Genomic DNA, 144,179 nt, shown 5'->3' on the forward strand with positions numbered 1-144,179 from the left:
CCGAAGAAGCTCCGGACACCCAATTCAAGCATCCAGTTCACAGCTGAAGCAACCGTACCCTCTGCAGCCACCATTCAAACCAGTTTGCAAGCCATACCACCAAATTCCAGGTATTCTTGAGAAAACTAGAACAACCCTCTCAATTTGAAAACGTACAGTCAATTAAAAGCTTAATTAATTGAAATTAATTAAAATTTCCCTAAATTGAAGAGTATTTCAATTCAATACCCAAAGCCCTTCTTTTTGCAAACTGTAATTACCCTTCGCTGTACCAAAGCTTCCAAAACCTTACATTTGCAGCAACCACAAGCCTAATCCCTATCCATAAACTCAGTCATGGCTTCCCAGACCTCTCTGGACGTAAGACCCATGTCAACCCCTCACCTGGACATCGACCATTTGGCACTAGCAGACAGGGATTTCCAGATAAAAGATACTGCCTCACCAACCTACCTTCTGAAGCTCCACTGCTAGAGTAAGGATAGATTCCTGAACCATATCGATGACATCCATCTGTGGGAATCCAATTTACCCAAGTATTTATTCCCAGAAGTGCACCCATTCCTTGATATCATACACTTCTGTCATGCCTGCTATATCCCTAGCCAAAGAGCTATTGTTGCCCCTAATCAGCAGTTGTTATTCACAATCACTCCAGAGTCTATCAACCAAATGTTGCAAGTCCAACCTAGCCCTAATGAGACCCCACTATCCATTGGAGACCTATTGGACCTATATATCACACTAGACCTGGTTAAGATAAGACAAATCTTCTAGACTTTCATTATACAAGACCGCCATACTCCCACAGATAGTCCACCTTATGCTGCCACTATTTTTCAGAGATAGGTAGACATATAATCACCATGCTCTCTTGCATCCTAGTATATACGACAGATGAGCATGTGGATGAGGTTATCCTGGCCTTCCTGTCCATTTTTCCCCCAGGCAAGCCTCTTGTTGTCATATACAACTATGCTCAGTTCATTGCAAACAAGATGCATGAACAGTTCACCAGACTGGTAACTGAAAGAGTTTTTAAGTACTCTTCAGTGTTATTTCACATGTTTTTATATTATCAAGTAGATAAATTCCCTGTTAGCATCCAGAAGTTGGATACCAAGGGAAAAGAGAGATTAGTTGTTTACTGGACACCCTTGATCCAGAAATACTCCACAACATTTACCTATAAAGATTTCATTGATTCATTTGTCTACCTAGTCATGAACATGCTGACCAGTAACACTCAACCCAAAATCAGCCAAGAAATAAAAAGGGTGTTACAGTTGGCCAAGAACAACAAGGTGGGAGACTGGTATCTGTACTAGAACCACACTGAAATCAAAGTTTATGGATGCCAACTTGCCCCTTATAAATTGCCCAAATACCTCGCTATGAGGATATTTGCACTGGAGTATTTTAGGCAAATCATCAATTCAAATGAAGTCAACTTCCTAGCTGCTAGGAAGAATACCCAGTTTAAAATAAAAAACCAATTGGGCCCCTTCATTTGCAATAACAGAGAGGCTGGACCAGAGGCTGACAATATATTGCAACATATGAAATTCAGAAACAACTTCATGTGGCAGTATGACCCTCACGGGGTCATAAACAAATTGAGAATCAAGGTCAAATTGGGACCTTTCATTCACCATCCAAGACTTGATATTGAGTAGTTTGCCAACCAATCTGAGTGGTTGGAAAATACATTGATTGACATGGATAACACAGTGCTAGATGTGGAAAACACACTAATTGATGTTGAAAAGCAAATTGACCAGAGCTCTTTCCTGCAGGTTCCAGAACTAGGGGAACCAATGAGTAATCCTCCTGTTTTACAGACCCTAGCAAATGAGGAGAGGAATCCAAAAAGAAACAGGGAGGAGGGTTCTAGTTCTGCCATGGAGACCACAGATGAATACTTTGAACTCAGGAAAAGGCCTAAGTTGAATCTTGTGTTTGAATAGGAAGAGAACATTGAATCAGTGGAAATCACTGACACTGAAACAATGGGGCAAAGAAGCAAAGACACAACTACTTCATGATAGACACAACAACCATCAACCTCTAACACTCAAATGATTGAGAGACAACTAAGTGTTGAGGTTTCATCCTTCACTAGGCCAGCTGACAAAGAAAGAGACATCAAAGACAGGTACAAGGAGATAAAGATGAGGAATGAGAAGTTAAAGGCTGAGACATATGCCCAATACTTCAAACATACACCAGCCAACCAGAGCAGGTTGATGTTAGCTTTTGACATCAAAGCAGGAAAGGTGCAGGTCTCATTCACGCAGCCAAAGACCTCAGTTGATTATAGGAAAACCGATTTTGAGGTATTGGCCAGGGATGTTCATCCCATTGACCAGATAGAGTTTCATAAACAGGCTGGAGAGATGATTTACTCCACCCTAACAAGAAAGGCCATGGCTGCACACAGGCTACAGGGTTCACTGGACAACATCACAGCCCAATACAAATTGGAGAAGGCCTCCTCACAGGCCAAAGACAATAGGATCAAGTCATTGGAGGACTTGGTCATTCAGCTGGGCCATGATCCGAGTGACATTAAGGTTGCTGAAAAGTTGATCAAAAAGAAGAATGAGGATATAGCAGCTCTTAAGAAACAATTAAAGTTGCCTCATGCGGAACACCCACAGACAAAACAGGTCCTGGAGAGCCAAAAAAATCACGAGGAGATGATGGACCTGGTGCTACAACTGAATGATTAGCTAAAGGAGATGGAGAAGGAATTGGATAGCTTGATACAAGTGAAACAAGCTAGTCTAGAGAATGCCCCTGCCACTATTATTCCAACAGTGACCTCTGCAATACCTTCCACTTTGGCAACATCCTTAGCTCCCACAGCTCCAATGGCTACAACACTGCCAGTTTCTACACCGTCTACATTAGCAACATGGTCTACAGGAGATGAGGCAAACAGGTTGGTCAAAGCAATGGAAGAAATGTCCATTCAGACTACTGAAATGAACAAGCTTAGGGAGAAGATGACTAGTCTGGAAACTGACTACAAGCTTGCCCAAATCATGCACAAAGAAGAAGTGCAGAAAGAAATAGGATGAACGAAAGAATAAAAAGCCTGGAGAAGGAACTGACATTGAAGGAACCCCTAGGTCAGGCTAAGGAACAATTGTGGGCCAATATCATTGAATTTGTCAATGATATTTGGCCATCCATCCAAGTTATTTTTGAGCAGATTGATTTGATAAAACAGGGTACAGAAGCCATACAAAGAGTGAAAGCAGAACTTGGAGACATGCCAGAGGAAGCGGCAAGGATCATTCACTTCCTCAACTCCAAGAACAAGTATGAGCTGCAGGAATTAGAGATACTTGATAGAACAGGTACAATTTGGAAGTGAAAAGGGTCCTCACCAAGAGGAATTTAATGTTAGACCTGGAAGATAAGTGCCAAACCATGCAACTGGCCATTAACAGATTGATGGTCAAATTTGAAATTTTGAGGCAAAAAGGTTTACCAAATCCCTTGGTAATAAACGATAAGTTGATGACACAGGAGGACTACAATAGAAAAATCAGAGAAGTAGCCAGAGATCAAGTGAATACTTCATCCATGAAGGGCATACCTACTGGCAAGGTCTTGTACCAAACTTTTGAGAATTTGTTTTACCTCCAGCATGAGGTAAAACACCTTTTTGTGAATAAGCCTACTTTTGCCAAGTATACAGAGGTCGATGAGATTTACATGAAGATGCTGAATATCCAATTACCAGATGTTGAAACATGGGAGAAATTAAATGACTTACTGTAGAAAGTCAAAAGGTAAAAATGGCAAGTAAAAGGATAATGACAGGTCAGCCAGGTCAAAGTGAATCAGGTGAAAGTGTATCAGTTGAAAGTTCAGAGTAAATAGAACATCTAGCGTGAAGACTAAACAAAAAAGCAGAGATTAAAAGGCAAAATATCAAAGATTCAAAACAACACAACCTAATAAACAGGGACAACAAACAGTAGTTCAATCGTTGTCTCTATCTTCTTGCATGAAGATTTTTCTTTCTCCTAGATTAGTTCCCAAGACAGTTTGGGATATTTTGTAAATTATTTTTGTATAAATACTTCATAAGTTCGAAGTATTGAGGGTGGATTGCTATACATTTGTACCAATTTTCAAGTCAACGGACTGGAGCAAGTAATAAAGAGATTGCATTACAGGATTCATGTGTAGAGCTATTACAGTGAAGTATTTTCTTTGTCAATTTGTTATTCTCTTATGTTTTTCACAAACTTAAATGTTATCTAAAGTTGAATGAATTAACTGGAAGCTTATCTCAGAATTTGTTTAAGTACACTCTGTTTTCAACAATTAACCATTTACATGTTTTCTTCTGATATCCGGATCTGAGAATCCTTAATTGCTTTCCCATCTCGGTTGACCTCTTTTACTTTCTTCAGAATCCTCCTAAGGAACCCTTAATTGCTCTTTGGATCTGATTGAAAACCACTTCATCGTCCAGCCTTGAGATCTGAAGTAACTCTGCTATCTTGCCTTGTAGACACTGTTTTTAGAACTTGATCCAGTCTTGTTTGTCTAACATTTGACACCATAGCCCAATGGTAAAAGACACCCCTCTTTCATCTAAGTAAGTGATCCCACCACCAAATCTAAATCAAAACCCAGGCACAATCATAACTAGCTTAAGATCAAATAACTAAACAAAGTTAAATAGAAAAGAGAGAGCCCTCTCTGAGATTAGGAAGGCTAGATCCTAATCTCCAAAGTTGGTTTGTGGTTACCTCTAATCATTTCTTTCTCCAACACTAAAGAAATATTGGAGTGATAACACTATGAAAGACTAGGATTAGATCTATCTCTTCCTTTCATGGCAGACTTTAATCCAGTCGATAGATTCATAATTTTCTGCTAAGGATTCATTAGCTAGGTCCTCAATTTGCTTTTCTTCCTTTTAGTTGATATTCCTGTCCTTGTGAAATGTTTTGATGAGTCTTGCAAATGAAGATCTTTCACCTGGATCACAAAGATTTTCAAACTATAGTTTTGCATCATCTAACAAGGATTTTGCAAATATCCTTATCATAATATCTTCATGTACTACATTCAACTTTGAAATATGGTCCTTAATTAATGCAACATGTTGTGCAGCGAAATGACTACCCCCATGAAACATTGGAACATATGCTCCAGCCACCCTAGAGAGGCCTTACTCGGAAATCCAAGAATACTTGAGCAAACTAAAGTAGGGTACATCTTGGCATACATATTCTCTAGGAATGATGCCATAGTGATTTTATCATATCTTTAAAACAAATCGCTGAGATGAAACCTAAAAATATATATCACATTTATACCTTTTCATACCAATGAAGTAGTGTTAATTTTAGGTATGTTCTATGCTCAGAACAATTTATTTCAATTTTCACAGTTAGCTCAATATCTTTTCTAGATTAGCAATCACATCACCATTAAAGTAAACTGCAGATAGAGCATAAACATAAATCGCAGAAGACAAGCCAAGACAAGAGGACACAAGATGTGGCGCTAGCCAGGGACAAACCCCAATGTGGGGAAACCCTTGATCAATTCCTCTTATATGTTCTTCAATAGTTCAACAGAGAGAGAGAGATAGTACATTTACAATAGAAGTCAACACTTTGACTTATCTAGATAAGAGCATAGATCATATCTAAGAAGATGATACATGAGATTAGTTGAAGACATGCTGCTTCAACTGATTCTCCAAGTTGACTCCTTCACCTATCGTTGTGCTGCATTTCGTCATCATGCTGCACCTCACCGCGCTGCACAATGCTGCACCCATCATCACTATGTTGCATCTCATCACGCTTCATTAATCATGACTGTACCCATCACTGTATTGCATTATGTGCCATTGCTGCTCCATGTTGCCATACTGACCTATGTGTTGGCTGCATCTTGCTTGCTTGTTGTCCCTAGCTTGCTTGATGTCCCTAGCATGCTTGTTGTCCTTAGCATGCTTGTTGTTGCATGCTAGCTATCCCTTGCATGCTAGCTGTAACATTGCATGGTTGGTGTATTTGTTGCTGAGTACCATACAACTGTCCCAATGTTAGTTAGTTGTCCCTTGCATGCTGCTCTCATTCGGAGACAGATGCTCTGGCAGTTCTGGTAGTTCCGGCTTCTGCCCTCTGTGTCAACTTTCTCACCTGTTCCGGCAGTTTTGGCTTCTGCCCTCTGTGTCAACTTTCCTGCCTGTTTCGGTAGTTCTCGGTAGTTCCGGCAGTTTTGGCAATTTCGACTATTTCCTACAGTTCCGGCTATTCCCGACAGTTTCGACAGTTACGGCTTCTGGCAGTTCCCGGCAGTTTCGATAGTTCCGACAATTCTGGCTATTCTTGGCAGTTCCGGATTTTCCCGGCAGTTTCAGCAGTTCCCGCTAGTTCCGGCAATTCCGGCTGTTCCTGGCAGTTCTGGAAGTTCCTGGCAGTTCTGACAGTTCCCGACAGTTCCGGATTTTATCGGCAATTCCGGCTTTTCCTGGCAATCCCGGCAGTTCCGACAATTCTGGCTGTTCCCGACAGTTACGGCAGTTCCCGACAGTTACGGCAGTTCCAGCAATTTTGGCTATTCCCGGTAGTTACGGCAGTTCCGGCTTTAGGCTATTCCCGACAGTGCTCGGCAATTCCTGACAGTTCCGACATTTCCGACAATTCCGACTATTCCCGACAGTTTTGGCTTTTCCCGGCAGTTCCCGACAATTCTGGTAGTTCCTGGCAGTTTCGACAGTTCTCGACAGTTTTGGCAGTTCGTGGCAGTTCCGGCAGTTCATGGCAGTTCCGACAGTTCCAGTTATTCCCGGCTATTCCGACTTTTCCCGGCAGTTCCAACAGTGCCGGCAATTCTGGCTATTCCCGGCAACTCCGGTAGTTCCGGCTTCTGCCCTCTGGATTAGGGCAGTGTTATCCCTTAGGATCTCTCCTTCCACTAAAACCCAAAGACAAGTAGAGAGGAAGAGATCCCAAGTGTGTTGAAATGACTTGAAGGCCACCTCTATTTATACTAAAACGTTGAGCACAAGTGGGGTTTATTTGGTTGCTAGCCGACCTTGACGAATTGTCCCATAACACAAATAAATTCATATCTCCATGAATACTTATCGGAATCGGATGATCTTTAGATCAATCCTACACCTCTCGATGAGAGGGATCTAAGAAAAATATCAGCTTCCATTAATAAGATGACCCACATGGAGTTTGGCCCTAGTTGCCAATTTTAACACTCCCTCTCAACTAGGGAGAACTCCATCCGCTGATCCATATGTCCGACTGTACTATCTCTGCCATCAGTGCCCTGCACTGCTGTGCTTTGCTCTACTTTGCTTTGCTCTGCTCTTCTCTGCTCTGCTGAACCATGAAGAAGAAGAATTGATCGAGAATGTCTCATACCATTCTCTACTGACCCGAAGTTAGTTTCATCTGAAGAGAGTGTGTCACATCACTCTTATTGACCTGAAGTCAGTTTTATTGATCCCAGATCAATATCGCAAGAGAGTGTCTCAAACCACTCATACTGATCCTAGATCAGTGTCATTGATCCCAGATCAATGGAGGTCATCCTAGCATAGGGAGTACGGTAGATATAACGATGCGTCCATCGATAGTACTATTATGGTCCCTGACCCCATTTCCCCGCTCATTGATCAGAAGAGAGGTACTTCCCATGAGTCCCAGACTGCATGGGTAGGATGCCTCGATAGGAGAACTAATCATCCTGTCCACAGGAGAATGAATCATCCTGCCCCACAGTCGCCACGGGAGAACTAATCATCCTGTTTCACAGTTGCCACGAGAGAACTAATCATCCCGGCCCACAGGAGAACTAATCATCTTGTTCCACAGTTGCCATGGGAGAACTAATCATCCCGGTCCATAGGAGAACTAATCATCCTGTTCCACAGTTGCCATCGGAGAACTAATCATGCCGACCCACAGGATAACTAATCATCCTGTTCCACAGTTTCCACGGGAGAACTAATCATCCCAGCCCACAGGAGAACTAATCATCCTATTCCACAGTTGCCACGGGAGAACTAATCATCCCGGCCCATAGGAGAACTAATCATCTTGTTCCATAGTTTCCACGAGAGAACTAATCATCCCGGCCCACAGGAGAACTAATCATCCTGTTCCACAGTCGCCACGGGGTATCACAAGGAAAGGTTGAACCTGTCATCTTGTACATAACGCACCACCAGGGGAGGGTGAGTCACCCTGTGGTCATATGTTGCTCTAGTAAGTACCCCAAGCCCCCAGAGCTCCCAGAGCTCAATGCATGCAACATGTAGGACCCTTATAAGAAGGTCTCTTAATGACTCCAAGTCGTTCGGGAAAGTCACAGATTTGACCTTTCGCCGGGGCTTTGACAAAATGTCTGCGACCTGTACATCAGTCTCAATGCGATGGAGCCTCCTTGCTCATCGACTTACCATATCCCAGATAAGGCAGCATCTGATGTCTATCTGCTGGAGCAATCATCAAATACGAGATTCCTCAATAATCGAATCCCCCCTCTGGTTGTCACAGAGAATCACAGTGGTATTCATCATTTGTACAAACAATTCACTTAAGAGCTTCTGCAACCATGCAGCTTCACACGAGATCATACTCGTAGCTATTTATTCGGTCTCGGTGGTGCTTATAGCAACCGAATTTTGCTTCCTACTCATCCATGATATTGAAGAAGAATCCAAAGAGAACCAACACTGAGAAGTGCTCTAGTGATCCTCCACACTGCCTGCCCAGTCAACATTCGAATAATCATGCAGTTGCATATTTCCGGCAGTGTATCTCAATCCATGAGAGATTGTGCCCCGAAGATATCTCAGAAGATTCTTGGCACCAGTCCTGTGAGGCTCAACCAAATATGAGCTCACCATGCTAACTGCAAAACATATGTTCGGACGGAAGTTCACCAAGAACATTAACGCGAATGAGTTTATGAAACTCAGAGGCATTTCCCAAATCCGGTCTGACATCACTACCATATAACTTCTGAAAGTTAAGATCCTCGAGGTAGTCACAGGCTTGCAGTTTATCATTCCACATTCAGAATCCAACTCCCTCTTACTTCCACAAATGAGAGGGTTTGCACCTGTTAGAAATAGGTCTTCCTCATAAGGTGTCGGTATGAGAGGTCTATCATCCACAACCTTCGGGTAATGGTTTGGATCGGTTTCACTCCTAGTGAACCTCAGCTTCATCAGACATCTATCAATCCTCTCATACTACGCCCGGGGTGTTTTGCTTCAAGCCATAGAGGGCTTTCTTCCACCTGTATACATGAGATTCCCGATCATGAATCTCAAACTCCTCGGGCTGATCCAAGCCTGTGGACCTTTTGCATGATGAGGGGAATGGTGCCCTTATAAGATTTTCCTTCGGTACATCTCAGACATCTACCTTCATGCTCTTCTTGAATTCAGGCATCCCTATCACCATCTGACTCACATCGGGTAGAGCACCATAGGTAGACCTCCGGTGTTATAGATGCGATATGACAATTGACATGATCCCCAATGGACCATCCTACAACTTGATAGAAATTGCCAACCCTAAACCCATGAGAAAAAGCATCTTTGAAAATTCTATTTTTTAACACGTACCTTTCCATCAATGAATGCCAACCTGCAGCCTTTGACTTCCATTTCCGAGATGGACCCCAGGTTCTTCTTGCGATTAGGTACGTAAAAGAGATTCTTGTAAATGAATAGAGTTACCCTCATTCAATTGAGGGGTAACATTCCCTACACCCTTTCCGGGAAAGGTGGCATCGACTCCAAGTATAATCCCACGGTTGTTTTCGTATCTACGAAATTTGAGAGAGCACCCTTCTATCCGATGAGGTGCCTTGAAGCACTACGATCAATAAGCCAGATTCCCAAAGAATTTGAAGGAGAGGGCCAATACAAGATAACACTTCTCTATCTTATCAGAAACAACATTTGATTCTTCACACCTGGGGTTCCTTGCTTTCTCTGAAGAGTCAGTCATTTCCTTGATGACCTGCATTACTTGTCATTCCTTTGATCATTGAAGATGTCCCTGGAATGATTGTTATCATCATCAAGTGATGTGTCCTTGCCATTCAGACACTCCTTCGCATAATGGTCAAACTTATTACAACCAAGGCATCTGCCTTTCCTTCCACCCTTAGATTCGGACTTCCCATTAAAGTGATCTTTAGGTAGGCCATCAGAAACTTCTGCTACGCCATTTTGATAATATTCTCTGCTTCGACTTCACCCTTGGTGAATTTGAAGAGGGATGAGGAATCCATTGATCCTTTTTTTCCCAACTGTCTTCGGTGATTGCTCTTTCACTCTTGCTTGGGCATTGCCTTCACCTTAGCTCTAATAACATGTTAATTTTAGGTATGTTCTATGCTTAGAACAATTTATTTCAAGTTTCACAGTTAGCTTAATATATTTTCTAGATTAGCAATCACATCAGCATTAAAGTAAACTGCAGATAGAACATAAACATAAATCACAGAAGACAAGCCAAGACAAGAGGACACAAGATGTGGCGCTAGCAAGGGACAAACCCCAATATGGAGATACCCTTGATCAATTCTTCTTATATGTTCTTCAATAGTTCAATAGAGAGAGAGATAGTACATTTACAATAGAAGTCAACACTTTGACTTATCTAGATAAGAGCATAGATCATCTCTAAGAAGATGATACATGAGATCAATTGAAGACATGCTGCTTCAACTGATTCTCCAAGGTGACTCCTTCACCTATCATTGTGCTGCATTTCATCATCATGCTGCACCTCACCGCGCTGCACCATGTTGCACCCATCATCACTATGCTGCATCTCATCACGCTTCATTAATCATGACTGTACCCATCATTGTATTGCATTATGTGCCATTGCTGCACCATGTTGCCATACTGACCTATGTGTTGGCTGCATCTTGCTTGCTTGTTGTCCCTAGCTTGCTTGATGTCCCTAAAATGCTTGTTGTCCTTAGCATGCTTGTTGTTGCATGCTAGCTGTCCCTTGCATGCTAGTTGTAACATTGCGTGCTTGGTGTATTTGTTGCTAAGTACCATACAACTGTCCCAATTTTAGTTAGTTGTCCCTTGCATGCTGCTCTCCTTCGAAGACAGATGCTCTGGCAGTTCCTGGCAGTTCCGGCAATTCCGACTTCTGCCCTCTGTGTCAGCTTTCCTGCCTGTTCTGGTAGATCCCGACAGTTCTGGCAGTTTCAACAATTCCGTCTATTTCCGGCAGTTCCAGCTTTTCCCGGTAGTTTCAGCAGTTCCCGGTAGTTCCGGCAATTCCGGCTGTTTCCGGCAGTTTCGCTGGAATTGTCGGGAACTGTCGGAACTACCAGGAACTACAGTTCCGACAGTTCCTGGTAGTTCCGGTAGTTCCTGGTAGTTCCGACAGTTCCCGACAGTTCCAGCTATTCCTGATAGTTCTGGATTTTCTCGGCAGTTCCGGCTTTTCCCGGCAGTTCCGACAATTCCGGCTGTTCCCGAGAGTTCCGACAGTTCCGGCAATTCTGGCTATTCCCGGCAGTTCCGACAGTTCCGGCTTTAGGCAGGTCCCGGTTGTTCCAGGCAATTCCCACATTTTTGGCAATTCCTGCTATTCCTGGCAGTTCTCGGTAGTTCCAGCAAGTCTGGCTATTCTCGGCAGTTCCAGCAGTTTTGGCAGTTCCCGACAGTTCCTGGCAGTTCCAGCAATTCCAACTATTCCTGGCTATTCCGGCTTTTCCTTGCAGTTCTGGCAGTTTCGGCAATTCCGGCTATTCCCAACAGCGTCGGCAGTTCTGTCTTCTGCCCTCTGGATTATGGCAGCGTTATCCCTTAAGATCTCTCCTCCTACTAAAACCCAAAGACAAGCAGAGAGGAATAGATGCCATGTCTGTTGAAATGACTTGAAGGCCACCTCTATTTATACTAAAATGTTGAGCACAAGTGGGGTTTATTTGGTTGCTGGCCGACCTTGACGAATTGTCCCATAACACAAATAAATTCATATCTCCATGAATACTTATCGGAATTGGATGATCTTTAGATCAATCCTACACCTCTCGATGAGTGGGATCTAAGAAAAATATCAGCTTCCATTAATAAGATGACCCACATGGAGTTTGGCCTTAGTTGCCAATTTTAACAAGTAGCCAGATGAGAAAGAAAGATCTTCAACCCAAACCATCTCATCACATCGTTGTAGCCATGTCTACTGAATCTAGGAAAGGGACTTTGTCACCGGCAATGGTGTCATTTTGTTACCTCTTGTATTTGCACACAAGATAAGTCCAATCTTCTAAGTACAGACCCTCAGGTAACTCTCAGAAGTTGTATCCACTGTGAACAACATCAATGTTCATTAACAAATATTGATTACATCAAGGGACAAGGAGGAGATGAATACCTCTCCAAAACATCCTCTTCTAGCATCCAAACAGTCCACAAGAGATGTGTAACAGATCTGAAGATAGATATATACCATCAGAATTTGATATGACATCCCTAGCAGCAATCTGATCTATATTCTTACAAAAGATAACATAGTTCACCCAAGCTTTTCCTCCCTATAACCTGCAAATTTACAATACCCTTGACATTCTAAGGGAGATTTTCTCCACTTTAACTTCTGTTTGCAAGTGAGAAAGGGCCATCGTTGTATAGGCTTTTCTTCTCAACTATTTTTACAATAAATTTTTATTGAGAAAATTCTAAGGAGCCTCAGACATGTCTTCTCTCCAATGATTATTAATAAAATACTATGACAAGGGTCTAGAAATGCCAGTTGTCCTCTTTAGTATGAAGAATCTCTTGATGATGCTCTTCTTCTTTGATAATGGGTTCCTGTAGGACCTTCTAGGCTGACTGCTCTCTTCAAGCATGGCCTTTTGTAAATAAATATTATCTCTTGATGTCTAGAGACTTTCTATAGTAGAGTGCTCCTCATTTGAGCTAACGACTTTCCTCAAACCATGCTTTATCAACACAACACTGCCACACGTCCTTCCATAAGCATGCTGCTTTTAAATAACTGTTGTTGTGTCAAATGGAGTGTTTGTATGCCACATGTCCTCTTCAGCCTGTAGCATTTCCTTCAATGCTCATTTTGATCATGACTCCATGACTATGTCCTAATTATTGCATTTGTTGGCTTCTATGAAGGATTCTCCTCATTGTTTATGACTATTCTTTTAAATGTGCCATAATATCCTCATGAAAATGCTTCATAAGGTGGGTGCTCCCTCCAAGGCACATTTGATCATGTCAAGGGGTTCTATAAACCATATGTTTTCATATACCATAGCATTCTTCAAGAAAACTAATATAGGAACTTCTCAGCCAAGAATGGAAATAAAACCAAAAATTGATATGGTGCTCTCTATGTTTTGACCCTTTGACCTTGAACCAAACACTCAATGTGCATTTGCCTCCATTTTAAGGCGGGGTGTTCCCTATATTAGACCTGGACTTTGCTGTACATACCCTTCTACAGACCAGATCTGGACATAGATGGTGCATCAAAGATATTATGGTTTTGAAGAAGTATATTTTGAATTACAAAACCATCTTGCTGATTTCTGTTTTGATGACTGGCACCAAAGAGAAAGGACAAATCATATCTGGCATTGAGGTTCACACTAGAAAAAATCACCTATCCCAACCTATGATGAAACAATCTGCAAATTCTGTCAGCTAAATGTTGATCATAAGAGAACAAATGTAGAATAAGCTATGTTTTAAGTGCACCTTCTTATCCAGAGTTGTAAGAGTGAATATGGGCTGGTAAAGTGCTTCCTTTGTTGCTGTTGTTCACGCTAAAAGCTGATTCTAGCAAATAGTCTCCTTTGTCTACTTTGTTACCAATGCCATGTAACTACATAACTGCTCAGGTGGCTTACTCTCTCTAACCTGTCTCTTTGGCCCAACAACTGATGTGGCCTCTCACAAGGTATCTTGAAGCCACTTGGGCTTCCTCTTCCCTGATCATACTTCTCCCACCGGAGTGAAAGAATCCTCATCATCATTAGAAGCCTGAACTCCTAAAGGCCTGCCAACTGACCTCATCCCTGAATCTGTGCCTGTAGATGCTAAAGTACTGTGTGAACTGTCCATTAGTGGACTGCCCTGCATGCTGCCCGAAGAACCACCCACCTGACTCTGAGAGCCACTGCTCACTGATGGACCTGACACTGTAATCGATGTAACTCCTGATCCCTGACCACTGGATCCCTATGACTGACTCAACTGCTCCTGAGGGTTTGGTGGCTTTCCGTGACCTCCTAAAGGCTCTCTCCTCCTCGAATTTCACATCCTGCCCGACAACCACTTTTCTCTGTGCAGGAATATAAATCCGATAAGCTTTTGAGGTCTTGCTATAACCCACAAAGATGCCCTTGTCTGTAGTGGGCTCTAGCTTGGTCCTGTTCTCCTTGGGGACATAGGAATATGTAAGGCACCCAAAGATACGAAAGTGCCCAACATCAGGTTTCTTCCCAGAAAAAGCCTCCTCCGGAGTCACATTCCCCAAGGCATGATGTGGACTCCTGTTCTGCAAGTACACAACAGTGTTGCAAGCCTCTGCCCACAAAAATAAAGGTAACCCTTGATTATGAAGCATGGCTTTGGCAGCCCCTGCAGTAGATCTGTTCTTCCTCTCTGCAACCCCATTCTGCTGGGGGTACTAAGGAACTATGAACTCCCTCCTAATGCCTTCCTCAGCACAAAAATCAAGAAACTCACCAAGGGTATACTCCCCTCCATTGTCCGACCTGAGGACCTTGATCTTCCTACCTGTCTGGGTCTCCACAAGAGCTTTGAACTCTTGAAACCGCTTGAAGACCTCACTCTTGGTCTTCAAGAAATAAATCCAGGTCTTCCTGGAGTGGTCATCAAAGAATAAAACATAGTACTCATAGCCACTCAAGGATACATGAGACATCCGACCACTCACATCGGTATGAATCATGTCAAGGATCTCGGTCGCTTTGCTGTCACTGCTAGGAAAAGGGGATCTGTCAAACATCCCCATAGCACATCCTCTGCATACATCAAGGTGATTAGAACTGAAATCTGGCACTCCAGTGGTGATCTCCTGTAATGTACTCAAGGCCCCATGATACATGTGCCCCATCTTGTGGTGCCAAATCTCACACAACTCTGAACTGCTAGATCTGCTGTCGATCCTGTCTCGGGTGCTGCTACTCAATGCCATCAGGGGCTGGAATGAAAAATTGTACACCTTGGCAAGGCACACACCAATCTCTCTAGCTGAAGAAGCTAGAGTTCCCCTTGGATATATAAGCACCTGCCCTCTTTTGAACAACACATCATACCCTCTGTCCTCAAGTGCTGAGACATATATCAGGTTCTTCTTCATTCCAGGCACATATAGAACATCTTACAATTTCAAGGGAGGTTTGGGTCCCATATCAAATGTTAGTGTCCCCACACCGACTGCTCTAACATTGTTGTCATCACCAAGTACTACCTCCATATCAGTATCACCCTCTGAAAGCTCTGAGAAGTACTCTCTAACTCCTGTCATGTGGCGGGAAGTTCCACTGTCAACACACCAAATGCTTGAAGATGCTCTGCTAGTAGCGGGGAATGCACACTCCCTTTGAACCTGTATGGCAGGTGATCTTGCACTAGTGGCCTCACAAGCTATGAACCCAAACTCTTGATCAAAGCTCTCTGAGAAGCTCTGTATTTCTGCAGAAGCTGCCATGGGTTTGTCTTTTCCTTTCTTGTTCCTCTTCTCTTGACACACAACAACATAGTGTCCCAACTTTTGACAATTCCAACATTTGACTTCGGAATAGTCCTTCTCTTTGTTCTGCTGCTTGCCTTTACCTTTGCCTTTGCCTCCACTGTTGGAAGCTTGCTTCCTTGCTCTGCCCTTCTTGCCTCTTGCTAACAATGCCACATTGTCATCCTCCTCCACCTGTTTGGCTGCCCCAAGATGGTTCTTTCTGATCTCATTCTGAATGCAATCATCCCACAACCTCTCCAAGTCGGGAAGGTTTTCCCGTGCAGCAATGCCATCCACAAAATTCTCCCAAGTCTTGGGAAGACCATTCAAAGCAATCCTCACCAACTCAGTGGGCACAATGATCTCACGTACGGCTGCCAACTCATCTCTCACTGAAGTGATCTTTGTGAGGTATGCTGTAGCACTGTTAGTGTTAGCCATTTTAATGGCCTTCAGTTTCTCCTTTAGGACCATTTTTATGTTTTCATTTGATCTCTGGTAAAGACTGGTCAAAGCTGTCCACATCTCATGTGCATAAGTCTTTCCTCTCACATGAGGAATGACATAGTCTTTGATAACTTCCAGAATCAATCTTTTTGCCTTAGCATTCTTTTTGTTAAACTCTGCTAATTGTACAAGGTCAGCAGGTACTACTACTGGGTTCTGCGTGGTATTTACCATAATGCCCCAAATTTCTGCTTCCTCAAAGATGCTCTAGATTCTCTCCTTCCATGCACTGTAGTTGTTCTGCCCATCCAACCTGTCTTCAACTCTCAAACCCAAAGACATGTTTAATTGTCCTACCAAACTGAAGTTTTCAAATCTGTGGTAAAGGTTTCTGTTTTCTGTGTAAAATTCAGCTTCCTTTAATTTTCACTTTGTTGTTCCAAACTGCACTTTTCAGCCAACCACGCTCTGATACCATGAAGAAATTTCAACCCCCACTCCAATTATCAGTTTTCCTTATCACTCCATGCATTTAGTTTTAAATCCAAGCATGATAAAAATTCTAAAATCTGGAAATGACAATAATTTTCTGAAAACACAAATTTAGAGATTTCACAACTGTTGAAATTGCATAAATAAAACATAGCAAAATTATGACAGCCACATAGAAAATAACACAGTGATTTTTGGTTAATGTGACCCTGGAAAAACCCTCTACAACTTTTGGGGAAAACCTGTTTGAGAGCTCTTCTTTATTTCTGAAATTGCTTTTACAGAGAAACTGAAATACACAATAAAAATTCAAGCAACCACAAATTACAACTTATCTCGATTTCCGTGCTTGCACTCTGACTCGAAAATTGTGTCAATTAGAAAACAATGAAAACAAAAATTTTCCAACAATAAAACAACATTAAATGCTATATGGCGAGCCTCGAAAAATGTGCCCAGAAATTGATATACAGACCGTACAGATTTCAACAGTACGATTGCCACGAAATTTGTGCCCTTGTTGTTGTCCCTCTTCCTCGATTTCTATGCCTTTCTCCTGTTGTACGGTTTTGCCTTGGGATGCGTGCCAATAAACGTTGCTGCCCAGATTTGCCGAAATGTCTTCTTGCTGCTCTCCTTCACTTCCTTACTGCTCAGAAATTTTCTCCTTGTTCTTTCTTCTCTTTCTCTCAAATGCTCATGAAAGAATGAATAATCTTTTCCTTTTCTCTTCTCCTTTTGTTCTCTAAATGACCTTTTGGGTCACCCTAAGATCTAATCACTGAGATTCATTTAGATCTAGGGATGAGAATAAATGTGCATTTAATTCTCACTTTCTATTTTTTAACTCACCCACTTAAATAAAGACCCACTTAGCCTTTTATTTCCATAGTCACTTTTTCACTTTCTAATTCTTCATTGACTTTAATAAAGTCACCTTTAAATTAGAATGTAATTTTACCACTTATAAAGTCACTTTTAAATTAGAACGTAACTTTACCACTTATAAAGTCACTTTTAAATTAAATTGACTTTACCACTTATAATGTCACTTTAGGACTAAGTCACAAGACACGTCCTCCAAGGTCTCGTGTCTTGTATTTAACGTGCCGGACACGAAAAACGCCCTAAAACGTGCCGAAAACGTTTTTGAAAATGTCCTGGAAAACATAAAACGTACTTTGTCGTTTTCTTCGTGTCCTAGTAATGGAAAACGAGTTTTCTGAGTCTAAAAAACGTTGCCCTAACGTTTTTTCTCCAGTTGAATATGTACCCCACGAAATCAATAGCTTTAAAGCCCATGTATGTAATTTGTTCGGGGTTCTTTTGCTATTTTCCTCCGATGTCGTTGCTCTCCGTCGCTGTATAATCGTTGTGTGGAGCCGAGTCATCTCCTTGGAATTTTTTGGTCGCTGGAAAGTTTGGCAACTTGGTAGCATGTGTGAGGTTCAGGTAAGTCATAGACCATATGGCATAGACGCAGTTAAAACTTAAGCGGCAAGCCAATTAAAAATGCGTTTGATTCGTAACAATGACTAGCTAAGGGCTTGTGGCTATAATAAAATAAGATGTCCATTGTCACCGTTCTCTACACCCAGGATTTGCCTTGTTCTTTCGTATCTAGCAAACCAGTTCTAGTTAAACAATATATATAGTTGAGGGAAACTGTATATCTGGTTCTGCCAGAAAATGTGGCTTCCCAAATGGTTCTCCACAAGGCAGGCTTTGCCCGAGTAAAAGGAAACATCCGAGATTGCATACTGTATGGCTACGTATCACCTGCATGATTACTACACTATTTCTCTCTCTATTTAAAATACCTTAACTATTATGGTGTCTTAATACCATTCCGTGTGCAGCTTACGTTGTCGAATTCCGGGGCCGGTATACAAATATAAATAAGTCTACTCAGACACACTGTCATCTAATCAAATGTTACGATAATATAATAATGATTATGTCAGACGATTTTCAACCCACTAGGTTTTCATTCGAGCTATTAATTTTCTTTGGTTTTTGAAATCAAATTTGTTTTGGTTACGATTATATCAAAAGAGCTAGCATGCAGTGTACCTACTGTTTAACAGTTTAATATCAAAGTACATATCTATAAATTTATAATCTTTGTTTCATTATTGACCCCCAAAAACATAGTTGGATCTGAATCAAGACCAAGCATAACACATTTTAATTTCTAAATTCTGATTATATATATATTTTTAAATGAACTATGAAATTTGAAGTAATTATATTTTAATTTGATTAGATAAGCTGCATCCTGCAATTTAATATGGATCAAAAACTATATATATATATATATATATATATATATATATAAAACGTGTCCCTCGTGTCCTGTTTCTGGGTCGTTGCGTTTCGTATTGAATACTCGTATTTATGTGTCCTCCGTGTCTCGTGTCCTCGTGTCATGTGGCTTAGCTTTAGGAGAAAAGTAAAAAATAAATTTGGACACTTTTCCCTAGGCCAAAGATCAAAGCCTTAGGGAACCACTTGTCCTCTGGCACCCAAATTTTAACAGTTGATAGACTCACAATATATGCACACTTTATAGGGTTGAAGGAATCAGATTCAACAAAAGAGATCGCTGAGATATTTTGTAAAAATTGTTTGAAATCACGATTGCCGTTAGACCAAAACCCGCAGGTGTTAGTCAACGATCGCATCGCCAGAGATAAGGATCCACGAGAGGTAGTTAGTCCATGTCGGAAACACACAGGGATTGTTGGTTTATCCAATGTCCAACAATCTCCCCCCCAACGCGAGCCGGGTGTGTATCGAACTCGTGACCTACGCTTTGATACCACCTATTGGAAATCACGATTGTCATGAGACCAAAACCCACAGGTGTTGGTCAATGATCGCATCGCCAGAGATAAGGATCCACGAGAGGCGGTTAGTCCATGTCACGAAACACACATGGAGCATTGGTTTATCCAATGTTTACAAATTACATGGTTTTCCCAAAGTCATTGTCAGTGATAGAGATGCCAAATTTAAAGGGAATTTCTGGAAGGAACTCTTCAAACATGTTGGGACATACCTCAACATGAGTTCAACATATCATCCTCAAACAAACGAACAAACCGAGACTGTCAATAAATTCTTAGAAGCTTACCTTCGTTGTTATGCAACAGACAAGCAAAATAAGTGGGCTCAGTGGTTACACCTCACTGAGTGGTGGTACAATTCAACGTATCACACTTCCACAAAAATGACCCCATTTCAAGCTTTGTATGGCTATGAACCTCCTAAATGGAAGGACTTGGCTTTCACCGAAACTAGAGTTCCGATAGTTAAAGACCAGTTGGAAGAGACCCAGAAAATCCTTCAAGCATTGAAAGAAAACTTAAGTATTGCAAGGAATCGCATGAAGCAACAAGCTGATCAGCATAGATCGAAAAAAGAATTTGAAGTTGGAGAGTGGGTATTTGTTAAGCTTCAACCTTACAAACAAGTATCCTTAAAGCAGAAGGGTAAAAACAAGCTGGCACCGAAATTCTATGGACTGTACCAGATCAACAAAAAGATCAGCCAAGTAGCATATAGCTTAAGCCTTCCTGATAATAGTCGAGTTCACAACGTTTTTCATGTATCTTGTCTTAAAAAAGCATTGGGCAAACACCAATCAGCACAAACTACCATGCCAATGTTAGATGATGAAGGCAAGCTCATTCTAGAACCAGAGGGAATCATCACCACCAGGGAGAAGAAGTTACGTTCACGAGTAATTAAAGAATACCTTATCAAGTGGAAGAATCTACTAGAAGAAGAAGCCTCTTGGGAGAGAAGCATTTCGCCAAAAACACCCATCGTTACGTATGCTTTGAGGACAAAGCATCTTTTCAAGAGGGAGGCAATGTTATGTAGAAATGATTGTAGGTTGATTAGATGAAAGGGTACGATCATAAGATCATGCCCTTTCCCGAAAAGGTACCCATGGCGGTATATAAGCCAAGGACCCTCATTGTAAACATCATCATTCAGTTTATATATATATATATATATATAATTTCGTCTTTTATGCTCCAAATTCCTCCAAGAATTTCCCCTCATGCTTGAGGCTTGATTCAAATTATGTTTCTACACAACTTCAAATACACATTAGATCCATATGGGTTTATAAAAATACAATGAAAAAGAAATTTCATAAATTTATTGGAAATCAACTAAAAATTCACTATCTAGAGCAAATTTCCAAAACCAAATGCCAATTTAAGGTAGCTCTAGATTAACAAATCTCTAAAAGCATAATGGAAATAATGAACACAATAACACAAATAGAAAGATGGAGCACAATGATCAAGATATTACTATGCTCAAGAAGAACAACACCTCATAAGTGAACCCCAAAGTCTTTTATTGCAATAGAAAGTAATTGTACACAATAGCAGAACTTCCCCAAGCACAATAACTCGTTTTAATGATCATAGTGAGAGCTCGTAGCTCTATTATATAGAGAAATGAGAGCAAATCCCAATGTAACAACCAAGTGATAAATGGACATGGAGAAGATCCCAAGGAAGGAAATCAAATTCCAAGTGGGGATGATGAGATGCCAAGTGTGAAGCTGCCAACAAATTGAGTTGCATATGTGGCCCAAAAAATCTCCTCAAGCAAATCGAATTATACAAGTGTGAAGTCAAGCAAATCCAAGTGTAAACAAATCAAGGAGTTAACTCGTATCAATCTCCATCATCAAATCACATGATGACACCTCATCCTCAAGCCATAAGTTGACCTCATCTAGCAATTGTGTGGTCCTCCTTGGGAAATGTGTTGATCCTCCTCTTGAGTGTGATTGCCAAGTGTATACAATGAGTGGAGTTGGAGTGGAGACATGTCTCCATCAAACTCTCAATCAAATATTCCATGAGATAATCCCACATGTGCATTAACTACCAAAAAACTTGATTTTCCAAGTCAACAATTCAATTTCCTTGATTGTAGCTGGGAAATCGATTTTGTCATGTGATAAATGCCTTGATGATGTAAGGTGCCAAATCATCTCCCACTTGTCCTTTGACTCCTTCCTTGACTTGAGATAATTTCCAAGTCATTTCCATGTCATTTTGTCACATGGAGTTATTTATTTTTTCTCCATTTAAATTATTTTGGGCTAATTTATTGGTAGATTTCTCACTAAGGTTAGGAAAAATGGGGTTTGAGGGTTCAAAACTTATTTTTTACCTTTCAAAGTGTGTCATTTTAGAATATTGAGGGTGAGACGCGTAATTTTGAGTACACATACTCCATACAACTTCTCTAGACATCACTTAATACATTTTACATTCAGATTTTATTCAAATTTCCGCCCTTGCCGGTTTTTTGTTTGTTTGTTTGTTTAAATGATCCCTAGACCAAATCAAATTCCATGAAATTTTATGAGTGATCTAGTAGGGCAGTATACAATAACTCTAGACACTAGTACTCACCCAAGGCCTCACCATCAAGCCACACTCTGGCTTTGGGGTTATGCATAGAGGAAAAACTCAATTGAATATTAAGTCCCCGTAAGCACTTAATAATTAACCAAGTGAAAAAAATCTCCCAGAGTAAACTCACTTGATGACAAGGTCCCAAGTTACCTAGGTCTGTTACATGACTCAACTCATCATACTAGCATCACTTTACATCATCCCCATAGGGCTTGTGGAATCTGAGTACAACATAAGAAGATGAGAAGAAGAAATAGAGTTGAAAAACTCTGATGATATAGTGAATTCTGATGGTACATGAAGCCTCTGATACATCCCCAGGCATTGAGTCTTCAAAAATTTTTTAGGTACACTTCAGTGGTCAACAGTATCCAGGTAGAGGCCACAACAATAGTGGGTTAAACTATTATTATAGCAAGTATATTCCTGCTTTGATACCATTGTTAGACTCACTAAACTGAAAGACAAATCTACTTCAGCCATACTTTTGGGGTGCTGTGTAAATACAGAGATAAAAAGTATATAGTGACAATTATAATAATATTTATATTTTATATGAAATTGTTATATTTGATCTTTTATGAAATTGTAATATATTCATATTACATAGTATGATGCTAACATTAAGTAATACTACTCTAATACTATGTAATAACGGTTTAATTTTGACTTACAAGGGATGATTTTATCGTTCTCTTGAATTTATAGGGTTGGATGTTGCTATTCATTTGATTCGTTGGTGTAGACTTTGTTTTAGATATTAAAGTTTGATTTATTGATATATTAATAGTTTGACATTAGAATAATTTTAATTTAATACTAAATAAGACTAGTTAATTTCTTTCCTAACCTGTGCATTTTTTTGAATCTATTTCCTCCTATACTTCTTGTCTTATACTCTTTAGCCTTCAACCATTTAATATATCTGAATCCAATTTAACATTTCTCTTTCAACATTTGTGTTTCCTTTGAACCTATAACCACTTGACCCTTCTATCCCCCTATCCCTTATTGCTTTAACCGGTAAACCTTTTAATCTAATTTTTAAGCCAACCCAACAATTAATTTCTCTAAGAATTTATATCTCCTTATTTTTACCATACCCACACACACTCATTACATCATAGTAACATAGCTCACCGAGTCAACCCTGGACTCAATGGGTCTGTGGCCTGACTGATAGTGGAAATGGGTCTGTTTGCTCGGAAACAGCAGGTCTAACATGGGCCTGGATTGACTCACCCTCGCCTCAAAAGACTTGATGAGTTAAACTTGCCAAGTCATTCAAAAACTTTTGAGTCAAAGAATCTAAAAGTTGACTTTTTCTCATATTTTTGCCATTCTTATCCATTTGCATGGAGATTTCTGAGAACAGTGAGAAGGTTTTACGACTAGGGTTTTGAATTTGAAGCACAGCAGCTAGGGTTTTCAACATCTGCACACCAGCTGGTGTTTTGACCCAGTTGAAGAGTGTTTGACTCGGATCTAGGACATTTGATGATATGGCATTCATGAATCATGATGTATAGTCAATGTTGATTTTGGATCTTGATGGATCAATGATGATAATACATATGTATTATGATGGTTGAACTTTATCGTGAATTGTGAAATCTGATATACTTGGTTGTGTTTGGATATGTTATTTTTACATTTTAAAATTTATACAGTGTATCTGCATTACAACCAGTGTAATCTCTCATTTATATTCTAAAAAACATTTATTTTTCTTGAAAATCTTTATTTCTTGAATGTTTCATGGTGCTGAGTCTTTGCCCTGGGTTGACTCATGGGTATTTGGCTGGTCCCAAGTCAAGTTTGACTCTTGCCAAAATGAGTCTTCTTGCAAGTCAAGTCTGATACTAAGATTTATATTCCTGCCATTTCATTTTTGTGTTGATTTATTATTTCAACAGCTTTTGTATATCATATTTTGCAGGCCATTATCACTATTGCTGATGAAGATGGCAACTACCTACAAGAAGCTTGGGAGCACATTTTAATGTGTCTTTCTCGTTTTGAGCATTTGCACCTATTGGGAGAGGGTGCTCCTCCAGATGCTACATTCTTTACAGTGCCTCATAGTGAATCAGAGAAAGTAAAACAACCAATGTCACCGGTTGTTCATGCGCTCAAGAGAAAGGGACCTGTACAACTTCAACAGGCTGCAGCATCAGCTCGACGGGGTTCATATGACAGTGTTGGTGTTGGGGGGTATTCTTCAGGATTAGTAACCACAGAGCAGATGCACAATTTGGTTTCGAACAGATTGGAAGTTTTGAGATCAATCATTTACACATAGCCAAAGGTTAAACAGTGAGGCAATAGTTGATTTTGTAAAGGCCCTCTGCAAGGTCTCCATGGAAGAATTGCGATCTCCTACTGACCCCCGAGTTTTCAGCCTAACCAAGATTGTAGAGATTGCGTGAGGACGTATTCTTATAGAAAGTTTTTTTTCTATTTTTACAAAAGCTACAATCATAGAGGTTGCTTTCTGTGGTCGAGGTTCAAAATTTCAAATGCAGTGGCTGATTATGATTAGACATGTGATTTCTGCAGGCATTATAATATGAATCGGATCAGGCTGGTTTGGTCTCCCATCTGGCATGTGCTTTCCAGTTTCTTTGTTACTGTTGGATGCTCAGAGAACCTCTCTATTGCTATTTTTGTCATGGATTCACTGCGACAACTAGCCATGAAGTTTCTAGAACGCGAGGAGCTGGCAAATTATAACTTTCAGAATGAATTCATGAAACCTTTTGTAATTGTGATGCAAAAGAGCAGCTCTGTAGAAATCAGAGAACTAGTCATCAGATGTGTTTCACAAATGGTATTGGCTCGTGTCAACAATGTTAAGTCAGGCTGGAAAAGCATGTTTATGGTATGTTTAAATTGCATTGTATGGTTTTCATTCTTTGTTCAAGTTGTACACCATTTCCTTGCCTTGAACAGCACATACTTGTAGTGTTGTTGCTTTTGAATATTTAAAAGCCCTTCTAGAAGTAAGTTCTGTCTGAATGAACCTTGAGTTTTTCCATTATGCAGATGGGTTCCTTAAGAACTTTCGAATATAATTCGTTTGCCATTTTTGTTGGAGATCTTCATTGTAGCTTACTGTCTTGTTATGTAGGTCTCTGATCTTGTTTTCTTCTTTAGGTGTTCACGATAGCAGCCTCGGATGATCACAAGAATATTGTCCTTCTGGCTTTTGAGACCATTGAAAAGATAGTGCGTGACTATTTCCCTTACATAACTGAGACAGAGATTACCACATTCACAGATTGTGTCAACTGTCTGATTGCATTTACAAAGAGCAGATTCAACAAGGATATTAGTCTCAATGCAATTGCATTTCTTCGTTTCTGTGCTCTCAGACTTGCTGAGGGGAACCTTATTTCTTCTTCAAAAAACAAAGATAAGGAAAAATCTGGGAAGCCTGCTACTTGCTTTGCTGTTGGTTTAGACAGTCCAAAGTTTACTGATGAACATGATCAATTATACTTTTGGATCCCTTTATTAGCAGGTAAATAGATTGCACCTTTAAGAATATATTTACAACCTGCCACTGTATTGCAGCATTGCTCTAACCAATGTTTACATAAACTTCTGTTCAAATAACTACCTTGTATGCACATTGTAACTATGGCTAATCAGTTTATATGATTCATGCTTGCATTGTTTACAGGATTTTCCAAGCTTTCTTTCGATACTCGGCCCGATGTTAGGAAAAGTGCATTGCAAATGCTTTTTGACACACTGTGGCACCATGGGCACATATTGGGAACAAGTGTTTGTGTTAGTCCTTTTTCCAATATTTGACTTTGTTCAACCTGCACCTAACCCTGCTGAAGGCAGGGTAAGTGTGAATGGCACAGAAAATAAATATAATGGTCTTGATGAAGATGCTTGGATTTCTGAAACATGTACATTGGCACTTCAACTACTTGTTGACCTTTTTGTCAAGTTCTACCACAAAGTAAACCATTTACTTGAGAAAGTGCTGGAGCTCCTAACAAATTTTATAAAGCAGCGGATTCAAAGTGTGGCTGGAATTGGTGTCTCTGCTTTTGTTCGTTTGATGAACAATGCTGGTAGGCTTTTCTCAGATGATAAATGGCAACTGGTGTTGTTATACTTGAAATCTGCAGCTGCAGAAACAGCACCAGATTGTGCCCAGATTGCTTATAATCTGGTTGATAGTGAGCCATCAGACGCTGAAGAAGAAGAAGATCCTATTAAGTCTAGCCCTGAAGTATTTGCCAATAGAAAAATGGCCACAAAAGAAGTGGGAGATGTGGGTGTAAACATATTACAATCTGCTATTTCTGATGCAAAGTGTAGTACAGCAGTACAACTTCTTCTAGTCCAGGTATGTTCTTTGTAGTGGTTGTTAAATATGTGTGGAACATGCACATCTCTGATTGCCTGTCACTATCTATCTTTGCCTGTCTACTCAATATGGCACATTATTATTTTATTTCTAAAAATGTAGCATACACTATGTTAGAAATCTGTATAGATGTACATCATGATTGACACATCCAGGAGCAGTAGAGCGGGCACACCTCTACGAGTAGAGCTGGAAGAGTATCAAGACATTTTCTAAAAATTGACATTCTTGGCCGAAGTCTGGAGAGACAAATCTGATCTAAATGTAGGAACTTCTCCTTGGTTGAACGTAGCATTTGCCTCGTGAAAAGTTGAACAGGAGTGGTGTTTCAACAAGTAAAAGATACCTGTCAGGCTGATCCCATCCCACGTACTCTTTCTTGCTTGCAGGATCATCCTTTGCCCCCAGAGCAACCCCATTTGAATGAAGAGTGGAGACAAAGAGAATACTATACTTAGCAGCGAGTCCCAAAATGGTCTGACAACGTTTCATCTCCACATGACATGCTTAACCATTTTGGTTTTGTCAGAGAATACATTACATCCATTCATAAGCCTAGTGCAATGTAGTCAATCCCTTATCATTAAAGGTATCATGAAGGGCCAACCACAGTGGGAGATGAACCTTAACAGAAGAATGGGATATCTAGATGCCTCGACACCTCCTGATCCAACCAACATACCTTTCAACCGTCCAAATACATGGCATTTGTTGTATGTAATATTATCTTGGTACTCCGAAACCAGTTCTTATTGAAGAGCTGCATTATATGGACATCGTAACTTTCATATTGATATTTTTTTCTGCTCGGAAATAGTTTATTTTTATTTATGGAGTTGACTTTTGATTTTTTCTTGAGTTGGAGTCAACTCTTACTCATCCTTTTAGTGGAGTCTTGCATCTTAACAACAAATTGATTGTGTAGCCGAATCCCATGCTTGATGATAATACACATAGTTCCAATGCATTATTTGGATACCGACTGCCAAGCTTGCCATATCTTCTTGAGAACATTTGAAATGTCAAAAGCATTGTTGAAATTTGGGTAGCTTGGAAGGTATTTCAGAGTGGAGAAAACCCACAACAACGAGACTTCTGGGAAAGATATGCAAGTTTTGGGGTTTTGGACCCAAAGTTGTGGGCTTGGAACCCAAGGAAATTAATATTTTATTCTAATTTGTGATTGAGTGGTGAAGTGAGGGTTTCTTGAAGGATAAAGAAGATCCCCAAGACTCTTAGACAAGAGCTATAATTATAGGCCAAAAGAGAGGCCTAGTCACAAGTGTGATGGACTACATTTGTGAAAAGATCTACCATAGGAGGAGCGGCAGATAGCACGAAGAGGTCGAGTTGGGGTGTCTTTTTGTTTTGGTGGCCAAGGAAGATTGAAAGACTAATATTACAGCCGAAGGAGGACTGAAAGACAACCAAAAAAAGGCTGTAGACCTAAGGAGGATCCACAAATTTGTTTAGGGCTTGTCTTGTGAAGGCTGCAACCTGGTTAGGGCTGGTCGCAGGGCTACAAGATAGCCTGGTGATGATCCGCAGATAAGATCAGGTAGGCTGAGTTGGTTTTTGTGGTAAGGAGGCCTGGATAGGGCCATCTGCAGGCAGTTTAAGCATTTGTTTGAAGGTTGAAGCAAGTTGAATTAGGGCCGTAGTAAAGAAGCCATAAGGGGCCACTGTTATGGCAGACTACAGGCAGGCTGAGATGGAGAAGTTGGGTTGCAGAGAAGGTTATTCAAGTAGGTTTGTGGGTAGGCAACTGTGAGGGTTTGTTCAGTGTTTTGGAGAGCATCCAAGGGCAAGGAAGATGATTGAGATTGTTTGTGAGCTACTATAGCAGTACCCTGAGTAAAAAGAATGAAGGCTGCAGGCCTAGGAGCTGCTCAAAAGTTTGAACACAGGCTAGACAAGAGTCTTAGGAGCCCTGGTTAGGCCAAACTGCAACAGGTTAGGTGCCAAGGAGATAGGTTGAGCCCTATAACTGGGTAGCCAAGGCCTAGAAGAGGCTATACTAGTGGCTGAGAGCAAGGCAAGAGAGCCAAGGGTTTGCAGAACCTAGACCAGATAGACCAAGGGTCAAAAGAAGTCTGTAGAAACGATGGAAGGTGGGTGCAACAAGGACAACAACCTGGCATGAGCACTGTGGGCTAAAGGAACAACCTAGGTAAGTCAAGTACTTGTTGATTGTATTGTTGAAAGCAAAGGACAACTAATTGTATTTGTAGTTGGGCAGATGAGGACCTTATGGACTAGGCCTCAACCCTAGGGTTTTAGTTAAAGGACTGATTGTTTACTATAACATTATATCAGGGTTTGTAAAGGACCATGATCGTTGGTATGGGAGCTCTAAGGTTAAATAGGGAATCCATACAGGTGAGGATGGTTCTAGATAGAGGAGGAATAACCTGTTGTAGAGTTTTGTGAACCCAACGTTTCGGACTACCAAGTGAGTCCATCATCAGGGGACGCGACAATAGATAATCTTTAATCTTAATGATGTATCCATGGGCAGGGTTTAGGGTATATATATCTAGGTTATTAAAGAATGATGTGAGAAATTAGGTCGGCCAATGTATTTATTTAATTTAATTTAATTTTTTTTTTATTATTATTTTTATTTTATTTTATTTTTGTTATTTTTTTAATTATTTATTTATTTGTTGATTAAATAATATAAATGATTATTATAATTATTATTTGTTATAATTATTAATTATAATATAATAATTATTTATTTGTTTATGTATATAACATAAATACTATAATAATTAATTTTTACTTAAATAATAAAATAATTATTTATTTGTTAATTATTTGTAATAATTATTGATTATAATATGATAAGTATTTATTTGTTTATGTATAAATAATATGATAATTTATTATTAATCAAATAATATAATAATTATTTATTTGTTAAATATTTGTAATAATTATTAATTATAATATACTTAATTATTTATTTGTTTGTGTATATAAGATAAATAATATAATAATTAATTATTAATAATAATTATTTATTTGTTAAATATTTGTAATAGTTAATAATTATTCTGATTATTAGATTATTATTAATTATTTATTTATTTTGATTTCTTTATTCTATTTGATTTTTTTTTTATTAACTTTTAATTTTTTAATTTAATTATATATCTTAGTAAAAAGGTTTGATATATATATATATATATATATATATATATATATATATATTTAATTAATTGATTATTTATTTATTTATTGGTTATATTTAATTATTTGTTTATTATGATAGTAAAAATTATTATTAGTTATTTATTTATTTTAATTTCTTTATTCTATTATAATTTTTTATTTTTAATTTAATTATATCTAAAAAGGTTTGATGAAATATGTATCTATATATGATTATTGTTATTATTATTATTATATAACTATATATATTTTATAATTAATTAATTAATATATGATTAATTAATTTATTAATATATGATTAATTAATTTATAACTATATATATTTTATAATTAATTAATTAATATATGATTAATTAATTTATAGATACATATTTCATCACACCTTTTTAGATATAATTAAATTAAAAATAAAAAATTATAATAGAATAAAGAAATTAAAATAAATAAATAACTAATAATAATTTTTACTATCATAATAAACAAATAATTAAATATAACCAATAAATAAATAAATAATCAATTAATTAATTAATTAATTAAATTAAATTTATATATATATATATATATATATATATATAAAACCTTTTTACTAAGATATATAATTAAATTAAAAAATTAAAAGTTAATAATTATATATATATATATATATATATATATATATATATATATATATATATATATATATATATATATATCAAACCTTTTTACTAAGATATATAATTAAATTAAAAAATTAAAAGTTAATAAATAAAAAAAAATTCAAATAGAATAAAGAAATCAAAATAAATAAATAATTAATAATAATCTAATAATTAGAATAATTATTAACTATTACAAATATTTAACAAATAAATAATTATTATTAATAATTAAGATTATTAACTATTACAAATATTTAACAAATAAATAATTATTATTAATAATTAATTATTATATTATTTATGTTATATACACAAACAAATAAATAATTAAGTATATTATAATTAATAATTATTACAAATATTTAACAAATAAATAATTATTATATTATTTGATTAATAATTAATTATCATATTATTTATACATAAACAAATAAATACTTATCATATTATAATCAATAATTATTACAAATAATTAACAAATAAATAATTATTATATTATAATTAATAATTATAACAAATAATAATTATAATAATCATTTATATTATTTAATCAACAAATAAATAAATAAATAATTAATTAATTAAATAAATAAATAAATAAATAACAAAAAAAAATAAAAAAAATAAATTAAATAAATACATTGGCCGACCTAATTTCTCACATCATTCTTTAATAACCTAGATATATATACCCTAAACCCTGCTCATGGATACATCATTAAGATTAAAGATTATCTATTGTCGCGTCCCTTGATGATGGACTCACTTGGTAGTTCGAAACGTTGGGTTCACAAAACTCTACAACAGGTTATTCCTCCTCTATCTAAAAGCTCTAAGGTTTTCTTATTAATGGACTAATAAGGAACATGGTTTTGGGCCAAAAATACTGTGTACTATATTGTTGATTTGTTTGATGTTATATTCCGCTGTGCAAATTTGTTTAAAGTTGGGCATCTTTGGTGTGTTTGTGTTCCTAGCTAGGGCATAAACTAGACCTAGGGTGTAAGGAAATTTCAACATGATATTGGAGATATTTTGAAGGGCGACTAGATCAGAGTGTGCACAGGTGTTAGCTCTAGGAGAGAGCTATGAGATAGTTGCAAGAAGCAACAGTGTTGCCAACTCACAATTGGCTAGACATGGAGCAAAAGGTTCAACAAAGAACATAGATATGTGGTCTTGACTAGTTTGGTGACAAGACAAGATGGGAGTTCTGGTGGATTGGTTGCACAACAATATGTTGTGTGGTGAGTTGTTGATGATGGACTTCTGTTGACTTGTCAAAGTAAGTTGAGACAACTCAGGTGCCTTGGCAAGGAGTGCTTTAGCATGGATGAGGTAGCTTCGTGTTGATGGCAGGTTGATCGTGAGTTAGTATTTTCGTTGGGTCGTAGAGTTGCACATCCGACAGTGGAGCCATGTGCAGATGAAATGTTTGACCTAAGAGGATGAGGGCACTTGCATAATTGATTTGTGGTGGTTTAGAGTGGACTAGGCATAGCGTTCAACCATAGCTCGGGATTGACCTGGAAAAGACACAAGTTCAATTGCAGTGTTTTCCAGGAGGTAAAGCAGAGTGAGTGAGGAGGTTGTAAAGGCTCAGATGGAGTCTAGCTTCAAAGGGAGACTGCAAAGGGGCTCAGATGGAGTCTAGCTTCAAAGGGAGACTGCAAAGGGGAGTAAGCCACCTAGTGGAGGTCTAACATTCAGGGTTCAAGCGAGAGAGTGGTGTCTTCTAGAGCATGCAGGAAAGTCACAAACCATGCAAGGACAGTTGTGGTGGTGCAAGGAAAGTCATAGACCGTGTGAGGATAGCGATAGATCACGCAAGGAAATGTCATGGTACATACAAGGATAGTCATGCATCATGTAAGATAAGTTTTGATCAAGCACAAAGAAGACGTGGCATATGCGAGGATAGTCATGGCCATGCAAGGGAGAGTCATGGCTCATGCAAGGAAAGTCATGGCCATGCAAGGAAAGTCATGGAGTTGGAGATTTATATGAGAAGGACATGGAAATACCTTCCTCACTAAGAGAGGGTATTGAAATTTGGGTAGCTCGGACGATATTTCCGAGTGGAGAAAACCCATAAAAAGGAGACTTGTGGGCAAGATACCAAGGTGTTGGGTTTTTGGACCAAAAGTTGTGGGCTTGGAACCCAAGGAAATTAATATTTTATTCTAATTTGTGATTGAGTGGTGAAGTGAGGGTTTCTTGAAGGACAAAGAAGACCCCCAAGACACTTAGACAAGAGCTATAAATATAGGCCAAAGGAGAGGCCTAGTCACAAGTGTGATGGACTACATTTGTGAAAAAAATTGCCTTAGGAGGAGCCGCAGTTAGCATGAAGAGGCCGAGTTGAGCTGTACTTTGTTTTGGTGGCTGAGGAAGATTGAAGGACTAATATTACAGCTGAAGGAGGATAGAAAGACAACTAAGAGAAGGTCATAGACCTAAGGAGGATCCACAGATCTGTTGAAGGCTTGTCTTGTGAAGGCGTCAACTTGGTTAGGGTTGGCTACAGGGCTACAAGACAACCTGGTGATGATCCACAAATAAGATGAGGTAGGCCGAGTTGGCTAGTATGGTAAGGAGGCTTTGTTAGGGCCATTCACAGATAGGTGAAGGGTTTATTTGAAGGTTGAAGAAAATTGAGTTAGGGCCACAGTAAAGGAGCCACAAGGGGCCGTTGTTAAGGCAGACTACACGCAGGTCAAGGTGGAGAAGCTGGGCTGCAAAGAAGGTTATTTGAGTAGGTCTATGCGTGGGCAACCATGAGGGTCTGTTCAATGTTTTGGAGAGTAGCCAAGGGCAAGGAAGCTGGCTGAGATTATTTGTGGGTTGCTGTAGCAACACCTTGAGAAAAAGAGTGAAGGATGTAGGCCTAGGAGTTGCTTAGAAGTTTGAACATAGGCTGGATAGGAGTCGTAGGAGCCCCGGTTAGGGTAGGCCACAACAAATCAGGTGCAAAGGAGATAGGTTGAGGCCTACAACTGGGTAGCCGAGGCCTAGGAGAGGCAGTAATAGTGGTTGAGATTAAGGCAAGAGAGCCAAGGGTTTGCAGAACCTGGAGTAGACAGACCAAGGGTCAAAAGAAGTTTGTAGCAATGAAGGAAGGCGGCTACAACAAGGACAACAAGCTGGCATGAGGACTATGGGCTAAAGGAACAACCCAGGTAAGTCAAGTACTTGTTGATTGTATTGTTGAAAGCAAAGGTCAGAGAATTGCATTTGTAGTTGGGCAAATGAGTACCTGATGGACCTGGCCATAGCCCTAGGGTTTTAGTGAAAGGATGGATTGTATAACATTGTATTAGGATTTTTTAATGGCCATGATCCTTGGTACGAGAGCCCTAAGGTTTTCTTATTAATGGAAAAATAAGGAACATGGTTTTGGGCGAAATATATTGTACACTGAGAAACCAGATTCATCCTCCCCCCCGCTATCTCGAATCCCATGAATCAGACACGATTCTCTAGGACACATGTTCGATTCTCGTGTCCAACGTGTCTTAGAGTACACCCATCTGTCATTGTTGAAGATTGCAGATACACGGTTTGCCTCTTCATTCATCATGTTGAAGAGGTTGAGGGAGGTCAAACCCGCTCTTGGGGCCATGGTTATTTCAGAGTTTTGGTCTTTTTGGAAAAAGACAGATCAAGCAGCCTCACAAAGAGTCAAGGACACAGTGTTAGATGATGCTTGGTGGGAGACAACAGATCTCAGTATTAAGATGATGGACCCTATCATTGCTTTGCTATGATTTGTAAATACAGACCAACCCATACTTAGAGAGGTTTATGAGGGATGGAATTCCATGATTGAGTCCATGAGGACCATTATTTTACAGAGTGAGTTCCCTGAGTATGAGACATCATCAAAGGCCTTCTTCACCACCATATAGGATATTCTTGTCACTAGATGGGACAAGAATTGCACACCTTTGCATTGTTTGGCTCACTCATTGAACCCAAAATACTATAGCCATGAGTAGCTGAACGATGGACCTTCCCACAGATTCCCTCCTCACATGGATGGTGAAATTTCACAGGGGAGGAAGGATGCATTGAGGCGGATATTTCAGGATAGAGCATCCCTTGATGAGGTGGAGGATGCCTTTGCAGAGTTTTCCACTGGCACTAGGAGATTTGCAGGTTATGTTGTGATTAGAGATACGGGGGCTAAGAAGCCCTATTCTTGGTGGGCAACTCATGGGGCAACAAGTCCTCTACAACAGTTAGCCATGAGGCTCCTCTCTTAGGTGACTTCATCCTCTTGTTGTAAGAGGAATTGGAGCAGATATGGGAATATGTATAGTGTCAAGAAGAGCAGGCTTGAGCAGTCCAAGGCAGAGATAATGGTGTATGTGCACACCAACCTTTGTCTTATTTACAGGTACAAGGATGAGCGGTTGAAGGGAAAGACAAAGACGTGGGATGTCTTTCCTGATGATATGGGTTTGGACAACAGTGTTGAGTTGGCATTGGCCAACTTGGATCTTAATGACCCAGTGCTAGAGCCTGTCACTTTTGATGATGGTGATACTCTTGAGGGGTCATCCTCCACATCAATAGATGCACAAATTCCATTGGATACAGAGGAGGATGCAACTGAGAGCAGTGGTGACCATGACAGTGATGTTGATTTTGATGATGATGATGATTGATGACTCATGAGCTACCTACTACCTTGTAGTTGTTTTGTATTTGCTATTTCTATTTGCCATTGGCATTGCTACTACGGTCTACCTATGTAACACATTTTGATTTTGATGACTTAATGAGAAAACTGTAGTTTCTTGTCTTTCTCCTATTGGATCATTGATGAATATGTCACACTCATATTTGTATGCATAATCTTACATCGTACAACTTACAAATTTTAAATTTACAATGTAGAATCTAGATCTATGTCTGAACTTGTATCATGAATGAGAATTTGTGGAAGAAATATCTATTTAGTATTAATTTTTAATATATATATATATATATATATTAATAAAATAATATATAACGTGTCCTACGTGTCCTGTTCGGGGGGGTCTACGTGCCCGTGTCGGACACTCGAATTTTCATGTCATGCGTGTTCCCGTGTCAGGTGACTTAGATTGTGTACTATTGTTGATTTGTTTGCTGTTACATTCCGCTGTGCAAAGTTGTTTAAACTTGGGCATCTCTAGTATGTTTGTGTTCCTAGCTAGGGCATAGACCAAACCTAGGGTTCAAGGAAATTTCAACAAGTTTCGATTGCACTGCCTATATCGTGGAGACCATAGGGGCTAGGTATGGCATTGACATGTAAAGCATTCTAATTGTGGTGTCGAACAAGTATCTTCAAGGGGGCATTATGACGTATGGGCATGACAAACCATCTAGTTGCTTGCACAACCCCTTTACCATGTATGTCATTTGGGACTTCATCCTTTTAAGGCAAGATGCATAGGTGTAACTTTGCTTCTCCCAAAGACATTGGTGAAGAAACATTTCCATATGATGCAATCTATGTCACATGGTTCGGGTTCGAGTTCAAATTTGACAACAATTAAATTCGATTTGAATTTTGAATTTTCTAATTAAATCTGTATATATGTGTGTGTGTTAAAATTGGCAACTAGGGCCACACTCCATGTGGGTCATCTTATTTATGGCAGCTGATATTTTTCTTTGATCCCTCTCATCCAGAGGTGTAGGATTGATCTAAAGATCATCCGATTTCGATAAGTATTTATGAAGATATGAATTTATTTTGATTATGGACAAATTGTTAAGTCGGCCAGCAACTTATGTAGGCTCAGAAGCCCAACAGTCATGTCTATTCAACCTCTACGTTTTTAGTATAAATAGAAGAGGACTTGAAGTCATTTGACACATATACTCTTCATGTGATCTCCTTCTCTCCACGTCTTTGGGTTTTGGTGAAGGAGAGACACTAAGAGTATACGCTGGCCGCAAGATGATGCCCTAGCCGCAGTAAGCCACAGGTTTATGAGGAGATCTACACACAGAAAAGAGGAGACTTATGTGTAGCATAAATAACCCCTATATGCTGTCTCAAGAGGCTCTATCTGCAGATAAGAGGAGGGCTAATATAGGCCCTAAATGAAGGCCTGAATTCGCTGTCTATTGACCCTATACGCAGCAAGAAAGAGATTTTTTATCCGCAGTCAGAAAGAGGATCTATACACAGTCCTAGAGGAGATGATTTAGCTGTTGTTCTAGCAAGGAGACTTAGCCATAGCTTAGTCGCAGTCATGAAGAAGGAAGCCCTTGCAGCTGACTTATGAGGAGGACCTATTCGCTGTCCAAGGGAGCTTCATACACAACCCTTATTCGCAGCCAAAGAAGATCCTCTAAATGCTGTTAAAGGAGACCTTATTCCGATGTCTTGAAAGGCTCCTATCCACAGCCCTAAGAGCCCTATTCTGCTGTCTAAAAGGAGTCACCTAATTCGTTGCCTATTGAGATATCAAGCCGCAGCAAGGAGGCCCAAAGAGGCCCTTATCTCAGACATGAAGATGACCTCATACGCTGTCACATCTAGCCATAGCTACAGTTATCTCACTGCTAGTCAAAAGCATGGACGGGATATGTTTAGGAGCAATTGTCATCAGATTAGAAGTCAGAGGGCTAAACTGCTACCTTAGGTCTAGTTTGGGTCTGCTTGAAAGAATCTGGAACTATAGCCTAGCTGCTTTGCTAGGCCGCAAGCCATAGCAAGCAGCTAAGGCTGATATACATATGGCAGCATGATGAAGCAACAGAAGTATAGCAGCAGCATGATGTAAGTATTGCAGCATGATGATGATGATGTATTGAGTTTGCCTTATTGGGTGAAACACAGTGTAGCATAGCTGTCATTGAGTGCTGATCAGCGATGAGTACAACATTAGATGCAGATCTGTGATAAGAGCAGCTCAATGATTGGAGCAGCAAAGTGACAAGTGTAGCAACATGAAGAGCAGCATGGTGCATCATGGTGAGGTGCAGCATATGGACAAGATGCAACACAATGATAGGTGAAGGAGTCACCTTGGATAATCAGTTGAAGTAGAATGTCTTCAACTGATCTCATGAAGAGATGATCTAGTCTCTTATCTAGAAAGTCAAAGTGTTGACTTCTGTTGTAAATGTACTCTCTCTCTCTCTCTCTGCTGAACTATTGAAGAACATAAAAGAAGAATTGATCAAGGGTTTCCCCACATTGGGGTTTGTCCCTGGCTAGCACCACATCTTATGTCCTCTTGTCTTGGCTTGTCTTATGCGATTTATGTTTATGTTCTATTTGCAGTTTACTTTAATGCTGATGTGATTACTAATCTGGAAAAGATATGAAGCTAACTGTGAAAATTGAAATAAATTGCTTTAAGCATAGAACATACCTAAAATTAACAATATATATAATTTAATATAAAATTTACTTAAAATTAATATTTAACCTAATGTAATGTTCATATATTAAATTTTTAATGTCAATAATACAAATAAAGTTGCTTATTTTATATATATGTATATAATATTATTTATCGAAGATGCCCTATTCTTGGTGGGCATCTCATGGGGCAACAAGCCCTCTACAACAGTTAGCCATGAGGCTATTCTCTTAGGTGACTTCATCCTCTTGTTGTAAGAGGAATTGGAGCACATATAGGAATATATATAGTGTCAAGAAGAGCAGGCTTGAGCAGCCCAAGGCAGAGACAATGGTGTATGTGCACACCAACCTTCGTCTTATTTACAGGTACAAGGATGAGTGGATGAAGGGAAAGACAAAGATGTGGCATGTCTTTCCTGATGATATGGGTTTGGACAACAGTGTTGAGTTGGCATTGGCCAACTTGGATCTTAATGACCCAGTGCTAGAGCCTGTCACTTTTGATGATGGTGATACTCTTGAGGGGTCATCCTCCACACCAGCAAATGCAAAGATTACATTGGATGCAGAGGAGGATGTAGCAGAGGAGAGCAGTGGTGACCATGATAGTGATGTTGATTGATGACTCATGAGCTACCTAGTTGTTTTGTATTTTCTATTTCTATTTTCCGTTGGCATTTCTTATATGGTCTACCTATGTAACACATTTTTATTTTGATGACTTAATGAGAAAATTGTAGTTTCTTGTCTTTCTCCTATTGGATCATTGATGAATCTGTCACACTTATATTTGTATGCATAATCTTACATTGTACAACATACAAATATTAAATTTACAATGTAGAATCTAGATCTATGTTTGAATTTGTATCATGAATGAGAATTTGTGCTAGAAATATCTATTTAGTATTAATTTTTAATATATATATATATATAGATATATATTAATAAAATAATATATAACATGTCCTACGTGTCCTATTTCGGGGGTCTACGTGCCTGTGTCAGACTCTCGAATTTTCGTGTCCTGCGTGTCCCTGTGTCAGGTGACTTAGATTGTGTACTATTGTTGATTTATTTGCTGTTATATTCCGCTGTGCAAAGTTGTTTAAACTTGGGCATCTCTAGTATGTTTGTGTTCCTAGCTAGGGCATATACCAAACCTAGGGTTCAATGAAATTTCAACAAGCTTCAATTGCACTGCCTATATCGTGGAGACCATAGGGCTAGGTATGCCATTGACAAGTAAAGCATTCTAATTGTGGTGTCAAACAAGTATCTTCTAGGGTGCATTATGATGTATGGGCATGACAAACCATCTAGTTGCTTGCACAACCCCTCTGCCATGTATGTCATTTGGGACTTCATCCTTTTAAGGCAAGACACATAGGTGTAACTTTGCTTCTCCCAAAGACATTGGTGAAGAAACGTTTCCATATGATGCAACCTATGTCACATGGTTCGGGTTCGAGTTCGAAGTCGACAACAATTAAATTTGATTTGAATTCGAATTTTCTGATTAAATCTGAATATATAATAATTTAAGATAAAATTGACTTAAAATTAATATTTAAACTAATGTAATGTTCATATATTAAATTTTTAGTGTTAATAATACAAATAATGTTGCTTATTATATATATATGTATATAATATTCTTTATTTAACATAAAATTTAATTAAACTTAAATACATAAATAAAATATCGTTAACTTTAATATAAAATTTAATTAAACTTGAAGTATATCCTATTATAATATTAATATATTATCTTTTAATATATATAAAACAATATATAATATAAGTTATTTATGAAACTATCTTAACCAGATTTAAATTAAATAAATAAAATTTAATATGTAATTTTTATAATATTAATATATCATTGTTTAACATATATCATACAATATGTATAACGTAAATTATACAACTATATCAATGTGATAAAAAGGGATAACGTTTATTTGCCTACGCTGTCAAAGCGACAATCCTCTCTGTGCACAACCGTTGATGATTTCTTGGTGCACATTTTACGTACAACATTGTCTTTGGAGGCACAATAGTCCTCATACAATATATCCTGGATGCATGTGCACAATTTCATTGAAGTGGTAAAATTTGAATATAGATGACAATATCGGCTATCATAGAAACCCTTTATCTGCATGTCCGAAGATCAAACTGAATTAGTGGGATGAATTCCGTTTGAATTTAAATGAGACTTTACATTAGAAGAGATTAAAACCCCAAAACTAATATCCTACATACCCTATAACGTAAAATAAAAGAAAAGATGATGGAAAAACAAATTTGAACTGAACTTTATCGAACCTGACCCAAACTCAAAGATATTTTTGAGGTTTGCCAAATTTCGAACCTTAAGGTTCAAATTTGGCGAACCCTGTTACATTGGATAATTATTTAATGTTACCTAGGTGAAAAATCCATTTTATAAAGTAACCCTAGATAATTAAAAATTAAAAGGTGGTTTTGGGGAAAGGAAGGGAAATTGAAAAGTAACTTAAATTTGAATTTAGGAGGAAAAAAACCTCAAGACAAACCTAAATAAGAGAGGGAAGAGGTTTATTCTCATCATCATGAATTGTTGATATTTCTGATTTGTGAGCTAAAGCTCTTGGAGGGTTTTAAGACCCCTTTTGTCTAATTGGTTTCGGTGGTGAAAGATTCCACCCTAGCCAATCCCTTTCTCTTTACTTTGTTTAGCACAAATTCTGAAACAACACTCATCCACTTTTGTTGTAGCTAGGTTTCCAAGGCACTATTTGGCAACGAAGCATCCCTGTGAGAAATCTGAGGCAACGACTTGTCTTAAAGGAATTTTTTGTGGCAGCATAAGCTCATGAGACATGATTTTGCGACAACAATGAGAAGTTTTGAGCCTTTGAGACCACCTCTCTTCTGAGGCAGCGAGGGTTTGATAAACCCTTCTGTGGCTATGAGCGAGTTTGTATTATGGCAAAGACTTGTCTGTAAGGACATTTCTAAGGATTAGTTTGTGGTTGTGTATCGTTTTTAGGCTTGGTCTGTGGCAACATATCTTTCTAAGTCTAAATTTTTGTCAGCAAGGCCTTCTAGGACTAAACTTGAGGGGTTTATGGGGTTAGATCTTTGGCAGCGGGGCTTCCTGAAGTATGACTTGAGGTAGTGAGGCTAAATCTTGTACAACGAGACCTCCCGAGGCTAGAACTGAGGCAACAAAGGATTCCTAAGGCTGAATCCATGACAACGAAAGGTTGCTGAGGCTCAACTTGTGGGAGCAGTGTCTGAGGTGTTATTCTAGAGGTTGCTGGTGTTGGAAATACTGGGGGGGGTGAATGAGTTTTCTTTTTTCAACTAGTATTTTACCAGTTAAAACATTTATATTCAGAACACAAGATGAACAATAAGTATCAATGCTTTTATTAATATAATCTTTGCAATAAAATAGATACAATATATAAATGGTTGCAATTAGTTGACAAGCACCAACTTGGACTTTCGTGAGGCTCCAACCTCTAGAGCTCCAACTCTGTTTCGCCAAGGCTACAATCTTGGACTTAGGAGCACCAACTCCCAAGGACTTCAATCCTTCCAGTTCCCGAGACACCAGTCCCAAAGACACCTATACTTCCTACTTCTGAGGCACCAATCCCAAGGACTCCAATCCTTCTTACTTCTGAGGCATCAACCCCAAGGACTCCAATCCTTCTTACTTCTGAGGCACCAACCCCAAGGGTTTTGACCCAATCTTGTCAAGGCATGTTTGATAGTAATGTTATACTCTCAGAACTCTTCTTTACTGAGTTATGTCTGTTTACAGCTTCACTGTAGTCTCCATGCTACAGCATCAATGACAACCAGTCTTCTTATGAAGGAGTCTTTACAACTCTCCATATTGTCCACACAGAGTCTCCAATAGCCTTCATGATCTCTAATAATGTCTCCACACAGCTTTAGTGAGTCTACTATTAGTTGCACTAAGCTCTGCATAAGAACCAACTTTCTGTTCAAGCATTTGATCTAGCTGTCACAATAAGTGCTTCAGCATGATTGCTTCTCTGCTGGCTGCTTCTCCCTTCAAACAATGTTAGATAAAACTTTATTCATTACATCACAGAATTATTCTTCAGACTGCATTGTATACCTGATTAATTCTTTCACAGGGTAACACGATTAGCTGAGAAGCTCACTCTTCGAATGCCTCCTGTCCTGTTGGTCCTTCGGCCCTTTTCTGTTCTGCTGGACCCTACAACTGCCTCTGTTTCCTCCAGCTTCTTCAACAACCACAACACTTTCCTTGTTCTCTGTTTTTGTATCTTCCTGATGCCTCTGACCATCGGTTTCCTCTTTCCGCTGGCTCTTCGGCTTCCTCCACGGTCGCTGTAGTTTCCTTTGCGCTTGCTTGATCCTTCGGCTTCCCTCCTCGGTCGCTGTAGTTTCCTCTGCCTATTCGAATTAACCAATGCCTCACGGACACGTTAAATCAGAAGAGTAGGCCAAATTACAAAGGAAATGATGTTTATTAAACCATATCAGAGAGGTCCCTTTTTTTCTTTAATAACGTTCATACACAGGACTTTATTGTTTTACGGAGAGACTGTACCAATCAGGGGGCCCCACCTGCCACGTCACCATCGCAATCGGCATCGTTCAGGCCTCCTGAACTATCGGGAGCGTTTCTTATGCATTTTGGCCTTCAAAACCCGCGCAATACAAATATTCAAATACACAGGAATATATGAAAAAACGACCGAAACGCTAAAGGCCGGACTTCAAATTTATTACGCCTGCATTTATAACTTTATCGGGTCCGCTACATATATCGCAATCAGCAGTCGCAGCTTCCCGATGGCCGATGGCCGATTCACCTACGGATGCGATATGATATTAAGCCAAATTGTAATGTTGCATTGGGTCCGCAACATATATCGCAATCGGCGCTTTCAGGGGTGACACCCCTTTGTATTATTGCGATGGGCGGATGCGATATAACATTAAACCATTGCATAATGTTGTCGTCGGGTCCACACATATATGTCGCTGTCGGGGATTTCGGGTAGTGGCTCGATGTAGAACCCGTCGATTACAATATCGCCGATATATATATATATATATATATATATATATATATATATATATATATATTTGCCGCCTCTGTACTCCGATATATATATCTTTTCCGCCTCTGATAGTGTATATCGATATACCTATGTTTTCCGCCTCCGATAGTGTAAATTGCCTTTATGTATAGGTTTTCGATATAACTATGTCTTCCGCCTCCGATAGTGTAAATTGCCTTTATGTATAGGTTTTCGATATAGTGTAAATTGCATATATATGTTATATGCTGCTCCGCCTGTATTTGCATGCATATATGGCCTCTAATAGTGTATTTGCATGCATATAACTCTTTTGTGGCATATATTGCTCCCGATAGTGTATTCTGCCTCCTATAACTCTTTTGTGGCATATATTGCTCCCGATAGTGTATTTCGCCTCCTATAACTCTTTTGTGGCATATATTGCTCCCGATAGTGTATTCTTTGACATACTTTCCTCCGATAGCTCCCGATAGTGTATTCTTTGGCATCCATTGCTCCGATAGTGTATTCTTTGACATACTTTGCTCCGGTAGCTCCCGATAGTGTATTCTTTGGCATCCATTGCTCCGATAGCTCTGTTTTGCCTCCTCTGGCATGTTAACTCCTCTTTTGATGACTTCTTCCTCTCGGTCCTTCTTGGGCATATATTACATGCAATGATCCTCCGATGTGGCTCCTCTTGCTCCAATGTCTTCCTTTGGCTTTGCAATGACCTCCTCTGATGGCTTCTGCCTTTTTCAATATGCCTCTCTTGCTCTGATATTCTGCAATACTCTTAAGCATAAGCAATAGCTTTGATATGCCTCCTTTGTTAACTCCTCCGTTAACAGACTCTTGCTCATGGCTTGGCTATCCTGATGGCCTTGCTCCTATCTCTTCATGGATCTGTTCTGCTTCCCCTTCATGGATCATCTAGTATCTAGAATATTGCCATATTGACATCAATGACAACCTAGGTCAACAATCTCCACCTTATATTCTTCTTCTCTCCCCCTTTGACATCAATGGCAAAGGAGTGCTCTGGGACTCCCCCTATCAAACTGCTTTTGTTCTTCATGAATGGTAGGTCTTCATGGGTCTGTGACTCCCTTGTCATAGTGCTCTTCTTTTTACTCAAGATAGAAGGATTGATGCTTTATCATCAATTAGCATATTATTCCCTCTTCATGTCTCAGAACTACTTTATCATGGCTTCAACAATTCTTAAGATGCTCTACTTCAATGCTTTCAATCAGATTGCAAGCCGCCATACACCAAGTGTCCAAGTCCAGGTTTTTATGCTTCAATTCATATTGTTGTATCCACAGTCAGAATTGAGAGGCCTTCATAGTGCGAATCAAGAGAGAATGCCACTGAAATTTTCTTTCTTGTTTTCTTTCTTCAGATTCAAGTTCCTTTGTGTTTCTGTGCTTCTCCTTAAGTCATTGCCATCCAGTGTTCAACATCATTTCATTTGGATGAAATGGTGAGAGGTTGTGCCTCACTGTTGCTATATAGCTTAATACTATATCGCGTCCAACAGTTTTCCCTTTAATTCTATTATAACCCTCGTATAATGGAAATATACCCAAACACACGGGAACTTGCATTTTCTGCTTTTCCATAGCCTTGGCACGTTTATCGATGCTTACCTTTTTCTGGATCAATCCTCCACTGTAGATCCTACCATCCCATCCGATGGTTGATATTACACCTGACCAACAAAGCTGCTCGGTGATCCTGCACCATAGATCAAAACCGTATTTGATCCAATGCTCGACAACGATATCGGGTGAGCTATATGCACGAGGATTACCCGCCCGATAAGGCAGTTTCCTCTCTCCTTCTCCTGCCACGTGTCGGTTGATGAATGGTATCGGGTGATCAGCCCTCAATACCACTTACAGCCTTGAGTCCGCCTGAAAACCACTGCCACTATTACAAACCCACCAGTTAGCTGTTGAACGCAGATACGATGTCATATTAAGGATTGTTGCTATATTTTCTAAGTGACCAGTATTAGCATAAGTTATATTTGGCCGCACAACAGTCTCCTTTCTATGAGCTATCTTTTCCTTGTGTTCTTGTACATATCTCTGCAAGTTATTTCCGCTAGCAGATTTAGATATCCAGTCTGTGACTGTCTTTTAAATACATTTTCTGATTTGCATCTGCATGCAATGCTTTAGTTTTGTTCTATGCTGCCAGTTGCTCTTACTTCAAACTCCATTCTAGATGTATCTGCTTGTTTGAAGGTTGCCTCTATTTGTGTCCATAATTTACCTGTTCTCACATTAAATCCTTGAGTCAAGACATTTAACATCTGTAATATCAGCACCATAGTTATTTGCCCTATTTCTCTAGTATTAGATTACATTCTCTGTTGCTCTAGATACTACTAGTGATTAAGTGGAAAACATCTTCAACAACAGTCCAAGGAATGGTTACAAGATCATGTTCTTCCATGGAGTATTCCTGAGAAATGATCTTTATCAAAGAATGATTGTTAATATAGCTCCGCAAGGATTTTATAAGGACCCTTTCACTAATAGCTTCTGCAATAATGATCAAGAATCATAGGCTCCCCCTAACTGTATGCACCATCTCTTTTGGCAGAGTCTTCCCATCAAATGCTTAGATTGTCAAAATTTAAGCCAATGACATGTGTTGTTGGCTAGAGAGTTCAAGGGACTTTGTATTTTCTTCCTTCTCCATACTTGTGCAACTTTCTTCTTTTGCATGGTTCTAGCTTGTGTAAGAGCCCAAGTTAAGTTACAATCACATGCCATATGACCAATGTTATGACACTTGAAGCATTCTACATTGTTCATGAATAAGAATTCATGATTTCTTCCTGCAAAATTATTTCTTGGAGATTGTTGGGGACCATAATATCTATCTTTATGAGATGGTTTACAATCTTTTTCCATGTGACCAAAGTTTGTACAAGAATAACAGTAACCAAAAAATGAACTTTGGTACTTGGGAGGTGGAGATTTCCTTAATGTACTTCTGAAGCCTTTCTGCCTTGGGATTCTTTGATGATAACCATTGCCTCTCGCATCTTTGACATCATCTACATTTCTTCTTGGAGCAAGATTTCTTCCATTGTAGCCTTGATGTTTCTCCTTGCCTTTGCTGGAACTGGGAGCACCACCATTTCTTTTTGGCTTCTTCACATCCCTTTTGTTTGAAGCATTACCATTCTTGTTTGAGGATTCACCAGCATACCCGAGACCTGATTTATCAAATGGACACCTGTGATAGCTGAGCATGTCATCCAAGGCCTGAGAGCTCTTTAAGATTTTGTTCACCCCTTCAACCTTTTTCTGAGGAAGACAATCTCTTCTTCCAATCTTTCACACTCATTATTCTTCTTAGCAAGTTGTTTCTCAGTTTCTTCCTTGATACGAGTAGCTTCATCTGCTTCTATTTTAAGGGAGATGATATCTGACTTCATTTTGAAGATTTCTTCATCCTTTGCTTTTAGTTGACATATCATGGTGTTTCTTTCCTTTCCTGCTTCATCAACCTATCCTTCAATGACTTCCAATGCTTCCATTGTCTTCTCAGCTCCTTGTGCTTGTTTCCTTGCTTCTTGTAGTTGAGATTTGAGAGAGAAGACCTCTACCTTGTACTGACCAATCTCTTCTTCAAGTTTGTTCAAGCTCTTGTGCCTTTGTTCAAGTTGGCTTGACAAGGTATCTTCCCGTTTCTTTGCTTTATCCAATTGTTTTGTCATGGATATGACTTCTTCATGATGCTTTCTTTGCTTTGATGAAATTCCTTCTTAAGCTTGGCAAGATCTTCATCCCTTTCTTGTACTTGAAGCTTGACAAGGTCAACTTTCTCCCTTGTTTGATCTTGGTCACCAGCTAGTGCTATCTTCTTAAGTTCCTCATTTTCCTTTTTCAAATTGTTAATCTCTTCCATGGTAGCCATAAGTTGAGTGAGGAGATCTTCTACAAAATCTTTTTCATTCTCTTCATCTTCTAGGTCTGCTTTAGCCTTGATGTCATCATTCTCATTCCTCAGCTTCTATGATGGGTTCTGGATTTCCTTCTTGATTTCCATCATCTTCTTGACTAATGGTCATGGTCAATGCTCCTTTTGAGTGAAGGTCATGAAGTTTGTCCCATATACCCTTTGTTGATGAATATTTTCCTAGATTGTTCTTTATAGAACCAGGAAGTCCATTCAAGATTGCCTTCATTGTTTTTGCATTGTACTTCTTGGATTCTCCACCCATCCTGCTATCATCAATCACTGATTTCCAGATTTCAATGCCTTGAGTCTGTAAGAAATTCCTCATTCTTGCTTCCCATATATTAAAGTTCCCATTGAACCATGGAGCCTCCTCAAATTGATTGTCTTCTATTTTAGTGGTAGAGGGAGACACATCCTTGGGAGGATTAGAGACTTTCTTCCTTTACTTCTCCATTTGTGTTCTAAAGATCAACCTTCAAGTTGTTAGGCTTTGAATGAAGGTACTGGCTCTGATACCAATTGTTGGAAATACTGAGAGGGGGGGGGGGTGAATCAGTATTTCTTTTTCAACTATTATTTTACCAGTTAAAACATTTATATTCAGAACACAAGATGAACAACAAGTATCAATGCTTTTATTAATATAATCTTTGCAATAAAATAGATACAATATATAAATGGTTGCAATCAGTTGCCAAGCACCAACTTGGACTTTTGTGAGGCTCCAACCTTTCAAGGGTGACACCCCTTTGTATTATTGCGATGGGCGGAGGCCATATAACATTAAACCATTGCATAATGTTGTTGTCGGGTCCGCACATATATGTCGCTGTCGGGGATTTTGGGTAGTGGCTCGATGTAGAACCCGCCGATTACAATATCGCCAATATATATATATATATATATATATATATATATATATTTGCTGCCTTTGTACTCCAATATATGTATCTTTTTCGTCTCTGATAATGTATATCGATATACCTATGTTTTCCGCCTCCAATAGTGTAAATTGCCTTTATGTATAGGTTTTCGATATAACTATGTCTTCCGCCTCCGATAGTGTAAATTGCCTTTATGTATAGGTTTTCGATATAACTATGTCTTCTGCCTCCGATAGTGTAAATTGCATATATATGTTATATGTTGCTCCGCCTGTATTTGCATGCATATATGGCCTCCGATAGTGTATTTTCATGCATATAACTCTTTTGTGGCATATATTGCTCCCGATAGTGTATTCTTTGACATACTTTGCTCTGATAGCTCCCGATAGTGTATTCTTTGGCATCCATTGCTTCGATAGTGTATTCTTTGACATACTTTGCTCCGATAGCTCCCGATAGTGTATTCTTTGGCATCCATTTCTCCGATAGTGTATTCTTTGGCATCCATTGCTCCGATAGCTCTGTTTTGCCTCCTCTGGCATGTTAACTCCTCTTTTGATGACTTCTTCCTCTCAGTTCTTCTTGGGCATATATTACATGCAATGATCCTCCGATGTGGCTCCTCTTGCTCCAATGTCTTCCTTTGGCTTTGCAATGACCTCCTCTGATGGCTTCTGCCTTTTCCGATATGCCTCTCTTGCTCTGATATTCTGCAATACTCTTAAGCATAAGCGATAGCTTTGATATTCCTCCTTTGTTAACTCCTCCGTTAACAGACCCTTGCTCATGGCTTGGCTATCCTGATGGCCTTGCTCTTGTCTGTTCATGGATCTGTTCTGCTTCCCCTTCATGGATCTTGTAGTATCTAGAATATTTCCATATTGACATCAATGACAACCTAGGTCAACAGCTGGTTGCAAAAATAAACAAAAGGGCTACGAGGAATAGGAGGAGCAGGACAAATACATCTCGGACAGTCAACAAGACCTAATCTGAGGCAAGTGGTTGGCTGCAAGGTTAGGCCGATAGTGTAGGGACAATAGGGTCATGCAATTAGTATTAGTTTGTGAAACTAAATTTTAGTGAGTTATTGGAAGGATTATGAATTTGTAACCTGTTGTTGAATTGGCTTCATTTTATGAATTGTGGGTTGGATAAATTACTTGTTTATAATGTTTGTGCATTCAATATTATTTCTGATTGCAAAATTGAAGGAATACTATTAGAATAAAATTTTTGTCGTGTACTCTCTCCAACCCTAAGGGTAATTTCCCCTAAGGGATATTACAAGATGTGAATTTTGAAGTCAGAGCATCATGAATTGGGTTCATTGATTGTGTAGAGGAAATGCTTCTAAAGTGTAAGGGCCATAGTTTTAAAAACTGGAACCGGTGACCGGACCAGGGCACCTAATAAACCAGGTTTCAAACCGGAACTGGTCAAACCGAGATTTGTTAGATCTCAAAGAATCGGTTTCAAAAAACACATGAAATAATTAATTTTGAATTAAAAAAACAATTTTTAAGATTTAAAACCATGATTCCAAATCAATACACAAAATATGCAAAGTTTGCTCCTATATATACCATGTAAAGGTGAAAATATCAAAATGGCACCCAGTGCAATACATATCAGCAACAAAATATATAATCAATGAGGCTCTAAATGGCCTCTAGAGTCCAAAAACAAACCCTACAAGCTATGGGGCCACTGGCCTACTACAAGTCTACATATATGATATTAGTAATCAACATTATCACTTGAAACTTTGAAAGTTGAAATTTCTCATCATGATCAAACTTGGTTGAGTCTCGACTCCTGAACTTTGCAACTACTTGAGTCACAAACTTCTCTGCTGGTCCAGTGACTTGAGTCTCAAACTTCTGAAGGTATTTTGCCCTAATATGACCTATTACTTCATTTGGTGCTCCACATGGCTTTACATGACCTTTTATCCTAGTCAAGTGTTGCTTGAACCTGTTAATACCACTTCCTTCAATAAATTTTTGGCAATATTTGCAGATCATTTTGCCACCAATCATATCACAATAACTCCATGCAGTGTACTTGGCTTTTGGAGGCATGGTGGCTACTACTTAGATCAAACTCTCTATTGTTCCATTACTCCAGCAAAAATTCAACAATCTCCAATATCCCAATGAAACTCACAAAAATTATAAATGAGATGTGTGAGGCAAATGAGGGGGGTGAGCTCCTTTTAAAGGCTTGGAGAGAGTGTTTTTGGAGGGAAACAACCCTTACTTTCCCTCTTCCAAAAAGAGTCTGTGTGGGTCCGACACCGTTCGCCGTGGCCTTCACAATGAACTGACTAGTTTATGACGAAACCGACTAGTTTGACCGGTTTTTCTAATTTTTTGGCCTTGTTAGCCCTTAAACCGAGTTTTTTATGCTAGTTTGAGGTCTCAATGCCTCCTTTATGGCAACTTTTGGGGTCTAAATGCTTTGCCTGGGATCCAACAAAGTGATTGTATCCTATGAAGGAAGAACTCTACCTACATGTCCTCCATCAATTTTACAGCATGATATTGATCAAATTATAAGAGAAAGAAAGAAAATATTGAAATACAAGTAGGTCATACTTATCTGGTTCTTTTATATAACAAGGGTACATTACTTGGATAGGGTTTGCATGGATAACACACAATATTTAAGGCATCTAGTCTTATCCAAATGACTGATGTAGAGAAAGATAACATTAAGTCTTCTAGGCGAAAGAAGAAAACTCACTTCAAGAAGTACAGTAGAGGTGTTAGAAGTGAATGCAACAATATTTTCATATGTTAATGACACATTTTTGGAGGCGGTATCATTCATGTCCTCTAAGGTGGGGTGCATGCTCCCCATGTTCACCACACACCAGGGACATGAGGAGGCCTAGGTAAACGTTTCCTTGTGTCCCCCTTTTGGGGAAATTCAGGGAGATAGTGGGAAACGTTTCCCTAATGTGGGGGACTTGTTTTTCCCAAAAAGGGTGCTTGTGGGTGCCCCCCCTTAGAAAGGCCTAGGTGTCCGAGGGATGTGTTTTTCTCAAAATAGATGCTTGTGGGTGTTTCCCCTTAGAAAAGGCTAGGCGTCCCCCTTAATTTTGCTTGAAAACAATAATTTCATCCCTAGGGCCCCACTAATGCTATGTAATTAATGGCAATGCTAATTTCTTAAAAAGTGCTTTTACATAAGTTTTTAACATTACCATTAGTTGACTCGTGATGTTTGAGAGTGATTCCGACCTCATTGGATTTCATATGGAGAAAGTAAAATTTTAGATCCCACTCAAAATCAAGCAGAATTATTAATTTTCATGATTTCAGTATATGGGGATTGGAATGTTTCCATTGAATTCTATCATATATGAGGGTATGGAGCTAGCATTTAATCAAGAGCACCAAGTCCTCTATGTACTTCAGCATTGGTGTCATTAGTTATTTTACTCTTCTGTCACAACCCTAGTAAAATTGTAGCTATCACTGAAACAAAATCTCGACTTGACATGTTAAGCATTTTCTATCTTATTTTAATGCTTAGAGGGTGATATTGATGATGAGGATTCAAATGATTTTAATGATATGTAGGTATTTGTTGTAGCATGAATTTTTTGGACTATAGAGGCCATCTAGAGCCTCTTTGTTGATGTATTTTTGGTTCAAATATGGATTGCACTCGGTGTTATTTTGGTTATATGCACCCTTGCTATATATATGAGAAACTTTGCATATTTGTGTATAATGGTTTCGATTCATATAGACACACATGAATATTTATGTACTTTTTTTTTCAAAATTTGAATATTTATGTATTTTTTGGTCAATCGATTTTTTGGTCTAGATTTTTTTTTAGGTTGTCCAGTTCCTAGTTTTATGGTTGCTTGGTTCGATCACCTGTTTGGTTTTGATAACATTAGTTCATTATCCATTGTTCATTTTTAGTTTTAACTTTTGAGTCTTGACTCTAGATATCGATGGTCTTAGACCAAGTCTTTGATTCGTCACTTTTTATTATTTTTGAGTTTGAGTTGTTTCAATTTACTATTCTAGTCAGCAGACTTTATTATCTACTATTTTGCTTAGTACTAATTATATTGTAGGATAATGAATGATGAATTTATATCAATATATACAATATTTTACTATTTCTATTTCTACGCTCCTCCTCCCACCTGAATTTCCCTAAAATTTGAAGGTGCTCCAACACGCTCCCTCTGCGCATCTCCTCATTGTTGCATTTCGTTGTCTTGGAAACTTGCTGGAACATTTCAATCTAGATTTCCCTTAGATTTTGGAATACCAAAATCTTCTTGAATGTGATTTTCAAAAAGGATTTCCAACTTGTTAATCACATAATTGATCCCTCTAGGCTTGAAGAGTTTAGCTCTTTTCTAGTAAATCTGTAGTGAAATAATAATCGTACAATTTTTTGGGGGTAGAATCTCAATTGCGGACATCAATTGCTCGAACCCTTTGATAAGTCAAACAAATATTTGGGTAGTGGAAGGACAACTGTTATATTTTAAATGTGAATCATAGTAGTCATTGCTCGAAATTTGGATGTGAAATATCTGACTTTAAACTTTGGAGGGAACCTTCTGTCAGGAGTGTTGTAGACTTGAGAGAAGTACACTTTCTTATCACAACATTTTAATTTTTTTGTTTTGTGTATTTGTCATTTGAATATTGATCATCATTAATATAGTACTATTGAGTAGTAACTAGTTGTATGATTGAATTTATATCATGTAAATGTTTTGGTTTCTAACAAATTTTGAATTTTTGTCTGTATTTCATTTTTGTATGTGTCAATTTGTTTTTATATATATGTATATATAAAACAATGTCTTCCATGCCTTGTTTTCGGGGTGGTCGTGTTTTATGTCGAACACTCATATTTGTGTCCTCTATGTCCTGTGTCATCTTGTTATAAGTTCAACATGCTTATAGTTCATACATTGATTCTGATGTTTAATGACTTTAGACAATGATGAAAGCCATTTTTTCACTTTTAAGTGTGCTTTTGTCCAACCTTGATAAATTTTGTTGATTGGGGCTTATATAGTTGGAGCACAATAAATATTACTAGAAGAATTGATTGTTCTAAAGTTGAGGCAGCTTAGCAGGGTTCATGGTATACCTGCTCTAAATTGAAATTTGAAAGCTCTGTTATTTTATCCATTGTTGTGATAATCGCCATTGAGATTGAATCAACGAAGGTTCGGAAAAAGAAAAAATCAGGATAAATTCGACAAAAATTTGGTAAAATTAAAAAAATGCAAAAAATCCATTTTTTAGTATCTAAAGCATCCACATCATAAAATAAATGCATTGACACATAAATATGAAAAGATAACTAATATATAAGATGTGTAATATGTCTAGTGCTACATCACACATAATAATGAATCATGTCCTGACTCAGCCTCAAAATATCAACAAAAAATATTATAATGTATCTCATATCATGAGTCATATACAATGAAATGAACCACTAAGTAACTGATGATTTCCTCTGCCCCTCTTGCGAGAAAATGTAATAGCTTTCCCTTTAAATGAAGAAGACCTTGGGGCTGGCATTGGACTTTGATGTCCTCTAGAATCTGAAGAACTAGGAGCCAAAGGAGGTAGACCACACCCCCTACTGGTGACCATGGTAGTTGGTGTCACCTCCACCTGTTGCTCCTCCTCCTCCTCTGCAATTGCTACTCCCTCCACTACCTCCTTTAACAAATCAAAGGTCGTTTCCATGACAGGCTTCTTGGCCTCAACTCTTCTTGCAGATGTGGTGTCAATCCCATCCACTGAGATGGCCTCCACATCAATTATCCTGTCAAGTTGCCTCACTCAGAATTGAAGATTGTAGTAAACATAGACCATGTCGTTAAGGCGTTGACACTCCAACCTGTACAAGGGTCATAAATTATAAGTTAATAATTATAAAAATAATAAATTACTTTTTATTATTTAATGAATTCAAAAAATTAATTGGAAAAGTTTTTACCTGTTGTGCTTCTTGGTGTGTATTTTTTCAAATACACTCAAGTTGCACTCGCATCCGGAGGAGCTTCATGTTTGGCTGAGCACTCGAATGACAAGCTTTTGGAGATCGTGTACTCTGCGATGATAACTTCTCCACCGCGTGTCTACAACAACTAAGAGAAACATAAGAAAAAAATTGAAATTCGAAAATTGAAATTTGAAAATTGAAGCAAAGTATGAAGAGACAATGAAATTTGAAAATTGAAACAAACTAAAGCTTACTTGGCATTTTGGTTGTCCTATCATGTATAATCATGTCAAAGCTAAATGTGCCACCTGCAATCTTTTATATCTCCATTTTTTTAGAAATTTCTGCACGTTTTGCTAGAGATGACACCATCTTCTAAACAAAAGTGAAGAATCCATCCATGACCTCAACATCAAATATGAAACCATAGGAGTAAGAAAATGCGGGTTCATGTAGATCCCTGCATGATCCATGTGGATGTTGGTGGCCATCTGTCTATTCCACTTGGACTCCCACCAATGTTTCTTTCACTTTCCTTAATTGTAGCAAAATTTACTATTTTTGGTAGTTTTTTAGATCCTGAACTTTCAGAGCCGTTTTGAAACCCTAAACGACGATTTTTTGGGAAAACGAGCAAACCCATAGCCTTTGGCATTGATTTTCAATCAAAAGTGTAGTCCTCAGATAGATCTTTCTAACGAGGTATCATACACGTCAAACGGAGATCATATGCCAAAGTTACGACCTCAGGAAGTTGGTGTACTAACTAACCCTAATGGGGCCCACAAACTTTTGGCGCTTCATCTCCTAGTGTTAGGCTTTTGGATTTTTAGGGTTTTCCCTTGTTTCTTAACAATACACAAGTCTGTGAGCCTCATTGTAACATAATTAAGAAGGAATGTAGCCGTCACATCTCATCTCAGAGATAAGCTACCATCACCCGAGCTAGTTTGTTTCCATTCGGCATGTAAACAATTTTCAACATTTGTTATTAATCAATTGAAGTTCAGTTTTCGTTGTAGCTTTGTGTTTTTGTTTAATTATGTATCTCATTTCGTTCCTGCATAAATCCGAAACATTGGTATTAGAGTGGTTTTCTCTTTCCTTGTTTTTCTGTGCATGTCCCCAATGAGGTGGGGGTATAAGGAGTTGGGACTTGAACTGGTTGAGATCTTGCAAGACCGTTCTTACTGACGTTGATGAATTCCCATGGGGGAAGAAAAGAATAACAAGGGGACATGAGATTCTATCAAACTGTTGCTCGAAGAAGCCCTCAAGTGATAAATAAATGAGATGATGGACAACTTTACCCAAATCTTTCGGTAGATGCCAACAGACGACACATCTTCATCCAACAATCACTTCAGAGGCATCACCCCCTTCAAGGTGCAAGTTAACTTTGACATCCCTATACTTGAAGGTCAAATAGATGCAAATACCATATATAAATGGTTAATTCTGATGGAAGGATGGGTTTTGGTTCATGATTTTTTCGATAGGGAAAAGATTAATTTTTCACTCCTCAAAGCTGACCCCCTTGTCAAGGACGGTTGGGAAACCTACTGTGAGAAAACGGGCAAGAGGGATCCCGCACTGTTACAGCCACAACCACTTGGAATTTCCTCTGAAATGCCGTCAAGGAACAATATTACCCTCTCTGGAGCTATGAAGATAAGTACATAAAATGGACCACACTGCGGCAGGGAACTGACCAAGACGTGCCAGAGTTCACTAATATTTTTCATACCCTTTGCACGAAGTTGGGTATCAAGGATTCAGAGCGACATCTGGTACTGAAGTACCGCGAATGTCTACACAAATACATCCAAGACGAGATGGAGTTCATGGACATCTCCTTGCTCGGCGCCGTATACTGATACGCTATCAAGATCGAACATAAATTTAAACAAAAGTAGTGAGAGTTTAGATTTGCGAATTCGAAGCAAGGAAAAGACACCCTCAAACCGCAGAACAAAGGAGAAGGCCAAGGCGGGGTGACCCAAGACAACCCATCACAACCCATCGAAGCCGCAAGTAAAGAATAGCACAACAAAGGTGAAGGACACAGGGAAGTGGTGTGAGTTCCACAAGAGCCCCACTCTCAACACAAGTGAGTGTCATGCCAAGCAGTCACTAGTGGCTGAACTGAAGGCTTCGGAGTTAGATGCATGTTTTGACTCTGAGTCAGACCCCGATAAGGGGAATGACAAAGGGAAGCAGATTATTGATGTAGAGCCTAGTGCCACTGTTGCCACCACCAAGGTCCAGAAGATTGAGCCCGAAGATCCAAAGGAAGGGGAGCGTCTCTTCCACTCACAAACGTGGGTGAAGGGGAGCGTCTCTTCCACTCACAGACGTGGGTGAAGGGGTCGCCATTGCAGTTCATTGTTTATAGCGGGAGCCAAAAGAACCTTATCTCAACGGAAGTCGTTAAGCGGCTAGGCCTTCCGACCATACCACACCCACATCCAAACACCATCGAGTGGCTCCACCAAGGATGAGATCTTCGCGTTAGCGGGCAGTGCCGCCTTCCCTACAATGTCACACACTTCACGCATGCGGTAGTGTGTGACATTGCTCCTCTTGAAGTTTATGATTTATTATTAGGCCAACCATAGAAGTGTCATGCTGTGTATGAGTCTAGGCCTCACATTCTTATTATTACATTGGGCCATAAGTTATACAAGATACCAGAGGTATCCCCGCCTACCGCCATATCTTTGATCTCTGCTAAGCAATGCAGTAAGATCATCTCCCAGTTCGGGAAATTTGTTTTCTTTCTGATTCACTCTCAAAGTAAGGGGAAGATTGTGGCCACATCTATGACCCCCGGGAAGGGTTCCTCCAGGTAGCAGTAAATGGTGGATAAGGTCGTGGAAGAATATGTGGACATCTGCTCTTCACCCACAGGGGTACCCTTGCACTGTCAGGGCAAGCATTCGATCGATTTGACTCCCAAAGCACCTCTACCCAATGGGCCGATATACCGCTGCTCCATTCTGGAAAAAGAAGAGATCAAGCGGTAGATCCAAGAGTTGCTGCAAAAAGGGCACATTCGACCAAGTTCCTCACCTTGTGGGAGCCCAATTGTACTTGTAGAGAAAAAGGATGGAACCTGGAGGCTCTTCATTGATTATCAGGCACCTAAGTCACCTGACACGGGGATTCGGGACACGTAGGATTCGGGATTCGTGGTGTCGGATTCGGGACACGCTGACCCCCCGGAACAGGACACGTTATATATTATTTCATTAAAATATATATATATATATATATATATATATATATATATAATATATATATTTAAATATATATATATATATATAATATTTAAAATATATATATATATATATATATATATATATATATATATTAAAAATTAGATATTATCATATTTCTTACACAAATTTTAATTAATGATACAAATTTATTGATTTCAAACATAGATCTTCATCTATAGCTATTAGCATGCATAGTACATACAAAATTCAAATAAATGTCAGTGGTTCTGGTCACATAAATGATAAATCTATTAAAAATTTAAATCATGATTCATAATTCATAACTGAAAGACAACTTACAACTACAAGATAGTAAGATAAACACACTGGCAACTGTAGTTTTCTCGTTAAGTCATCAAATCAAAATGTGTTACATAGGTAGTGTTGGTGCAATGCCAATGGCAAATAGAAATAGAAAATATAAAACAACTACAGGTATACAAGCCTCAAGGCATCAATTAGCATCAGAATCAGCATCACTGTCCCCATCATCATGGTCCCCACTGCTCTCCTCTACATCCTCCTCCTCCCCTGTATCCATAGTCGCCTTTGCATCTGCTGGTATGGAGGCTGACCCCTCTAAGTCATCAAATCTAACAGGCTCTAGCACTGGATCATTGAGATCCACGTTGGCCAATGCCAACTCAACAATGGTGTCTAGACCCATATCATGAGGAACAGTGTTACTTGGGAGCGGGAGCGAAAGCGGGGAGCGGGAGCGAAAACGGGAGCGGGAGCGACATATTCAGAAGCTCTTGGTTTGGTGCTCTTGATTAAATACGAGTTCCATACCCTAATACATGAAAAAATTCAATGGAAACATTGCAATCCCCCAATCCTAAAATCCTGAAAAACTGATAAGTCTGCTGGATTTTGAATGAAATCTAAAATTCTATTTTCTCCATATGAAATCCAATGAGGCCGGAACCACTCTCAAACATCCCGAGTCATTTCATGGTAATGTTAAAAATTTAAGTAAAAGGATGAAAATGAAGATTAAGGAGAATGTCACTTTTACTTTAAGAATTTAACATTACCATGAATAGCATATCAATACTAGGGCCTAGACTTGATTATGAAGCTGCCAAAATGCTCTACTCCTTGCTGCAACAGCACAAATCACTTACCAAATGAAAATATTAATGAGAAAACACGCCCTTTTCATACCCGCGCTGAGCTTAGCAAGTCCTGGAAACGGACACGTGTCCTAAAATCGCGACACGCCCCTGAAAATCACGACGTGTCCTGTGATTTGGACACGAATCCAGACCGAATCGTGTCGGATTCGCCGGATTCGGGATTCGCAGGGGGTTTAGGACGAATCCGGTTTCCTAGTCAGGCACTAAACAAAATCACTGTTAGGAACATGTATCCAATCCCACAAATTGATGACCTTCTGGACTAGCTCAAGGGGGCCCAGTATTTCAGCAAGATTGATTTGAAATCTAGCTATCACAAGGTTCCAGTAGAGCCCACCAATGTATGGAAGAATGCCTTCAAATTCAAGGAGGGCTTACTTAAATAGTTGGTCATGCATTTCGGGTTGACAAATGCCCCTGCAACTTTTATGAGGCTGATAGATGACATCTTGCGGCCCTTCACCAACTCGTTTGTGGTTGTGTTTCTGGATGATATCCTCATCTTCAGCAAGAGTTGGGAAGAGCACTTGCAACACATTCGACATGTTCTTCAAACCTTGCGGCAAACTATGTGCCAACTTGGAGAAATGTACTTTTGGCATGAGCCAGGTCCAATATTCGTGTTACATAATAAGTGAACAAGGCGTGCATGTGGATCCGACTAAGATCCAAGTCATTCGGGATTGACCAGCCATGACCACTCTGACAGAGCTAAGCAACTTTTTGGGCCTTGCCAAATTTTATCGGAGGTTCGTGTTGGGATTCTCCCATATCACTTGGCCTTTGAGTCAGGTTACCAGGGGCGGAGCAAAAGAAAAGTTTTCTTGGTCTGAGTCCCAACAGAAGGCATTCGTTGAGTTGAAGAACCACCTCTGCTCAACACCTGTACTCACATATTTGACCTGCAACAACCATTTGAAATTGAGACAACCGCCTCTGACTATGCTATTAGTGCAGTTCTCACCCAGCAAGGACATTTGGTGGTCTATCGTAGTGAGACACTTTCGATACAATTCAGAAGTACCCCACCTATGATAAAGAGATGTATTCTATCGTATAGGCTTGCCGACAATGGACACATTACATTTTGGGAAGGAGACGATCATCCACATAGATCATTGACCTCTTCAGTTTATATAGACACAAGGTAAATTGCAGAACGATCGCCATTAGAAGTGGTCTACATATCTACAACAATTCCACTTGAACATTAAATACAGAAAGGGAAGCACCATTCATGTTGCAGATTGCGTCAGTCGACCCCTAGTTACAACACTGAATATTGTTCTCAACTCTTGTGGCCATGAGACCTCTGGATGGATGCAACCATACAAAAAAGATCCAGAGTTCGCCACCACATACCAAATGCTAGTGGATGGCAAGCAAGGTCCGAATTTCCACCTCCAAGATGCATTATTATGCTATCTTGGTCACCTTTGTGTTCCTTCAAGCAAATGCGCCAAGTTGGTTTGGGAGGCGCACTACAGTCGGGTTGTAGGTAACTTTGGTGAGGAGAAAATTGTGGCTGTACTACAAAAGTATTCTTATTGGCCAAAACTTCGACAGGATGTTGGAAAATATATTAGATCTTGCATTGTCTGTGCCATCGCCAAGCCAACCATCAAGAAGTAAGGACTGTACACTCCTCTAGCTAGCCTTGGGAATCCCTCTCGATGGACTATCTGTCTGGCCTCCGTTCTACCAATCATGGTAATGACTATGTATTTGTGGTTGTGGATAGATTTTCTAAGATGACTATATTGGCGGCCTACAAGAAGAGTATCACATTAAAGGACACTACCAAACTCATCTTTGAACGATTGTGGGTACATTTTGGGATCCCGCAAACCATTATATAAGATCGGGATAACAAGTTCCCGAGCACATTCTGGTCGAGCCTCTGGACATTATTGGAAACCAATCTTACCAAGTCAACTACATTCCATCGGTCGAGTTATAACAAAGCTCTCCATAGCTCGACTGGCCGCAATCCCTTTCAAGTGGGCCTGAGATTTCAACCATTGTGTCCGATTGATGTTTCCATGCCTCATGCGACTACACAAGCAGCAACATGATCAACATCGGGTGTCGCATAAGTTTCAGGTGGGCTACAAAGTTTGGTTGCATTTGTAGAAAGAATGCCTTGCTAGAGCCCATCTGAAGCTCTGACCACTCCAATATGGGCCTTACACCATCACCATGGCTGTGGGAGACAATGCTTTCGAGCTCAACATTCCCCCATTCCTTGGCCTACACCCAGTGTTCAATGTGGACCTCCTTCGACCATACTATCCACCACTGCTGGACACCTCAGACATTGCAGAACAACTAACACCAACAGAGCTCAACCCAGACTTCATGGAACAAACCACAACTGGTCGAATCATGGACACACAGGTCATGACCACCGCCAACAATAGATCCAACTGTACCGGGTTGTCAAAGCTAGCCAACTCCTGCACCAAGGCAAGTGGCTCACCAGGGACCTAGTTCAACAAAAGTTTCCCCATCTCAATGAAGCACTTAACGCAATGGGGACCATTGCTTTCTAAGGGGGGAGGATTGATTTAGGTGGATATTGGTGGTCACCCGCCTACTCCACTTGGACCCCGACCACTATTTCTTTCAGTTCCCTTAATTGTAGCATAATATACTATTTTTGGCAGTTTTTTTGGTCCTAAACTTTCGGCGCCATTTTGAGGTCCTAAACAACATTTTTTTGGAAAACGAGCAAACCTGTAACCTCCAATAGGGGTTTATAGTCGAAAGTTGTAGTCCTTGAATAGATCTTTGTGATGAGATATCGTGTGCATCAAACAAAGATCGTATGCCGAAGTTATGACCCCGGGAAGTTGGTGTGCCTACTAGCTCCAACGAGGCCCACAAACTTTTGGCGCTTCATCTCCTAGTGTTAGATTTTTGGATGTTTAGAGCTTTCCTTATTTTTCAATAATAAAAAGGCATGTGAGCTTCATTGTAACACAGTTTAGAAGGCATGTAGTCATCACATCTCTTCTCAGAGATAAGCTACCATCGCCTGGGCTAGTTTGTTTCCATTTGAAATTGAGGCAGATGCCTCCGACTATGCTATTGGTGCAATTCTCACCCAGCGAGGATGTTCGATGGCCTATCATAACGAGACACTTTCCGATACAATTCATAAGTACCCCACCTATGATAAAGAGATGTATTCTATCATGCATGCTTGCTGACAATGGAAACATTACATTCTGGGGAAGGAGACAATGGAAGTCGCAGAACAATCACCATCATAAGTGGTCTACATTTCTGCAACAATTCCACGTGAACATTAAATACAAAAAGGGCAGCACCAATCATATTGCAATTTGCCTCAGTGGGCCCCCAGTTGCAACACTGACTACTGTTCTCAACTCGTGTGGCCACGAGACCTTTGGATCGCCGCAATTGTACAAAAATGATTTAGAGTTCAACACCACATACCAGATGCTAGTGGATGGCAAGCAAGTTCTGGATTTCCACCTCCAAGGCACATTATTATGCTACTACTTGAGCCACCTTTGTGTTCCTTCAAGCGAGCACGCTAATTTGATTTGGGAGGTGCACTACAGTTGGGTCGCAGGACACTTCGGTGTGGAAAAAATTGTGGTCATACTACAAAAGTATTGTTATTGGCCAAAACTTTGACAGGATGTTGGAAAATATATCAGATCCTTCACTGCCCGTGCCATCGCCAAGCCAACCATCAAGAAACAAAGCATGTACACTCCTTTGCGTACTCCCAACCAACCTTGGGAATCCATCTCCATGGACTATTTGTTTGGCTTCCCTTCTAACAAGCATGGTAATAAATGTGTATTTGTGGTCGTGGACAGATTTTCTGAGATCGCTGTTATGACGGTGTAACAACCCCTAGTTGATTTTCTATGTAAATAAAATAAAACCAAGGCCATGAGACACGTATTCCAAGTTGAATGGTGGGAAAACATTATAGTGAGAACCACTTGCGGTTTAATAATGGCTATGGATATTGGCAAAGGCTAAGGTTCAATAATGCTACGCATCTACTCTCCCTCCCAAAATATTTCTTGGTATGAAACTAGCTTGCATATGGCCTCTCCCTCTGGTTTGCGGCTAAATGACAAAGCACACCACTCCTCTAAAATAAACATTTTCTTTGCATCCCACATAGAATTCAAGAGAGATTGAAGAGATATGAAGCTAGTAGAAAAATGTGTAATAACAGGGTGCACCAACTCCTTGATATTGGTGAATGTTTTGATCAAATGAAACACATATACATGATTACATATAAATTTTGTAATGCTTTTTGATGATTCAAGAATATCCCAGACAAAATGAATTTTTCCTATGTACTCCAACATCAAGTCAATGTAGTGTGCAACAGAAGGTGTCCAAAATAAGTTAGGATGCCTCTACATAAACATCCTGCAAGCAACAACATAATTTACAACATTGTTTGTTATGACTTGGACAACGTGTTGTGGACCCACCTTTTGAATGAACACAACCAACAAATCACATAATAATCGTGCATCTTTGATATGTGCAGATGCATCAACATATTTATAAATATTGTCCCCTTGGGACAATTAACTAAGAAGTTAGTAAGGGTTCTACCCTTTTGATTAGTCCAACCATCTAACATCACAATGCATCTTGTCTGTGCCCATGATGCTCTGAACTCCTCCAAACTTGTAGTGCATTCAACCTTTTCATTTTGAAGAATATGCCCTCCCAAATCATCATAGAAAGGTGCTTTGTACCTCAGGCCAACAATAGAAATAGCATCAAACGCGGGCTGGTAAAATGGATTGTTCTTGGCAATGCTGAAGGGAACATCACTCCGTAGAAAAAACCTGCCCAACAACTTGTTAGCTTGTTCCGTCTCCTTCTTTTTTAAGAGTTGACCATGAGGTAGCTGTGGGGTTGAATGTAGAAACTTATGTTGAAGAAGAACCACTCTTATGGTCACCTCCCACCACTCCACCCCTTTCCATTTGATTCTTCATAGATTCCTTTTTCAATTTCATTGTCTCTATATTTTCCAATGATTTGAAGGATTTACAGATGATTTTTGGAGTTGTATTTGTGCAAAGTCCTACTTCATGTCCCATAATATGTGCAAGGTGGAATTTCAATCAGTAGACTCTCCCTGTCATATGCTGCCCGCATAACTTGCTAGTCAAATTTGATCTATCAAACCCGCCATCGGGTTCACCATATTGCCAGAGGGTCCAATTTTCTTGGCATGTTTGTTGATCTCTTAATGTAATATTGAACCTAGGGCACAAGAAGCATTTAAAGTTAAACAAATCAAATTACCTATCAACATTTTGAATTTTTGACCAAAAAAACCCTCCATTCAATGCAACAATAATGTCCAAAAAACACACTCAAACCCAAGCAAAAATCATGGAAAAAACCTAGGGCACAAGAAGAATTTAAACAAATAAAATTAACAATCAACGTTTTAAATTTTTGACAAAAAAATCTTCTCCACTAAATGCAACAATAATGGCAAAAAAAACACACTCAAATCCAAGCAAAGTCATGGAAAATATATCGGTGACTGAAACCCAAGGAAAAACAAGGAGAAAACAAAAAAGTTAGGGCTGAATTTGATGCCCAAACCTGAAATCCACGCCCTGCTAAAGAAACTCAGTCCAAATTCAAAATTTCTTTGTTTGGGATCCTAAGTTTTGGTTTTCTCCTCTCTTGTCTTTGTAGTGTTGAAAAGTGTAAGTAGGTTCAGTCTTCATAATGACATGTAAATATAATTTTATGTAATAAGATGTAAATAAGAAAAATAAAATTATTCTGTTGACTTGCTTCATGGGTTTCATGAGCATGGGATTTTGTTTTTGAGTCAAGACTCCGATTAAGAGTCTTTAGGATTTATTTGTCATCTAGTCATAAAATGTTAGAGTCATTGTCATGTAATGAAGTCATGTTACACTTTGTAAAAGGTCAAATTTGTCTATGTTAAAGTATCCTCCAAGTCCTTTTCACTTTTCCTCTTCAAGTTGGCCTACAACGATAGAAGACGCTGCTAGAAGAAGTCGGCCTAACTTCAAGTGATCATATGGGTCCAAAGGACGTGTGGAAGTGTATATATAGCCTAACTCGACCTCCATTAGAAGCAAGAAACTTGACAAGATTTCGGTAAAGAGGAAGTGCGAAGAAAGGGTAAAGGAGTGCAAAGAAGGAGCTGCAAAGAGAAGTGCGAAGGAAGGACAAGAAGGTTTCTTCTGGGCATATCGAAGAGAGATTTTTCTAGATCAGCAAAGAAAGAGATTCCTCTGGGTAGTGTGAAGGAAGGGTTTCTTCTGGGGCAGCAAAAGAGTTTCTTCTGGGGCAACAAAAGTGATTCTTTTGGGGTAGCAAAGAAAGGTTTATTTTGGGCAAGCGAAGGAGGGTTTTCTTCTAGGGTAGCAAGAGAAGGATTCTTCTGGGTGACCGAGATCTAGAGACCGAGTTTCTCTAGAAGAGACCAGTGAAGACCTAGAGACCGAGATTCTCTAGGGAAGTCGAGAAGAAGCAGTGTGAAGGATAGAGACCGAGTTTCTCTAGAAAGAGCTGAGGAGAGCAGTTCCAAATCAAGAAGGAAGTCGAAGGGAAGAGGCAAAGCATCAAGGGTAGTGGCAAGGTTCTTGTGAGGATACTAGAGTCAAGGGTCTGTGTCATGGTCTTGGTACTCGTCAATTGAAGATCTAGAAGAAGAATTTTGATTGGGTTTTCCTCTCAAGAGGTGAGAGGTTTTGGCCTTGGCTGAAAAGCCTACATACCAGTGTTGCGGGGGAGCGCCTCCCCCTCCCTCGATCCTGCTCCCAATCTGCGCTCCCTAAAAAAAAACAGTCCCTGCCTTTTCGAGAGCGTTTTGCCTTTTTTGCAATTTTTTTTTTGCAATGATGTTCCAAATGCAATATTTTTTCAAAGAAACAAATAAGTTTTGAGTGGGGTAGTTTAATGATCATGTCTATGGCCCTAGTATTGATATGCGATTCATGGTAATGTTAAATTCTTAAAGTAAAAATGACATTCTCCTTAATCTTCATTTCCATCCTTTTACTTAAATTTTTAACATTACCATGAAATGACTCAGGATGTTTGAGAGTGGTTCTGACCTCATTGGATTTCATATGTAGAAAGTAGAATTTTAGATTTCATTCAAAATCCAACAGACTTGTGAGTTTTTCAAGATTTCAGGATTGCAATGTTTCCATTGAATATTGTCATGTATTAGGGTATGGAACTCGTATTTAATCAAGTGCACCAATCCCTCTATGTACCTTGATGTTAGTGACATTGGTTGTTGAACTCCTCTATCATGACCCTCCTAAAAATGTGTGCATCACTCAAACAAAATCTTGACTTGACGTGCTATGCTTTTTCTATCTTATGTTAATGCTTAGAGGGTGATATTAATGACAAAGATCCCTATACAGATACAAAGGTAATGACAAGGATACTTCTGGATATTAATGCTTAGAGGGTGATATTAATGACAAAGATCCTGATTTTCCAACAAGACTAAAAAATTAGACATTTCTCGTGGTGGCAAGAGGCCCAAGCATAAGCAATAGATAATAGATTTACTTGTCTTTTCTAGTTTCTAGTAGTTTTTATAACTACTGACTCTTTCATATTTATTATGACATTTTTTAAACAATATATGACAATTTAAGTTTGAAGATGGCAATTATAACTCATTAGTAATGAATTATGAATATGATGCTTCATGAAAGTTGAAAGTTGTTTCATTTCATTTTATAACATTTCATTTCATGTTAGATATTATTTGTTGTAATGGTTTCAATTAGCTTACAAGTACAACTTTGGTGATTAATGATGATAAATGTTATATATTGAATTTTGAAAGCTTGAAACTTTAAGATTGATGAATCATGAGAGTCAATATGTTGTATGTTACTACGTTACTAACTTGTGGACGTAGTTGATGAAGATTATAACTTCTAGATTATTATTGTTATATGGTTCAATCTATGCTTTTTTATGTTTTTTATATCTAATTCATCATTTTACATGTTTTTATTGACATATATGTATCAAAATATAAAAAATATATATATTATATAAAAAACGCTCCGTGATTCGCTCCCAAACCGGGAGCTTTTGAAAATGTCGCTCCTGCACCCGTTTTCGCTGCTGCCGCTGCTCCCGCTCCCGTTTTTGCTCCCGCTCCCAAATAACATTGCTACATATTGTGTCACTTGTCTTTTATTGTGCATATTGGTAATTGTCTTGATGAAGAGAACACAATAATAACATAACAAAGAAAAGATTATAAGCTAAGAAGTAAAAGTGTATCACAAGCAATTATCAAGCAGAGAAATCTTGTAATGCTGAATGCCCTAGATTTCTCAACATAGTATCAGAGCTTAGGTGCTGAAGTCAGAAAGGGGCCTTCAAAACAAGTTGACACACGATATCAAGCATCAAGGATCATAGCAGATTCAAGGGTTACGTAGGGCAAGATATTCAAAACCCTAGATCAAAGAAATGTGCACCAACAAGAGTCATGAAATCATCTACGAGGAAGCAAGCATAAAGACCAAAACCCTAGAAGCAGTCTAGAGAACATACATCACCAAAGAAGTGGAAGCTCTTCAAATCTAAGGAAGGTTGGATTGAAAGGTAATCTTCTCTGTATTAAAGCAAGGATCTCACTTGAAAGAGATCATGTGAAGCAACAAGTTCATCATCAAGTTGAAGATCCTATCTTCTCAAGTAAGTACCTTTTATTATAATCTAATCTAGTGAAAATGACTTCATGTTTCAAGGAGAACCAAAAGCTAGTTGGGATATCAAACTACCTTGCATGGAAAAAAAAAGGATAGAAATAGTCCTCGAAGTAAATGAAGTCATTAATCATGTTCATCGAAAGGTCTCCAAACCGTCTGAGGAACAAGCATTATCTGAATACATGGAAAGGGATCTCAAGGCTCAAAAGTTTCGAAAGGAGTCTATCAAAGATCGACTCATTTCCTATGTAGCCAAGCTGGAGACATCTAAAGAAAGATATGAAAACTGATATAACTTTTCCCTAAGAGCACGATAGAAAAGATCATTACACTTAGATCTGATCTATATAGATTGAAGGTGTCAAAGGATGAACGAATATCATCTTGTCTTTCAAAAGCATCTCAAATATAAGGACAATTGTAGGATCTAGGAGAGATGGTATTTGATAACGAAATAATTTCCGTTATTCTAAATGCATTGACAGATGAGCAAGTTAACCTCATATCTACTAGCGAAGAGGAAGCTATCCCATTCATCAGATTATGGTCTCTCTGCAAGGAAAAACAAGACAGGCTGAAGAAAGGAAGTAACAAGAACTTGGATAGAAGGGATCAATCAATGTCAAGAAGAAAAGGGAAATTTGTAAAGTTTGATCCTCCAAAGAAAAAGAAGAAGAACATGGCTAAGGAAAGATGCTATGGTTGTAAGAAACTTGGGCATTATAGAAGAGATTGTCCTAAACGCAAGAGGGACAGGGAAGAAGCCCATATTAAGGAAGTGAAAGAACCTGAGACAAAGAAGCTTAAGAAGGAAGAAGCAAAAAGATCTCTACTATGATTGAGATGATCTTCTTCACTAGAAGGTACTTTTCACTTGTAATTTATAGATAGGAAGCAATGTAAATAAGATAGGATGCAACAGATTAGAAAATAGCATTTTGATAGAAGCATTAGAAGTAAGAGCTCGTGACATGAGTAGCAAAAATAATGTCTGAAAGAAATTCTATTTACAAAGAATGGGAGCTCTTGGAAACCTCATAAAAAGAAGTAGAGGTCATCATCGACTGGGATCATCATACAATAGTCAATAAGGAAACATTTGCCGGGTGACGATATGAAAGATCCTCAAAGTTTCTCTGATGAAATCCTCATCGAAGGATTCACCGATCTAGAAAGGAAGCATGAGTTTCATTAGGGATTCCAACTCGTGGGATTCAAGAAATGATGGTGTGATGACATAACGAGAAAGCAAAAAGTTCTTTCATGCAAATGAGGTTGCTATAGGAATTCTGGATGACCGAAGGAAAGATGAGGTATGTATGCTTACATAGATTATTATGAAATTCATGTCATATGGTTGCAGATAATATGGATCACTATTTCCATCTTGGGAAATATTATAAAGAGAAGAAAGAATCTTCTCCTCCAAAAGCTTGCAACAATGCATAAAGTCACACTAGATGAAATCAACATAATATGTTCTCATATGAATCGTGAGGAAGTTGACTACAATTAAGAAACTCTAATTGGAAGCTCTTGAGAATGAAATGTGTGAAAAGAAAGGAAGAGATCGTGATAATCTGCAACAAAGGAAGAAGGCATTCAACATCCCAAGACCAAGAAGATTTGACTAAAATATCTCCTGGAAAGATATGAAGGCTCTGATGGAAGTTGGAAAAAGACCCTTGACAATGAATATCTTTGAAGAATGTGTCAATCTGTATGCAGGATGTTGATACCTACAGGAAGATGTCATGATGAAAGACCATCACAAAGGTAATTTTGATTTAAGAGTTCATTGTTTATTTTTGAACTAACATCTGGATGGGCTTATGTAGGACTGCCAAAGGGAAGATCTGTGGATGACTTCCAAGAGGACCATATTAAAGGACATAAGATCCTTCCAAAAAATATGGCTTGAAGAAAGCAGTATGACATGAAGCAAAGCCAGATGGAAACCTGATGGATCACTTTCTAATGAGGTAAGGACATGACTAACTCATGGATGAAAGTGATGGATGGTCTGTGCCCTATGATGAAGTGACCCAAAAGATGAAGACTCCATGACAAAAGAAACTTATGACATCGAAGCAAAGAGGAGTTCTTCAGGCAGCTGGTTGTTCCACATGAGAAGTTGTGATAGGTCCCTAGTTAAGAGGGAGCCGAAAAAGAAGTTTCTTACTTGGAAGAAACTTGGAAATTCCTAAGCAGGGAGCTTAGGTACATTCCTTTGTGATAGGAATGAGTACATTCCTTTATTGGAATATGTCCTCCTTATGTGAGAGGGAGAAATAGACATGTCATTATGATCTTCACCTGGGAAGACAAAATGGAGGATTGGTTAATCATTTGGCATCTGATACTCTTTGAGAATGAGTTAGGGCATCCCATGAAAGAGTAGTCATGGAGGAACGATATTCTTTGAGGACTGGGAGTCCAATATAGGAATAGTCCTTGTGGAACATATCTGAGAGAACTCGGGTGGGATATGTTCCGAGAGAGACAATGATGAGTGTGTCTATAAATGTGTTAGGATATTCCGACACATAGGATATAGTTAAGTTCAACTTGGTCTAGTATAGAGTTAGGCTAGAGTTAGGTAAAGTGTGTTTCTTTACCGTTGTACATTTTGTAACTTACAATCCGACGGTCACGATATGTAGTGATCCGACGGTTCACTCTCACCTCGGTATTACCGACACTTGATCCGTGGCTTGACACCCGATTGGTCCATGAATTCTATTTAAAGCGCATGGAGGGTCATTGTTCGGGTAATCCGTGCATGAGAAAAGCTTATGTAAATTTTCATTCTTTGATTAATAAATTGCCTGTAGTACCCACGTTGGGACAGGCCGTGGACTGTTTCCCTCCTTGCACTCTGAGGGTTTTAACCACGTCAAAAATACTGGTGTATTGATTTGAGATCTGGTTGTGAGCGGTGTCCTTTTGGTATTCTTTCTGTGGAACTTACCCTGTAAATTCCTACATGGTATCAGAGCTATTTGAGGGCCGCGTCCGTTGGTGATCCAAATTTGAAGCCGGTAGAACTGCATGCGGCTGTCGTTTCCTAGATCTGCTGTTTCTGACTGCTTTCGGGCCGAGAGGACTGCTCTGTTGCGTTCGGAGCATCTGTTCCAGTGAGGAACCCCTTTCGTTTCACGCGAAAAGGTTTCCGGTAGCCCTAGCTGCGTCATTTTTCAGATCGAGAGGTATACAGTGTTTTTTTTTTGCAGTTTACTGTTATTTTCTCTCTGCTTATTTCGGTCTCAGTTTATTTAGCCTTTTTTTTTAACCAGATCTATACCTTTCATTTCTGTGTATGCTCTTTGCCCTGCGACTCTGTGCGATCTGGGCAAATCAGAAACAGAAAGGAAGGATTTTTCTCATGCGTATGCTCTTTTCCCTGCACCTTAGTGTGATCTCGGAAAATCAGAAACATTGAGAAAAATATTTAGTTTTTCGGTTAAAGCTAACTTTGAGATTTTTTTTTAAATTTCTAGTTTTTTGGCTAAAGCTAACTTCGAGCCGCAAGGTTCGTTTTTCTTTGCATATTCGTGTTGGGTTTTGTGTTTTGTGTTTTGTAGGGAAAAAGAGCTTTCTCAAGGCAAGCACGCAAACCGAGCCCCCCCCCCCCCCCTCTCTCTCTCTCTCAAATTTTTTGTATAGATCAATTGGTTCAAAGCTATTTTAAGAGAGTAGAGGTCTTGGGTTCAAGTCTCCATTTTGTGGGGGCGGATTTTTTCATTCCCGCACATTCACGCACTTTGCCGGCAACTTCAACAATTATTTTTCAAAAAGCCATAACTTCTTCATCCGGAAGCCTTTTTCAGAGCCGTTTTTTTTTAAACCGCCTATTTTTTCGAGATCTATCAATTGGAACACCTACTTTCAGCATCTTCAGCTTCATTTTTTAAAAAAATGGAAAGCCCATGCCAAGTCATTCTTGACACCACTAACTACTTCCAATGGGTAGCCTACATCGAAGATTTACTTAGAAGTAAAGGTCTCTTCAGAATAGCCACAGACCAAGAGAAGAAACCAAAAGATGAAGACAAGGCGGCAAAATGGGAAAATAGACAAGATCAAGCACGTGGTTTGATAGGGATGTCTATTTCTCCTGATCTTAGATTCCACATTGCAGAACTTGAGACTCCTCATGAAGCATTAGAAAAACTTGCTAAAGTTTTTGGGATTAAAAATGAAATTAGAGTCCATCAACTTGAAAATGAGCTGCTTACTTTGGATCCTAATAATTTTTCTTGCATTGAAGATTTCTTGTCCAAATTCAAGAACCTTAGATATCTCCTGGAAGGTGTTAAAGTTAAGAAAGACGATGGTAACCTTATTTATTCCATCCTTACTAAGTTGGGACCAGCCTACTCTGTATTTGTTTCCACTTTCCATTCTACAAGAGAAGCTTTCATTTGTCAAGGACAAGACTACAAGCCCCCTTCCTTTGACTCCTTTTGTGATTCCTTAATAAGAGAACAAGAAAAACTCTTACACCTTGGTCTTCTTAATCTTGGAAACTCTTCCACGAAAGCGTTAGCCGCCCAGCAACAACCAAATTCAAAGAATCCTAAGAAGTCATATCCTCAAAAGAATGGTCCTAAACCATTTCAGCAAAATGATAAGACCAATAAAAACAAATGGAAGAAGACTGATAGACATTGTAACTTTTGTAATCGAGATGGCCACTTAGAATCTAAATGCTTTAAGAAGATGGAAGCCTTGGAAGCCGCAATGAAGAAACATAACATCCATGTGGAGCCTACTTCAACTTCAACTTCCGGAATGGCACTTTCTGCATCTCATTGTCAATCATCTCAGTCTGGTTATGCATTAAATGTATCTTCTTCTTCTTCTCATTCTCATGAGTGGCTCATTGACTCTGGAGCCTCTTGCCAACATTGAGCTCAGATCTTGTGGAGATAAGGAGCTGATAGTCAAGGCCTTGATATGTAACAATGTTGGTTGATATGATGCTATACAAATGAGTTACCAATCCGAATTCTTCTTATGAGAAATTATTTAGATTGAGAAAATCCAAGTACGATTATGAATACCTCCTTAGGTAAGAGGGAGTGTTGAAAAGTGTAACTAGGTTCGGTCTTCATAATGACATGTAAATATGATTTTATGTAATAAGATATAAATAAGAAAAATAAAATTATTCTATTGACTTGCTTCATGGGTTTCATGAGCAAGGGATTTTGTTTTTGAGTCAAGACTACCATTGCGAGTCCTTAGGATTTATTTGTCATCTAGTCATAAAATGTTAAGAGTGATTGTCATGTAATGAAGTCATGTTACACTTTGTAAAAGGTCAAATTTGTCTATGTAAAGTATCCTCCAAGACCTTGTCACTTATCCTCTTCAAGTCGGCCTACAACGATGGAAGAAGCTGCTAGAAGAAGTCGGCCTAACTTCAAGTGATCATGTCGGCCCAAAGGACATGTGTGGAAGTGTATATATAGCCTAACTCGGCCTCCATTAGAAGCAAGAAACTCGATAAGCTTTCAGTAAAGAAGTGCGAAGAAAGGGTAAAGGAGGAGTGCGAAGGAGGAGCTGCAAAGAGAAGTGCGAAAGAAGGACAAGAAGGTTTCTTCTGGGCATATCGAAGAGAGATTTTTCTGGATCAATGAAGAAAGAGATTCCTTTGGGCAGTGCGAAGGAAGGGTTTCTTCTGGGGCAGTGTTAGGTCCCTATATTGCTAGTGTATCCCCTTATTGTTATTAGTGCAACCCCCTTATTGTATTGTTGTGCCCATGTAGTCCGCACGTTGTTATTATTGTGCCCCATAAAGCCCACTATTGTTATTGCTGTGCCCCTACAATATTATTGTTATGTAGGCTCTGAGTATGTTGGGACCCCTTAGACTCCTATATATATAAAGGAGGTCTTGTCATTTGTATCATCCAAGAACTATTCATTTGTGTAATGTAAAGGAGGTTTCCCCCTCGAAGAGACTTATTTTGAAGCGTTGATCTATCTGTTCTTATATTTTGTGAGCTGGTTTCATAACATTTAGTTTCAGAGATTTGGATTCTAGGGTTTCGCTGCTTCAAACAGGTCTTCGTGGCATTTTCACTATAACTTTTTTTCTACGATGTTTCATAAGCTGAAATTAAAACCCATTTGAGCCGAAAGCTTGCTGAACCTCGTGTTCGAATTTCAGATCTTGTCTCGCTATATTTTCGGCGATATGAGCTGAGGAGGTTAGGGTTTTTGCAGGCTCCAGAATTCCATCTCAAATAGGTCATCGTGGCATTTTTGCTATAACTTTTTTTCTACGTAGCTTCGGAATATGAAATTAAAACCCATTTGAGTCGAAATTGTGCTGCACCTCGTCTACGAATTTCAAAACCTGGTTCACTATATTTTCGGAGATATGATCCAAGGAAGTTGGGGTTTTTGTAGGCTGCTGAATTCCATCTCAAAAAGGTGACCTTGGAAAAATCATCATAACTTTCTCTCTGAGCATCAGATTAAAATTTCGTAAAAAGTGACAGAAAGAGGACGAACTTTTGTTTGTTGGATATCGTTTTCAAGGCCGAAGGTCGAAACAATGACACGTGACACTTCATACATGTTCGCTCTATTGAACCAATCTATAATCAGGGCATCGTAGGAAATTTGGCATAAATCTTCCTTGAAGAATCCAATCTCGTCAGACCTGTGGGGTTGGAAAGAGGACTCAGAGGGCTACCATAGTACGAAATTTCAGAACTTGGAGATCTAAAATTACAGAGTACAGTCATTTCAAGATCGAGCTCCTAATAGGAGGAAAAAGAGATATGAGGAAGTTTGATGGCAAGGATCTGGTAACTTGGATACTATAGATGGAACAATATTTTGATCTACATGATGTGCAACTGTTACAAAGAGTACGTATTACACCTTTATATTTAGAACCAAATCAGTTTGTATGGTATAGAGGGCTTTGTTCTCGTAAACCACTTGTCACCTGGCCAATTTTCATGGAGGAAATGATAGCACATTATGAGGATACAAAGAGCAACAACTTCTTTAGCCAATTGATAAATCTCAAACAAAAGGGTTCAATGGCAAAGCACATTGTGAAATTCCAAAAATTGAATATAAGGGTAAATGATATTCCAGAGAAGTAGAGTATTGATGTCTTCATAGGGACTTAAAGGATAACATCTAACATGAGGTTCGCCTTTGGAACCTGATTCATTGGAGAAGGCATACAGGTTGGCAAGAAAAATTGAAAACAAAATTATAGAAACAAGGAAGCCTACCACTCATAACCTATGTTACCAGAAACGAGAAACAGGGAACGAAATGAAAAACGACAACGATACAAGAAACAGAGTTTGGAGGTCTTGCACTCAAGAAATGAGGAGAGAGAAAATAAAATAAAAAATGAAAAATACAGATCTAGTTTCAATTTTCAATATAGTTTCAACTAAATTTACAACCCAATTTTTATTAAAAAAACTAAATAATTTGAATACCATATTGATACTTAGCAAATTGACTATTAAATATATACACTTATGCCTCCTAGTCAATTAAGTGTATATACTCTTATGCATTTTGCGCCTTGAGCTAATTAGTGTTTTTGTGGAGAAAATCCAAATATATATATATATATATATATATATATAACTAGAAACAATAAATAGAATCTGCAATTGAATGTGAACTTCTTAAACCATATATAGAATTATGTTTAAGCTATGAATTTTAACAATATACATGTTAAAAGAAAGCAAATCAACTATAAAAAAAGGACAATAATACAAAAATAATCAACTTTCTCCCAACTTGGCATAGGCCTTTAGGTTATTAAATGAATATAGGCATGAATCTACAATAAGGAGTGAAAATACACCGATGAGAACGACCTGTAAAAGAGATTACATGGAACACATGGAAAAGTACCTATTTTATGTTTCCCATAAAATATATATGCACCTGTTAATGAGAATGACTGTAGAAAACGACGTTTCTGTCCAGTCTCGTTTCTTATGTGTTTTTTACTGGGAATGGTGGCAACCGTCCCGTTTCTGGTAACAAAGCTCATAACTATAAATATGGAAGTGTTGTTGCTCCTAGCCTTCCACAACCTACAAGGTTGACACCACAACATTGGAAGAAAAAAGAGCAAAAGGACTTTGTTACAGTTGTGTTAGAAAATATACTAAAGGTCATAAGTGTGTTGAGAATAAATTAATAGATGGGGAAGAGGAGGAAGAAAAGGAACAAGAAACAAAAGATTTTTCGGCGAAGATCACATGAGACATCATTTGTCGACGCGTTTCGAACCAACCAGTGTGGTTCATCGTCAGGACAAGTTGAAGAAACAGATCCAGCTTAGCAGGTTAAATAGACAGAGCAAAGCCTCCAACGGCTAAAAAGACTAACAACTACTTTTGACTAGGTACCGGGATCAAAAACCTTATTTTATAAAAATGTTACCCTAGGGGGACCAGTCCTTTAAATAAAAATAATATTATGATAAAAAAATATTAAAAAATAATTAAAATATTAAAAATAATTAAACAGTTATGTTCAATTATTACCTAAAAATAATTCATGTTACTAGTTAGTTAAAGACAAATAATTAAAAATTATATCTAAGGGGAAAAATTACCCTAGAGGGGGACCAGTCCTTTAAAAAAATAATATTATGATAATAGTTAGATAAAAATATTAATAAATAATTAAAATTTTTATTTAAAATATTAGAAATAAATAAACAATTATGTTCAATTAGTAAAAATAATTCATGAAAATAGTTAGTTAGAGATAAATAATTAAAAAATTATATCTAAGGACTAACGTTTTTTATTAATAAAAATTATATGATAATAGTTCGTAATAATACATGATAATAGTTAGTTAAACATAAATAATTAAAATTATATTTAATTATTAAATTATATTTAACATTAAATTATATTAAAATTAAAATATAATTAAAATTATATTTAAAATTAAATTATATTAAGATTATATTAATAAATTATATTAAAATTATATTTTAATAATTAAAATTATATTACCCTAGGGGGACCAACCCCTTAAAATAAAATGATTTAATGATAATATTTAATTAAAAATTAATACTTCGTGATAATAGTTAGTTACAAATAAATCATAAAAATAAGAAGGAACTAAAAACAAGACCATTCTTGTATGAAAACATGAATATAAAAGATAGAGACGAGAAAATTAAAATGAGTCATCCTAAAAAAAATAAAAAATAAATAAATAAGTAAATATAAAAATATAAAATAAATAAATAAATAAATAAATAAAAATAATAATAATAATAAAATAATTCAGAATAATAATAAATAAATAAATACGTAAGTTAAAAAAAAAAAAGACTAGGTCAAGAGTGCTGGGACCCAACACCGACTAATTTTCCAGCCATCATCTCTATTGAGATTACTCGGCCTCTTTTCAATCTCAAGCGCCTCCCTAAATTTCCGATGATGGAAGTGCGAAACCTTAGCAATAACACTAGCTTCCTCAATACAAACATGATGATTGGTTTTCTCGGCGTGCTCAGCCAAAGCGGAAGACTTAGTACGCCTATGCTTAAGATCTGCTGCATGCTCACTAATCCTCTGATTAATGGAGCGACCAGTTTCCCCAATGTAGGGGGTCCCACAGGAACAGGGGATCAAGTACACACCTTTCATATCTTTAGGGTCGATAGGATCCTTCGCTGATCTGAGGGACATGCGAATGGTGTTCAGGGGCCTAAAGGTCACAGGAACATCATGCGACCTGAGAATCCTACCAATCTTATCAGTAGTCCCCTGAACATACGGAAGAAGGACACCAGGAACTCGCTCCTTTGGTTCTCGATGAGACAGCGAATTCTTCGAAGCTTTAACGAAAGCCCTCTGACCCAGGAATCTACTATAACCATTCTCAACAAAGACATCAAGGAGATGGGATTTTTCTTTCTCAAAACTCTCCTTATCCGAGATCCTTAGGGCCCGAGTAGCCAGGGTATTGAGAACACCCATCTTTTGAGCCGGGAAATGATGGGCACTGGCATGAAGATACTGCTCAGTCTGCGTTTTCTTCCGAAAAACTCGGTGGCCGAGGGAACCATCACTATTCTTAGAAATAAGAATATCGAGGAACGGAAGGCAACCATGGTGAACTTAATGGCAGAGGATTGATTATTGAGATGATTGAAGAAGAGATCTAATTCCTCTTGGTCGTGAGGCCAGATAACATTGGTGTCATCCACATATCTTCTCCAAAGCTTTGGCAGGAGTCTGGAAGAGTTTAGAGCCTTGGGCTCAAAATCTTCCATGGAAAAATTAGCAACAATAGGGGAAAGGGGTGAGCCCATGGCAACCCCGCAGGTTTGCTTGAAGAACTCTCCCTCAAAACAGAAAAACGTAGAAGTGAGACAAATCTCAACTAACTTAGCAGTGTCAGGATCTGTTAGGCCGTTGATCACCTCCATGGCCTCACTAATAGGGATGCAAGTGAAGAGGGAAACAACATCAAAACTAACAAGAATGTCCCCAGGGTCAAGCTTAATGTCCTTGAGCTCCTTAATGTAGGAAGCAGAGTCCTTTACGAAGGACTCTGTACGACCAACCAAGGGCTTAAGCTTTAACGTAAGGAACTTAGCAAGAAGGTAGGTAGGACCACCAATGGTGTTGACAATGGGCCTTAAGGGAGCCCCATCCTTGATATGGATCACAGAAGCCTAAACTCTATTATAGGAACAAGAAACGTCAAAAGAAGAGGATATCCACCAGGAACCAACCCTAGAGAAAGAACAAATGGATTTGACCATATCTTGTAATGCATTGATAGGAATTACCACTCAAACTCTCAAGATAGAAGGACATATCAGGAAAAAAAAATGTAATAGTGTTGATTGATTCGGGTAGTACCCATAATTTTATTCATTGTAAGATAGTCAAGGAATTGAATTGCTTCCTATATCCAGTAGTAGAGAGCCAAGTAATTGCTGCAAATGGAGGAACCATAAATTGCTCTGGAAAGTGCCATAGCATCAAGCTATCCATTTGAGAATATGTCTTGGATAGTCCAATGCTTTCCATTCCAATGGGTGGTGCTGATGTTGTACCGGGAGTGCAATGGTTACAATCTTTGGGGATGATAGCTTTCAATTTTCAAGAACATTTCTTGAAAGGTTTTTGGGAAGGAAAGAAAGTTGAATTAAGGGGTATCACATGAAATCAGGAAAGATAATCAGCTCTAATTGCATGACAAGTCTTCTAAAGAAAGAAAAACGAGGCGTAATATGTTCACTACAGGTTCAAACAGCGAAATCATCTATTTCTCTAGATCTCCAAAAAGTCTTGGACAATCATTCTAAGGTTCAAGCAGTGGAAGATCACATCGAGCATCAACAACAAGTTCTCAAACTCTTAAAGGATAACTTCACTTTGGCACAGAATTGAATGAAACCACAAGCAAGTCAACGTCGCAGCAAAGGAATGTTGGTGTAGATGACTGGGAATTTTTAGGGTTACAACCATATGAACAAATGTCCCTCAAGTAAGCTAAGAAGGATAATAAATTATCACCAAAATACTATGGCCCTTAAAAGGTGTTGCAGAAGATTGATATTATGGCATACAAGTTGGAGCTCCCTGCATCTTCCCGAGTGCACCCAGTTCTCCATGTTTCATGCTTAAAGAAGGTTATAGGTGACAAGCTCCCAGTTCAAACAATATTATTGGAACTTGACGAGGAAGGAAAAATCATATTGGAACCTGAAGCAGTCATGGAATCAAGAACCCGACAACTACGAAATCGATCAATTTCAGAGTATCTCATCAAGTGGAAGAACTTACCTGCTAAAGACTCCACATGGGAGGATGATAATTTTATACAAAAGCATCCAGAACTACTTAAGCGTTGAGGACAACACTTTTTTGGAGGAGAGGGGCATGTTAGATCCCTATACTGCTAGTGTACCCCCTTATTGTTATTAGTGCAACCCCCTTATTGTATTGTTGTGCCCATGTAGTCCCCATGTTGTTATTATTGTGCCCCATAGAAGCCCACTATTGTTATTGTTGTGCCCCTACAATATTATTGTTATGTAGGCTTTGAAGACTTTGATTATATTGGGACCCCTTAGACTCCTATATATTGAAATGAGGTCTTGTCATTTGTATCATCCAAGAATTGTTCATTTGTGTAATGTAAAGGAGGTTTCCCCATCGAAGAGGCTTATTTTGAAGTCGTTGATCTATCTCTTTTTCTATTTTGTGAGCTGGTTTCATAACAAGCAGCGAAAGAGTTTCTTCTGGGGCAACAAAAGAGATTCTTCTGGGGTAGCGAAGAAAGGTTTCTTTTGGGCAAGCAAATGAGGGTTTTCTTCTGGGGTAGCAAGAGAAGGATTCTTTTGGGTGACCGAGATCTAGAGACCGAGTGTCTCTAGAAGAGACCAATGAAGACATAGAGACTGAGATTCTCTAGGGAAGCTGAGAAGAAGCAGTGTGAAGGATAGAGACCGAGTTTCTCTAGAGAGAGCCGAGAAGAGCAGTTCTAGATCAAGAAGGAAGTCGAATGGAAGAGGCAGAGCATCAATGATAGTGGCAAGGTTCTTGTAAGGACACTAGAGTCGAGGGTCTGTGTCATGGTCTTGGTACTTGTCAATTGAAGGTCTAGAAGAAGAATGTTGATTGGGTTTTCCTCTCAGGAGGTGAGAGGTTTTGGCCCTGGCTGAAAAGCCTACATACTGTGTCACTTGTCTTTTATTGTGCATATTGGTAATTGTCTTGATGAAGAGAACACAATAATAACATAACAATGAAAAGATTATAAGCTAATAAGTAAAAGTGTATCACAAGAATTTATCAAGCAGAGAAATCTTGTAACTCTGAATGCCCTAGATTTCTCAACATGTAGATTAGTTCTCCTCCTCCTTAGCTCTCACCCTTGCCCTCTGATTGCAAAATGAAATTAAAAAACCCAATTAAACCTTTTAAAAACTCGTTCCATGACCTCACGATTTTTTCACGTCGGATTGCAATTTATTGAAAACAAAAAATATCACCGATAACATTGGCCTATTAAATCACCATGCGAAAGAGATAGTGATTTAAAAAAAAATCTGATATGATCACAATTTTTGCAACTAGTACTTTCAATAATGTTATTGACATTATGATGTTTTTTTGTTACCTCTGCATCTTTATCCTTACCACCAAACTTTTGGTATTATTGTTTACAAATGTTGTTGCAATTTCTTTATAACTATTGATATTGTGTTCATGGTGAATATAATCCTAAATTTGTACTTATTTACATACTTTATAAAGCAGATTATTTTCCCTTGTTCTCAGGTTATCACAGAAATGTATCATATGCATGGACAACGACTATCAGCAGCAAATACAATGGCACTTCTAGACATACTCTATTCTATGGCTGTCTATGCACATGAAGTGAACAGTGACTATGCCTTGCGTTTGAAGCTTCAGGAAGTGTTTTGGATGACCCAGATGACAGATCCTCCTTTACTTCGTCTGGAGAATGAGGCCTATCAGGCATATCTTAAGCTGTTACAGAGTGTAACACATGGAAAACCTTTTCTTGCTAAAGAAATTAATGTAGAATCCCGCATTATAGAACTGTGTGAAGAAGTTTTACATGTTTACATAAATGCAGCATCTACCAAGTCCTTTCCTGAGTATAGTGGTGATCATTCAAGGCCACATTCTGTGATTCCATTAGGTTCTGCAAGAAGGGGTGAGTTGGCTTCTCGGGCTCCTTTAGTTGTGTCAACTTTGCAAGCTATTAGTGGATTGAAGGATGCTGCATTTGATAATTGTTTGTCTCGATTTTTCCCACTATTAGCAAGTCTAGTCAGCTGTGAGCATGGTTCAGGAGAAGTACAATTGGCACTAAGTAACATACTCAGTTCCTGGGTTGGTCCAGTTTTACTCCAGGCTTGATCTACAGTTATAGTTTTGTCAGATGAGCATGGTCACAAACTACAGTGACAGCTACAGCTTAATGACACTGGAAAATTCCATTGGCAGAGGCAGATTTTATGGTTTGATTGATTCCACTGTCTTTCATATACAAGATATTTTCCAGCAGTGGAATTAACTGAGGTTAAAGGCGTCTCAGTTCTTGTGCACAGGTATAGTTCTTAGCAGGTAAATGCACATTGCAAACACAACAAGACAAGTGTGATGCAGGTTATTAGTGGTTATTGAATCATTCCAATTTTTGTGAATACAATCTCTCTGCAAGGCACAGAAGCCCTTTATAGTTCGTAGCATGCAATTCAGCTTTGATGCATGGTTATACTTTGTGGGAGATTAGCATAGTTTGGCTGGTTATAAACATAATAATGAGCGAATTAAGAGGCAGGTTATGAGTGGTTCAAGAGAGATTCCAATATTTTTTGTATGCAAGATCTTCACAAAAGGTATCTGATTCTTTGTTATGGCCGATATTCAGCCATCAAATGTCCATGCTGCTTTACTGACCATGTAGGCGTAGGGCAAGATTGTTTGAATACTATTTCTCTTGTCGTCTTGATGGATAAAAATCATACAACAAGAAGCACGGTAAACGTCATTTACATGTTTTCAGTTGACAAGGTAGCCTAAAGTCAGTTCCCAAATTAGTGTATCCAAAAGGACTTGGAAGCATGTTCAAAAAGGGAAAATTAGCAATAAAGGATATCTGTCACGGATGTCTATCAGGAATCGTGGTCAAGGAAATTGTAGCTGAAAGGATTATGGCCATCATACCATTTAAAGAGGAGGATGTAGATATATGTGGAACCATACCCCTCACTAACTTGATCCTTGGAACTAATGTGGTCCTTCTAAATACTGGTATCATAATTTGTTTTTATGAACCTTATGTGAGTAATGCCTAATGTGGCTGCATTATATTAACATTTATATAGTAGAATTTAGACTATGGAATATTGTCACAATTTACGCAACATGAAGTTAGCTTTTTTCCACATGGGAATCAAGATTGTTTTGAATCTCAATATCTGACCCTAGAAAATATATATTTAAACTGAGTGCAGAAAACTGTCATTCAGAGGTTTGACCAAATCCTTTTCAAGAAATCTAAAGAAGTTCCAAGGCATAAGAGGAATCCCCCGTTCAATTCAGCCTCATTTGTAAGGATTAGTTTTACGATGTCTTTGTAGACAAGAAAGTACATTTCTAGTTTTGCTAATCAGGTTCATGGTGAGCTGTGTGTGAACTCTTTACTAACACAATCTATGTTTTCCAGTGAGGCTGTTTTCACCCTTCTAAGGGCCCAGGAGCTTCAGTTGAAGCAATTAATATAATAGCACGACTATTTATGTTTCAAATTCAGAGCTATCTCGCAAATCATTTAATTTGGTTTTGCACAGTAGCATTCTTAAGAACTTACATGAGTTCTTAAGGAACAAGGTCATGAGGAGAGTTCAGATCGAATCCCTCGTTAGAGCAATCTATTTCCTGGAGTTTACTTTTCTCTCTTATAGTACCTTGGAATCTCGATTTTCAGCTATCAATTCTATACCCTCCTTAGTGGTTACGCTTTAGCGTTATCCATCCCCATATCTTCATGCAATTTTTTGATTAGAAAATCATTCCGAAGCATTTTAAAAAACCAGTGATGCTGTACCTAAGTTGGCAGTGTCAGTGGCTATTGGTATGAGTACGGCACTTTTTGAAAGAGGGGACGAGGGTATCTCGTGGGCACACATTTTTTTAATTTTTTTTTTCCTTTTTAATTTTTATTTATTTATTTGAAATATGCAAAAAAAAATTAGGAGGGTGACTGAGATTTATGTAAATGGACAATGATTTGGATTCATTTTCAGATAACAGTTTCAAATCATTCAAGCATTTATGGATTAACAATGAACAGAAGAAGAAGAAATTATTTTAACGTGCAAGAGGCTAATGATAGTCTATGGGACAGATTGCTTCTTCATCTGCTTGATGTATTCGGCCCTTTTTCTATGAAGCTTCACAATAAATGCTCCCAGCTTCTCGACAAACCCCTCGCTAAATAGATTATCCGAAGAGCTAGCTGCCAGCATACCTGCATAACTTTCCCTGTTGTCTTTGAAGGCCTCACATTCTAAAATGAAATGTTTTTCTGTTTCGACTTTTCCGGAAGAACAAAAATTGCATTCCCTTTCCTCCCACACTTCCTTCGGCCTTTTCCAGCGCCCTGTTTCACAACGGAGTTGATGAGAATTAGTCCTTAACTAAGCAATAAGAATTTTGGCTCTCCAAGAGATATTGGCTTCTATGTATGTTTTTGGTTGATGATTATGAGTGGGATTAAACACTTCAATGTAGTAATTTTTTTTTTCTTCCTAGCTCCTTATCCCAAGTACGTTTGTGGAACTTTTCCATAACAAAAGCTTTTATCTTTTCGCTGTTTATGGGACACGCGTTCAAGCAAATACCCCATTTACTAAACCATTTGTTATTTTGCTGCATCCAAGTTTTTTTGCTCTTGCACAATCTATCATTAAAGACAACTTTAGGCCATCTACCCTCTTCCATTTGCTCAATTTTTTTTTAAATACCTTATGAATTGCACCATAGCAATTGCTTCAATAGGAGCAGTCCTTGTTTCACTTAACAAGATATCATAAGAAACTGCACTTTTAATCTTAAATTTGTTTGTAATCAAACGCTTTTGAATTTTCTCAATTTGTCTCCACTGCATGTCGGAGGTACTTTTAGCCCATAGTTCCCAACCATAGAGAATCACTGGAATCACTAGAAGCCCAAAAAGAATTTGAGTGGTCTTCGAGTCCCATAACTCTGCCTCTCAACACCTATTTTGAAAAGCATAAAATGCTTTCCAACCCCCCAAAGTTCTTTTCTTTCTACAAACCATTGTAGCTTAGATTTTTTTTGAAGTCAATTCCGAGGCATTTGTAATCCGCAACTTCTTCCAGAATGTTGCCTCCAAAGTAGAACTTATGCTGGTTATGTTTTCTTTTCTTAGAGAAGACCACTACTTTCGTTTTGCTGATATTGACTTGCATCACACACTTCTACAAAAATGCTCAAAGGATAGTAAGTGCTCTTGCAAACCAAGAGCCGATTTAACAATTAGAATAAGGTCATTTGAATACAAGAAAAGCCTTATAACAAACTTGCACAAATAGATACTATCACCCCCTTGCGAATTTAACCACTCCTCAAACTTGTCGATATATAAACCAAAAAGGGTAGGAGACAGTGGGCAACCTTGCTTGACTCCGATATCGCTTCTAAAACTTTCAGAAATGCCCGTTGAAGTTATAATTTTGACTTTCACCTCTTCATACAGCCTATGCACAACTGCTCTCAAATGTTTAGGAACCCCAATTTCCTCCATTCTCTGCCAAAGTTTATCCCTAGGAACCGAGTCAAACGCTTTTATGAAATCAACAAAGCAACAAAAGACTTCTTTCTTTTTCTCCCAAACTTTTTCAATGATGTGCCTTAAAGTTATGCAATGATCAACTGTGGAATGTTTAGGTCTAAAACTTGCTTGCCCTTTAACATGTTTATCTCTTTCTTCTGCCCACTTGCTAATTTTGTTTTCTAGCATGCTTCCAAATAGCTTTGCAAACAAGGGGTTTATCATGATGGTCCGATAATTGGAGGGATTATTGACGTCACCACTCTTGAAAAGAGGTATTGCCAGACTAGTTGTCCAATCTGTGAGGAGCTCTTGTTGTATGATGTTGTTGAAGATTTTTGTAATGTGAGGTGCAAGAATCTTTGAGCCCCACTTTAGATATTCTGCTTGGAGTTTAACCAAGTCTTTTGCTTTTCCAACACCCAACTTCTTGATACCCATCTCTACCTCTTGTACCGTGAAGAGTTCAGTATCAGTGTTGACCAAGGGGGGAGGGTCAACCTTGGGAACTTGCTCATAGAGTTGTCTTGCATAGTCTAACCATTTAGAAGCTGTAATATTATTTCCAATTTGTATCTTTTTCGGTTGGAGCTCCTTCCAAAATAATTTGGGATTATTTTTCCCAAGGAAGATTACTTCTTCCCTCCTTGAAACCATGAAATCAACCTTTTTCTTGTTTAATAACTGCTTGTAAGATTTGAGCTTTATGTTATCCTTTTTTGACTCGTTCCACATTCTCCTTGCTTTTTTTCATTCCTCGTCAAACCAAGCATTAACCGGAAAGCAATTTGTTTCAGACTTCTTAATTTTTGTTCTTTTGCACTTTGCAAGTGCGCATTGAATTAAATGTGTTAATTCATGACTATGAAGGCTGTGAATTGTAATTTTCTCCTTCTCAAGGAGCCTCTCTAGCGTCATTTTGAAGGTGTTACAATTTTCTGGAGTCAAAAGAATTTTGCCCTGTGGGAGATTTTGTTGGACATGCTGAATTTTTGACTCTAATTGTTTCTTTCCAATCCAAGAGAAACATAAATAAATTGCCTTGTGATCTGATTCAAATCCCACAGCGGATCTCCAACCAAAACTCCTTCCATTTCCTCACACAAACCATGCGAGCAAATTACATAATCTACCAGACTTGCTCCATTGTAAGTATTGCAAGTGAAATTACCGGACTTTGCCCATCTAGTGAGGCCATTACAAATCACAAAATCGAAGGCCACACATAGAGTAAGCAATTGTTCACCAAAGAGATTGCAGCCTTTGTCCTATGAAATTCTTTTTCACTGATGATTACTTTCTTCTATAAGCCAAATAGGGTCACAATCATCTTTACAACAAAGAATGCTAGCTTGCTCACTTGCAGCGCTAGCATTGAAATCACCCACTATAAGGACTTCACCTAGATGCGAATATGTTGCAATATTCGCTTTTAAAGCTGCAAATGGATCTTTGTGGTTAAGCCCCCTCTACCTTTGTAGATTTTTGAAACCTGTGGCGCAAAGTAGCATGCTGCAATTCTGATGTGGTTTCCATTTTCTGATATTTTAAACCAAATGAATTGCTTATTTGAGTCTTCTTTTTCTAACTAAATGAGACGACCTTCTTTCTCCCTCACTGACACCATGATACCCCCATGCCCGTTGCCATTCCCTGCTCCCTTGTTCCACACTGCCATCTTCCAGTATCCTGCAAACAAAGGTGTCTTGTACCCTTCATGCTCATGTGTTTCTATGAGGCAAATTATGTCTCTATTTTCCGCAATAGCCCCTAACCCAGGTCCTCGTCTCCATGGGTAACCTCTGCAGTTCCAACAAACTAATCTTAAGGAAACCTGGGTATGACTTGATTGCTATTTATTTAGACATGCAAGACTCACATTTGAGTGTTTGTCCCTGTTTTCCCATACCGACCTTGCTTTCTGGTTTCTTGTTGAAGAGTTTGTTGCCTCTTCTTTATTACAATTTTGTTGCTCTGTTCTGGAAGGAGATCCAAATTGCGCTATCACAGCTTTGCCTTTAAAAACCCATGCTCTCTTTCCTTCATCTCTTGCTGCCCTAACTTTTAAAATTTCTTCCCTTTTTTCTTCCTATTGTTTTACAGTGAAATCTTCTTCTAGAAAAAACGAGAACCCCTTAAGAGATGTTTTTTTCTTTCGTAAAAACATACAAAATTTGCTTCATAATTAGCTATATTGTTTTCTTTGTTTATTTTCAAAGTGCCATGAAACCATTTTTGTACTTTGTTTCAAGACATGAAAGCTATCGATAAGAACGATCATGTTTTACATCAAATTCACGAGAGTTGACTCGTTAAACTTGTTTTGGCCGAAGAGCTAGACATATGTCCATCTCGACAAAAGAAACTTGTTAGTCACCATGACAATACAAACAAGATAAGATGGATTTTTGAAGAAATTTATTTTTTAAGCATTGGATTTAGATTAGATATGCAAGATTATATTGAATATAATGAAAAAAACTTTTTTAAAAACTATATTTATCATATTATATTATGAATCGTTATATCTTTGAAATTCCATACTCATAATTGACATTGGGTGTGGACCATGACATAAAATTATGATTTATAAATGAAATTAAACAAAGGTCCTTTCACTATCCAATATTGAGTCAAGGCTCATATCTGAAAGCATACGACAAAATGTTTTCGAGCTTTGAAAGCATATGTCAATATTTTAAACGTAGTATAAATATAACAAATTAGGCTTATTAAGAGTCGGAAACTCTGGAGTAAGAGTAATAAGGTTATTGATCTGATTGCCAATGCATGTACATTAGGTTTTTTTTGGGTTGGTTTAATTCTTTTTTACTAAAGTTCAAATCCCCTATTTTGATTTCACAATTTTACAATGTTCAACCAATATGATATAGGAGAGGACATATGCATTGTTATGCTTTACAAATTGCAAAAAATACTAAAATGGTAAAAATCTTTGAAGTTTGTTGATAATTAGAACACTTGCCAACTTCTACCTTCTTTGTGCGAGGATCTATGACTTCGATTACATTACCATATATCTTGATACAGGTCTCACTCAACTTAATACTAACTCCAACAAGTTAATTTAAAAAACACAATCTCATAGTCAAGTTTTCCTTCGGCCGAGCAAATGATAGATTTTGATGTGTATTTAGTAACAATGTATTAGAAACTAATTTGACATATATCACCAGAAAAGAGGTGTTGTTGGATGATTGAAATAATCATAACATTTCTTGTTCAATGCATGCCATCTTGAAGGTATTTGACTTGTCATATCCAAGAAATTAGTGTAGCTTATTTGGATTTCACATGATTTGCCCATTATTCATCTTTTTGATTAGAACAAGGGATGCTATGACAAAAATATTCTTTTCTAAATGATAAGGTTCAAGGGCTTACAAACTGGTATTATGTTTCTTTGCACAGTGAATTGTGTTGATGTTTAAACACTTAAGAAGATTTCACCTTGCTTCTTTGTTAAATATTATTTACATCTTTGTGTTGATGGTTAAAAGCTTGTTGAAGGCTTCTTGTTTCTTCTTGTCAAGTATCATTTATCTCTAAGTTGTTTTGAAATATTGGTATGTTTTAAAGGCACTTTAAGTTGATTTAGAGGCGGTGGAGTAAGTTTGAATGCTTTTATAGTTAGGGTACATACAAGAAAAAAGCATTTGCATAGTAGACGAGGATAACATATAATCCAATATGATACAAAGATGTTTAGTAAGGTTTTCTATCAACTATATGCATAGTAGATGAGGATAACAAATAATCCAACAGGATACAAAGATATTTAGTGAGGTTTTCTATCAACCAGATTACATCTACATTGTAATCTCCACCCTTTATGTTAAAACCCATTCCTTGGCTTTACAAGGAGACAATATTGATTTTATTTTCATTTCCTAAGACTTATCTACAATTCCGATATGTTGAGAGACCATGATTCATCCTTGTAATGTCCTATTCCCCCGCGTTATTAGGAGACTATCTTTTTGTTTCTCAAGGCATGTCTACAAGACCAATATTTTGGGAGACTATGATCCATCCTTGCATTTAATACTGCTTCAAAAATGACTTTATTTTTTTATTTCGCACATCATGATTATGGCATACATTATACACTGCAAAGAGCAACTATATTATATATTATAATTACATCCTTATTGTTACTATATTTGAAGATTGATTGAGAGTCATTTATGAGTTATGAATATTTGGAGATTGATTGAGAGTCATTTATGAGTTATGAATATTTGGAGATTGATGATTTGACTCGATTTTTATATTCAATTTTCATATGTGAATATATTCTATTTTTTTGTTTCATTAATGATAAATAGGTCATTCTTAGTAGCTATATGGCATCCTTTACACTCCAATGATGCAAAGATGGTTGAGGAGCATCTCTAGGTGTCCTAGATTTGCTAATGCATTTATTATAAGTCGAGGACATTATGAGATCTCTTAATCGTATAGGGAATGACATGTCATCTGTATAGCTTATCCCCTACTTGGTAAAGCATGCTTTTCATTTTATATAATTTTGAACTAACATAACCCATAAATACAAACCCCTTCCCTAAAAATTATAAAAACATCGAATGAAAGATACATTTTCTTGTAAAAAAGGTAGCTTGGAGAAAAATAATGTGTAGGGGGGTAGAAAATTGGAATTTGCAACATTAAGCCGAAGATTGAGAATATCAATTGGGCTTGTGAGTTGTACTTGGTTTTTTAGTGTTTAATGATCTATGTTTTCTCTTATTCGGTCTTCAATATATGTGGCAGTCACCCAAAACAAATGATGACCCAAGAAAGAGAAATCGAAGAAATAATAGATTGAACCTTCATCCCACACTCATTAATTTTAACCAAGAAAAGTCTATAAGGCAATATGTGACCAAAGTATTTATATAGTTTTATAAGTGAGGTATGAAGGCAAGGCTAAAGTTTTAATAGCACATCCACCTGAAGGATTCACAAGGACAAGGATAGGTGGTTACAATAGGACTTTATTATATTGTTTTAATATTTATAAACATGAAGTGAGGTTCCATTTTATAGAATAACTTTATATATATATATATATATATATATATATATATATATATATATATATATATTGGAATGGGCTCATACATGCATGACACAAAGTTGATTTTTACTACTACCACTATAACTTGTAGGTGAAACCACATCCACCCCAACACATGGCTCAAAGGATGAATGGGGGGATTTGAACCTTTGATCACATAGTTTACATAATACTTCATAACATGACCATCACCAATTGAGATGCTCCCCTAGGGGCAACTATTAAATCTGTTACTAACATAGAGTTATATGTGTGTGTGTGTGTGTTTCCTAAAATAGAAATATACATATTCCTCCCCTTATAGGGGTTGTTAGCTAAACCATTGGGTTTAACCTAAAAAATACTAAGTCTACTCTAGATTAACATCTTTCCAAAAAATGTATTACAAAAATATCTCAAAATTTGTTGACACTTCTTCTAGAATCTTCTTTATACAATCAAAGGCTTTAGATAATTAAGAATCCTTGGTGAGAACATGACTATACAACAACTTCTATAATGAAAACGACATGTCTTGGACCAAGCAATTCTCAAAATATTTGTGGATAACAAAATCCCTAGACTGAAGAGCGAGGACATCCTTGAAAGGTTCATCACTAGTATTTAACACTTTGTAGATATGATTAAAAGAAGGCCATTCTAGACTTTGGATGAAATCCTTGATTTAACTGAGAATAGGCTGAAGCCTGACATTTTGGATTTAGGCCTTATTGTTAGCCCGATCTATAACTAGCTTTAAATCTCCTAAATCTCTTAAAACTTGCAACTTTGAAAGACCATTTTTCAGAGCTTAAAAGAGCAGAGTCCATAGGGATACAAACATTTTTGATTCATGACATGGTGGATTTCTGATTTGGAAGATATGAGATTGGGATAGATGGAGGACTACCCCAACTCCACAACATAGAGGGTACCCTTGACTAGCTCCATTAAAGAAATCCCACACGATGCTATGAATTATGTGAGGCATGATTGGGTTTCGAATGTTGGCTTGCTTATGATCAATCTTCTATTCCATTGTTAGCTTCACAATTTGCTCAGTGACAAGGTTTGCTCAGATTGTTTTGTCTTGGAAATTCATGAAATTCCTAGCCCGCCAAATAAAATAGGCCATAGATAGTGGAGGAGACCCAAAGCACAATAGGGATGCATCACTAAGGCAATAACATACACAAACCTCCAAATAGGGGCCTTACCAAGAAGTGGATACAACAAATTTTATTTTCAACATTGCCGACACTCAAACAACGAAGGCACAAGAAATGAATAAGTGATGAAGAGATTTTGATTCACCTTTGCATGAAGGATGTTTGCTGTGCTCATTCTAGCCTCTTTTAAGTAGATTTCCCATGATAATAACTTATTACAGAAATGCAACAAGAGGACAAATTCTATTCTTACTAGGGCATGCATTTTCCATAGGCGCTCCCACCACCACTTGCACTCTTCTTGAAATCCAGCTTCACATGAAGCAATTTACCCTAGATTTGCAGTGAAAGGACATGTCACTAGGTTTAATGACCAAGCCAAATAGTCTTCCACCTTTGGATCAAGATCAATGAATCCTAAGACTAAACTATTGATGTATGATTGCCACTCTTTATCCATACCTTCCTCAAGACTGATATGTTCTTTGGAGAGCCACTTGTTCCTATCGAAGGAAGATGGATCGATGGAGAAAATGTCCCAAAAATTGGAAAAACCTTTCTCTTGAAACTTGATAACTAGATTTTGTGACAACTTGAAATTGTCATCCATCCTATCCAAGCATCTTCCTCAGTCTTCACTTGCCCACTATTGTCGATCTTCCAAGCAGTCCAACGACCAATAATGGGAAACAAATTCGTGAAGGCATTCCAAATGATTGACCCATTTCTAGTTGACTTCGTAGGGAATTGAAGCCACTCTTCAATCGTCAACTTCCCTCGCCCTCACCCTTGGCCCCCCAAATATATTTAGTGCACATAACTCTACCCCATAAAGATTGGATAAATGTTAACCTTGAGGGATTTTTTCCCCCCGAAGGCTTTGCTAGAACATTTGAATTCCTTTCGACACTTTTGCAATTGATGTCCAATACGTCGAGTGACTTTCCAAGATTGATTTTAGTGGAACAAGCAGACTACCCATAGAAATCCACTGGTTTGTTGAAATAGAGATCCTCACTTCAATTTCCTGATAGAACCACAACCAATCTCCAGATTGATAAGAGTTGGGGTTTAGATAAAAATCCAAGATACTTCACACATTCATCAATCCTTATTCAAAGAGGATTAAGAGTGTTCTAAAACAAGATGAAGATCTAGAGAGAGTGTTCTAGAACAAGATGAAGATCTTCCTCTAGAAAATGAAATAGGGTCAAGACTTAGTGTTCATTTCCATACCTGTGACCAAGCAACAAGTGTCCAGAATTTTGCTTTATGTTTGAAAATTCCGGTTGGGACCTTGCCCTAAACAACAAGACATCATTGATGAACAAAAGATGTGCAAGAGATTCAGATGCAACATCTTAATGCCCTTTATGTCCCCTTTGGATTTCACTACAAACATCAACTTACTAAGTCCTTCAACAATTAAGAGGAAAATGAAGGGAGATAGAGGTCCAAGCCGGGAGAGGACTAGAAGAAGAAGGGAGAAGGCAATTCATTAATCAAAACAACAAATATTGTTGTGGATATACATTCTCTAATCCAACTCACCATGTGAAGCCACATGCCCATTTGGAGAAGAGCCAACATGATGAAACCCCACTAGACCCTATCATAGGCTTTCGATAGATCCAAGTTTATAAATACAAAGGACAAATTGTTTGTCTTGATTGTGTACATGGCCTCTTGAGCTAAAGAGACATCATCATGTATTTTTGTTTGAGAGAGGAATCCAAATTGCTTTTCAAATATAGACTTATTGAAACATAGGCTTGATTCTATTAGTAATTATTTATGAGATGATCTTATATATAACGTTGTAGCATTAAATAGGGTGAAAGTCTTTGAAAAAGGTAGCGTCCTGCTTCTTAGATATTAGTGCCAGATGAGTAGTGTTGAAGGCTCCTAGATTCCTATCAAAATTTTGAGAGATTCTAACACTGTTTAAAGAAACTTGTCTTGGAAAAATGCTATTAAAATTCAATCGTAAGCCCATCAGTCCCAGGGTTTTACCTTTCTGCATTGCCAACAAGGTTGAACACAAATCTACTTCCCATACTTCTTTCAAGAGGTTATCATTCATGTCATCCGTGAAGACTTGTGGGAATAGATTTAACACCTCTACAATCTCTTGAATAGGACAACCCGCTAGTTCAGTGAAAAGGAAATTAAAGTATTCTTTTCGTGCTTCTGATTTACTGAGAAAGGAGGCGGCCCAAGATCCATGCATGGCCTGCACTTTCTAGATAGCGTTTACACTATAATGACAAGGCATATTTATGGAAAAATTTGGTGTTATTATCATCTTCAAAGACCCATATTGCTTTGTTTTTCAGGTGCCATATGGATTCTAATTTTGTTAACATGTTTCTTTTTATGGCCCAAATGGAGTTTAATGTCTATTTTTTCTCTAAGAGGGAGAACAAGCAATTCTCCATTTGGAGATCCTTAAGTTTTTCCTCCGTTTCCAATAGGAGCACTTGGGACTTGAGTCTGAAGTTTCGAGTCCACAGGATGAAAACTGCTTTGATTCACTTGAGATTATCCACAAATTGTTTCATTGTTTCATTGTGGAGTCCTTAAAGGGAGAGCTGGGCTCACTCTTCAAATAGTATAGCTTCAAAACAATAGGCATATGGACCAATACACCTCCCACCTCCACCCAAGGTTTGACATTTCAGGACCCATCAATCAAACCTTTCGAAATCATGGTCTAATCTTTTTGCCACAATAACTTCCACTCTCCGCCCATTTCTCCGAGTGGGAACGAATGTGGAGGTGTAAAGGTCCACTGATTCAAATAGATGATTGAAGAAACCTTCCAAAGGATCGCAATGATGATGAGCACCCCTGACCTCACTGAGAGACATGGTCATATTTAAATTCCCTCCTAACACTACTTTGGGTGTTGAAAGGAAGCTTGAAGATTATAAATAATGCCAATATGGCTTCCTATCCAATTAAGGCCCATATATGTTAGTAAACCAGATAGAGCGACCAAGGCTTTTATGTTCCAAGTCAATTTAGATACCTCAAAACGTGAACTGTAGCTTAAAGACTATTTTTGCACCAAAAAACACGAAAAAACACTCTGAAATAAAAAAATGGTGATGTTGCACTATCTTCATTTTGGGTTTAAATTTTCAACATTATTCAGCCATGGAATTCAAGACCAAAGCCATGATCATGGAAAACCTTAAAATTCCAGCGTTTTTCCACTATGGTATCAAAATCAAATGGCATGAATTATAAAAAAGACCTTAAAAGTTCAACATTTTTCAACCATGGTATTATAATTCAAAAGTTGTGACTAAAAAAAACTTTAAAATTAACACTATAAATCAAAGAGTCATTCTACTAAGAGAATTTTTTTTGAAACGCTGAAAGTATAACTCTTTTGAGATCTTAGCTGAAGACAACTTGACCCATTTTAAATGAGACAATAAAATTGCAATATTTTTTTAACTATAACTTAGAAAATCATCATTAGTTTATGCAAAATCATGAAAAACACTTTTAAAAATTATGCAACACAAATTTTCAAAATTTTAATTAAAAACATTAAAAAACAATTAAAAAAAACAAATTAAACCATTAAAAAAATACCCTTTTCAAATCAAATTTTTTATTTTAAAATCAATAAAAAATGATCAAAATCTAAAAATTTAAAGGGAAAAAAACTAAATTTCAGTGAATTAAAAAAATAATAATTAAAAAATCTATATAATTTTTTATTATTATTTTAAAAACAATAAAAAAATTATTTAAATTAAAAATCTATATAATTTTTTTTTTAAATCAATAAAAAATGATTAAAATCTAAAAATTTAAGGGAAAATAAAACTAAATTGAAGTGAAATAAAAAAATTATAATTAAAAAATCTATATAAATAATAGTAAAGCAAATAAAATTAAAAAATTAAAAAAATACATTTAAAAGAATTAGAATTATATAATAAAAAATACATTTAAAAGAATTAGAATTATATATTATTTTTTATTAGAAATTAAATTAGAAAAAAAACGGAATTGAAAAACAAAAAGTTTAAAAATAAATAAATTTAAAAATGAAATATATATATATATATATAAAAGAAGATGAATAGTTTTAATGCAACATAGTCTCTACCTCTGTGGATAAATGATTGATTAAGTTTAGCGGAGTCCATATTTGTGTCTCCACATATGTTTCTCTCGCACATGTTTCCTCTACATTTTTGTGTTCGCACATGCTGCCCTCACACAAGTTTCCTCCCCACTACCACTTCCATAAGACTTCCTCCACTCACACTTCTTCTGTTTTTGTACACAACTTTCTCCACACATGCTTCCTCTCCACAACTTCCTTCACTCACACTTCTTTTGTTTTTTTACACAACTTTCTCCACACATGCTTCCTCTCCACAACTTCTTGGCACATGCTTCCTCCACATAAAGAAAGTTGTGCATAAAGCTTCTTACACAGTGCACCTGCGTCAATTTTGATACAATGAAATGGCAATGCGGATGTATAAGAAAACTAATTTGACACAATACAGTGAAAGCTCTCTGCGCAAAATTGTTTACACAATGAAAGATGTGTATAAATCTTTTGGCAAAGTGAAACCTCTTGATTAAAGGTTCTGCGGATACAGAGAAAAGTTAAGTCTGCATGGGTTCCTCATTCTCTATCCACTTAGCTATTCCGGATAATCATTACTATACAATATTTACAACGCCGTTGTTTATAACGCGATTTTTTGAAAGTTTTTCTGGCCGGTTTTTCGGGTCAAAATCTGTCAAGAATTTATTGGAATGGCAAGTTTGATAGCTAGTTTCTGCACAATGAAAGTGTCCCAGGGGTTTTTTAGGGTGCTGAATCCAAATATGCAGTTAAAAAATCATTTTAACTGCAACAAATCAAGATTTAACCTCAATTTCTTCCGCTGGATTCCGTCACCAAAATCTCCAAAAAATCACATTATAGACAACTCCTATTTACAACAATTGATTGATCAAATGTTGGGTGGGGTGCCTAGAAAAATCCGTACAATTACTCTGAACAATAAAATCTCTCAGCATAGTAAAATTTATTGGCATAATAAAATATTTGCGCACAACGAAATGACAATGCAGATGCAAGAGAAAGCTAATTCTGTACAACTTCCGCATTTTGCATAGTTTGTTCATTCAAGTTTCGAATTCAAGTGGGAGAAAACGTCTACGACAACTACGGGAGAAAGTTTAAGCACTGACTGCAAGAGTTTTTTATTTTTTTTGTTTTTTGCCCCCGCATTCCGCACAAGGCAGGTGGAGTAGAAGCTAACTGATATTATGTTGTACATAGAAATTTACCTAGCTAGAGGAAGTGTCCAGAGATTATTATGATCTATATTTATTTGCCTATATTATTGTGCAAAAGTGCACAAGTAGTAACGTTGATACATTGTCTGAAGTGCTAAAAATTTCCAAAGATGCCAGAACTAATGAGAATACAATTTTGCTTACCGAATAAAGCTTTTTCTCTTCGTATTTCGAATAAGATTGATTTGACATTGTAAGAGAAATTATATTATGACTTAAGGGGCATAACAAGTAACTTTGATAAATTGTGCGGAGTGCTTACATATTATTTGGATCATTGGCACAATTCTTTGTTTTGTTTCATATTTGCAAAGGAATTGGATATAGCAGATTTTAAGGAGGGAAATCATATGGTAGAAGTTGCTATTTCAATTAACAAGTCGAGCTAGAGTTTTGCAAATAATCAAAACAATAAAACTGTAAATCATGTAGCTATTCCATTATCATTTTTTGGTAGGAAGGTAGTGAGATTGATTGTGCGAAATGCAGGAGGGCGAAAGAAACACAATGAAAGATTTATTCGTACTTCGTATTTTGCAAAATGAAATTTATGTTCATTTTCGTTTCAATTTATAACATAGAATTTTATATAAAATATATACTCAAAGCACATGTTCAAAACCTGTAGACTCATACTCAAATTGAGTAATGATAACTGTATTCAGATTCAAATGAAAATCAATATAGCTATAACTCAGATATACACAAAATCATTTTCAAAACATAGCCATTAAAAATAAAGTTGCTGAACAAAATCAAAACTGTAATACTGATAATTATTTTTCTCTACGCAAAAATGGTGTGTGAAAAACATAATTAATTAACTAACATGTGTATGCATAATTAAGCCGAGTTCAAAAATCTATAAAAAAAACATTATCATAAATTCGATACAAACATATATTGAGTAACAATAACTGTATCCATATTCAAATGACAATCAACATATAGCTATAACCTAGATATATACGAGATCATATTCAAAACATAAGCATAAAAAACAAGTTTGCTGTACATAATCAGAATTGTAATATCGAGAACTATTCCATTGTACGTAGAAAGGACATGCAAAAACCATAATTAATTAACAAATATGCATATGCATAATTAAACATAGCTATGATTATCTGGAATGCGCTAGTGCGAACGAACTACAATGAAAACTTTTTGCTATCGTATTCCACATAATGAAATTTATTTAACCAACAATACAACATTAGATATAATTCAAATGCTTAAAGCATATGTTTGTAAACTTAAAAAAAACAATATCAAAAAATTGATACAGTTTCAGATTCAATAATAACTGTATCTAGATTCAAATGGAAATCTACATTACCACAATTCAGATCTATATGGGATCATGTTCAAAACATAGTCATAACAAAATAATATTTCTCAACAGAATTAGATCTGTGTTACTAAGGACTGAAAATCTTGAAACAAAATCGTAAAAGTAAGTGCGTTTGTTCGATTAGGAATTGGGATTGGGCTTCCGTAAACCATAACACGAAAATGACATATGCAATGAAAAACAAGGATTTGTACACAATAATTAGCTAAGGTCACCATATCATAATCAAGAAAGATAAACTATCTAATATTAGTTAACAGAAAATTGAATGTTCAAGAAATTTATAACACTCACAGTATGCAAAATCGTCCACCATGACTGTATTTCTATTTGCTGTTTCTCGGGTTCATGACTTCTTGAAGAAATCTGTTCACCGTAGATTTAATGAATTCTCTGTCAGGGGCAGCTGTAATTTCCATTTTGACATTCTTCTTGAATATCTCCTTTTCAATTTTTCTAGCTTCTCCTTGCAACTGCGTAGCCAAGACAAAGTTCTCCTTATTGACTTTATCAAAATAACTAGCCATATAGTAACTTCTTCGATAATAAAATCGACTATGCCATCAAAATCCGTTGCCATTTTTTATTTTTATTTTAGCTAATCCAATTAAGCTTTTAGCATGTCCCTTGAAATTAATCTAGATTCACGTACAATGCATGGACTGTTTAGGTGCACTATAATTTCTACCATTTCTATATAGGCATCACCTCTTTGCTTAGCTTATCACATTTAGTAATGATTTGCTCTAGTGTATTGATTCTGTTTGTCCACCCAACTTTCAGTTGCTTTATTTGATTAGCATTTGGAAGTCCTTATTATTTTTTCTCTATATCAATCAGTAATTCAAGCCTTTGACTAAGAGTAAGTAACTCATTGTTAACAATTTTTCTGTCCACATTAAGATTACTATTAACCAAACTCACAATTGTGTTAATTTCATGTTGCAAACACGTTAAATCGAAAACTGCTTTCCATGCATAATCTATAGTTTCTAATATTTCGCATATGGCATCGATGATATATGTTTTGACTGCATTAAACAGAGATACAACTTTATTAGATTCTTGCAGTGGTAGGAATTTACGATGATAATGTTTGTGTTCCCAATGGATTCATTAATAGAGGGCCAAATTTAGACTGTCTTCTAGTTCTTTAAATGTTTTCTTTAGTCTCATATTTTCTGTAGTCATTTCGTGAACATAATGTGCAATTGCATTACCGGTAGATTGATGTAATACCATAAGCTTCTCCACTCCAACGTTAGACATATCAATATTCATTTGTTCTTCAACAATAATCTTTCTATTTTCAAGTTTTACCTTCTCAATTTTTAATTTTTTGCTTCCCTTGTCATATTTTACATTTTGAAATGTGACAAGACATTCATCGAAAATAATGGCCTCTTCTGGAATTTACTCCATTGTTTTCTCATTATCTACTAAATAATAAGTAACCCAGTCAGGTGGTACATTGTTATGACTTTCCACGTCTATAAATCCTTGAATATTTTCTCTATTTGTAGAACTTTTAGATTTGGGTGTTTGAACCATGTGCAATTTGTCTAAAAGAATTTCTAAAGAGATTCTTCATTATCTCGGTGAGTTGATAGATCACCAGAGTCAAGATTTCCAGTGCCAAAATATTTTCTCTTTCCTAGACTGGAGGATGAGGTTACACCAGTACCGGGTGTGAAAGTGGAGATTCTTGTGTATTATTCATGCCTTTTTGTTTTGCTTCCCTATTAATGCTAGTTTCTTGAACATTTTTTTCAACATCTATTACCGATATTTAATTTTTGACCCTCTGTAACTCTTGTAAATGATCTATTGTGCAAACATTTTTTTAGAGGGAGATTTAAACAAACCGTTTGATTGCATATTATGATATGCAAAAAGTTCCATTGGTTCTTTGTTCACACACAATTTAGGTTATTAGGGTAAGTCCTGAAATACATGGCATCATAATCAAACTATTATTGCTAGACACATTGAGTAACTGTAAAGCAGTTTAATTGAAAATTAGACTAGCTTAGTCGATTATACAATTCATTTTGTGTTACAAAAAATCAAATAGAAAATGGATTTTAGAACATTTTCTATGGTTCTTGTGTTATAAGGTGCGAAAAGAGCTAGTAGATATCTATAAACGATTGTGTAAACAAAGAAACACATTGCAAATAACGATGGGAAAGAACCTAAAGAGTTGAGAAAATGACTTTTTGAATAATGTTGAATCCACATAGTTGTGAGCCCAGGAGAGTATTTGATTCACACAACTTCAAGAACTTACTCACTATAACATTTGTCAATTTGCTACCATCCTATCCACTTACTCTGCATTTTTCTTTCGTTTTAATATCATAGAAATACGTGTCATTAGAACTAGAAATTTAAGATATAAAATAAGTATAAATTATTTATGATTATGATAATTAGTTTTGAAACTTTCAACAATAACGGTACACACTATCAAATAAATATTATGAAGAGACGTGGTTAGCTACCTCTACCATGAATCAATTTGGTGGTTGAGCTGGCATCCACCATTAGATCAATGTTGATACGTTTTGTTTCGAGACTGCAGTACGGAAAAGGGTAAACAAGATTTGATTTAAGAATAATCTGACACACTATTTTGAAAATCACGGTACAAAGAGAAATTTCATAATGCATTCTAGCTAGCTGCATACACTTTTTTCCATGATTTCTGACGAAAGTTCTCGCCAAGCAATGATATTAATCGTGAATCAATAGTTTATGCCAATTCTTCGACGTTGTCTGCTAAAGCAACAAATCTGACCAAATGCTCAAAAGTTGTCGGAATCCGACTATTTTTCTTTAAAAAAATTGGATTAAGTTCCATGTGTTTTGCTTTTCCAAATCGTAACTCTATTCTTCTTATCCGTTATCGGATTTAGATCCGATGTATACACACTTGATTATTGGGTGCAAATAACTTTTTTTTCCTTTTAACTATAGGTTTCTTGATATGCTAAATTCTTTCAATAAATAGCAACTGAAAATACCAAAGTGGACGTTTATGGAAAGTAGGGGAAATAAATCTTCAAAGTCTAAAATTATTCTGTTTTTTCTATTTTGCTAACCGTTATTGCTTTAATATCGTCGATACTGATGTAATAAGTAGGACAAATTTACTAACTAAAATAAATATGAACTCGTTGTCATCGTGAATATTGCTGTATAGGCTGTCAAGGCAACGACACAAAAATATTGTACGCAAACGTGATCAGTTAGCTCCAACATAGTGATTTCATGAATTTGTTGTTAGGCCAGGCAGTAACTCCTCAAAGCAAAATTGATTTGTATGTATTATTCCTTCAAGTAGGTCTTCATTATATACATGAGGGAGAGACTGTTCACTTCATCTCCCGATGACTGTTCATATTACTTATTTATTTATTTACATTATATTCACCCAATCTGATGATTAGGTGTCAACATTCCCCCCCCTTAATCTGAAGGGATGTTGGTGAGTCCAAGCATCATTCTGAATCATTCAAGCTTTTCTCTTCCAAGCGCTTTGGTGAAGATGTCTGCAATTTGCTCATTAGTGGAACAATGACAGAGATTGATTGTTTTGGCCTCAACATGATGTCGAATCAGATGATATTTAGTATTGATGTGCTTCGTTCGATCATGGAACTTTGGGTTCTTGGCAATTTTATTGCAGAGGTACTGTCAATCATGAGTGGAGTTGATTGTACTTGTTTTACCTACAAATCTTCAAGAATTTTCCTGAGCCACACAATTTCTTTTGTTGCTTGAGCTGCTGCCACATATTCTGCTTCTGTTATGGAATTTGCTGGAACTGATTGTTTGCTTGATCTCCAGGAGACAGCTCCTGATCCAAGACTCATAGCATATCCTGAAGTAAATACCCCAACTTCTTTGTCTCCATCGAAGTCTGAATCAGAGTATCCAATCAAGCTGAAGTCGTCCACCTGTGTATACTTGATTCCAAAGTCTTGAGTTCCCTTCAAGTACCTTAGAACTCTTTTTGCAGTAGACCAATGTCCCTCACAAGGCTTTTGCATAAACCTGGAGATGATTCCAACAACAAACAAAAAGTCTGGTCTGGTAGTAGTTAGGTAGTTGAGACTTCCTACAAGCTGTCTATACTTTGTTGCATCCTCAAATTCTTTTCCTTCAATAGATGTGAGCTTTAAGTTTTGTTCCATTGGAGTAGTAAGAGGATTGCATTCTGTCATGCCAAACCTGTTCAATAGATCTCCAATATATTTCTTTTGAGAAAGAAATATGGACTTCGGATGTTGGGTTACTTCAATACCAAGATAGTAATGAACATAGCCCAAATTAGTCATTTCAAAACTTTTCCCCAATTCCTTCTTTATGGATGCAATGCAACTTTCATTGCTCCTTGTCATTAAAAGATCATCTACATATACCACAAGATATACAACTGTTTTGCCAACTTTCTTGACAAATAAAGTTGCATCATCAATATCATAATGTTTGAAATTGAGTTTCAGAAGATGCTCAATTAGTTTTTCATACCAGGCTCGTGGTGCTTGTTTGAGGCCATATAAGGACTTCACCAGTTTGCATACTTTATGTTCATGTCCATTTACAACAAATCCTTCAGGCTGGGACATAAAAACATTCTCTTTTAGATCTCCATTCAAGAAAGGAGTTTTTACATCCATTTGATGGACTTTTTAACCATTTTGAGCTGGTAGGGCAAAAAGTGTCCGGATGGTAGCCCATTTTGCTGTGGGGGCAAAAGTCTCTTCATAATCGACCCCTTCCTTCTGTGCAAAACATTTTGCCACAAGCTTGGCTTTGTGCTTTTCAAGTGAGTCATTAGCTTTATACTTGTTCTTGTAGACCCACTTGCAGCCAATTGGTTTGGTTCCTAATGGAGGATCAACTAGCTTCCAAGTGCCATTTTTTATGAGGGCATCATACTCCTTTTGCATCGCTTCTTTCCATTCATCATGAGAAGCAGATTCTTTGAAGGAAGTTAGTTCAAAATCTGTAGACAAGTTCAATTCACAATCATAAGAAACATCCATATCAATAGGTGAATTAAAGTCATCTACATCACCTCCATTTTTCCGGTTTGAATTTCTAGTTCCTGTATTTCCAACCTCATCAGGATGAACATTTTCAAGTGTCTTTGTCAGCCACTTTGGGGGACCTTTCTCAGATGGTCCAGGCTGCTCTGTTGATTGAGTTGGGATTGAATCAAGATTGAGTCTCTCAATTCTATCAATCACATCACTTAAAGCATCATCTGTTGTTGGAGTTTCATGCGGGGAAGAGTGTTCTTCAGAAGAAGATTCCACATGTTGATCTAGTATAGGAATCGTCTCTTCAAGATGTGGAATTTGATTATCAAATTCTTGAAATGATTTTGCTTTTGCGAATCTATCCAAGCGATCAAGTTGCCGCTCAACAACATTGTCAGTTTTGGATGATTCCAGAAAAATTACATCTCTAGATACAACAAACTTTTTATTTACTTCATCATAGAGACGGTATGCTTTGGAGGTGTTTGAATACCCCAGGAAGATACACTTACAACTTCTTGCACCAAGTTTGTTTCTATGTACCTTTGGTATCAAGGCATAACAGGTGGAACCAAAGACCCTGGGATGATTTACCGAAGGAACATGTCCATAACACATTTCATATGGAGTCTTGTTTCTGATAGCATTAGATGGGCATCTATTCTTTATATATGCAGCACATAGAACAACATCAACCCAAAACATTATCTTTACATTTTTGAAGAAGAGCATGGATCGTACCATATTTAAGATTGTCCTATTCATTCTTTCAGCTACACCATTCTGTTGGGGATTATAAGGCACAATTGTTTGATGTTTGATCCCATGTTGGCGAAGATTGTTGAAATTTGGTACCGGAGGACAGGTGGTTCCCTTAGGCTTTGATTTTTGGCCTAGGGAAAAGTGTCCAAAAGAATTTAATTTTTCTCCCAAAGTGACTTTATAATTTTATAAAGTTAAATCTAATTTAAAAGTGACCTTAAGTGATAAAGTTATTAAGCCTAATTTTAAAGTGACTTTTATAAAGTCAATGAAAAATTAGAAAGGAAAAGTGACTTTGGAAATAAATGACTAAGTGGGTCTTTATTAAAGTGGGGTGAATTAAAAAATAAAAAGTGAGATTTAAATGAGCATTTAATCTCAGCCATTGATCTAAATCTATTTCAGCCATTGGATTTAGAGATCACCCAAAAGTCACTTGGATCACCCAAGAGTCACTTGGAGTTATATTAAGGGAGGAAAATGAGGAAAAGATCACATTCGATTCAATTCTTTCATGAGCTGATTGAGAGAAGGAGAGCAAGAGAGCAAGGGAGATTTCTGGGCGGTGTATCAGCAACAGCTGCGGTGTATCAGCAGCTGTGTATCAGCAACAGCTGTGGTGTATCAGCAACAACAATGGTGTATAAGCAGCTGTGTATCAGCAACAACAACGGTGTATAAGCAGCTGTGTATCAGCAATATCAACAGTATATAAGCAGTTGTGTATCAACAACAGCAGCGGTGTATAAGCAGCTGTGTATTAGCAACAACAGCGGTGTATCAGCAACAACAACGGTGTATCAACAACAGCTGCGGAGTATCAACAGCGGTGTATCAACAACAACAACGGTGTATTAGCAGCTGTGTATCAGCAACATCAACGATGTATCAGCAGCTGTGTATCAGCAACAACAGCGGTGTATCAGCAACGGTGTAACAGCTGCGGAGTATCAACAATGGTGTATCAGCAAGGTTGAGTTTCAGCAAGGCTGAAATAAGTTGTAGAAGTCTGTTTGCTAAACATTTCTCTTACTGTAAAAAGGCATTTTCCAGAAATAAAGAAGAGCCCTCAAACTGGTTTTCTCCAAGAGTTGTAGGGGGTTTTTCCAGGGTCACATTGACAAAAAATCTTAGTGTTTAAATGTGTTTTAATGGCTGTTTATTATTGCTGATTTTTATTTCTGCAATTTCCAGCATTCTGTAAAATTTCCAGAATTTGTGTTTTCAGCAATATTTATTTTTTCCAGTTTGTTGAATGTATGGTTATGGGAAAGGGCATTTAACTATATGGGAGAAATAAGGGGAAACTGAAAACCGAAGTGGGAAATGAGAAATTTCTACATGGTATTGGAGCTTGAGTGCTGAAGGGCAGTTTGGGACAGTAAAAGGAAAAATTACAGTTGCTAATTTTTCACTCAGAAAATTCTAGCAAGCTGATTTTTTCATAAACAACAGTTTTATCTTTACTACAGCAGTGCTATTTTTCAGTTTTAGGACAGGAGGATGTCATTGGGATTGAGGGTGGAGGATAGACTGGATGGACATATAAATTACAACGTTTGGAAGGAGAGAATGCAGAGTATCTTTGAGGAGGCAGAAGTCTGGGATATCATGGTGCATACCACACAGAACTCTGTTGTTGTGCCTACTGATGCTACTCAGTTGGCTGCTTATAATAAAAAGAACAACAAGGGTAAGAGGCTGATTCTAGACGGAATCAAAGACCATTGCATTCCTCATGTGAGAGAAAAGAGCAATGCCTATGAGATGTGGACAGCATTGTCCAATCTCTACCAGAGTACCAATGAGAACCGGAAGATAGTCATGAAGGAGAAGCTGAAGAACATTAAGATGGGTAATGATAGTGCAGCTAGATATCTCACAAAGATTACTAATGTGAGAGATGAGTTGGCAGCGATTGGAGAGGCCATTCCACCCACTGAGTTGGTGCGGATTGGAGTGAATGGCCTCCCCTGTTCATGGTTGAACTTTGCTGATGGGGTTTGTGCACGTGAGACCCTTCCCACATGGGAGAGGTTTTGGAATGATTGCATTTAGACAGAGATCGTGAAAGGTCAGCTTGGGGTAGCCAAGCCAGTTGAGCAGGATGATGATGTAGCACTGGTGGTAGGAGGCAAGAAAGGCAAAGGGAAAAAGCAGGCTTCCACAAGCAGTGGTGGGGGAAAAGGCAAAGGTAAAGGTAAACAGGCGAACACACAGAAGGACTATTCCAAGATGAAGTGTTGGAATTGTCAAAAGATGGGACACTATGCAGTTGTGTGTCCGGAGAAGAAGAAGAAGAAGGGGAAGAACCAGGACGTGGCAGCTTCAGCAGAGATTGAGGACTTTGCTGGTCGTTTTGACCGAGAGTTTGCGTTCACTACGTGTGAGTCCTCTAGTGCAGGATCACCTGCCACACAGGTTCAGAGGGAGCACGCTTTTCCCTCGATTAGCGGAGCATCTTCAGGTATCTGGTATGTGGACAGTGGGGCTTCACGTCATATGACAGGAGTCCGTGAGTACTTCTCAGAGCTTTCAGAGAGTGGCACTGATATTGAGGTAGTACTCGGTGATGACAGAGTTGTTAGAGCAGTCGGGGTGGGGACAGTGACATTTCAGAGGGAGTCCAAACCTCCCTTGAAGGTGTCAGAGGTTCTTTATGTGCCAGGGATGAGGAAGAACCTCATATCCGTCTCAGCTTTGGAGGACAGAGGATATGAGGTACTGTTCAGGGGAGGACAGGTGTTGATGTATCCCAGGGGCACTCCAGCTGATTCTGCTAGAGTGATAGGTGTACGCCATGCAAAGGTGTACAAGTTTGCATTCCAACCCCTTTTGGCATTGAGCAGTAGTACCGACAGCAGAGCTAGCAGTTCTGAGTTGTGTGAGATTGAGCAGCCACAGGGCTTTGAGGTGCATGAGAAGGAGTCCCATGTGTGCAGACTGAAGAAGGCCCTTTATGGCCTGAAGCAAGCTCCCAGAGCTTGGTACTCCAGGATAGATACATATTTGCAGGGGATGGGTTTCACAAAGAGTGAGACAGATCCGAACCTTTACTTTATTGTGATTGGTGAGGGGCCTCTGATTCTGGTGTTGTATGTGGATGACTTGGTCATTACAGGTGCAGAGAGACTCATAGAGCACTGCAAGAGAGATCTTGCGGCGAAGTTTGAGATGAAGGACATCAACTTGATGCATTAATTTTTGGGTTTGGAGGTGTGGCAGGAGGAGGGGCATTTCTTCCTGGGGCAGGGGAAGTATATTGTGGACATCCTTAGCAGATTCCACATGGAGGATTGTAGACCCATGTCAACACCGATGATCACCAACTGGAAGAAGCTTCATGCTTCGGATTCCGAGTTGGTGGATCCCACATTGTATAGGCAGCTGATTGGTTCCTTGATGTATTTGGTCAACACTAGACCAGATATTTGTTTTGCAGTTAACACAATGAGTCAGTTTATGTGTGAGCCTAGGAAGGTTCACTGGGTGGCTGCAAAACACATTTTTCGGTACTTGCAGGGGACAGTGGATTATGGTCTAGACTACAGGCAGGGAGATGGAGTGAGATTGGCAGGATACACTGATTCTGATTGGGCAGGTTGTGCTTCTGATAGGAAGAGCACTTCAGGGTGCTGTTTTGGGTTGGGTTCAGCAGTAGTGTCATGGTTCAGCCGGAAGCAGCAGTCAATAGCACTGAGTTCAGCGGAAGCAGAGTATATGGCAGCCAGTCTAGCTAGTTTTGAGGCTATCTGGCTTCGCAAGATGTTGTTTGGCTTATTTGGTCAGCCGTTGAGACGTTCAGTGATTTACTGTGATAATCAGAGTTGCATTAAACTCACGGAGAATCCAGTATTTCATGAGAGGTCAAAGCATATCAGGATCAGATATCATTTCATCAGAGACTATGTTCAGAAGGGAGTTGTGAAGCTTGAGTATATTTCCACTGATGAGCAGGTTGCAGATATCCTTACCAAAGCCTTACCACGGGGCAAGCATGTCTACTTCAGAGACAAGATGGGTGTGGTGAGGAACACCTTCCTCGGTAAGAGGGAGTGTTGAAATTTGGTACCGGAGGACAGGTGGTTCCCTTAGGCTTTGATCTTTGGCCTAGAGAAAAGTGTCCAAAAGAATTTATTTATTTTCCTAAAGTGACTTTATAATTTTATAAAGTTAAATCTAATTTAAAAGTGACTTTAAGTGATAAAGTTACTAAGTCTAATTTTAAAGTGATTTTTATAAAGTCAATGAAAAATTAGAAAGGAAAAGTGACTTTGGAAATAAATGACTAAGCGGGTCTTTATTAAAGTGGAGTGAATTAAAAAATAAAAAGTGAGATTTAAATGAGCATTTAATCTCAGCCATTGGATTTAGAGATCGCCCAAAAGTCACATGGATCACCCAAGAGTCACTTGGAGTTATATTAAGGGAGGAAAAGGGGGAAAAGATCACATTTGATTCAAATCTTTCATGAGCTGATTGAGAGAAGGAGAGCAAGAGAGCAAGGGAGATTTCTGAGCAGTGTATCAGCAACAGTTGCGGTGTATCAGCAGTTGTGTATCAGCAACAACTGCGGTGTATCAGCAGCTGTGTATCAGCAACAGCTGCGGTGTATCAGAAGCTGTGTATTAGCAACAGCTGCGGTGTATCAGCAACAACAGCGGTGTATAAGCAGCTGTGTACCAGCAACAACAGCGGTGTATAAGCAACAACAGCGATGTATAAGCAGCTGTGTATCAGCAACAACAGCGGTGTATCAGCAACAACAGCGGTGTATCACCAACAACTGCAGAGTATCAGCAGCGGTGTATCAACAGTTGTGTATCAGCAACAACAGCGGTGTATCAGCAGCTGTGTATCAACAACAGCAGCGGTGTATCAGCAGCTGTATATCAGCAATAGCAGCGGTGTATCAGCGACGGTGTAACAGCTGCGGAGTATCAGCAGCAGTGTATCAACAAGGCTGAGATAAGTTGTAAAAGTCTGTTTGCTGATTTTTTTGCTGAACATTTCTCTTACTGTAAAAAGGCATTTTCTAGAAATAAAGAAGAGCTTTCAAACTGGTTTTCCCCAAGAGTTGTAGGGGGTTTTTCCAGGGTCACATTGACAAAAAATCTCAGTGTTTAAATGTGTTTTAATGGCTGTTTATTATTGCTGATTTTTATTTCTGCAATTTCCAACATTCTGTAAAATTTCCAGAATTTGTGTTTTCAGCAATATTTATTTTTTCCAGCTTGTTGAATGTATGGTTATGGGAAAGGGTATTTAACTATATGGGAGAAATAAGGAGAAACTGAAAACCAGAGTGGGAAATGAGAAATTTCTACAAAGATAGTTTTCAAATTCATTTGATGTGTATTCTTTTCCATTATCAGTGCGAATATACCCAATATGAGATTGTGCATCATTTTCAATCCATTTATGAAAGTTCTTGAATGTTTGAAAAGCATTAGATTTGTTCTTCAATAAATAAACCCAACACATTCTGGTGTAGTCATCAATAAATGTCATCATATATTTATTTCCATTTGCAGAAGGAACAGGCATTGGACCACATAAATCTGAATGAATGAGTTCAATTTTTCTATGTGCTCTTGAATGTGAATCATGAAAAGACTGTTTGTTATGCTTTCTTAGAATGCAAGCATCACATTGCTTAAATTTCCTAGGATTTGTAGGCAAACCAGCGACACCATTTTTCTTCAACAAGCAGAGGCTGTCATAGTTCAAATGTCCAAATCTAGCATGCCATAATAAACTTAATGGAATTGTACCTTCTTCATAATGAGAATTGTATGAGAAATGTTGTGCACGAGCTGAGGTTCCTTGCAGCTTGAGAAGTCTTTGTTCTTCTATTCCCCTCATGACAAGTGAGTGGTCAGATGCTTTTCTTACCTCAAGCTTGCCATCAAACATATGAATGGAGTGACCTTGCTGGCGGATGTGGACCAAGGACAACAAGTTTCTCTTGAGCTGTGGGAGATATAGAACATGATGTAGAAGAAAGTCTGGAAGACCAAGCAGTTTAAGCCTGATTGTGCCAAGCCCTGATGGCTTGATTTTTGATTGGTCTGCAAAGTATATTGCTCCATCAACATTGTCAGTAAATTCTTGAAAAAAATCTTTTCTGTGAGTCATGTGGCAGGTTGCTCCTAAATCAAGCAACCAATCTTTTTCCAAGAAGTAAGTGACGCATTAAATACATCTTCATTTACTCCAATATTACATTGTGCCACAACATAGTGAGTAGATTCAAGTGCTTTACCTTTGGCTGTATCATCAGTTTTACCTTTCTATTGGTTTCTTTGCTGCTCAATTTTGTCCCATGGTAATTTTCATGTAGAGACATCAAGTGATCCATTTCTTTTTCAGCGTATGCAGTGAAAATCTGCCTTTTCTCCTTGAGAGTGTCTGCCCCCCTGCTTCTGAAATATCTTCCTCTTCCTCTTCGACCACCTCTTCCTCTTGAAGAATCTTGAGCAGGATGCTTTTCTTTATGAGCAAGGCACACAACCTCTTCAGAAGATTCAGGGGCTGTCTTCTTTCCAAAAGCTTTCTTTCTTTCAAAAAACTTTTTCACAAGAGAGTCAAAGGTGATATCTTTGAGATTTCCATTTGCTTGCAATGACTCAAGATAATTGGAGTAAGTAGGATAAAGTGCCTTGAGAAAAGCGATAAGGGGAATATCCAATTCAACCTTAGTGGATTTGATATCATGCATTATAGACTTTACTTCAGATGCAAGAGCAAAAGGATCATTATTTTGCAGTTCAAGAGTGAAGAGTTTAATCATGAGTTGAACAACTTCAAGTGCAGAATGTGAGTCATAGAGTTCTTTCAGTTTTTGTAAGGCATAAAAAGCAGTTGAAAATGGCGAAATATGGCGACTCACCTCTTCATTTACAGATGCTGTGATTAATGCATAATCTTTGCTGTTCTTGTTTTCCCAATTGACAAGCTCTTTGTTTGAGGTAGGTTGTTCTGGCTCTTTGTCTCCGTCTCCAACGCACACTCCTTTCCACAAATCATTGAAAATGAGCGTGTGTTTTATCATCCGGGACCACTCAGGATAGTTCTCATTTCCAGTGAGAACTATTCCCACGATGGATATGATTGAATGCATACTGTAACAAAAAAACTTCTGCTGCAAAACTTTTACTCTTAATGGGAAAAAAAATAGTTCTGATATAACTGACAACAAACTCCACTGACAGCGAATGTTAATACCCAAGACATATATATCGACACTATTCAAACTATATATTTGCTTCTTTTTTTTACATTGATCACCCAGTGCAGCCCTTCAAAATTTTTTTAACACACAAAGGCAATTTTAAAACATGCGCAAGATCAAGGCTCAACTCACATATATTTTATAGGACAACGCTTCATTAGAGTGGCGCCGCGTACCAAAACAGTTCAATATTCAATGCACACCATGTACAGTGTACCAAAAACGGCTCAATATAATGCCATGTACAACGTACCAAAAACGGCTCAATATAATGCCATGTGTTAAATAGCGTTCAAGATACCAAAACAACGTTCAAGAGTACATTCAACACATGGCATTTAACACATTTTATATGCCAAAAAGACTTCAACGTATATACCAAAAACTTCAAAGTATATGCCAACGTTATATGCCAAAAACTTCAACGTGTATGCCAAAAAACTTCAACGTATATACTAGAAACTTCGGCATCAACCCTTTCACGTGCAGATCGATCTTCAGAAGCTTTGATTCATGCACGTAGGTGTGCTTTGATACCGCACGCAGGTGGGCAGCTATCAAGCTATGAAGCGAAAGAGTCCCAAACACCGCATGCAGGTGTGCTTTGATACCGCACGCAGGTGGGCAGCCATCAAGCTATGAAGCGAAAGAGTCCCAAACACCGCAGATTCTATTAACGAAGGAAGGAACATCAGAAATCCATATTGGAAGCAAGTATGTCAATCCATGAATGTTTGCTTGCACAGTTATTAAAAAGAATGCAGTATTTGTTCACGGGTTCACCACAGTTCCGCAGGAGAGAATGTTCTTTAGAGAAGTTGTGGACAATAACGTAGAGTAGTTGTGGTCAATAATGCAGAGGTAACTGATAAAAACAAAGGGCGGAATGGTTAGACAGTGGCAACGACTACACCAGATAATGATTATGCGTTAGACAGTGGCAGCGACCTAGAGTGGTAGCGACTGTGGAGGGGACAGAGAGCGCAGTAGAGTGGACAGAGAGCAGTAGGCAGTGGACAAAGAGCAGTAGGCAGAAGGGAGTTACAACTATTTTGGGAGCTGGCTCTAATACCATGTCAGGCCAGGCAGTAACTCCTCAAAGAAAAATTGATTCATATGTATTATTCCTTCAGGTAGGTCTTTATTATATACATGAGGGAGAGACTGTTCACTTCATCTCCTGATGATTATTCATATTACTTATTTATTTATTTACATTATATTCACCCAATCCTGATGATTAGGTGTCAACGTTTGTGGCTAATTAATTGTCTAATAGACGTTGTTGTCGCACAAAATGTCTAGGCACTGTGACAACGCTCAGAGTAAGGGTTGTCACTCTAATCCTTACTCCGTTTAGACTCTCTCCTAGACAAGTCAAGGGGGATAGTCCCTAAGGTGAATTCATGAGAATAGCCTGTGGAACGAGACTTAAATATGGACAACTTGACGAATGTAAATGAGTCCTAGTTAACTAAGATGAATAGATTAAACACCAATACAACCAAGACACAACCACAAGATAGAAATGATTATAAACCAGTGCCTTAATATTTAATTAACCATAAACTAAATTAGAACAAGTTACCCAGAGAAATTTATAATGTGGCGAAGGTGGCGATCATGAACGATTAAATGTAAACGCCCAAAACTGCAATATATTCTAGCAATTAAATGTCATGAAGAAATATGAGAATTAAATGCTAAGCAATGATTCTAAAACATTAATCGCACCTGACGATAGGGGAATCACTACCACGAAAGGAAACCAAGCAACTTTAGATTAACAATTTAATTATTCCTTAGGAAATTATTTTAATATGGTAAATAAAGAAATAAATTCTTTAATGTGACTAAAAATTGAAAGATCTTAGCCAAATTTAAAATTTTATGGGCTGCAAGCCACATACAATTAAAATTTTCTTAAATGTAAAAGATCAAATTTCTCTTTTGATTTATTTCCTTAGCCATTCTAAAGTCACAAAATGACTTCCTTTTTTAAAGAATTTTTAAATGTTTTTTTTTTTTTTTTTTTTAAGAATTTTTAAATGTTTTTTGTTTGTTTGTTTGTTTTTTTTTTTTTTAATTTAAAAAAAAATAAAAAATAAGTCAAAACAACAATTTTTTTTTAATTGAAAACAAAACAAAAATAAAAAAGAAAAAGAAATAAAAAATGAAATCTAAACCAAAAAGTAGATTTTTTAGTGTTTTTAATTTTTTTTAAAACAAAATCAATATAATAAAAAATAACAAAAAATAAAACAAAAAAACACAAAAATAAAATCAAATTAAAACATAAAAGTAATAAAAATAAAAATAAAAATAAAAATAAAATTGAATTAAATGTGAAGCCAAAACCTAACTTAAAACAAAAAGAACAAACAAAAGAAATGAAAGTTCGAAACTAACCCTACACATACATAAAATAAAAATGAAATAAATAAAAGAAAAGTCGAAATGTTTTGAGTGTTCTATGCAGGTCGAGAATGAGGCAGAGAGGAACTCGATGGGCAGAGGCATATGGCAGCGGTTGTTGCAGGTCGATGGAGCGATGGTAGTGGAGAATGGATAGCGCAAGGTAAAGGAGCTCGCAGGTTGATGGAAGGAATGATGTAGGCTGAGGAAGGAGAAGACAGATATGGCTACGAGGTTTAGGCAGCGACAGAAAAAGCTGGTCAACGGTGCAGCAAGGGATGGGCTAGGAAAAAATACGGTGGGAGACAGAATGTTGGAGGTTTAAGGAGAGGCAAAGAGGGCCACGGAGAGGGGCAAGGTTTAGAGCTCGAACGAAGGGATAAGGAAGCCTGATTTTGCAGGCAGAGAGGAGAGATGGAGCTGTGGGTTAGAGGGAAGGAGGTCTCAACGCAGAGTAAGGGACAAAGAGAGGGCAACGATGAAGGGACAATATTGGAGGGATAAGGCTTTCCTAAAAAAAATTCGAAATTTTGCAGTGAACCCAAAAACCTAGGCAGCAAATCGAGAAAACCAATCAACAAAGAAATGGTAGCCCAGAAACTTAAAAAAAAAATTCAGAATTATTTTTTATTTACAATGATGTGTTCCTTTGCTTCAGATTTATCCCTGAAACCCTCATGAAAATTTCCATATCTAAGAATTTCACAACGCCTGGACTGCAAAAATTTGATAATGTCCTTGCAAAATTGTGTTGATAAACATTAGAGATCCAGATCTTACCCTCAAGGGCCTAGATCTGGACTCTACATAAATCTCTTCCTCAGATCTGTAGCTGCACGACAATAAGAAAACACCCAAACGATATATATAATGATAAAAACCAAAACCCAGAAAAAACCATGTTAGAAAAATAATTACAAAATTTACAAACTGCAGGCTCTAATCAACCAGATCTATCATTATGTCGCATAAAAAATTAAATTTTTTAAATTTTAAGGAGGTGCTAACTCGAAACTCTTCGTGCATCACCAACAAAAAATATTATGATAAGCCCGAGATTAATTTTACTGGGCTCCTCAGAAAACACGGATCGAGAGTTGGCTGGTCCAACTGAAAACTTCCCCTAACGCCTGAGGATCTAAAATCAAGATTTCCCTGCAAAACTCGATCCAACCATTAAAAATAGAGCGAGAAAATAATAATAAAACTTAGACAAATAGAGATACCTGCTATTATGTTCAAAATTTAGATTATTATTCAAACCCCAACAACTGAGCAAGATACTTGTACTCAAATCACTCTTTAGAAGCTATCATCAATGTATTTAGAAAAAAATATGCATGAAAACAACACATCTTATAGTATTCCCATGAAGAGTAACACCAACAAAACTTAACCCCAAAGTCTTTCTTTATTATCCAGGAAAAAGATTACACAAGAGCTTCTTGCTAAGCACACAACTCAAAGGTCGGATGGATCGACTGACAAATGACTTCCTATTTAAAGATAAATCCTCCAACGACTAGTTCGAGTGATCCTCATCAAATCAATATCGACCGTTGATGGAGATTAAAATTTATTTTAATTTCATCCATCGAAATATTTAAATATTTGAGGAAATTCGAAATTTTTCATTAAATGCATTTTAATTAACTCAAAAATATTTTTTTTTGAGTTAATTTCCCCAAAAAATTGACTTTGACTTAACCCCAGGGATCAAAGGTTTAAAATTTGGCAAAATAATTAATTTATCTTAGTCGCAGGACCTTTTAAAGTTTAATTTTTAAGGACCAACGAATTTTGCCTTTGGAGAATTAAAAATTGCCTAAGACCTAGAATTAATTAAATTTATGGCTTAGGATTTTAATTAATTTTTGTGCAGAAAATTTAATTAATCAACCTATGAGGGGATAAATTATTTTTCCAACCCTCAAGACACTCTACACAATGATTTTCATATTTTTTACATCATAAGGGGGGAAACCCATTTATAATAGACCCTCATAGACTACCCATTTCTGCGACACAAACATAGTCCAACAAACCAAGCAATTTGTAATAAAATAACCTAACCAAATAGTTAGGATTATTTCCAAATTAATTTTACATAGACTCGATCTAGAACATTAGGACTCACCTAATATCCTAACAACAAAATCCATTCCATCTTTGGGGTAACACTGCAGGAAAACTCTTCCGATCATTTGAGAATGGATCGGTGAGACAAAAAACCTTCTAGAATGGAGATTGTCACTAGAAAAGTAGGTTTACCTAGGTTGTTACATACATGACGTAGATCTGATGAAATTATTTACATTATACACATGCATAAAGGGTTTACATAACATCTTGGAAGTCAAGCTGATGATGATATCTGTACGTCACGAGCACATCGATCAAGCGCTATCCCTTTTGCAAAAAAAGGGGGTGTACTGCTATGGGTCATTGACACGTAGTGGTCAACAGATGTTAAAGTGTAGCACCAAACATTGATTGAGTTTATTTGACATTTCACATGTGCCAAACAATCATGTAAATTGATGCACTAGATGCATGGACATAAAGAAAAAAAAAAAAGAAAACCAGGAAATCGATAAGCAGAAACATCATACTGCATTTGTTTATGTTCAACATTTTTTACTTTGTATTGAAAAAGTTTGTGGCGATGAAAATGTATACCAACATGAAAAACTCCTTGCTGCCAATACTTAAGCTCGACTCTTGGTACAATAAAGTGCGATAATCAAGAAATTCATGTAATAAAAAAAAATATGCACTCCACACACCCGACTCTTCACTCACTCTTTCTGCTTCTACTGCATTATTCTCCTGTGCTATTTCTGTCCCTGTGAAACGAAGTTCCATCCACACCCTTGTTTTTCTGCACAGACCTTGTCTTCTGGACTATTAAAGCTCCGTGGAAGCAAATTGTTGACAGTGCTGGATACTGCCAACATGCAAGGGGTTTTCCTCGTTCAAAAGTACTAATTAGAATTTTCACCGTTTGATGTGGGATCCCTTTCGGAAATAAGGCTCAATTGACATATGTTGTTAGAGATTTTCCTCAACTACATTGTGTTGGAAATATTGGGGGGAGGGGTGAATCAGTGTTCCTTTTCAATTGTTACCTTTACTAGTTAAGTCAATTATATTTATAACACAAAATGAGCAATAGAAATAAATGATTTTATTGATATAATCTTTATAATGAATCAAGTACAATATATAGGGCTCCAACCCTTGATGAAGACACTGACCTTCACTTCCCCAGGCTCCAACCTGTTTCCAAGCACTAACTTGGTCTTTTGTGAGGCTCCAACCTCTAGGGCATTGACCCTATATTCTAAAGGCACCGACCTTGCCTTTAGAGGCTCCAACCCTTCTCTGGTACAAGCTACGACCTGGTTTCTTGAGGACACCGATCCTTTAGGGCTCCAACCCTATCATTCAAGGCACATACCTTATTTGTTTGAGGCTCCAACCTTTAGGGCACCAACCCTCTGGGATCCAACCCACTACTATACTTTGTCTAGATATGTTTTATAGTAATTCACGACTCCCAAAATATTCTTCACCGAGTTCTTGTCAATCTACAGCTTCACTATAGTCTGCATGCCACATCATCAATGAAAACCTATCTTGATATGAAGGAGTCTTCAAAACTCTTCATATTGCTTAATAAAGTCTGCAAAGTTACCTCATGATGATTTCAACAATGCATCATGACCTTCAATAATATCTTCAAGATTTGCTGATGCTTTTCAAAAATATATATGCGCTAGGCCTCAATGTCTGCACAAAAACAACTCTCTGTTTCTACCCTCTTTTCTTACTGTCGCGGTAATTGCTTCAGGAGTAATTGCATAAGAGGAGTGACTATAACTTCTTCAGGTTGTGCGTTCAAAAATAATCCTGTCTATGCAGTCTTTTAACAGGTTGTGGGATGTGCTTCTACGGATTCATTATAGGTCCGAGCCTTTCAATGAATAACCCAGTCAACATAATGCTCGACCTTCAGCTTCCTTCTTCTTCTGCTGGACCTTTGGGTCGCTCGACCTTCAGTTTCTTCTTTTGCTCACTCAACATTCGGCTTCCTTTCTTCTATTATTTCACATTCACGAGTTGTGAACTGTCCTTCTTCTCTGTGATTGATACCCAAGATCCATTCTTGAGGTGAAGCATTTGACTTGTATTTATATGGGTTTCACCAATACCCAAAAGACACGTTTATTGGAGGGAGGCCGACTTGTTGTATGAGGTCGCACATTACAAAATATATCAGAGACTTGTTTATTTCTGGAAATCTCATAGGAGGCTATACCCACATGGAGGTCCCACATCCATGTCATCACCTTAATTGCAATCACAACTTTATGAAAATCAGAGGTTTTAGAAGTGTGCACATGCTCTGTCTTTCAATATTGCCAATACCCCTACTACCGACGGAGCATATGCAATATTCTATTAAATTGTTTTTGATAACTCTGTTGGGTCCACAACTCTATCGCAATCGGCGGTTTGAAATCCTTTGAAACTTGTGATTCAACAGATGTGATATTACATTAGTCATATTATAATGATGCAGCGGGTCCACAATACTATCGCAATCGGCAAATTTGAGTGTAACATTGCGATACGTAAATTTCGATAGGCAGATGGGATATTACATTAGGGATGTTACCATTAACTGTTTTAGGTCCACATATTATATCGCAACCGCAATTTTAGTGTGACATTCCTTTAAGACTTGCGATGTGAAGGTTCCAGTATAACGGATGCGATATTGATTAGGGTGTGTTATAATGGGACCATCGGGTCCGTAACTCATATCGCACGTTGGAGTTTTTGGCCGGTGATACATTAACTCCTCCGATATGTTAACTCTTCTGATAACACTGTTTTCTACCTTTCAGCTCTTTCTCTTGGGCATATGCGATATTTCAATAAAAGCGAATTGTAACAGAATTCTCCTCTGCAACAATGCTCCTCCACTGTTTGTTGCTCCTATGGCTTATATTCCAGTCATAACTACTCTTTGATTCTTGATGGCTTCCAATGAATTCTTCCTCTTACTCTTTGGCTTCACGATGGCTTTCGATAGTTTTCCAATGGCTTCTCCTCTTTACTCTTCCTCTTTCTCTTCTGATAGCTTTCGATATCTTTCCTCCTTGGGTCCACAACTTCTATTATGTCTGTATTCAATCCTCGGGTCCTCATATCTCATCATATCATCATTTAGTATTCCAGAATATTACCATATTGACATCAATAAAAATATAGATCAACACAATGGTCAGCACAAGAGAGTAATGGATATGTACTTTCGAATGAAAAAGTGACTATGCCTTGTGGAATGTTCAATTGTAGAATGTATCAAGGTTCTTCTACCGAAAGGGAGAGAAATGTAAACCATTAAAAGAATAGTACTAGTATTGATTTAGTAAAGACAAACAAGCATATACATATGAATGAATCGTTGGACAACTAGCGAAATAGTTCACATAGAAGAAACAATTTTTAAAACAAATATAACACACCTTCAACAAGATAAGTACCAAAGGCACTAAAATAGTTCAATTTCCTTAGTACAGATGAAAACAACATACATCGCAAACATTCAAAGAATAGTCTTACAATATTTACGACATACACATGAAAGTGTGTTGGTTCAACGAGCTTTCAAATTAAGCAAAAGTTCCAAGGTACCTCGGTACAATGAACATCACTAGCTCCAATAATGGAGCGTTAGAGCAACCACTTGTCCTCTAAAACAACTATATTCCTCTGTAATGCCTAGTAGGAGGAGCCAAGGTGAAAATTCCTTTCCATGAGCTATGAGGGTGTATATATAACAAATGGGGTGACTATTCACCTCCCTTGTGACTCTTGGACTACCCTCATGATTGTTTGACTTCTCTATGACCTTTTGACTCCTTCATGACTTTTCACATTCTATAGATGAATCTTGGACTTCCACTTTACATTACATTTCTCACATATTGAAATTACATAATCCATAAATGATGTGGAAAATAATGACTCATATACATCTTGACATGACACTTTGAGAAGACATGACATGACATTAATGACATGGACTGCATGATGATATGGCAATGTCAAGCCACTCTTGCTGCTGCTATCTTTGTGTCTTCTTGAAAGATGGAACATGTTCTTCTTCTTCCTCCTCCATAAGGCTTGAAGGTAGGGAGTCTTCAATATGATCTTGATCTCTAGCTTTTATCGCAATCTGGTGTTCCTTTGTCTTTCTTTATCGATCAACTTATCTTTGCATCTACAAAGGTGTCTTCTAGCAGGGTATCCTTCTATATATCCTTCATCATCATCTTGTGATAACTTGATATAATACCTACAACTGAAATCCACTCATGACAAGATGACATCAGTTCAATAAACCCCTAGTCTAACATGCTTCATGAAAACCATGAATTGAACTAGAACCGGGTGATAGACCGAGGGACTGGCTTAAGAATTTCATAGTTGTGTAGCTCAAGAGGTTAGGGGCTCGGACTGAGCCTTGAGATTGCGCAATTCAGGCTGAGAAGGGTAAGACTATTGCACAATTCATGGGATCAAGGGGTCAGGATGGAGGCTTGAGGCTTGAGGTTTCCCACTGCACAATTTTGGAGGGACAAAGGCGTAGGGCTTATGCAGTTGCACAGTTTAAGAGGTCAAGGTTGAGGCTTGTTTCTTGAGACTACGTAATGCATAGAATAAAGTGACTGTATGAGAAGGGCTGCACAATTTTGGAGCTCAAGGGTCAAGGCTACTCATTGAGGATGCGCAATGTGTAGTTCTAGAAGGTAGGCTATATGCACTACACAGTTCCAAGAGTCAAGGTATGAGCTTTAGGGTTGATACTGCACAATGTGCAATTCAAGGAGGCTGAGTGAGGTCAAGTTCATCGGGAAGGAACTTCTTCGAATTTGGCTAAGTATGGGATCAGTAAGGCCAAAGTGAACAAGGAAAAAAATTGAGCATGATCACACACTTAAAACAATTAACAAAAAAAAAAATAATTACTCAGAACACATGAAAACATACTTCCATTATTAATGCGATGACAATGCAATGAAATTCCTGAAGTGCGACACTAAAGGTACACTTTGTGATGATAGTGACACCACTTTTGCGACAATGCTTGAAACTTTGGGAATGAGTGCGATACACGTCTACATGTTAAGAATGATTCACTAGCACCATGGTAATCCCTTGAAACAAACCAAAAATACATATGTGTGATGTGTGATGCTTTCCATGCTAAAAGGCAACACTTTATTTTCTTCCAAACAAGATTAGGATACTTACAGAAAACATATGTGATCTCTTAATACTTGTGATGACAACATGCAAAGTCAAAGTAGCAGCTCCGAAATTTGGATGTAGGCCAAAATTTTGGAGGGTGTTGTAGCAATGACAAGACAAACATAATAATATTAATTGCAAAATTGATATATAATGTTGGTCAATATTTTCTCAATGTCAATTTTTCGATTTCATGTAATCAAATAATAATACATATTGTTGGACAACTACATGTGTAGAAGTGCATACAATAAGAAATGGTGAGTGTGGAGTTGCAGAAAGGGCTTTCATAATATTAACATTGACATTGTTTGGCTTAATATATATTTCTTTTCACTCAATGTTATTGCTAAAGCTTGTGCAAAGAGCTTTGTGTAGAGAGCTTTCATTGTGCGGAGAGCTTTCATTGTGCATAGTTTACTTTGCACTACAAACAATCTTTAATCAATTATTTAGCAGTGCAATGTATACAGGCAAGAGCACAAAAGATATCCTCGTAAAATGTGACAAAAAAACATTATTTGAGAGCATTTCACAAAATTGGTAAGCAAATTTAGAATTGGAACAAAGTAATCATTGTTTTTTCTTGAAAAGTCTAACAATAATGAAAAACATAAAGCATATCCTCCTAAACTTTGCAAAAACATCATTTCATAGCATTCTACAAAATTGATAAACAACTTCAAAATTAGAATAATGTGATCAATGTTTGTGCCCAAAAAATCTCTAACAATAACGAAAACAATTATAGTAACAAGAATTGTATCGATATTCAAATGTCAGCTACCATAGTTATGATTAAATTAAACATCAACGATGAAATATATTTATGACAACCAAAAACTATTATTGAATATTCATTTTCATTTCAGCCAACAAAATAACCATCATATCCGTAGTGTTCACAAGATAGGTAAATAGTCTCAGAATTTTTACAGGGCAATAAGTTTTAAACAATAAATAATATAGCTGCAATAACAATAATATTACATTTCTATTCATCATAGCTATTATGTGCATAATCAAACTTGTTGACACCTAATCATCAGGATTGGGTGAATAACTGAAATTGATGTAAATAAATAATAGAGAATATGAATAGTCACCGGGAGATGAAATGAACAATCTCTCCCTATTGTATATAATAAAGACCAACCTAAATGAATATCAACTAATTGTTTTTGAGGAGTTACTGCCTGGTCTGACATGGTATTAGAGCCAACTCCATTTTTGGCTTCTAACTGCCATTGTAACTCCCTTCTGCCATTTTTCAGTAATCCAGGTTTGCCCTCTGCCTGATAATCTCAGTAACGATTGAGCTTTTTCTACTCTCTCCATGCCAGTATAACAACGCTCCATTGCCATACCTGCTCCACCTGCAATTTACCATTATTCATTGCTAGACCTGCTCCATATGCGATTTTCCATATAATACGCTGCGCTGCTGATGGTGTCAGTTGCCTGAAGCCTACTCCAAACCGTTTTGTTGGGTGTCAGTATACGTTTTATTCTTGCAGTGAATAGTCCACCCTCCAAACCATTTTGTATAGTTCGCCCTCCAAACCATTTTGTTGGGTGAATATCGCTGGTCCAGGCGTGTTCTGGTCTGAATGTGTCTACTGAGAGTGGCATTGTGGAAGACGACCGAACTATGACTATAGCACTAATTGTGAGTATGATGGTCTGTTGAGTGGTGTGTATGCTTTATGTTAACCGGTATGGTGTTGCATTCTACATTAAGGTGTTAATACATTGATTGGCATATGTATGCCATCAATTTTGTGCATTGAATGTTTTGAAACACCACTCTTTGAAGGTCGTATGCTATAAATCCCTTCTGAAAAACACATGATATGTATGTGTTGTTCGTTGTGTTGTTCGGTGCATTGTTTGAGGCATTTGTTCAGTGCGTTGTTATATATACGATGTCATGAAACTCTGTGTACCAAGGTTGTATAGATTTTGTTTGTATTTTTCTATGCGTGTAACCCCAAAACGTTACTGGCACTCCACTGTTCATCGAAATACTAAAATTTCTAGATGAGCACAGTTACAGTGTCTACCTTTTCATAGACCTTTTTTTCCAGATTTCTCAGTGCCACATTGCAACCCTGTCTTTTTCCAGATTTCTTCTTTCTCGTTTTTTGGGTGAGACGAGGAGGACTGGCCTGCCTACACAAGCTAGAGAACATCGGAGGTCTGCAGATGATTTTCTGTTTTGTATGTCTGATAAAAAGTGCAGAAACTAAAGAGTAGCAAGCGAAGAGGTTTCGTTTCTGGAGAGGGGAAGCAGGTCGTATACATGATGGACCTCTGATTTTGATATGGATCCTCTATCTTTTGCATAGAAAATATAAACTGTGTGTATCACATTGTCCAGAATACGAACAAAGAAACCGAGAATCGCGAAAATCACTACCCACGCAAAAGCTGTAACGTAATAGGCGTCCCTTCCAAGTGAAGTTGCAACCTTGAGTATTATCCATACCTGTATCAATTCATAAATTATTTCTCACTAGCTCATCTTGGTATGTTATATTGCAACCATATTGTAATACAAAAAAAAATGGTGATATTATATATGCATAGAATATGGTTTTGATATTTGTATATTAAATCAAGAAGGAAGAATAAGGCTACATTATTTTTGAAGCACATTTTTGCCAGCAGAAGTTTTTTTTACAGTATGCATTCAATCATATCTATTGTGGGAATAGTTCTTACTGGCAAGGAGAACTATCCTGAGTGGTCCCGGATGATAAAACACACCCTCATTTTCAATGAGTTGTGGAAAGGAGTGTGTATTGGAGACGGAGACAAAGAGCCAGAACAACCTACCTTAGACAAAGAGCTCGCCATTTGGGAAAATAAGAACAACAAAGCCTATGCATTAATTGCAACATTTGTAAGTGAAGAGGTGAGTCACCATATTTCGCCATTTTCAACTGCTTTCGAAGCCTTACAAAAGCTGAAAGAACTCTATGACTCACATTCTGCACTTGAAGTTGTTCAACTCATGATTAAACTCTTCACTCTTGAATTACAAAATAATGATCCTCTTGCTATTGCATTCGAAGTAAAATCTATAATGCATGATATCAAAGCCACTAAGGTTGAATTGGATATTCCTTCTATCACTTTTCTCAAGGCACTTTATCCTACTTACTCCAATTATCTTGAGTCATTACAAGCAAATGGAAATCTCAAATATATTACCTTTGATTCTCTTGTGAAAAAATTTGTTGAAAGAGAGAAAGATTTTGGAAAGAAGACAGCCCCTGAATTTTCTGAAGAGGTTGTGTGCCTTGCTCATAAAGAAAATAATCCTACTCAAGATTCTTCCAGAGGAAGAGGTGGTCGAAGAGGAAGAGGAAGATATTTTAGAGGCAGGGGGGCAGACACTCTCAAAGAGAAAAGTCAGATTTGCACTGCATACGCTACAAAAGAAATGGATCACATGATGCCTCTACATGCAAGTTACCTTGGGACAAAATTGAGCAGCAAAGAAACCAACAGAAAGGTAAAACTAATGACTCGGACAAAGGTAAAGCACCTGAATCCGTTCATTATGTTGTGGCACAATGTAATATCGGAGTAAATGAAGATTTATTTAATGCTTCACTTGCTTCTTGGAAAAATGATTGGTTGCTTGATTCAGGAGCAACTTGCCACATGACTCATAGAAAATATTTTTTTGAAGAACTTATTGACAATGTTGATGGAGCAGTATACTTTGCAGACCAATAAAAAATCAAGCCATCAGGGCTTGGCACAATCAGGCTCAAATTGCCTGGTCTTCCAGACTTTCTTCTGCATCATGTTCTATATCTCCCACAGCTGAAGAGAAACTTGTTGTCCTTGGTCCAAATCCGCCAGTAAGGTCACTCCATTCATATGTTTGATGGAAAGCTTGAGGCGAGAAAAGCATCTGACCACTTACTTGTCATGAGGGGAATAGAAGAAGAAAGGCTTCTCAAACTGCAAGGTACCTATGATCGCGCACAACATTTCTCATACAATTCTCATTATGAAGAAGGTACACTTCCATCAAGTTTATTATGGCATGCTAGATTTGGAAATTTGAACTATGACAGCCTCTGCTTGTTGAAGAAAAATTGTGTTGCTGGTTTGCCCACAATTCCTAGGAAACTTAAGCAATGTGATGCTTGTATTCTAGGAAAGCATAGAAAACAGTCTTTTCATGATTCACATTCAACAGCACATAGAAAACTTGAACTCATTCATTCAGATTTATGTGGTCCAATGCTTGTTTCATCTACAATTGGAAATAAATATATGATGACATTTATTGATGACTACACAAGAATGTGTTGGGTTTATTTATTGAAGAAAAAATCTGATGCTTTTCAAACATTCAAGAACTTTAATACATGGATTGAAAATGATGCACAATCTCATATTGGCTCTATTCGCACTGATAATGGAAAATAATACACTTCAAATGAATTTGAAAACTATCTTCGCTAACATGGGATCAAACATCAAACAACTGTGCCTTATAATCCCCAACAGAACGGTGTAGCTGAAAGAATGAATAGAACAATCTTAAATATGGTGTGCTCCATGATGTTTTTCAAAAATGTAAAGTTGATATTTTGGGTTGATGCAGTTCTATGTGCTATATATATAAATAATAGATGTCCATCTAATGCTATTAGAAACAAGACTCCATATGAAATGTGGTATGGACACGTTCCTTCGGTAAAGCATCTCAAGGTCTTTGGTTCCACCTGTTATGCCTTGATACCAAAGGTACATAGAAACAAACTTGGTGCAAGAAGTCGTAAGTGTATCTTCCTGGGATATTCAAACACCTCCAAAGCATACCGTCTCTATGATGAATTCAATAAAAAGTTTGTTGTATCTATAGATGTAATCTTTCTTGAATCATCCAAAACTGACAATGTTGTTAAGCAACAACTTGATCGCTTGGATAGATTCAAAAATGCAAAATCATTTCAAGAATTTGATAATCAGATTCCACATCTCGAAGGGGGGATTCATATACTAGATCAACCTGTGGAATCTTCTTCTGAAGAACTCTCTCCCCCGCATGAAACTCCAACAATGGATGATGCTTTAAGTGATGTGATTGATAGAATTGGGAGACTCAATCTTGATTCAGTCCCAACTCAATCAACGGAGCAGCCTGGACCATCTGAGAAAGGTCCCCCAAAGTGGCTTATAAAGACACTTGAAAGTGTTCATCCTGATGAGGTTGGAAAGACAGGAACTATAAATTCAAACCGGCAAAATGGAGGTGATGTAGATGACTGTGATTCACCTGTTGATATGGATGTTTCTTATGATTTTGAATTGAATTTGTCTACATATTTCGAACCAAGTTCCTTCAAATAATCTGCTTCTCATGATGAATGGAAAGAAGCGATGCAAAAGGAGTATGATGCCCTGATAAAGAATGGAACTTGGAAGCTGGTTGATCCTCCATTAGGAACCAAACCAATTGGATGTAAGTGGGTCTACAGGAACAAGTATAAAGCAGATGGCTCACTTGACAAGCACAAAGCGAGGCTTGTGGCAAAAGGTTTTGAACAGAAGGAAGGGGTCGATTATGATGAAAATTTTTCCCCCACAGCAAAATGGGCTACCATCTGGACACTCTTTGCCCTAGTAGCTCAGAATGGTTGGAAAGTCCATCAAATGGATGTAAAAACTGCTTTCTTGAATGGAGATCTAAAAGAGAATATTTTTATGTCCCAGCCTGAAGGATTTACTATGAAAGCACATGAACATAAAGTATACAAACTTTTGAAATCCTTGTATGGCCTCAAACACGCACCATTAGCCTGGTATGAAAACTAACTAAGCATCTTCTGAAACTCAATTTCAAACATTATGATCTTGATGATGCAACTTCATTTGTCAAGAAAGTTGGAAAAATAGTTGTATATCTTGTGGTATATGTAGATGATATTTTGATGACAGGGAACAATGAAAGCTACATTGCATCCATAAAGAAGGAATTGAGGAAAGGTTTTGAAATGACTGATTTGGGCTATGTTCATTACTATCTTGGTATTGAAGTAACTCAACATCCGAAGTCCATATTTCTTTCTCAAAAGAAGTACAATGGAGATCTATTGAACAGGTTTGGCATGACAGAATGCAACCCTCTCACTACTCCAATGGAACAAAACTTAAAGCTCACATCCATTGAAGGAAAAGAATTTGAGGATGCAACAAAGTATAGACAGCTTGTAGGAAGTCTCAACTACCTAACTACTACCAGACCAGACATTTCGTTTGCTATTGGAATCCTCTCCAGGTTTATGCAAAAGCCTTGTGAGGGACATTGGTCTGCTGCAAAAAGAGTTCTAAGGTACTTGAAGGGAACTCAAGACTTTGGAATCAAATATACACAAGTGGACGACTTCATCTTGATTGGATACTCTGATTCAGACTTCGATGGAGACAAAGAAACTGGGGTATCTACTTCAGGTTATGCTATGAGTCTTGGATCAGGAGCTGTCTCCTGGAGATCACGCAAACAATCAGTTCCAACAGATTCCACAACAGAAGCAGAATATGTGGCAGCAGCTGAGGCAACAAAAGAAATTGTGTGGCTCAGGAAAATTCTTGAAGATTTGCAGGTAAAACAAGTACAATCGACTCCACTCATGATTGATAATACCTCGGCAATAAAGTTGGCTGAGAACCCAAAATTCCATGATCGAACGAAGCATATCAATACTAAATATCATCTAATTCGACATCATGTTGAGGCCAAAACAATTCATCTCGACCATTGTTCCACTAATGAGCAAATTGCGGACATCTTCACCAAAGTGCTTGGAAGAGAAAAGTTTGAAAGATTCATAACAATGCTTGGACTCACCAACATCCCTTCAGATTAAAGGGGGGAATGTTGACACCTAATCATCATGATTGGGTGAATAACTGAAATTTATGTAAATAAATAATAGAGAATATGAATAGTCACCGGGAGATGAAATGTACAGTCTCTTCCTATTGTATATAATAAAGACCAACCTAAATGAATATCAACTAATTGTTTTTGAGGAGTTATTGCTTGGTTTGACAAAACTATTTTGATATCCTAGGTCAATAGCATATTCCTCTCTAAATTTTAGCACATGCAGTTCCAAACAAAATAGAAATAATTGTACCATAATGAATTTAATATATGTAATGAAAGATAATCAAACTTTGAAACAAATCTATTTGGAAAAACAAAGCATGTGCAAATCAAAGCCCTTATGTAATTGAATTTACATTGCCTTTATACTTAACCCCAAAAGTAAATGAATTTTTGGCAGTGAACTATGGAATTAGACTGCCATTAACTACAATATGAAAAAGGAATTTACAAAGAAAAACAATAAATTGTATCTAGAAATTGGCTTAGTTCATGATAACATATCTTAGAAACCTAAACATTTAATCGCTGCTAAAGATGAAAACACATTTTCCAATATTTAAGAAGACTCACAATATGTAAAGCCATACGTACTGATCGTTTAACTGTCAACTGTTTTTCCATTTTCCGGTTTTTGCAAGCAATTTCTTTAGCTTAGTCTAGATCCAAGTTTGCATAGGAGAAATTGTAATTTCCTGTTTCACATGTTTACTGAATATCTCCTTTTCAATTTTCTTGGGTTCTTGCAATTGTGCAGCTAAAGTAGAGTTCTTTTTATTAACATTCGCCAAAGTAACTAGCCATTCACTAATTTCCTATGTACTAAAATCAGTTGTATTATTGAATTGTGTTGCCTTTGACCATTTTAGCTTATCCAATTCAATTGTCAGCGTTTCTCTTGAAATTAATCTTGCACAATTTGTATAGCCTTGATGTAGTCATTTTCTCTTCGATTCTCTATGTTTTCACACTGAGGAATAATGTTCTTCAGTCTTCTAATTCTATGAGACCATGCAAATTTGATCTGATTCACCCGATTAACATTTGACAATTCCTACCATTTTTCTATATATCACAAATCAAATCTAGTATGTGTGCAAAAGCAAACAAGTCATTGTTTACAAAAGACCTATCCTCTTCCAGATCACGTTCAATGCAATTAACAAATGACTTTGTTCTTTGTAGTAAATGCTTGAAATTGGAAGCTACTTGCCATGCATCTTCAATGATTTGCAATCTTTCACATATATTATAGATAATATATGTTTTCGTTGCATTAAGAAATTGATAGGTTTCACAAATCTATGTGATGTGCCGCACATAGAAATTTCCAACGGTGTTGTCCGTATTGCTAATGAAGTCATCAAAAAAGAAACCAAATTTAGAGCATGTTCTATGTCATTTATTATTGTTTTTAGGAATAAGTTTTATGCTTGCTGTAGGCTAATAGGCCGTGCAAGTATGTCACTGGTAGCTTGGTTCAGTTTCATGAATGACTTGGTTGCAAATCAAGACATATCAATATGCATTTCTGTTTGATCGTAAACCCTTTTGTTGCAAACTTTAATTTCTCAATCTTCAAATTTTTACTGCTCCTGTTATACTTTGCATTTTGCAATGTGAGTAAATGATTATAAAAACTAATAAATTCTTCAACAATTTTCAACATTGTTTTCTGAGCTTATGAAAAAATAACACTAACTTAATTAGGTAGCACAATGCTATCAAATTCTACATTATATCCTTTTCAACGCTTCCCGTTTTCATAGAAATCCCATATTTCATTGATTGACCACTATACATCATGTTTGAAATGAATGTAAGATCAAATGCTTTGTCATTTCTGGTACCTAATAGCCTATTGCAAACCAATTTTGTATTTGCAATATCTTTTATCCTTTTTTTCACTCTAGCATGAACTTGCACCAGTATCGTCTGTGCAACATACAAATTTCTCTGTGGAAGTACTGATACCTGATTCTTCTGTTATTTCATCAATGTCTATGACTAACACTTGGTTTTTTGTTGATGCATTTTGGATTTCTTAATTTTGTTCTCTAACTTGTGGAAATGAGCTTGCCTACCCAATAGTTTCCACTTGTGCTCTAAATATACCCTCTTTATCAAAGTCTTTAATGGCTTTATCTTTACTTAAGTTAAGAAGATCCAAAGTCTCTGTGAGCTCTATAACATGAGTTGCATTCTTCGCTAAGATTTCTCCAATAGTAAATGGAAAACAGGTAAATTGTCTTGTCTTTTTGCTTTCAAATATAATCAGCCAGTGATGGTATTGCCTACAGAATTCAACAACGAAGTACCTATCTATAACAAATTTTGGAAACAACAATGGCTTACCTTGAAATCCATAAATTCAAATTGGTTTATTACTTTATTTTTCTTCAGACATACCTTTGCCCCATAGGAAAACCTGTGCTTATGTAGATATGCGATGAGGCTCTTGACCAATTACCATGCAATTGACTTGTTTCACAAAGACATCATGAATTAGAGAAAAGTTCGAAGAAGCATTACACTTCCAGAGTATAGGATACCAAAACTACAATGGTTCTTGATTCACATTGAATTTAGGATTATATGACGAGTCACGAAAGACATAGTTGAAAGCCAAATCTGTTATGAGATACATGATCATGAAGGACCTATTTGTCCTAGATAAATTGGCTAACTGGGAAGCTAATTCATCAGAAAAGATATCAACCCAGTCAAATAACCATTATTTTTTGTATGTGTGATAAAACATATAGAAATTCATTTTGGAACATTTGTTGTAGTTTCTCAACCCATGACACGCTTATAGAGCCAACAAAAATCCCTAAACGACTATTTAAACAAAGAAATATATAGAATAGAAAAAACACAAGGAACTTGGCAACTTGATGAAAATAAATCTGCAACAACATTAGCTTTATCTGTTTCTGACACCACAAAACTATTTTCTTCCAACAATTTCAAGCGTATATTAGGTTTCGATAACTTGAATATCAATCTGAATGCCTTTGGATCCAAAGGAATCCTTTTTACTCATAACACAACTGTTCTTGTTCTTGAATCAATTTTTTTTGCGCACAAATGTACATTTTCCATGAAACTAAAAACTTCTCGCACACATGCAACATTTTCCAATCTGTTAGTCCAAATCTTATTGTTATTATTCTCTCTTGTCGATAGATTCACATAACATTCATATGCAGTCGACTAGTTAAAGTTATCATTGACGCGAGAAAGTTAATCATATCAGTACGAATAACTACTATGATTCCTCTACTAGCCATGTTTGCTTTGTAGCTAAAAACACTTTCTCAATAAATAATGCTCTCAATGCCGTTTAACTGGACAATTTTTTTATATGTGTATAATCATCAGTTGTTACTATTGCAAGTGCGAAAATAGATCTTACTATTGTAAGTGTGAAATCTGTAATACATGACATTTCTCAATAAATAACGATTGGAGATACCAAAGCTAACATTTATGAAAATTAGCACAAATATTTCCAAAACCATGTCATTCATTTATTATGCGTGTTGCTTTTGCAATAATATGAATTCTTTGTGATAATGACAATTAACTTACATGCTATCGATAATAAATATCGTTACAAAAGATGTGGTCAATTATCTCTCTTTTGAAGCGATTTGGTCGTATGGATGGTCCCCACTAATCTATCATTGTCGAGCTTGATTTACGAATAACCTGATAGACGAATTTCAAAAAGCTGAGAGACACATGAAACTTTGGCCAATTAACTATATTTTCAAAATTACCATATCTTGTAATCTGTTTCATACATAAAGTTTAATTCAAAAATTATTCTCATTTTTTTGAAATTCATGAACGTACGAAAAAAGCATCATGCAAGATGGAAATATGCAAAGATAATGTGTGAAGCAACTAGTATATGCGGAAAAAGGAACATGCACAAAAGACAACATCAATTTTGCACATTCACACATTCCACACAACACTTGTGCATCTGTCTAGATAATCTTCGGCAAAATCACATAATCAATCTTTTGTCGACGCGTTTCGAACCAACCAGTGTGGTTCATCGTCAGGACAATCCTGACGATGAACCACACTGGTTGGTTCGAAACGCGTCGACAAAAGATTGATTATGTGATTTTGCCGAGGATCACAGAAGTCTAAATTCCTTAACTTGTGCATCTTTCGTATCTTCTACAATTATGCAATCAATACTTAGTTTAAGTTATGATAATACAATAACAGATCTAAACTATCAAATATCGCAAAAAGTAAATGCCAGAAAGGAACAAATACTTAAAGATTTAAGAATACTCATACCTCCTAAGTATTTGCGATTTCTGCGATCCACAATTGTTATTGCCTTGGAACAATTAAACTTAATTAACTATCCATTTTGGAATCTGCATGAGAATGAACAAACAAATGTTTGGTTACAAATTATACGAAGTAACTAAGATTTACAAAAAAAAGGTTATACTGCATTTATAATTTCCAATGAACTTTACTACAAAAAAATGCATAGCTTATGCAAGGCTAGAATCACTGAAAGTGTAGCAAAGCATGAACTGTATCATAAACACTCCAGTATGCATGTGAAATACGAACATGACATTGTTGAAGAGGAAAATTCGTCCAAATGTGATCAATAATTGTCTTCTTACCAAAAATAATTTTTTTCATTACTTGTAATTGTTCACATCACATGTACTCTAATAACTATTTACTTTGTTTTCTATTTGTGTTAATGTCAATATTCCAGTAAGTATAAAAATGTAATCACTAGGCATGAATTGTGCTCTTTCTATTACTATCGCTTAAATGATTGATGAAATAGATACAAGTGGCGCAACATATATATTTACTATGCATATTTGGCATCAAAAACATATTTCTGACAAAACAACTTCGATTCTGTTATCACAAAATGTTTTTCATTGATATGATTTCTATGTTTTTTTGTATGCAATAAGTACTCCATGAAGACAATTTTATATGTTGAAATTAAATTTGCGAAATTCAGTATTCGAGGACAAAATTTTTAGACGTGTTTCCTGCACACAAATAATCATAGCATTCATTAGGTCTTCATCACACGCAATGTTATTTACATGAGCATATAGACTTTGTGTATTCAAACTTACAATCGTTGAAGTACTTACACTTTCTATTGACTTCTCTAAGTATCCTTATTTCCATGACACTTCAGTTCTTGAGTGTTATGTTTCTTCTAATATTTTTTTATTCACTTAAAAGTTATTTTGTGTTAGTTTTTGAAGAAGATAATGCGATTCCATGGTTATAACATGTGGGAATGTTGTGTAAACTAGTCCATGTGTCAATATGCCACTTGGATCAAATGCAAGACTATTCAATGTTAAACCCTGTGATCAATAACAATATTAACTATCAAACGAACACAATATCGAGTACCTGTTTTTTTGAGGTAGCAAAAAATCATTCGATTTTGAAAAGTGCTGATTCAGAATACACTTTTTTTTTGGAGCATATTTTTGACACTTTAAATTTTCTTATGTATCAAGTATGAACATTTTTTTAAAATGTTAGTGATTTTCATGCTGATTTTGAAAAGTGTTGATGCAACATCAACCCCTTTTTTAGAGGGCTTATTTTTTACACTTTAAATTTTCTAATGTATTAAGTGTGGATAATTTTTTTAAATGTTGGTGATTTTCATGCGGATTTTGAAAAACATCAACAATTTTTTTTAAAACATATTTTTGACACTTTAAATTTTCTTATGTCCAAGTATGCACAATTTTTTTTAAATATTGATTATATAACAAAGTTTCAAGCTGTCTTATTCCTCTTCTTTTTTGTTGTCATAAGATGTTTGTTTTTTAAGGGTTTTCCAAATATGTGTTTTTTGTTTTTCTTTGCAATGTTTTTTTATAATGATTTTTTTTTTTTTTGCAAAATAAAAAAATAATAACATTAATATTTTGAGGTTAGGATTTTTTTATATATTTATATATTGTTAATTAATACTTCAATACAAATAAAATAATTGTCACTAAAAAATAATAATTTCAAAAAATATGCCTTTTGCATATAGATATAATTAAAAAAATATGTATTCCAGAATTTTTTTGCTAAAAATGACATGTTACATATATATTTTTTTGAAAAATGAATAAAAAATGTTGAAAAAATAACAAATTTTATGAATTTTATTTTCAAAGATAATGACATTTATTTATTTATTTTTTCCAAAAAAAAATAGTTTAAATAAAATTTTATGTAAAAATAATTAAAAAAAACGTTAAAAAAAACATAAAATCAAAATAAAATCCTTAATATATATATATATATATAATTAAATGAAAAATAAATAAATAAATAATAAAAACATTAAAACAATTTTTTTAAGATAAAAAATGTTAAAAAAAATAAAATAAAAAAACATTAAAATAAAAATAAAAAATAAAAACATTAGAAAAAACAAATAAAAATATATAAAAAATAATTAAAATTAAATCATATATAAAAAAAAAACACACACACACATTATAAAAAAAAAAAAAACCACAGCCTGACGGGCCCTGTGCGAACAAGGTTGATTCGAATCGACCTTGCCCCGCACAGGACCTCTAGGACTACGGACCTCGGTGGGGGGAGTTGGGTACAACTCCCCCCTCTTAGGCTCGTGACCCACGGGCCCTGGGTGACCCAACTCCCCCCTCTTAGGCTCGTGACCCACGGGCCCTGGGCGATGCTTGCCCGATGGCCTCGCCCCACCCAGGGCGCAACTACACGAGCCTTGGGCAGTGCTTGGCCGATGGCCTTGCCCCACACAGGCCACATCCCCATGGGCCCTAGGCAGGGGAAGTTGTGTGCAACTCTCCGCTCTTAGGCTCGCAACCCTAGGGTCCATGAGCGGTGCTTGGCCGATGGCCTTGCCCCACCCAGGCTGCAACCCCACGGGCCTTGGGCAGGGCTTGACCATTGGCCTTGCCTCGCCCATGGCCATTGGGGCTGGGCGGCGCTTGGCCATTGACCTTGCCTCGCCCATGGCCATTGGGGTTGGGTAGGGGTTGGAGCTGTATGCAACTGCCACCCCCTCCCAACCGGAATCAGACTGCCAAGCCCAGGGCCGCTTGGCTTGGTGGGGGTCGGAGCTACACCCAACTCCCAACCTCACCCATCCCAGCAACCTAATGACCCTGGGCTTGACAATCTAATTCCAGGAATTAGACTGCCAAGCCCAGGGCTGCTGGTCTGAGCGAGGAATGGGGGTTGATTTTTTTTTTTAATTTTAATACTTTTAAATGTTTTTTTTTAATGTTTTCAAATGTTTTTCGTTTTTTTTTTTAACGCTTTTAATTTTTATTTTATGTTTTTCTTATTTTTTTATTTAAGTTTAATGTTTTTGATTTATTTATTTTGTTTATTTGTTTTTTATTTTTTAAATTATCTAATATCATTTTTATTTTTGTTGTTTTGTTGGTTAATCTTTTTCTTCTTCTTCTTTTTTTAATTATGTTTTTTTGGAAATATTTTCCTCTATTTTGTATTTTTTAGTATATATATATATATATATATAAAATGTTTGTTTTTTTTACATTTTTTTTTTAATGATTGTTTGTTTTTTTTTTTGGCCATGTAATTTAATTTTTTATGTTCTAATATATATTTTTATTTACTTGTTATTATTTTTCTAAATCTTTTGTGATTTGCATTTTTGTTTTTTTTTTTTCAATGTTTTTTGTTTTCATTTTTTTGGGTCGTTTTTTTATTTTTATTTTTTAATGTTTTAATATATATATTTATTTACTTTTTATTTTTTTTTGTTAATTTTTTCAATGTTTTAATTTTTGTTTTCTTTGTATTTTGCATTTTTATTTATTTATATATTTATTTGTTGTTTTGTTTTATTTTATTTTTTCCTACATGTTTTGTGTCGATCCTTGATTCGCAACCCGATCCCATTATATTTCAATTTGATAGTTGATTTTAAATTTTTCATTAAAAATGATCGAATCCGCCCTTACAATGTTTTCATTAAATGGGTCGAGTTCGCATACACTACGTGTCAATTTTGGTGTTCATTTAAAAAGTTTTTTAACCATAGAAGTTTTCCATAATGTCATGGTTAAAATATGTTGAAAACTTAAGGATTTCTATAGCCATGATCTTAGGTTTTAATTCCATGGTTGAAAAATTGTCAAAATTATTAAGGTTTTTCATAGTCAAGATATTTTATCTTTAATGTTATGGTTGAAAACAATTATAATTATTTTACTTTAACACCATGGTTGAGAATTGTTGGAATTTTAAGGCTTTTCAAAGATGTGATATTTTAATTTTAATGTCATTCCTGAAAATCGTTGGAATTTTAAAGTTTTTCAGAGTCATGATATTTTATCTTTAACGTCATTGCTAAAAAATGTTGAAAATTTACCTTGAAAAAAAAATGTTATTCTAACATTAACACCTTTTGTTTTCAGGGTGTTTTTTGCACAAAAAAACTGGTTTTTCTTGGCTTTTACTGCCATTTTTAAAAAATATTGAAAATTTAATCTGCAAAAAAAAAACAAGTATTCCAACATCAACATTTTTTGTTTTTAAGCCCACGGGGCTTTGGATTGATGGTGAATGGGTGCACTATTAAGGCACTCCTTGTGATAGGTCACTGGTTCAAATCCCTCATGGGTTCTTACCTACCAAAAAAAAAACATTTTTCGTTTTTAGGCTATTTTTATGTTTAAATTTTGGGGTTTTTTGCCTAGAGTTTTTATTTTGAGTTTACAATTCTCATTTGATAGTTTACATTGTTCAATGAATTGTTCTAGTACAAGCTAACTATATCAAGAATTATTTCCACACTATGGTTCTGAAGCTCTTTCTATTACATGTTAATGATATCGCAACATGTAATATTTGAGTCCAATTCTGTGAAATGTTTTCGTCATATAGTTGACAATACTGTTTAAAATCTATCCATTATACATCAAAATTATTCCTATTTTTGGTATAATTTTTGCATATTCCATCGATGCCATTAACAAGGCCATCTTCTGTATTATAGTTCCATGCATATAGCTCAAAAAGAACATTGCATTTGATAAGGCTTTTTAATGGCAATCTCATTGTTTTCTCATATGCTACATAGCCTACTTTCTTAGTATGAGATTCGTCAATTGCATCAAGAACTATTATTTACATGTGACAACATATTTTCATTATGGTTTTTCACATCCCTATTTCCTATAAAATAAATATTGAAACAATGGATCTAGTGGAGCAGGTCTATAGCACTTATCGTTTATATATTTTATGTCTTCATTATATTGTTGATTCACTCACATTTTGTTAAGGATTTCAATGAATTTGTTATCTTTTTTATGCATTGTGGTACACAATTCATAACATTTCACTTTTTCCTTCCAAAAATTGTATTCAGGTTTTCCCCCTTGCTAAATTTGGTTGCTAAAAAATTAGAGAATCTTTGATTGGTTGCACTTGGAAAAAGTCGCCTGAAAATATTACATCAATATTTCCAAAATAAGCCAACAGAGTGTGCTTTATTTCCTATAAACATTTCTCAACTTGGTATAATAATGTTGAACCTATTAGAGACATCTCATCAATAAGCATAACTGAAAGTTGTTCACAATGTTTTGCCAATATGTCCAATTTTTTACCTTTGAGAAAAATATATTCCAATTTGTTAAATGGTAGATTGAATGTAGAATGCAATGTTATACCACCTACATTGAACGCTTCCTTCCTTGTATACGTTGCTATGATTCCTTTTAGTTGAGCTAAGTCATATTCGAATAATTTATTGTACAAGTGAACTAGAGAGTGGAATATTTCTATCACAGTAAATGTTTTCCCAACGCCTGCACCACTTGTTACAAGTACATACAACGACTTAACTAAATTTATTTTTTTCTTAGTCACTATTTTTTTAACTATTGTTGCTTGTTCTGGATTAAGCATTCTCATGATTTCATAGAATTATGTTTCTTCTAGAACTTGTGGTTGTTTTACAGGTTGGTAAGGTCTCTCAACAATTGATTTTGCATTTCTAGTCTTTTGCAAAAATTGTAAATATGATTTGATAGTATTCTTGGTAACGTTTTTCGCTATCTATTTCTTCATACGTTGTTACATCTCTTTCAAACAATTTTCTCTCTTTCTGTTCCAGCTCAGTTGCTATGCTATCAATATCAATCCACGTTGTTATTGTTTCGTTCATTGGATTTGATGATTTTTTCAAATAATAAATATGCATTTTCCCAACTCGAATATTGTTCCTTAAAACTTTTCTCGTCAACACAATATGAGACATACAACATTAATCATTCTCTTGTAATAGTTATCAGGATCTATAGAAATTCCCTATATATTCAAATTGCTAATTGTAATTTACTGAAACAATAGACTTGAATCTATTCTACCAACTGCGGAAACAATTAACAATCGTGAAATCATGAAGCATAAAGGAGAAAGAATTCAATCAACACATTACACAATGATTTTCTAGGGAAAGCCTCAACTAAAAACCCCCGCTATCGGTATATTGCATTAGTAAGAAAAATATGAGAAGATTATAATGCTTGTCACAAGCTCGAGCAACCTCCGCACTATCTCTATCTGTCTCACTGCTTCCTAGACAAGCCTTGGCCAATACTTAACCAATTTTCTGCTTGCACAAGTCCCTATTTCCTTTCGTTGTTTTCTTGGGAATTAGCCCCTATTAATTAGGGAAATTCCTCATCTATAACCGCGAATTTATCATAGGCCTTCCTCTGACTGCATGCACCACCTGTAAAATTTGGATGATTATGAAATTGATAGTACATTGCCCTTGAAATCCAATCTCATTGGGTAACTTGTAGATCACACATGCATGAGTTATTTATGACTGAATTATCAGTTAATTGGTTTAACACTAAAGTTGCACCCACTCATAGACCTCCTACTAGTTCTTCCAACAATTGGAACTAGTTTAACTAGCTTTAACTCAGTTAAACTGAATTAATTAATTACAACTCAAAATAAACTCAACCAGGGCTCCTATAAAGTAGGATCCACTCTACATGACTCAAGTTAGACCCTCAACTTGAATTAAATGAACCAAATAAGTCAAATTAACTTAGTTAACTCATACAAGTTGTCTTGTAATGTGGAGTTACATTTTTTCTCCTAATTTAATTCAAGAGAAAATTAAATTAAGAATTTCTTGTTTCATTTTCAACAATCCCTCTCAACAAGAAAGGGATTTACATCTACCCTGATCCAACACCTTAGGATTGTGTTGCATGCAACACCTCTCACTGCTGTTGCTGCTACTGCAACATTTGTAACTGAGAATATAAACATTAAAAAAAATAATCACTGAATCAATCTGCAACTGTCTACTTGGAAAACTATGTTGTTGCTAACTATGCTATTGAGCCTCCTTCTCTACTGTCAACACTACTCTGCACTCCTCAATATAACTGACATTGATCCTCCTACTACTGAATACTCTGGGCCCCCTTATCAAGGTAATGATCCATGACACAAAAACACCTCAGTGGACCCTGCCCAAATTTCTACACTCTTTCGGACTATTACTTCATATCGCCTCACCTCACACTTGGAGGTATGGATGCATGTGCTCCCTCTTCCCACCTAGCTTGAAATTCCCCCCTACTAGAGGTCTCTGCTTGAGTGTATGTTTCCACTCTGTCTTCTCTCTTGTTCTCCAATTGTGGCTACTCCACAACTTGCTAAGGCTACTTTTGAGGCTTCATTTTGAGAGGTAAATCATGCTCCCTCTCAATCGCCATGCCTTTAACCTTTGCCTTGATCCTCAAGGCTTTGCATGCATCTTCAACCTCAAGCGCACATAGGTTCTTGACTTACACACTGATATGCTTCACATGTCCTGTAGCGATGTGTCTAAGGAAAACCTTTCCTTTGCTAAATATCAAAGTGTAGCCACGATCTTCCAATACCATGATGGAAACAAGATTATTCTTTAGCCCCAGAAGAAACATTGCATCCTTGAGTCTAAGAGGGGAGCCAAACTCCCTCTAAAACGTAATTGTACCGATACCGATCACGCTATACGTCCCATCATCTCCAAACTCAATGTTTTTCTTGAGGTCTTTCTCGTCCAAATCACTTAAGAGATCTCTATTCCCCGTCATATATAATGAGGCACTGCTATCGAGATACTGCATGCTTCCCATTACTATGCTTTCCATGCATGTGATGAGAGTAAAATCAAGCTCGAATTGTGAAGCTAGAGCTTCACTTGCTACTGTTATTGCAGGCTCCTTCTTTCTTTCCTTGTCCTGTGGACATTTCGTGGCATAGTACCCGAATTCATGACATTGGAAGCACTTTATGTTGGACTAGTATTTCTTCTTTCCCTCCTCACCTTGGGACTTCTTTCCCTTAACTTTATTTCCTTTGCTGACTAATGCAAGGTCCTCTTCCTCTTCTTTGGATGAGGTCCCATCTCAGTTGTCCCGCATTATTTCTTCCTACACTGGATCAGACCATAACTGCTCCCAACTCGGTAGTTTGTCTCTACCATTAATGAGATCCTGATAACTATGCCAGCTCTTGGGAAGACCCAACAAAGCTAGAGCTACCAAATTTTCTTCAGGGATAGTCACACTGACCCCTCCAAGTTCATCATGACACTGTGTAAACTTGCTTAGATATTGTGGAATTGTGTCATTCTTTTACATCTTGATGCTACGAAGCTTGTTCTTCAGTATCAGCTTCTCGTGGTCATTTCCGTTCTCAAACAAGTCGGTCAATGTTTTCCACATAGCGAATGGAGTTTCTTTCCCATGGATATTTGAGACAATATGATCTCAAGCTCCCTCCAATATGATTCTCATTGCTTTAGCTAGATCCTTCTTCCACTGAGCGAGATTTTACGCATCAGTTGTTGGGGGCTTAACTACATCTATATTGATTTAAGCTAGTAGTATGTTATCATCTAATACTGAATCCATATGAATCTTCCATGCCAAAATTTTTTTGGTTCATTCTATAGCATACTCAAGCCTGATTTCATTGGAACTCATCTTCTCAGTCACGAAGAAAACCTGCAACACTGGTCTTATAATTTGAACCTCCTGCACAAACTTCGAATTCTCTTCTCTTCTATTATGATTCTAGCTCTGATACCATGTGGAAATTCCTTGTAGATTCAAACTGCTAATTGTAATTTACTAAAATAATATACTTGATTCTACTCTACCAACTGCGTAAACAATTAACGAACATGAAATCACAAAGCATATAAGAGAAAGAATTCAATCAACACATCACACGATTATTTCTTGGGGAAAGCCATAGCTAAAACCCCCTGCTATCTGTATATTGCATTATTAAAAAAAAATACGAGAAGATTATAATGCTTTTCTCAAGCCTGAGCAATCTTGACACTATCTCTATCTATCTCACTACTTCTTCGACAAACCTTGGCCAATACTTAACCAATTTTCTGCTTGCCCAAGTCCCTATTTCCTTGTGTTGTTTCCTTGGGAATTATCCCCTATTAATTAGGGGAATTCCTCATCCATAACTATGCAATCCATCATAGGCCTTCCTCTGACTGCATGCACCACCGTACAATTTGGATGATTATACAACTGATAGTACATTTTCCTTGAACTCCAATCTCAACTGGGTAACTCGTAGATCACACATGGATAAGTTATTTATGGCTGAATTGTTAGTTAATTGGTTGAACATTGAAGCTGCACCCCACTGCTAGACTTCCTACTAGTTCCTCCAAAAGTTGGAACTAGTTTAATTGACTTTAACTCAATTAAACTGAATTGGTTAATTACAAATCAAAATAAACTCAACTAGGGCTCCTATAAAGTAGGATACACTCTATATGACTCAAGTTAGACCTTCACCTCAAATTAGCTAAACCAACTAAGTCAAATTAACTTTGTTAACTCGTACAAGTTGTCTTGTGATGTGGAATTACAATTTTTCTCCTAATTTAATTGAAGGGAAAATTAAATTAAGAATTTCTTGTTGCATTTTCAATAGGATCAATATGTTCATTATACTTTACATATATTATAACGTATGGTCTCTCGATGACACCTCTTTTCCTTCCTTGTAGTGTATAGCATGATGCAAATTCTTCTAAGCAAACATGTTCAATGTTTTTTGGCCATTGCACATAGTGGTTACTAATTGACAAAATTGTTATATTTTCTGAATTGTTTGATTCACGCTCCAACTCTCTTGGTTTCTTCAATAAAAATGTTTGATCATATATTGTTGAAGTATTAATAAATATACATTTTCTTGAACTAGTATTCAACAACATTGACAATATTATTTATATAACGTACTGTGCAAACATTTGTTGTAAGTTCAATAAAGATTTTCCAAGTCTTGCAATTGTTTCTACTATATCACCATAATTTTTTTGGCATTCAATTTGTATATGTTTAAACATCAATGTCATTGTTTTATCTAGCTTCATCATGTATGAGTAGCTGTAGCATATGAGTCAAGTACAAATTAGGCATCAATATTTGCACCACATATTAATGGAACACGCCGAGCGAAACTATTAGTCCATATGTCTACTGGTTCTTTTTTCAATAGAATTGTTCTTCATTTAAGAGTACATTAAATTGCATGGATATAATCGGATTGAATTATACCTATCCTCTCAAGAAAAATGTCAAATGTGTATATTTTATCATGTTCCATACTTTCTAGTGCATCAAATATGGCTTTTGCATTCACTAGCGTTTTTGCATTGTTGAATTCCGTAAGATCAAGTATTCACGACTTACACATTGGTGGAATTGGAAAATTGAACCTACAATGCATCTATTTTCCTTTCCTACAAGTGTTTGTATGACGATGACGTTGAATAGTTTTCATATTTTTAGGTAGTTTAGTTGAATCACAACACAAGTACTTGTCAATGAAACTTTCAGTTTCAATGTTCGTACTTGTTCCATATATAAGAGCATTTTTTATCCATAACAATCCATGTTCATGCTGGCTTCCTCGATTTTGGAATTCTGTTACAAAGAAATAGTCAATGATGTCACCAAAGTACTTGGACTCATGTAAAATTAATTAGCATAGAGCATTCATTCTACTTCTATAATATCATACACAAGTAACATGGTCATTTCTTATCAAGCTATCAATATCACTTTCCTCTACTTCGTTTTAAATTGGTGAATTTTCTCTCTCGATGTATTTGTTGCAAATCTTTTACTAAAGGCTCCCAAATATGTTCAACACTAATAAATGAAACAAAAAAATTCGATGGACCCTACTGTTGGATCATTGCCTATAATTTCTTGCCCAAATGTGAAAAATAATCCGATGATGTATGTATCCCTCTAAGATCCATATACACAATGTTCGATGCAAAAATGTGTTTCAAAATTTTCCTTTGTTTGAATGTATTTAGCTATTAGTTTTTTCCTTTTAACTGTCATTTTCTTATATGAATACAAACACAACCGAATACTTGACTGAGGATAGTTTTCACTGTTTTGTAAAACAAATTCGTTATATGATACACAAAATCATGATCTTCATGAAAAACTTGCCATCAAGCAATATCATGATATATAAAGTTTCTCGTAACACAATTTTGTCGTTTTTCCGTAAAACAATGTGGGAAAGCTCATCTCTTCCAAATACTTATCCCTGAATATGCCCAAAGGCCAATAGCCTTCACTTGAAGCACTATTTATTTGATTATTACGAAGAACATAAATACTCTATGAATCAATAAATCCATGTAATAATGTTTTTGTTATCGTCTCTTGATAATAGCAATCATTATCATCGTTTTTGTATGCATCTATCTCAGATGCATATGCATCCTTGTTTTGATCAAAGACTTGTTCCCAATTTTTGTTTATTTTTACATTCTCTAGTCTATAAAGTGAAGACTTACACAAGCGTCTCAATGCCTTCATGAATTTATGAACATGTAGTCACCCAACAACATATATGCTTTAAAGTTCTAAACATCTTTTAATCGCCACAACCATTGTACTAGATTCATTTATGTCATGAGGAAGTGCAATTTGAATTCGAGATGTGTCAGCGGGCACATTGGTTAGTCCACCAGTCAATGCCAACTGTGGTTTTCTGAAACATTTTCCAAGTTATTATATTTGCAAAAATGGTATTCTCAATGATATTAGTCTTTCCTCCAATTCATAAAGTTCTTTCACTATGGAAAATTGTATATTACACCTAATTTGTTATGGCACTGTAAATTTGATAATTTTGTCATTGTCCAATGCTTTTATGCATTTTTTTCATATACACTTAACTTTGGACACATTATTGAATTGTTTTTCTATGCAATATCTTTTAAACCAAGTTTTATTGCATATTGCACAATCATAAACATGAACATCTTGTATCTTGTTAAAATACTATTCTTCGACCACTGTTTCAAATGTATTTTGTATTGAATTTAGTCACTTCGATTGTCTTCGAATCTAACTTGCTTCGACAACATTATTGTTTCTTATGTATTTTTTTAGTTTATGCAACAAGAAACATGGTCTCTTGTTTACATTGACATGCTTCATACCAACTTCCATAGTATCTTCATCTATGTCGATGTTTTTATAGCTAAAATTTAATGGATTGCATGGTTTTATGGGAACACTTGTTTCAAAAACATCCTTGTTTCTTATATGTTTTTGAGTTCATGCAATGATAGTCGTGATATCTTGTTTGAATTGACAAACTCTGTCTTAAGTTCTATGACATTTTCATTTATGTTCATGTTTTCAGACTTACTCGCATTAGCATCACTATGTTTTTTATTGGGTTCTTCTATATATTACTTTTCGTTAACTGCTTCACTATGATGTGAATTGTTTTTATATTGTACTATTTCTACGAGAGGTTGATAATGCAAGTGACCCACACTCATTCCAAATTGCATAGCATAGAATATCATTTTGTTTTTCTTGAATCGACAAAATTCATCTACAATAGAAATAATATCAACAAACCATATGTATATAGTTACATTCAAGATATACCGTATCCAATCATAAACAAAAAGGCCACCATCTATTTTCACTTTTTCATATGGCATTGCTAATTGTATAATGTATCCTTTCCTATCTACTATTCTAGGAAATTTCATAATTGCATCTTATTTCATGTATTTTTCTATACAATCTAATGCAAATGAATCATTATGCATGATTGCATTGT

At 37.2% G+C, this 144,179-nt stretch overlaps 1 protein-coding gene across 1 annotated transcript; it reads left to right on the forward strand.

The window, feature by feature from the left end:
* The first annotated feature begins 19,947 nt into the window (after positions 1-19,947).
* LOC149154919 (brefeldin A-inhibited guanine nucleotide-exchange protein 2-like) lies at positions 19,948-81,883 on the forward strand. The gene is given in 8 exon segments (XM_089444256.1): positions 19,948-20,460; positions 24,111-24,460; positions 24,462-24,596; positions 24,731-25,052; positions 25,328-25,694; positions 25,857-25,947; positions 25,949-26,540; positions 80,241-81,883. Coding segments are annotated over 8 exon segments (2,982 nt in total). The 3' UTR covers positions 80,853-81,883.
* The last annotated feature ends 62,296 nt before the right edge of the window (positions 81,884-144,179 follow it).

Source organism: Pinus tabuliformis, chromosome 9, assembly GCF_031772625.1.
Source record: "Pinus tabuliformis cultivar Carrire ecotype Pingquan chromosome 9, CPIR1, whole genome shotgun sequence".
NCBI lineage: Eukaryota > Viridiplantae > Streptophyta > Pinopsida > Pinales > Pinaceae > Pinus > Pinus tabuliformis.